General features: G+C 41.3%; 4 protein-coding genes across 7 annotated transcripts in view; 1 reads left to right on the plus strand and 3 right to left on the minus strand.

Moving 5' to 3' along the window:
- The window catches only part of sox5 (SRY-box transcription factor 5), a 262222-nt gene extending 219224 nt beyond the window's left edge, over positions 1-42998 (minus strand). For 2 of the 3 annotated variants that reach the window (XM_072672872.1, XM_072672870.1), the window contains exons 1-2: positions 42911-42998; positions 2063-2130 (exon numbers count right to left, since the gene is read on the minus strand). The gene's annotated coding sequence lies outside the window, so the exon portion shown is untranslated. Of the gene's footprint in view, positions 1-2062; positions 2131-20435; positions 20480-42910 lie in introns of those variants that run through there. The other variant, XM_072672871.1, reaches the window with a different exon arrangement.
- A 16078-nt stretch (positions 42999-59076) lies between these two features.
- bcat1 (branched chain amino-acid transaminase 1, cytosolic) lies at positions 59077-76108 on the minus strand. Of its 2 annotated transcripts, none has more exons than XM_072672875.1 (11): positions 75765-76108; positions 74873-74929; positions 71729-71929; positions 71190-71300; positions 70042-70161; positions 68850-69010; positions 66858-67000; positions 65975-66060; positions 64874-65014; positions 64032-64106; positions 59077-60590 (listed from the first exon to the last, which is right to left on the minus strand). In XM_072672875.1, exons 1-11 carry the CDS (start codon positions 75822-75824, stop codon positions 60552-60554), a joined length of 1194 nt encoding a protein of 397 aa, XP_072528976.1. In that variant the 5' UTR covers positions 75825-76108; the 3' UTR covers positions 59077-60551. The 2 variants fall into 2 exon arrangements, with proteins under 2 accessions (XP_072528976.1, XP_072528977.1); XM_072672876.1 differs by lacking the exon at positions 75765-76108 and adding an exon at positions 75366-75732.
- Positions 76109-81504: 5396 nt separating this feature from the next.
- On the plus strand, positions 81505-109313 carry lrmp (lymphoid-restricted membrane protein). Its single transcript, XM_072672877.1, has 37 exons — positions 81505-82129; positions 82602-82712; positions 83351-83531; positions 84300-84358; positions 84462-84537; positions 84666-84824; positions 85038-85155; positions 86489-86539; positions 87133-87210; positions 87309-87365; positions 88097-88156; positions 88243-88307; positions 88424-88520; positions 89781-89918; positions 90348-90449; positions 92590-92741; positions 93455-93566; positions 94611-94935; positions 95869-95921; positions 96435-96546; positions 97577-97754; positions 98217-98295; positions 100162-100208; positions 100443-100528; positions 100666-100868; positions 101059-101140; positions 101300-101354; positions 101462-101489; positions 101609-101749; positions 102944-103078; positions 103465-103612; positions 103823-103866; positions 104899-104961; positions 105054-105106; positions 105766-105861; positions 106933-107058; positions 108241-109313. The coding sequence occupies exons 1-37, from the start codon at positions 81505-81507 to the stop codon at positions 108494-108496; spliced, it is 4551 nt and encodes a 1516-aa protein (XP_072528978.1). The 3' UTR covers positions 108497-109313.
- An 827-nt stretch (positions 109314-110140) lies between these two features.
- dnai7 (dynein axonemal intermediate chain 7) lies at positions 110141-120779 on the minus strand. Its single transcript, XM_072672878.1, has 15 exons — positions 120745-120779; positions 119741-119828; positions 119484-119575; positions 119254-119358; positions 118403-118540; positions 116905-117039; positions 116659-116762; positions 115709-116009; positions 113650-113773; positions 113182-113345; positions 112926-113106; positions 111908-112122; positions 111441-111599; positions 110879-110992; positions 110141-110659 (listed from the first exon to the last, which is right to left on the minus strand). The coding sequence occupies exons 1-15, from the start codon at positions 120745-120747 to the stop codon at positions 110384-110386; spliced, it is 2199 nt and encodes a 732-aa protein (XP_072528979.1). The 5' UTR covers positions 120748-120779; the 3' UTR covers positions 110141-110383.
- Positions 120780-126243: the final 5464 nt, after the last annotated feature.

Raw genomic sequence — 126243 nt, forward strand, 5'->3', positions numbered from 1 at the left:
CAACTTCCCGTTAAATGGAATACTTCCTGCCAAAGCGGGTCGCCGTAGGTGCACTTTCTTTTAAGCACATGGAGGAAGGCAGGTCGGAGGTCGCACAAGTGTGTTTACACCAGAAGCCTACACTGTTATGCTATCCTGTTCTTCGAGCGCTCCTCCAACGCTTTTATGAGACGCAATCTTTCAATGTTTATAGTCCCACGGAGAAGAAACCTCCGGGGAATTTTTTTCGGTCATTTCCATGAGGAGATAGTTGTACTTGTCCACAGCTCCTGAGCAGTAAGGAGCTGATAAACATGGAAGAAGTGCGACCTATTGACCGAAACGTTCTGTCAAGACACAGCAGCCGATCATTTGCGTACTGGACAGAGAACATATAGCTACAGAAGGTTCAAAACAGTAGCTGAAATTTTATAATGCGATTTAATGTAGAAATATGCACATTTATTCTACGAACACTTTTTTGTACGTATCCCTCTAAAACACCTGCAAGCAGACACAGACGCGCACACACCACAAGCGTTTTCAGAGCTTCATGCTTGGCTATCTTTCCTGGACAGTGTCAGGAGCAAACCCATATGTCATACAATATGATGCCCTGTCAAGCGTGCACTTGAGTGTATTTGACAGAAAAACAATTTGATTTTCGGAGTGGGGCACTTTCCAGCTGACTGCATCGGCAGCTGAGTAGCTCGGCAGTGACCCGTGCGCTTGTGTGTGTATGGGTATATAGACGCGCGTGTGTGTGTGTGGTCAGGGTACAGGCTGGTCGCAGAGGGATGGTCAGGGGCGACTCTCTCAGCTGCTGTGCATTGTTGCTGTAGACACACAATGCACCCAACACAGCCCTCCAGCTGACCCACTGGCCTTTCTCCCCCCCCCCACACACATATATATATATATATATATATATATATATATATATATATATATATATATAGTACAATGTTTTTTTCAAAAGTCTTGATAACAGCTAGGAGAAGGGTCTCTCAAAACAGCTTCATGGCATGGACTCCACAAGATGTTGGAACCATTCGTTTGTGATTGCCAGTTTTTTAGAAGCAATTGATAATTTGAATGTTTTATTTTTAGATCTGGATACTGGGAAGATGTCTGAAGAACACCAGGCCCATTGTCATGTTAATAAAACATGTTTGAGATGACATGCTGTGACATTGCCCATTATCATGCTGGAAGTAGACATTAGAAGATGGATAAATTGTGGCACATAAAGGGATGCACATGGTCGGCAATACTCAAGTAGTCTGTGGCACTGTGGCAAGCAATGATCAACTAGTATTACCCAAAGTTTGTCCACACCACTGTTGACACAAATAAGGTTAGATGGATTTGTGTTGCTGGTGCCAAATTTAGATCCCACTGTCTTTGTCCCTCAGCAGAAACAGATTTATCAGACAAGGCTACCCTTTCCAGTCTCCAGCTGTCCAGTAAGGCTGTGCCCACTGCAGCCTCAGCTTTCTGTTCTAGGCTGATAGAAGTCGACCCTGATGTGATCTTCTGTAGTCGACCCTGACATGCAGCCCAGTCACCTCAAGGTTGGATGTGGTGTGCAGTGTGAGATGCTTTCCTGCTCATCACAGTTGTACAGAGTGGTTATCTGAGTTACTGTAGCTTTTGTGCATTTCTACATTATTCTATACTATACTGCACTGCTGCCACACGACTGGCTAATCCGATAACTGCATAAATGAGATGGTGGATGTTTTTCTAATAAAGTGTTCAATAAGTGTATACATACATAGGTGAGGGTCATGACTGGGAACTCAGCCCTTGCTATTTGACTGAAAAGCCATTGCTGGACCACAACTGTGCATTTCATTGGCTGACATTCATGTGTATCCATGGAAACTGCTTGCCCATGATGACCGCTATTAAAGGAGTCACGATGACAAAATGAACCTCAGTCATAATGCTGATTGGTTGAGGACTTTTTAAGGCATTGTATACAGCCACATAATAGATTTGTTTACCCACGATGTTCTGGCCCAGCAGGGTGGGGCTTCCTAGCAGAAAGTGATAAATAGGCAAAAAAATAGGCTCTGACCTACTAACAGGCCGACAGAGACGAGCACTTGTCTTCGGACGACAGACCCATTGGTGAACAGCTGAATCCTGAGAGCGGTTGGATGGAGAGAGAGAGGCAAAGAGGGATGGGTAGAGTGAGGAAGAGAGGAAGACAGGTTTCAGTGTCCTGAAATAAAAACAATGGCACAGTTGGCCAAAAGCAACACCCTTGTGTTTTTTAAAAGAGTGAGGATTCTACAGAAGAAGAGGGTATTGTCTGTGTGTGTTCACCTGCATGTAAAGAGCTTTGCTCTAATCTTTATGGTAATAGAGTCTGGCGGCCACTTGGCTGCAGGCAGAGCAGATCAGGCATTAATAGAAAGTAAATGTGTTTGTGGAGAAAAGGAAAGAGTCACTTGAAACGGGACTAATTTATTCCTTATTGAGTTGAGTGTGTGTGTGTGTGTGTGTGTGTGCATGTGTACAATAACAGTAGAGCTGGCAACCACTCACCAAATGCCACACACAAACATCAACATCTACTCTTCACCTCCATACAGGTACCTTCACCTGTCAATCTTGCTTTATATGCAGCGAACCCGCCAGACGTCAAACCTCAGCACGGCGCTCTGCTCTTCTCGCTTTCACACCCCTCTGTCTTATGTTCATATTCATAAAACGACACAAGCGTGCACACACTTGCGCGAACGCAGAGCTCCATATATTACTGTTTAAAAAGGTCAGTGTTTTCTCTGGCTAAGCGCCCCGTGCCTATTGATAATTTTATGCATAAACAAATGGCAAATTTGTGCCACATAAATATGTATTAGCAATTAATAATGTCCCTCGTCAACGGCAATGCCAGGTGCATGCAAAATTCGCCACGGCTGCGGCGCCGGGGCTGGTGCCTTTGTTTCCCCCGCTGGTCTCTCTCAGGTCCTCCACAATGGGCAAACAATGGGCACCAGTAGCTGGAGAAAGCCCCTGGCAGTGCGAGGACACCACCATCGCCCGAGCTGTGCCAACCTAATGCGGGCAGCGTCAGATGGGCGAGAGGGCAGCCGCACAAAGCGAGGTTTAAAGGGACATTTACGGGCTTTTAAAGAGTCTTATTTGAGGGTTGGCATGAGGAAAGCAGAAGCGGGGGACTGAGGAAAGGGAATAATTTGCCCGTGTGTGTGTGTTTATGTGTGTATGCGTGTGTGCGTTTGCAGGCATACGTTTACACAAACGCACACATACACCTGTTTAGTCATCGCAACACCTGGGAGCTGTGGATGCTGCTTTCACCTGAGGTCTCTACAATGGCACACACATGTACAGGGACAGAACTGTAGGGAGAAAATCCTCTATAATCATACTCCCATTATTACACACACACACACACACACACACACACACACACACACAGTCCCACATACACACATAGAGAGGGAAAGGGAGAACAAAAGAGACAGTCGCCCCATTGTCTCTATGATGTTTAACAGGAGCAGATAAACACAGTCAAAATGATAAAGTATCTAACATCATAACACACAGAGACTGTGAGTGTGTGTGTGTCTGTGTGTGTGTGTGTGTGTGTGGGAACGAGACAGAGGAGGAAAGGGGGCTTGTGTAAGCATTTGTATCAGAGGAGCTTATTTAGGGAGAGAAAAAAAGATATAGAGATAAAGAGAGCAAAAGAGAGCGAGAGAGAGAGAGCGAAAGAGAGAGAGAGAGAGAGAGAGAGAGATTAACAATGACCAGCCAGGAGCTGTGGTCCACACACACTCATCTCTCTAATCACCACACAGATAATACCAACAGAATGCGGCTCCGGTAATCATAATGCCACCGTACACATCTGCCTATTCATTTCAGCTCTAATACAATAATAGCATTGAAACATCTGTTAATGAGGCTCAGTGCAATCAAGAATGGGGGATTTGATACGGCATCTGTTCCCCAGAACCTGAATAAGCCGGTGTCTTCCCACAGAGCGCTAACCAGTGTTTGCTGACCCTGAAATCCATCCCATGCCCCCTCCCACCCCCCACACGCACACACATTCATATTACCATGTCAGGATGCAGTGATCAGATTCCCATCTTTTTTTTATTTTAGCTTGGTTTCGAAAGTAAGGCTAAGTTCACACTACAGGTGAAGTGACCAAACTAGTTTTGTTAGACAGTTTTCCATATTTCTTTTTCTTTTAGCCTTTTTTTTTCACCAAATTCAATGTTCACACTTCACACACATCTTTTTAATGTGACCTATATCTGACATTAGTCTTAACAGTGTTCATGCCCCTAAACTGATGCGCATGCGCAAAAGAGCAATGTTTCAATGCTTCATCTTTGCCAGCATCACAGGAGTTATCAACGAGTTCCAGTGGCTCAAAGCTAGGTGCTAGAACTCATTTGATTTACAGCAAAGCTTGTCTTTGGTTTGCATTCTTGGTTTACTCAGATTTCACTTTTAAGCTTTTTATTAACTTTTAATGTGGCATTCTGAAGAGCACCCTCAATGCTGTCATCTATTACTTCTTCTTCTTAGCACATTTATGAAGAGTGTTGCATGTCATTTGATTCGCATGAATTACAATCTGGCTATTCAGACAGAGTCCCATTCCGCGTATCGGATATGTATTGGATTTCAACACCAAATTGGATTTGAAAATGTCAGATTCAGTGTGTTTATTGCCGTTCACACTGCCACACAGGTAACACATCTGTGTTAGATATGACAAAAAAGATTGGATTTGGCCCACTTTTACCTAAATGGAAGTGGTATACTGAGGTAACAAAGTCAACAAAACACACATTTATTATTATTAATATTAGTACAGTTGTGGCTGAAAGTTTACAAGGGCATTAATGTCATGCCAATGTTGACCTTTTAATGACTTTCCTTATCAGAATTGTGTACAACATACATCCTCAAAAACAACACGGTCTGAAAGAATACACAAACTGTCACCCTCAGCTGAGAGTAAACTGGTTTGGATGGTCAAGAATAAGACCCAGCCATGAACTAGAACCTGCACGAACACCAGTGTGTGACTAAGTGATTTTTTACCATGAACTGTGAGGCTCCAATAAAGAGGCCCCTGCTCAAAGAGAGACACCTTTGAGGTCGACTAAAGTTTTAAAGAAAGCAAAGGCCTTCAGGAGAAACGTTTTATGGTCGATTTATGGATGAGATAAAGATGTTTGGAATGGGTACATTATACAAAGTGGATGGAATAATAAAGACTATCTTAGAATTGTTCAGCATAAATCATAAGCTATATATGGTTTATGCTGAATTTTAATTCTTTTATATGGTAGATATAAAATCACTTTATATAAAAAAATATTTTTTATATAAATCTTTACTGTGCATGTTTAAGGTGGGAGATACTTCAGGTTTCTGCAGATGAGGTTACACAAGGATGATAGATAAAGGGCTATAAATACCTGCAGGGTGGCATAGTCCAGTGAACGCCTCGCTCAATGTGTAGAAAATGTGTCACAAGGCAGATGCTAATGACTCGCAAAAAGGAGTAATTGCATTTGGATGTGTCAAAGGCCATAGTGTCAAAAACGTAGTTGAATTTGCAGATGTATCAAAGCATACATTCATAAGGGTCTACCAGCAGTGGCAAAATCACAGGCTACTGGATATTCTCGTCAGGATTGCGGCTGAAAGATGTAACTGACAGACAGGAGCAACTCTGGTAAATAGCAATTAACACGCCACTGTCCATGTCACAATGTGTCGCTAGTGTCATCCATGGTTATTACCACTATTAGGTAAGGTAGGTAGCTGGTAGCTGTGTAGTTGCTACTGCCTGTTATTTCTTTACTTCTATATTCTACAGAAGTTTTGACGACTCTTTCGAGCTCCAGTACCTTGTGTTTCATTTTTATGCTGAAAATGGACACACACACACACACACACATTTAACTGGCACTCGTCTTAGACAACCAAAGGCTAGACAGGTTGAAAAACTGTCCAGGCCCACAGGGTTCAATTACCTGGGTACCCCCTCCCACTTACCCCCACTTCTTTTTTCTGACTGGCTCCCATCCCCCCAGCCTCCTACATACTCACTGGTACACACTCGCTGAGGTGCTGCTTCCTGTCCCCAAGACTGGAGGTCTAGGAGGCTGGTAAAGTGGAGCTGGTGGGGGGGGTAGGGCGGTCAATGGTACAGCAACACAACTCTCATGAAAGGGCCATTGTTCACAGAGGTGGTCCCAAAGAGAGACCGGGGTGGGGTTGGGGGGGTTAGCGGGGGTGGCTAATCACAAGGCGGGCCGCAGCACGCAGTGGTAAATATTTATCTGGAGGGATGTAAACGGCCAGCCGGTGTAATTTAGCGACAGGCTGTTCCTTCCTGCGTGGTGATGATGTTTAGTCTCGAGGTGGGGAGAGGGGACTGAAGAGGGGGGTTAGAGAGAGACAGGGTCCTCTCCTCCAGATCAGAACCTGTCCACACCTCCACTCCGGACATAGATGCGACTGACCAGCCTGCTTAAAGAGTTGAAGAGTGCTTAAAACTACCAGTACAGGACAGCGAACAACTTGCAGCTGAATTTCTCTTAATAAATTCTCAATGTTGGTTTTGGAAACGTCCTGGTGTTCCTCAATAAAACGTCTCTAAGGCTACAGAGGATGGCCTGTGGGCTCTTTAACATTTACTCTGTTTTTTTTATGGTACTTTGTACTAATACACAGTTGAGGACAGCTTTTAAGCACTGGACAACAAGACATCTACAACATCAACGTATGTGAATACAGTACAATTTAAGCCCCTTGTACACTTCAGGCCAAACATTTAGAAGCTATTATAATTCTGAAAGATAGCAAACAATTCTAAGTTAATTAACATCAAATGAAAGATTTTGGCTAAATGGTGGAAGGTTGATGCCTCTAAAGTCTTCGTTACCTTAAGAGTGATTAACTCAGACGTGTCAAATTAGGAAGTTGACAATACTTAAAACTTGGACAATGCGATGCTTTAAGGGTCAACAAAGGTCAACATTAATCCTATGTCAGCTTATTTCTAGCTGCTGATAAATCACTTGAACTCTAACAAATAACTAGATAGTTCGATTCCATGCTTTTGGCCTGAAGGTGAGGGTGTTTCCTCCTCCACCTGTCGAGCAGCAGCTAGTCTGATCTTCTCCAAGTGGGCGTTGACCTCTAGGACAGAGGTAAAACACTTCAACATGACTGTGGCATGACAGGCTTGACTAAAACCTGCTGTTTGTTCTGTCATTCAGCCGTTTCCCGCACATGTTTCACTTCCTCTCTCTGCCTACTAAATTACAGGCTCCATCCACACCTCCCCATTCAGCAATACCCCCTCTTTACACCCCTGTCTTCCTTACTTTCCCTTCCTTTTCCCCTTTTTTCCACCTTTGTGCTCCTTCCATGCTGTACACCCCCCGTTGCTTGCTAGAAGATTTAACAGTTTAAAGGTATTTAGACATGCCTTCTAATTAATTAGCACATCACTGTGGACATAGAGGTCAATCGTCCACAGAGGTTCTGTATAGAGTCACTGCTTGGAGACTAGGATACTCTGGAGCCGTCACAGATGAGCCTAAGAGCCTAAGGATCTGTGAAGCAGTGGAAGTGTTGTCTGCAAAGAGGAAGCTCCAGCCAATAAATCCTTTAAGAAGAAGTTTCTCAAGGGTTCTTTAGTAAAGCCAATGCTCAATAGATTCATGCCCTCGTACATAACCTTATGAAAGCATGAAAGGTTCTTTGCAGGGTTCTTCATATGCAAGGACAACCTCTTGTACATGGTTCTATATATAGCACCAAAATGGGTAATACTATTTAGAAGCCTTGAAGCACAGGTGTACATTCAGAGTGGCAATTGAGGCATTTGTGATCCAGGACAAATCATCCAACATCAGTAACTAACCTCACTAATACTCTTTTGGCAATCAAATCCTCAAAGTATTTTTTCAACATCTAGTGTAAAGCCTTTCGAGAACGATAGAGGCTGTTACCGCAGCAAAGTAGGGGGCAAGCTCTCTATTAATCCTCTTGATTTTAAAAGAATGAGCAGGTGTCTACAAACTTTTGGACATTTCTTTCCTTTTGGCAAACTGCTAATCTGATTCGGCCGATGCTGATTGGTCATCAGTTTTCTATGTGATGTGACAAATCAATGTCGATCCACAGGGTTAATATATAAAAATATTGGGCTTGGATGGCAAAACGTCAACAAGCCGTCACGTAAATCATGCAGATTTCAGGTGGGAAATTAGTTGGTAATTAGATGCAAAGACAGGTTTTTGCAACAGTTTTAGTAAAATCTGGTGTAATTATTCATGTATTTTCAATGTCATTTGTCATTCTCTACACTTGATCTCCCCCACCCCCCCTTTATTGTTCCTGCTAGATCAGCTTTACGTGAGGAATTCACGTACACATGCACTTGCAAACATAGGGAGGCACACGCATGCACACATAAACAGTCATGTACACACACACACACACACACACACATATATGCACACACACACACAAACAAAGGTCTGGCGGGGGCAATGAGAACATCAGAAACTCGTGAAAACAACAAGGCCAAACACAAACACAAACACGGTTGGTATGCACTTCTCCTCGGAACACTGTACAATGCTGCTGTTTGGGCCAGAGCTGGGCAGCAGATGTTGCTGCTAATGTCTTAATAAGATAAAAGCTTCCAAATGACTCACTTTGGGGGGGAAAGAGGGAGAAAAATCATTCAAATTGACATGAAAAATAAAGACCAAGCCTGACCTCCATTCGACTCAATTTAAAAAATATATTTCTCTATTTCTCTTTTCCTCTCTTTCTATCACACACACCCCAACTGCTCCAGCTTAAACAATGCTAACTCTTGGCCAGAAGTCTCATCCTCTGAGCTCTCTCTCTCACTATGTCTTTCTCTACATTTCATTTCAAACCAGTAAGCTCAAAGCTGTGGGCTACACAGTCTGACCTTTACCTGTGAACCCGGGTTGAGCGATTCTAAATTAAATCTTTTAAATAACCTAACAAGTGGAAAACAGCACATTCTGTGGTCTCGTTCAAAGAATCCAAACATTTTTGTAGCAGTGTTTCTGAATATCTCTCCATCCACACAAGACAAGAAAAGCAGCCCTCGCATGAGCATGCCGGCACAGCAGATGGCGCCGACACCTCTCAAAATTTGATCAATTTAATTCAAGCAAGTAAGCCTAACAGCCAAAATAGACCTAAATGCAACACAAAGCTTAAGCACATTTACCAACAACAAAGATTTTCTCAGTGTGTTTTGTCCAAAGAGCTGGCCTCCAATGAGCTGGCCTCTATAGCCACAATATATCAACAATTCTGGCATAATAACAATATATATATATATATATATATATATATACACCACCATTTGCCCAGTACCCATACCCATATCAGGCCCTTATGAAGATCAGTCAAATTACAACCTTTGCTCAAACAAATGCTTATACATTTCCTAATATTCTTTATTTATTCTTTATTTGGGCCGGCCCGTCAGTATCTGTATAACCAAGTGAGTATCTGTATAACCAGTTGAAAACACTGTCAGCACTACATGCTTCCATTAACACCCTAAAAAGCCTGAAAGTGTTATTGCAAACTTCTTTTACCAAACAAATAGCCACACTAGTTTCTACAGAAGTCCCTGTAGTAACTGAATAATGCACCTTAGTGTGTATTAAGCCTTGCTGTGTTAAGGTGTTAATAAGCTGTAAGGCACAATCATGATGGCCTCATGCTGAGAGCAGCAGATCAAAATGAATAGATTTAGATACATGAAGAGGTTACGTGAACATTGTAAACATTACAGAATCAGAGCTGCTATGCGGCTAGCCATTATTAGTTATCATAGTTATCTTTCATAATCACTGTCCAAAACACAAAAGCAGGAGTCTGCATTGCTAGGAGGGGGTTATATCGCAGGTTCACAAGCGTGTCGTTGAACATCACAATCAGCGAATAGAAGAAAACTCGTATGTTCTTGGTGGAATAATAACATGCCTTAAACTCTCTGTAAAAGACACCCTCAAGCCATTAGGCTTTAAAGATAAATAAATCGTGCAAACCTATGATGGTGACGCATTGATGAGCAGCCATATCAGCTGGGCTCAGGCGCTGGTGAAGGAGTTTTATCCAAATGCACAATTTGTACACTGTTATGTGCACCAGCTAACCCTCACTCTGCAGCAGTTGTGTTCAGCAAAATGCTCCGCTTTAACTCCTTTCTCCACTCTTTTCTACAGCTGCCTCCAACCGGCCTCCAGCCACTCAATGGAATTTCAAAAGCAGAACAGGGAATGGTGTTTGGCAGAACCATGTGGACTGTCCAGATAAGATATGAACAGAACAGAAGGATGGGACAGTGTTACCATACCTGAAGTCTGAGGAATTCCTGAGCATGAGGAATTTCTACAGTTTTAGCAGTTTTTCAATGAGCTGATGCCAGAAGTCAAAATTCTGTATAAGATACAGATGCAGCCCCGATTACCAGTGCAATGAAGAGCTTAAAAAAACAAAGCATTAGTCGACTGTGGGAGACAGCGGCTAAATGAGTTCAGGAGACAGAAAACACAGGTACTACTCAGAGATAAATGAATACTGCTGCTGTAATGAAAGAGGCTTGTGACACAGTGGTAGCACAAGTAGAAGAGAGAGGAGAGATTCTGTAAAGCCATTACCTTATTGAAGCACAACTTGGTGACAGTCCTCTCTTCAGCAAGTTTACCAAACCATTTCCTACTGGTGAACATGGCTGTGCCGTCAAAAAAATCGGCCAACCAAATAAAGTTAGGCTCAGAACAGGCATTAAGTTTCAGCACAATCACTCCGACCGAGTTGCACACGATAAAAACACTCCCTCAGCTTAAACATACTTGCTATGCTATCAACTGAAAATGACTTCATTCGTGGATTGCCGGACTTTGACTGAAAAGTCACTGACAATTTTGCCTTCTGCATCTTTTCTTTGCAAGCACTGAAAGCAGCATCATTGTTGAGCCTATTTAACATTATATATATATATATCAAATTTGGCTCTCCTTGGACTAAGCATTATGGTACAACATTACACATGCCACTAAGGCTAACTTGTTTGGAGTTTGAAGAGCTTTAATCAGCCAGTTAAGAAAAATAGAAATGACACTCATATGGTTTAACTTATGGTTTGTGTTGAGCACAGAAACTGTTATCTGTTATATCTGATATCTTGGCTTTTTCTTATACAATTTGTCTGTCTTGCTGTCACTGTTGACGGTGGCTGGAACTTTTCTGTTGTTTATTTGTTTACTTCGACTTCTTTCACTAGAATCTGTGGCTATGACTGACACCCTAAGATGCACTGAGCACTGGTCATGGATATGCATTAACTTATTAGCCTGTCACATTTTGCCTGTCATAACGTCAAGTTGCAATATGATGTGTCTTCGTAATACAATGCAATGAGCTTTCTAATGCATAACTATATAAAAAAGTCTAAAACTAAGCTTAATCCATATCCAGGAAACCAGCACCAGGAGTCCACTGATAGTTGTATAACATACCTCAACAGCAGCATGTAGCAAAACAGTACCTGCAATATGACATTTTCTCCATATTGTGCAGCCCTACTGTGTGTATGTGTGTCTGTGTGTGCACTTTTGAGCTTGTTCGGTTGATGCAGTGTCTAGGCAGAGAGAGGCCACACAATAGGCTTTCAGAAAGAGCCAGCTGAGCTGCAGCCCATGGCCATGACCTTCCGGCAGCTTCCTTTACCTGACGAGGCCTCCTCCCACCACTTGCCTTTCTCTTCCCTCCGCTCCCCAGCTACTCGGCTCCCATTAGAGTAACGAAGAAGCACAGTCGCTAATCAATACCAGTGTCTCTTCCTCCACTCTTCTTTGTGCCTAAAATCAAGACCTTTCCAAGCGAATATTCCTCTGCCTGCAAGGAAGCGTGACGCTAATGGCGCTGGGTCGCTGATTGTCAGGTGGGAAGAAAACACTCTCTGACCTCAAAACAGGAGAGGGCTTGGGGCAGTATGTGGGACTGCTTTTGTGGACATACTTTCTTGGTCTTGGTGATTTTGACCCTGTAATAGAGCACAATTTAGACACTGTACTATATGTCCACACTCTGCTGACCTCTCCTGAATAGCTACCAAAAGTCTACTCATCCACGCTGTCCTGCATCTCTTCTCTTCTATTTTTTTTTTTATTTTTACATTTTCCTCGCTCTGAACTAGAACTGTCACAATTAATCTATTATTCAATTTAAATGGTACCTTCTTGATGAATCTGCAATGATTAGCTGTCAATTTGCATAATAATGATGCATATTATGCTCTTTTACAGTAAAATAAAAAAAGCATAGAGCCTGGTAGACGCAATGTGCATTGTACACTGAATAGACAATAGGAATTAATAATGATATCCAATGTCACTGACTTTTTTGAACATTAAACAAGCAGCAGCATCAACAACTCACTCCAGCTTGCTCATGCACTTTGCCCTGCAGGCCGCAAGTTCGAATCCTGAGCCATGCCGCTTTGCCATCAGGAGCCAGGGTCTGAGAAAGCACAGTTGGCCAGTACATGGTGGCCTGTCCCTTCATTACTCATAAAGTGATGTTGGCCGACACAGGCATCTGTTAGTTGGTGTGGCGGAGCTGACGACCTGGTGCTTTCCCTTTAGTGTGTTGGCACCTAATAAACAAGTAAGTTTTTTTTATTTCTCCAATATTACGTATTTGGACGTTGTTCATAGTTAGTTAGTGTTGAATTATATTTTATATTTTATATTTTATATAGTATTTTATTTTTCGCAAGTTTTTAAAATCTCTGAATCCTTGGTTATTCTTCAAACAACTGGTAGATTATTTGGTTGCTATTATACTCAGTAGCAGTGACAGCCCTAGTTTGAACAAACCTCTATAAGTAACCAAGCTCCACCTTTTTTCCTAAATCCCCTTGCGTTGTGTATGTATCCATTTATCGCTCCTAATGGAAATCGAGCATAGGGTACAACAAGGCTTCAGTGCTGTGGGTGAGAGCCTACCACCAGCAACAACTCCCCCTTCTCTTCTCCGGGCCATTTTAATTCCAGCCCAGCACAGTGACAAACACTCGTTAAAGCAGATTAATTCCACAAGAGGATTACACTCCATATTAGATAATGAAAGGAGTGAGAGAGTGTGTGTTTGTGTGTGTGTGTGTGTGTGTGTGTGTGTATGTGTGTGAATGAGAGAGAGAGAGAGTGAGAGAGAGAAAGAGAGAGAAAGTGAGAGAATAGCAATCAAATAAAGGGGCTGATAGTGGGTATTTGATCCAGGGGAACAAAGAGCTAATCCAGGTGAAGCACAGCTAGAGGAGGCATAAGGACTGTGCATGTAAGTCTGTGTGTGTGTCAGTCTGTGTGCTGCAAAGAAGCGACATCTGGATACGCCTGAGCCTTTTTAGTCTCCGCTGACATTGGCCGAGTAATGACACTGACCTACAAATGGGAAGTTGCAGCAAAATACCATCCACACCATTGCTTTTAGCGTAAAAATAAACATGGTGCTTATATACGGCAGTGTGTAAAGTGTCAAGCTGTGGCTGGCAGTTAACGTGCGGGATGTTCTGCGCGCCGCCTGTGCAGTGTTCTCAGCAAACCGAAGCCCTTCTCCATGCTTACAACTGGAGATGATGTGAAAATAAGCAGTTATGAGAGAAATGAATGGTGGCGGTGTTTTCACGATCGGCCTTATAAAGACAAATCCTTCTGTTAAAGAGCTAGAGTGTGTGATGTCTGTTTGAAGACTCGTCGGTGGACAATATGACAATGATATCATGATAGCTGAAAATGATAATGTTTACCAATATGTTGTTTTTCAGACATTTAATAATAATGCTACAACTAATAATAAGTAGCAACATAAGGCAGTGTCAAAAAATGTTGATTTTTTTTAATAATATCAAAAATGTAGAGTAGCTGTGCATCACTACATACTATAGATGCCCCAATCCAGTTATAGTGACCCCTGATTGAATGTGAGTCTCCCAATGCTGAGTATCAGTCAATACATATCTGATCTGATCTTTGAGTTTGTAAAAATAATATACAAACACACACATAAGATGTGTTGCTAATAAATACTGCAGTAAAATCACTTTATTTTTAGTAACAGTTTCTATAATGAGACATTCTGGACTGATTGATTTAGTTTAGTACAGACTTTTCTTAAAATGACTGTTTTATAGTGTATTTAACTCCTTAAAGGTCCCTGTAGTTACTGAATAATTGGTCTTAGTGTGTAATAAGCCTTGGAGTGTTGGAGGGGTCTTATAATTCATTCTAACTCTTCTTATTGACCATTCAGCTACTAGTTCCTTTAAAACACTGTTCAGTGTTTAACAGTCACAGTGTATGTCATGTGTGTAGTGAGACACACTCTGGACTGATATCTGTTGTTTGTCTTGCAGGTTCTCCCTCTGTGTCTTTCCCAAGTTCCTTAGTACACTTACGTCACAGTTACATGACATCACGCCAGCTCTGAGGGAGTTTTTTCTTGTCACTGTCGCCTTTAGCTTGCTTACCAAGTGTTTTAGGTTTTTATGTTTTGTTGACCTCTTACTGATTCCTGTAACGCTGCTTTGTGACATTGGCAGTTGTAAAAAGCACTATACAAATTTATCTGTTAAATTTGATTTGATTAAAGCTGATGGTCATTTTACATGTTCAATTATTAACCTGTCTGTTTGTAAGATTCCTTGTAAAGTATTGCCAACCTACTGCTGCATACCAAGCGTTATCTACAGTTACATGTATGTTACATAAAGCAGACACTTTTATCCAGAGCGACTTACAAAAATGTTTAGATTCTGAATATCCAAAGCTAGTGACGATAAACTCAGAATTCAAGGTACTTATCTCTGTGTTGACCTTGATTTGCCCGTCATTTTCTCTTTTGGATTTCCCTCTTGCTTTGGTTACCTTTTTGATTGTCTCTTGCCCATGGCTTTGACACTACTCTTGTGATCTTGCTCTTTACTAATAAACAACTCCACGTTTTACGTCCGCATGCATCTGGTTAGCTTGACTAATGTTACAGTAATTTCGTTTCTGATGATACTGTCATATTGCCCACTCCTTCAGCAAAGCTAATTTCCTTCTACTTTTATGGTCCAAATCTATGTTTATCATATTGGTGGCACACTGTCATTTGTCTGAGGTTTGAGTAATTTCCCCTCTATGGGGCAACCTGGCAAGCCAGGATCAACAACGTTCCCACATACTGAGACTTTCCAAATCCAGCCATCACTCACAGGTCACTGGGTCCATTCTCACAAAGACAGGCCTTTTGCATGGCTTAATTGTGGAACCTTTTCTAACAAATACTAACGCTTGCCCGTGCTCATGGGTTAATTTGGGCAAAATGAGCAGAGGCTCCGACAATTTTGGTTTAGCACAACGACAAGTGGAGCTGAGGTTTGGTGTTATGGATGAGCAAATGTTATGGTGCTAAAATATTCATTTAGTTATTTAATGTTGTAGGTTATATTAACATACGACTTCCAATCAGCACAAGTATTCTGTGTATTCGATTATTTAATGTGCTTGGTATTTGCCTCCAAAAGGCATTCTTGCTTGCCCATATTTAGCTAATTATTACTTTAGATTAATCGTTGAATTAAAAATGGCAAACATGAAGTCAAACATAAATAAATTCAATTCAATTTAATTCAATTTTATTTATATAGCGCTAGCACTTTTAACAACAAATGCTGTCACAAAGCAGCTTTACAGAGATCTGGGTCCGAGCCTCTTATGAGCAAGCTAGTGGCAACAGTGGCAAGGAAAAACTCCCATCCTCCTCAGGTCAACACTGGATCATAAGCAAAATCAGAATAAAAACAACAATAAAACAAAACTGAATTAAAACAAAAAGGTAAATATGGCATCAGGCCAAATAAATAAATAAATAAATGAGACCCTGTTTACCCCTGGTTGTTCCATGTGACTATTGTAGACTGTGTTAGTCCTCATTGTTTTCTGTTCTACTCATAAGACAGTTGCTGCTTTCAATATCACTGTTGTTAATTTCTCTACCCCAGCAGAAGATGGCTGTTTAGAATGATTGATTATGGCCCATGTGCATAAAAACACAATGTATTGTTAGGAGATGATAAACGACTAAGTGACAGTTAACCAAACTGCTGCTTTATTTAAGCTAACTAGCTCAACGTGAACATAACAATATAGGCTAAATGTAAAGAGAACCCGGGAGCAGTAAAGTGGCAGCAGTCCATGGGTGGTCTCTTCCCCATGAGCAGAACAGCAGAGGAGGGTGCCGTCATGCTATTGGGAAAGGTTCCAGCTGTCGAATGTAGCTTTTGTATTATAGTCTATATAATATTTGGATCCTCCTGTAATGGTTTGTGATCCCACCTGAACCAGTTTTATAGACAAGACAACCATATTCACTATTAGTGTTGGACAGAGATGAAATTTGGCCTCAGCCTTTAACCCATCCATGCAATCAACACACACATACACACTAGTAATTATACTCACACAGTGACAGAGTAAGCACACATGGCCGGAGCAGGGAGGGTAAACGGCCTTGCTCAAGGGCCAAACAGTGGCAGCTTGCAGAGCCTGGGTATCGAACCCACAACCCTGTCAACAGTCCGGTGCTCTATCCACTGAACATGTGAACCAGACAAAGAACCATTTAAGAACTGAAACAGTTCTTTGAGTTGTCATGCAGTTTCATGCAGAGGCATTGCCTTTACTAATGAAGCCCTGAAGAACACATTTTTGTCTTTGTTTTTGTCACATGTCTTTACAGAGCTTCTGTCAGAAAAGGGAGACCTGAAACACAAGCTACCTATATTAAGCCAATAAAACACTCATAATATCAAAAGTGAGCGCTATTATAACACAGATACTAAAATAAATTAATTAAATAAGGATCTCCCCAAGCTTCTGCATCTGAATTTAACTCTCATCTGTGTTGCATAACACACATGTAAGTTTGTATTTAACACCACCAACCCCTCTTTTACCATCCACGCATACCAGTTTAGGCATAGCTAATCAAATCAGGAGCACCTTGCCTCACATGCCCCTGTCATTGGGCTGGAGGAGTGAATGCACAACCCAGGCAGAAATAATCAAATAAGCGACTGGGCCTCTCTGGCCCAAATGAAAAGCTTCCTGTCACACAAGGTTAGGCCTGTGCACTGTGCCTTGCACAGAGTGCATACCCAAGGCCATGGACACACTTTCCAGGTATTCTTTCTGTGGTGAAACTCAAATTGCCACACATGTACTTTTACACAGGAATTCAGCTGTTATTCATAGGAAAGCAGTCAAGTGTAAATGTAAACTAGAGTCACTGTCACAGGAATGCAGCAATCGACCTGCATAAGACCAAGTACCGTTCCCGGGGGTGTTATTGTGAGGGAACAATTCAATAGGAGCCAATACATTACTGGCATAGAGAATATCTTGATTACTTAATTATTTAATCATGACTTTTCAGGCGGGCAACTGTAGCATAAAACATTAGTAGAGTGAAGCAACAACAGAAGGAAAGCCTAAAATCAAAGCAGAACCAGAGAAATGTCCCAATCCATTTTTTTCTGATCTGATTTGACTACCTTAGTGTTGAGTATCAGTTAATACTGATTTGACAAAGTCTTCGTGTCTCTATGGGTAAACCATCCATACAATTTATGTACAGTGCTGCTAATGAATACTGTAGTAAAATCACTTTGTTCTAGTAAGCAATTTATATCATTTGGAATTCTGGACTGCTTTACTCTGTTTGGTAGCTGACTATCGCCCAATTATTTGGTAACTACAAGAACTTCTGTACAAACTGGTGGGGCTGTTCTTTGGTAATAGAAGCCAGTGGTCCATAAGCTGTTTAAGAGGTTAAAATGGTGCAGTGAAATCACTTCATGTGTGATATGTGTATAGTGGAAATTTACACCCTCTGAACTTATTTAGTATTTTTCTTGTTGAGCACTGACGAACACGCCCAATAATTTCTACAAAATGCTTGCATTAGCCTGCCCCTCTCGGATACGATAGTTTATTTTTTTACCAGCCACAATTCAAGAGTAAAGACATGGTGGGAGGGTATGGGATGTCCCACTGTAAAACAGTTCCACACTGCAGATTATAAACTGTTCCGTTACCTTCAGAGAACATTCCTCATTGCTGCAAGCTGTGAATGATGTGGTTTAATACCGCTTAGAGGACACCAGAGTGCGCTCTGGTGGAACAGTAAAGGCAAATGATCCGAACTGGTTCAGGCTTAAAAGAGTCGATTCCATTTAAATATGCCTGGATCGCAAGCCAATGCCACTTTGCCATCAGCAGCCGGAGTCCTAAAGAGCACAGTTGGCCAAGCTCTCTCAGTGTAGGGAGATGACACTCTCTCTCTTCATCACTCTCAAAGCAATGTTAATGACATCTATTAGCTGGTGTGGTGGGGCTGAGGACCCGATGCTTTCCTCTGAGCGTGTCGGCTGTGATGTCATGGTGAACAATGAGGGACCCTTTGTTTTTGAATATGGTTTGTTGCCATGGGTTAGAAACAGCTTTGCCTCCCCTCCTCTTAATTCCGGATATAAATAGGGTAATTGCAATTATTTTTGGGATGGTCTTGCTTCACTTGTGCTCTTTAAATGGTGTCTGGGAATCCCCTGTGGGTGTTGTAAGGCCACATGGACAAAGGATTGTAAAAATTGATACTGAAACAGAGAGGACTGATTAAGAAAACACTATCAGAAGCAAGTACAGTCGGTGTCCCCCTACAATGCCAGACTCAGGGGAGTCTTCCCCCGAAAGCCGTGTTTTACATCCAAACTTACACGCCACGAGAGCAGACATGTTAGCGCAAAAGGCGGCGGGGTATACCAAGAGGCATAAACACCGCGCATTCTCTCTCCCCAGAACAGACTGGAATAAGGCAAACATATGTGGCACGACTAGACAAATGTTCACTCCGCAGCATTCAAACTTTGGATGAAGGATGCACTGTCAAGAAGAAAGAGAGAGAGCGTGCGCGAGAGAGAGATAGAGAGAGAGGGAGGGAGAAAGCAGTGGAGAAATTGTAGCAGTAACTAATTGTTATCATTACGCATGTTTGAAAAGTGTTTTCAAACAAGCAATCAAAGTCTGCCTCTGTAATTAGCAGAAACAGCGGTGTCTGTGTTTTCCTGCGCCGTTCGGCTTCAATCTGAGAGGCATTAGATAAATCAGATCCTTTTCCCTCGCCGAACAAAAACCTGTGTGCCGGCCGCATTGTGCAGGAGAGACAGCTTGACTGAAAACAAACTGACATAAACCATTTGAAGCAGAAAAAAAACACACACAACAACCTGTCAAGAGCGAAATGCCTCTAATTTTTCTGTCATCTGCCAGCAGTTTAACAAGAGAGGAGCGTTCTGCCCCCTCAATTTTCCTCCCAGCCATCCGCACGCGCGCTCTGAGACAAACAGCAGCCACAGAGGGGAAGAAATCTGCTCCTTCTCTCTCTCTCCTTCACTCTCTCTTTGTCCTCTACCCTATATTTTTGCTCTCCTTCTATTCATACCATCCCCTTCACTCATAAGCGCCCTCTGAGACGCTCTCAGCCTGGACAGCGTGTGTCTGTGAATGCGTTTGAGTGTGTGTGTGTGTGTACTGTACGGGGCTGTAGCAGACAGGCCGCACTGTGTTTACGTTCCAGAAGGCATGGTAACACTAATGTGGCAGTGCACTGGCTGCTGCAGCGATAGTGTTTATGTAAAAGGCTTCTGCTTGCCGCATTACGCTGATGCTGCTGTCGGCTTGCGTTACCTCGCCTGCTTAGCGGCCCGGCCGATGGGCCCCGACAGCCCAACAGGGCGGATGAAGCGCTTAACTCTGCACAGTTAAAGGCACAACGGCACCTTTGTTCCACTAACTAGAAGCCTGACGAGCAGATGAGGGCGGTCGTTTGGTGGAGAATGGGGGTTGAAAGGTGCGTGCAAGTCTGTGTGTTTGTTTCTCTTACATTTGCAGGACAAAAAGGTCCCAATGGGATAAAGTGGTGTTTACAATAGTTTATGTTGTGGGTTTTTTTTTTTGGTTACTAAAAAAAAAAGGTGTAGGGTAAGGTGTAGGGCTTCTTTTACATATATACATAGTGCACATGCATATTGTCACTGTCATACCAAAACCTGGTATCTCCAAAATGAAAACTTTTGAGAAAAACAAATCTTACTAATCTAACTTTCAATGGGGATCAATGCAAAAAAACATTTTTTTTTTCAAAATTCCAAGTCAGTTCAAGCATTTCCATTGGTCCATTCATCACACGGTTTTGATAAACATGATTAAGGTGCAAGGTTCATGTATGACCTTGATGATCTATGTATCATTGACATAGTATAAAAACCAAACCTGTATTTGTGAGAATGTCACCAAGTCAGCATTCATATGTCCTATCTGTCGGGCTGACCCACTCAGATTCGCAGCTCAGCATCCGGTCTTTCTTTTCTGAAATCACACAGCAAAGGTTCTGAAGTCTGTTTCATCAATAATAAAGACGAATACAAGTCTACAAAGCACAACCTCCCTGAAGACCCTGTAGCAGCAGTTTGAGACCATGTTCTGAATGCATCACTAACTAGTAAGAGCCTTTCAAACATACTGGGCCAAATTCATAGAACACACCATCAGATTTACTGTAATATTAAGAGGAAATGGAAATACCATCACAGCACAGCATTTAGCCATTCCTATATGTGGATTAAAGCCCTGTTTAACTGCTTTCCTGAGATCGGACATAGCCTCATTTGACTGTGTTGTTAGTGATAACACCACACTGTCATGCAAAAAAAAGTCTATGATAGTGCTGTCAATAAAATGGCCTTAGAATAAAATTCTAAATACATTCATTCACACTTGGTTATATAGACAAGTCTTGATGCACATGCACTCACTCAGCTGATTGAGCATCATAGCACAAACTGCAACTGCATCTTTCCACTTCTTTTGACAGTGGATTAGCTGCGTTCCAAAACCTTGGCTGCAGCTGAGGTAGGGCAGATCCTCGATAGGACTGTCCTATGAAGACTCCTTTTTATTAGTCTTTTGGTCACACAAATGGAACAGTCTGACATGGCTGTGTGGTGACGTCACCAGAATGGAGGTCCCACCTCTTGTAATTGTGGCACAAAACTTGTGAGAGTACATGTGGGAGAAAATGGGGACAGTTGAGTTGTACCGCTTGCTTTTTCATCTGTCACAAAAATTATAATTAAACTTATAATTAAACATTTTAAATTCAACTTTGTTCCCGAGGGTTCATTTTCCGACACTTTCATGGTACTGTTTTTTGAGGGTTTTTTGCATTTACGTTGTAAATGGGTGGAGAACTGTGGGTAACCGCCTCAAGCCTCAAGCATTATCTGCATTTCTGGGCTGTATATGAAGGGTCCTTCACTTTGGAACAGGCTTCTATGACGTAGCAGCCAAGAAATGCAGCCTAGGCTGTGGAACGCAGCTATTGTGTTTAATGTTGCTGTTCTTTACCAAACAATATGCATGCTTTGGCTCTGATTTACACATTTGATTACACATTTTCAGTCCACCCTAACAGGCACTGAGGCCTTTTTTTCATTCATTTTGATTAGCTGTTACTGTAGTTACTGTACATAAAGTTACTGTAGTGGTAAAAAAAAGAATGTCATGTAACTTCATGATTAGGATGTCCTTATCGTCCTGCGCATATCGCAAGCCGTGGCGCTGTTACTGCTGGATTTTATAAATCTGCCAATCATTCTTATGCAACACGTACCATCATCTATGGTAAAAAAAAAAAAAACACACACACACATACACAAAAAAATGCATCCACTGGTCTAGCATAACTAGGGTTGGGTGATATGGTAAAAATAGTGTATCACAGAAACATGGATTTTTAAAAACTACCATCCAAACACTCTCCCATATTTAGTACAGTGATTTGGACTGAAATGTGCTGCACTTAATCCATACTAATTACACTGTTTGTAATGAGTGTTATTTAAGCACTGATCACATCCTCAATATGCTTAAAAAGCATAATGTGTATCACGATAAAAAAAAGGTATCACAATTTGATAACATATTGTCATATTGTCCATCTCTAAGCACAATGCAACACATTAAAGAAAGCTGGAGCCTGAGTGCTGGAGTTGAGCTTCTAGAGTGTGTGCTGTGCATGTGCGCACACTCATGTAGGTTAGGAGGTCGTCCGAAACTCTGTTTCGACTCATCATTCCTTGGCGCGCGAACACACTCTCAACACCTTATATAGGGCAGATTTTCCTGCTGCTCGTATTGCAGGCGAGTCCAACGGGTTACAATGCATCATAAATTAGAGGAGAAATCAGTGCAGTGATCCTGTAAAAACACAAGCTTAAGTCAGCCTGCTCCTATTCTGTCACAGCACGACACAGGTTACCGGGTAGAGTCATAATCACAAGCAGAGCACGAGCCTGCTTCAGCGCTGCATTACTCTGTGGTTGGTAACCTCTGTTACACGCCTCGTCCTAACTGGCCTAGAAGTGGCAAACTTTTGCAGGCCGATGCAAAAGCTGTACAATTGCTCAAACGGCGGGTGTGTTCCCAAAGTGAGGATTTAGTTTTTATAAAATATACTTGAAACACCCAATAAATAGTGTAGAATACACTGTTAAAAATAAAAATGCTTCAAATGGTTCTTTGAGCAATTAGGGTTGTGTATTGGCAAAAACCTGGCAATACAATACGTGATCATCATACAATCATGAAGAAACTATGAAAATACTGCAATATTTTTACCATTTATTTGTAGTTTTACTCTTGTCTGCCCAAATTGGAAGGCCAATTAACCAATCCCTGTTACCAGCAATGGCCGCAAGACAAGGAGGGTGAAAGCCAGCTACCGCCTTTTTTGAACTGCCGCTGATGCAGCAATTGATAGGTAGCTAGAGCGCTTGGAGCTGAGCAACTTCACACTAGGTAAGTGCCATTAACCTTCCCCTAAGAGAGCAAGGCCAGTTGTGCTCTCTTAGACTTTAGCTGCTGATGGCAAGTATGACACAGGATTCGAACCAGCAATGATCGGATCATAGTGGCAGCACCTTCACAGGACCACTGTTTATTATTGTGATGTTTTTAAGTCAACATCGAGGAAAACTGTCATAATATAAAAAGCACAACCACATGCATAAAATCTGAGAAGTTTACTTTGCATGCAGTCAGAATATTGGGATGTGAAGATACTGATGGTTTCATAAAGAACCATGTTGATAATAGAAATGTGTGAGTGTGAAGAATCTTTAGATGTAAATGGTACCATATTTGTAACATATAGAGTCTTAGACTGTGTATGTGTGTGTATTGGTAGTCCAGGAGTGCGCCACTGACAGCCTTCATCCTGTCCCTTTAACCTTCGCTGGCCTGCTCAGTGGCAGCTCTGAGGCTTAATCAATGCAGTGGAAGTGACATGTGGGGCCAAATCAAATTACATGGAAATGAAGGCCAACTGCTGTGCTGCTTTAAGTGCTGTCCATATTAACACACGGGTCAGAGAGAAGGCAGTCAGGGGTCCATCCAGAAACACACACTGTCCGTTTATCAGATCTCACTCCACTACCATGCCTGCATTACTGACACACAGACATTTACTTGTATACATGACAGCCAGGGAATCTTCGCTACTTCACTGGGCAGATTTTCTCATATGCGCACACACACACACACACATAGGTCCCTTAAACGTTCACTGGTCCCTCGTGTCGCTTTACTTGTCCCATTTATCAACTCTAGAACACAGCGCCATTTATGTGAATGAACATCTTGTTAAAGAACTGCAAGAGCGAGAGGGTTCCTCTAAACAAATAGACTACAACACACAGCATACACACAGCTCTCTGTCCTACAAGTGCACACATACATACTGTCGCTCTTATGCTCTCGCTCTCTCTCTAGTCTCACAAAAAATAAGTGTTTAAAGGTGCACTTTCTACAATGTACCTCATAGTGCTAGCTGAATATAAGCCCAGAACCTGTCTCAGTTTGCCTTTCTGTTACTCCAAACACCAGTGGCTCGACTCCGCTCTCTCAGACACAAGCTTTTATTCTCAACACTTGTGTTGGTAGCTTAGTAGTTAGTCAGTCTGTCTGATACTTGGTGGAGCTGTAGCTGAGCTAACTCAGCAAAGGCTAACTCAGTGAGTGGGAATCCAAAACCATGGATTCAGCTTTCTGTCTTTTTAACAGCAGTTGTTCGATCAGAAGCCTCATAAATGTAGAAACATTCATTACTATAAGTGGGTAATAAGATAGTTATCATCCTCTAATACTTTATCAGTGGTCACAGGGAGCTGTTGGCTGGATATTAATGATCATTTTTAGAGGTGACGGCCGTGCATAAATCCATTAGCTACTCCAATCTCAGTCATTTATGCTGGGATTTATTATCCTTAGTAAATCGGTCAAATATTTTACAGATGTCCTGTAGTAAAATTGCATTATCCCACCTCCGTATGTAAAACTAATCTCGCCCGAATAAACTTAGGTGTACTATACAGGTATTTCATTTCATTTGCACAATATGGACAATGTGTACCTGGCCTGATAGAAAAAAAAATGTATATTTTAATTTAAACAAATGAATAATAAAAATATGTTTCAATTAAGCTGATGTTTACATTTTAGATACAGGTATTTTATTTTATTTGCACAATATGAACAATATGTACCTGGTCTAGTAAAAAATGATTATTTTTTACATTTAATTAATTAAATATATAATTTAAAATACTTATAAATAAATTAAATTATTTTATTTTATTTGCAGCATATGGACAATGTGTAACCAAAAAGTAAATAAAATGATAAAAATATTATTTATTTTTAATATTAATTAAAATGTATTTATTTTTTATTTTAATTTTTTAGATGATGGGTAGACAGTTCCAGACTGATCATTTTGAATGACAATTAGCCGATGCTTCTTTTTTTTATGTTGGGCTCACTTTAGGTAAAGTAATTTAATTTCAAGCTAAATATAAAGTCTATGGTTTCCACCGCTGTTACACATAGCCGAGGTCATTTATGACCCTTTAGACAACACAAGGGTTCAGCAGAAAAAACACCAAACTATGTGGAAATCCAGCGCTACAGGACTCCAGTTCCCTATCACTGTTAGATGAAATCATGTTATTTTGCTGATGGTAAAACAAAAATAAAAAAAAACATATAACTGAATCAAGTTTACTTTCTGTTTGGCCACTTGGGTGAAAATATTACATTCCTTACATTCAAGGTAGACCTACATTTGTGAAGAAATGAATTCACAGTCTTTACAGTACTTCTAATTGAATGTTTTCACACATTCTGTTGTTGCTAACTGCACCCCCACAGCCAGGCAAGGCTTTACTTTAAATCACTGCAAAAAGTGACAAAGAGCACCCAGTGAACATCACGTACTATGCAGATAGGTGCCAAACTATGGAAATACGCTGCGATTCTGCTGGTGGTTAGAGTACATTTCCAACCTGTAAATTAACAGTGTTCACACAAAGCTTTCACAATTAACCTGCAATTGAGCAAAAATGAGCAACTTAGTTACCTTTGATTTGTGCCTTAAAATATATACAAATTATGACAGGAATGAAATGAAATAAAATTAAATGCACAAGGTAGTTTAGTTGTTCAGCACATAAACTTAGTTAAGAGTTTAAGAGAAGAAATACATAAAGTAGATGCTGCAGGATAAGTGCTAATTGCTTTAGAAAAGTAATTAATTAAGGGTCTAACATCATATTTAACTAATAAAAAAATGCATCTCTAATATCCTACAAGCTTCCTGCAAGCATTTTAGAACCCATGTAAGGGTGTCATGCATTTACTGAGCATTTTAAATTGCTCTTAGGTGTAGTTGTAGAGTAGTTGTGTAGGTGTAGTTAGGTTTGTTAGGGGGCAAATATGCAATATACAACCCTGTTATTTGACCTCAGAATGAAACACCCTGTTACTCCTTTTATGGGGGGCTGGTGAACAATTTGCACTGCTCTGATTGGCCGGCTCATGGCAGAATAGCATATTATAGCATAACACAACATAGTATAGCTTTGTTTTTAGCACTCTGACAAGAACACTACAATTAGAGATGGAAAAAATCGATCGGCTATCAGTCGATTTTTAGCCCAAATCTGAGCCGTGATCAGAAATTGGACGATCTTTCTGTAATTTAGCCAATCCTGAAAGCAGATCAGATCATATTCACGAGTTAAGGATTACAGCAGCTTTGCGTGAGTACTCCAGCTGCTTGATGTTGGACAGAGGTTTAAATGTGGTTGATTCCAAAAAGTAAATACATGCCATCTTGAGAGACAATGTAGGAACATTACAAAAGCCCTGCACGATGATGCATTACTAAGAAATGCCTAAAAAGGTTAATGTGGCATCCAGTCTCATTGTCTATCAGTATCTGCGATTGGCGATTAGCAAATTAAGCTAAAAGCTGGATTTTATTTTCAATATATCATAATATAACTAATGCTTTGGCCACATTTACAACTTCTTTGACCGCACAGGACAAATGAGTCGGAGTGACTATAAAGGCTTCCCTTGCATGACATTTATCATGACATTTTTTAAGCTAAACAACAATGCTTTTAGGGGTAAAAACACCACTGCTTGTTCAGACACAAAAGCTTCACTTAAGTGCATTTTATATACATACATACACATATTGTGTGTGCGTGTGTGTTTTATGCATAGGTATAAACTGATTCTAATAAATATCATACCTAAAATCATACCTCAAATAAATCATACCTAATATGTCGACAAATATAAGTGCTGTGAACATGTAAACTAACTCTAAACATTTTAATAATGTGTACTAATGGTTTACTATATTTACAGCAAATATATATCAAATTCTTATTTGCTTTTTGCATTTAATACACATGATATTGTATGAGATGAGAGAATGTGGCATTTATTTGATTAGCCTTCTGTTTTATCATCCATCTAGCCTTGCAGAGCATTGTCCTACGTGTCTTCTGCAAATCCAGTTCAGCTACTTTGCCTCCATAAATGATTAGCAAATTTTAATATCCAGTTATATAAAACCATCATTGCTATGGATGAAGCTGCTTTGGTGTCTTTATCAGGTGGCATGGAAACAGATTAATATATATCTACCAATAACTCTTCGCTTTACAAAGCTCTTTGCAATGAATCTCGACCAGACGCGGTAGCTCCTGCCCACACACGAGGGAACATATGGACTGCACAGTACCTTTTGACCCCACGGTGTTCAATAAGAAACTGAAACCATTTACATAAACTATATTATTTCTGCTTAGCTTTGTGGAGCCATGTGATCTTACTCACAGTTCAACTGCTCTGAAGAAAGAAAATCTTTCACACAAACCTGAATAAGGTTGAGGTGGTATGAGTTTCACTTCCCAAGCACTTCTGCCCCTTAAGGTTACACCGCCTGAATGCGGCCATGACTATTTCAGAGATATAATTCCTGAACTGCCCGCCTGCACAGGACTGGGTCGGTCATTTAGGGAATGCAAAACATCTCTTACTGCTTTCAAACACATTTCCGCCACTAAATCTTGTGTCATCTCTCACTACAGTCTGAGATATCACTTTACTGCCTGAACATCAATGTCAAAATATATATTCAATGAAAGGGACTGAAACACTAGTTAATGGGCTGGATTGTGTGAAGCTTTAAGGCTTTAGGGCACAGCTCCACCATATTAGGCACCAGCACATCATATGATATATCACTGAAAAGCTTATAGAATGGATCTGAATACAGTTTTCGGTTTACATTGTCATAATGCCAAAATGCCTAAACTTGTGCATGTCTCACTAGGTAAGGGATTTGAATATTTTATTTATTTATTTATTTATTTGGTGCAAAGCATCTCATGGACCTCACTCGCAACTCAACTCACTAGCTCAAATATTCACTTAAAAACCAATTCACTTATGTTTGGAATGTTTAGCAGACTGAAGATCCTCCACAAAGGTGCGCTGTTAGTACTCAAATAGCTTTTGGTGCTTTACATCAATAAAGTATATTATTGATATTTTCTTTTTATTAAACAAGAAAACAATAAGATTCCAGCAATATGGACCTAGTTTCCCAAAAGCATCCTAGTGTTATAATCATGTTAACTGGCAGAGAGATCATTCAGGTTGATCAAAATGCCTCTAAGAGTCTCTTAATGCTGAGTATTAGCCAATTCCAATCCGATCTTTCTATAATTAGACATTCCGGGCTGGTTCATTTAGTTTTAGTAGAGACTTTTCTTGAAATGATAATATCTTATAATCCAGTCTGACTAACCTCCCTGGCCAATCAGCTCTCAGCTCCTTTAAAACCCTGCAGTCAATTCACTTTGTGTGTGTGTGTGTGTGTGTGTGTGTGTAGTTGAACACATATATTTTTTGATTTATATATTTTGTGGTTTGTGGACTGCTTATGTAACATAACTGTTTTAAAGTGAGGTGAATATGCTATGGTTGAGTTTTTATAGCTTGCATGTGTTAGCTTTAGCCTCCTCCCGGTTCTGAGCACGCTCTGTAGTGCTGGTTTAAACACAAAGAAATGCATGAGGTTCTCCCGCTGGTAAAACAGAGCTTTACATTTTTATATAGTTTCAGATATTATGTTATGTTTTCATGTTCTACTGTAAAAGCGTTCCACACTGCAGGGGTTGGGATTAAAATAGCCGATACCTGATCCATTATAATATGTCTGGATCGGCCTTGATCCACTGAACCGCATTTAATAAGATGCTAAGGTGTTTTCTTACATAATACCTTTTGACCTCAGAGTACACTTCTAGGTGTTTAAAGGTGCCCTGAATTAACATTTTGAGAGATTGATACATGTGAGCGACATATTGTGAACCTCAAACACTGCTGTATCTTCCTTCAAAAGCAAAGCACACATGGGTAAAACATAGCTGTAAAATGGGCCAAATTCCAAAACACCAAAACTGTAATGTAACAGTTATCTTGACTCATTATATTAATGCCCCCACAATGTACATACACCCAGCCCACTAACTTGACTAACTCTAATTCATTTTAGATTAAACGAAACTGCTACTCCAGAAAGGGCTAAAAGCTAAACCTAGCCAGTCAGGTTAAGCACTCATCAGAGAACCCAGCAAAGCAAGCATGAATTGCCAGGCAAGGTAACCCTACCTACTACAATCTCTTCTGCCAGCTAAACACACAATGTGCCAAGAGGACACAGACAGGACCAAGAGAGGACAACACCACTATCCGGTAAGACCCAAATAATGACTACAAACAGGTCTAGTTACAGTGTGAAAAGCAATGCTAGGCTAGGCCATGCTATGCAGCCGTCGGCCATCACAGTGTTTTTAATTAAGCAATTGTTAATAACTCACTTTGCCTAAAGCAACTGAGCACACAGAATGCTTAGGGTTGAGCCAACATCACACTTTCACCTTTACTCATTGGTAGGAGTGGGTAATATGACAATATCGCAAATCGTGATCATTTGTTTTTATCGCAATGCAAGAAAGCGTATAGTGGATGATTGACCAACGGCACAATTCATTACAGAGAGTGCAATTAGCTCTGTTTAATTAGATGAAGTGCAGCAGATTTTGAATTTGAATCCCTGTACTTGGCATGGGAGAGTCGAATAGCAGTTTTGTCCACTATTGATGCATTTTGTCTGCTTGTCAAGTGAAAATGTCTTTAAATATTGTGATATAATAGCTTTACCATATCGCCTACCCCTACTTGTTGGTAAGAAAAAGCAACACAATTATAGGCCTCACTCAGTAAGAATGCAGTGAGACTGCACTGTAATATGAGTTCAGCTAAAATGCAATATTGGGATTGTAATATACTATATAGGTTTTCAATCTGGTGTTCATTTAGTAATGGATGAACAACACCTTACATGTGATGATGAGGAATTGTGAAATTGATAATAAATGATATTTTCCCCTGGTAACCCAAGCCAGGAACAGTGGGAGAAGTGGGGAAAGAGAAAGAGAGAGAGAGAGAGAGAGAGAGAGAGAGATAACAATATGACAGAAGATCTCAAACAGAGGAAGACTTGTGTGCCAAAGCTCATCCTGACAGCTGTCACTGTAACCTATTTCTCTCTCTCTCTCATACAAACACACACACACACACTTGTATACACACACAGTATGTCAATTAGTGGCCAGGTTTGAGCTGAGAGGAGCTGATTAGACCAACTCATGGTTGTACCCTAAAGCCAGTGTCAGTACAATCTAAACTTGAACAAAACCTAAACAGAACCAGAGCACCTGCGTTACACACATACACACACACACACACACACACACACACACACACATATAGAGACATACATGATCATATGAACCAGAATTAGGGCAACAATACTGGATCACTTGGCATTACATCAACAAATACAAACCAAATCAGTAAGCAATGCACATGATGTATACACATACACATACTACACAGATAGTCCAGTTACTACATCATCAGATCACATCCAGGCGACCTGAAGAAAAAAAAAAACACGGAGAAATCAGTGAGACTTCCATAAACCGCAACTCCAGAAAATCAATTCGCCTGCTCTCGCAAAGAGATCTTTTGTTTCACTGCAAATGCACTAAGGGCAACTGAGAAAATAAAGATGAAGACCCTTACTGCAGATAAGGCCCCTTTGATTAAAGCATTTGAAGAAGCAGATTTGCCCTTGGCCAAATTGGTCCTTTTAATAAAAGGCTGCATTATGCCTGCGTGGGGTTTCTTAAGGAAAGAAGGAGGGCGATACAGGAAGCCCAGTGCCCCTGTAGGCCTGAGCATGAGCTATAGCCCTGAGCATGAGCTCACATATTTAGGTGGCCACAAGTGGCCAGCCCTGGAACACTGGACAGCGAGGCAAAGAGCACAGGCCTGGCTGGAAGTGAGAGGATGTGAGGATGAAGAGGAGGAGGAGGAGAAGGAGGAGGTGGAGGAGTAGGAGGAGGAGGGAGAGCAGGAACAATACAACAAAAGAGTCAGAGAGAGGGAGAGAGAGAGAGAGAGAGAGGCAGACAAAGTAAGTGCATTCATTAAAACCCATCAGATTGTCTTCCTGTCCTATCAGCCAGCATCAAAACCATCTGCAATCTAGAGGGGAAGTACAAAGTGGATCCCGGGGCCTACAGAAGTGAGGTTTTGATCAGACTAATTAAAAGCCATTTTGTTTTAAACAAACAGACACAACTCTAATTGGCTCTTTTCCATAAGAAAGGGAAGATGTTGAAAGTGAAAGAACGTACAGGGAAGATCAGAGGGACGCTCTCAGGCAGAGGGGCTTACACACACACATACACACACACACACACACACACACACATACACACTCACACACTCACTTGATTAGACCTCATTGCCATATAGAGAAAGAAATAGAGAAAGTGTGCGTGTGTGTACGCAAGCGTTCCCAGTTGTTCCTCTACATGAAGAACAATAGCAAGAACGCAAGAACACACAGCGTGACCAGACAGAGCACATCAGAAACGGAGAGTGATTCAGAACACACTCCGCACATCCATCCGCCTTCCAGATCGAACAAGCAGACACATTGAGAAGACGAGTATCAAGGGGTTTCCCCCTCTTTCCACAAAAAGCAAAAAGCAGTGAACAAAGCTTTGTGTCTATAAAGAAGGAAAGTAGCTGCAGCGGCGCTTGAACAGGATTACAGTAACTTAGGGAACATAGACCGTGTGTGAGTGCTTTAGCAGGGGGCCGAGGGAGCCGCTCTTGCCTGTAATAGCAACTCTGGGAAGAAGCTGACTTCAGTAGGCCGAGAAACCGCTGACTTTGATAGGCGGAGGACATCTGACTGACATGCAGATTGAGCAATCACAGAGCAAGGCAGAGAACTGTCAAAACAGTGTCCTTAACACCAGAAGGGGCTAATGAGTCACAAGCTTGATCTTCAGCGATGCCGCAGCCATCCGTAGCTGGGAGACAGAGACAGCAGAGTTGGCCTCTCTTTCTCACTGGGTGGGTAAGATGGCTCTCCCTCACCTTCTGTCACTGAGCACATCTTCAGCCAACGTTAGTGTCTGTTAGCTCACATAAGAGAATTTGCAGTTAGTGTTTTCCTACAAGCGGGTTCAACTGTCCAGTGATTTTGCATTAGTGGCAGTTCAAAACGATGCAGCAGATTGGCCTCTCGTGAGTAACCCTCCCACCTGAACCAAAGGCAGAGCGGGCAGCAGTGTGTGATGGCAGGGGGAGTCTTCACTAATGGGTGAGCACTGGCAAAGATGAAACTGGGTAGAAAACTGAGGTCGAAAATAAAATTAAAAAAAAAGTCAAAATAGACCATTTTTGTTGTGGCTTCAGATGTTGAGGATGGCTGTCCCTCTCCCTCCCATCACTCAGTGTGATGTAAACAGATTTGGCAGGAACAGATGTAACAGAATTAGCAGTTCAAAAAGATGAACTGGAGCTTCACATGTCTGGGAAGAAGCATGTGCTTGCTTCTCTGCTTTGTAGTGCTTGTGTGATAGAGGGAGACCTAGCTAGTGGTTGCAACTGGACACGACTAAACCGACTGGAAAATAGGGCAGAAATTCACATCATGCCATGAATGTGTTGGTTCATACCTGCGCTCTCCGCAGAGGGATTAGCTTAGGTAAATAGACCCAAGATGAATTTAAAACTGATTTAAATATAATCACTCAAACCACTTCATACGGTGATCTGAGAGTCAATCTGGCTAAAACATACGCATGTATAAATATAACCATTTCTTCAAGCCACACTTGAGAACGAAACCCTCTGCATCGAATTACATCATAAACCACTGAAGGTCATTGAAAGGTGACTAATACAGGAAGCTTAGCATGGAAAACACGTGTGTCTGGTAAGTGAAAAGAAAAAACACAGGTTGACATGATGAACTGAATCGGATTTTAATTGGACGAACCAGAGACACATTGAAGAAGTTGTTGAAGTTGACCAACTTGAAGTTGAGGTTGACATAGCTATGATATTTAACTTAATAATATTTCCCCCATTAAGCTGATAAAAAAACACATGGAACTGTTAACCTGCCGACTGCCAGGAATTTAGCATATTCCTTTGAACCGGTCGCCATCTTGAAAATCGTAAGTGAGGCAGGGAAGAGAAAATCTCTCATATAATTATATATATCCAGCCATAATAATTTTTAACCAATTCTGAACCCTTGTTTCTTTTTTGTGCTATACCACTGCTGTAAATGTGCCCTAACTGGACATGATCCACGACTTGCGGCAAAGAGGTGCTTTTTTTAGAGGTCAAAACTCTTAGTTTCTCAAAAGTTTAAAAACTCTCAAAAGTTTAGATGTATGAAAAGGAAAACTGTCTGTAACCGTGAATGTAACCCTACACCTAACCTCAATCTTACTCTTGAATCAACTCTAAGTTTTAACCCTAACCTTAACCTAAACCTTAAGTCTACCCCTAAACCTAATCCTAAAGGGGTAAGGCTGGGGTTGGAGTTAGATGTGGGTTACAATCAACACACAATTATTTACATTCAACTTAGAGTTGAGTTGCATTTAATAGATGTTCAGTTGAGTATTAGTTGAGTGTTAAGTGAGCTTATACAAAGCATTAATGATGGGCCAGTATCAGATCAGGTATTGGATCGTTATCAACCAATATTATCAATCAACATTAAATTACTGAGATCAAATCTGTGGACAAAATAGACTTGATCATGCCGTTTCTTTTTTTATTTGACCCCTATAACATACATTCCACATACTACTCAGACCCTGACCTTGTGTAGTGACAGGTCAGACAGGTCTCAGATTAACATGAACTTACTGGATGAAGCCACTAAGAGGTCTGAGTGTAGCAGTACAATGATAGAAAGGTATGAGCATGCTCACACAGATACTGACTGCCGTCACAGTAAATGTGTCAGTGCGTCAGAAGGAGCCCTACATCCAGTTACATCAGGAAGAGCACAATAGTAAAAAAAACAACAACAAAAAAAAAAACAAAGACAAAAACACACACACGCACAAGCATCAAAGACAAACAGCATCCCCCCAGGACGTCCGAAACTAAGCAGAGCTTTGCGAAATACCAAACGGGCATCATTGATTTATCGGAAGCCATAATCCATAGTGTTTTTCTTCTCTCAGTCTCAAGTAGGGAGACTGAATTATAAAGACAGCAAGCAGCACTTTAGAAAGTCGCAGGCTCGCACACACGCTCACGCACGCAACAAAACACGCATAGGCGCAGAGATTACATTACATTAGCCACAGCTAGTCATCTTCGAGTATGAACGCTCAGTTATCTATATGATAATAGGAGATGTCAGAATTGAACAAAATGCCGCAGCCAGACAATGATGCAAGACGCAAAAAAAGGGAGCCTAAAGCCTGGGGACTCAATGATGTGCAGTGCAATCTGCTCAATAGATGGTTCATGTCTTTGTTTGTTCAGGTTGCAAGACAATGAAGGTTTCATAACAAAGCGAGTCGCCCTCCTTCGTCGTCTGGCTGAGACGTTGGTTTACGCATTGTTGTGTGTTTTAGCCGTATTGATATGCACACAGCGGTACGTGGGAGACAATGCATTGCTGAAGAAGGTAAACATTGTCTGCTCTTGACTGCAGATCTAAATCTATGTTTACCTGCCACATGTGGATTGTCGTCACATCGCTGCCACATGTGGATTGCCGTGCAAAATCAACTTGGCGTGCCTTTCTGTGTTTCTCGGGAATTTGGAATTAACAATGCTATCGCGGTCTATAGGTTTCCGTAAGGGAGAACAAAATCCCATTTTCATGCCATAAACACCTAATTGGAGAGGATTATTGGTGCCCTATTTGGCAGCGAGACAATAAAAAAAATAAGGTTTCTTTGCTTTATCTTTAAGTGCCTTGTCATAAGGCTCTACAGCAACTCAATGACTGTCTTAAGCTGGCAAATTCTGAGACGGAGAAAGTGTAGGAGGCAAAAGTAAGTCTTACGCTTACCTTAAAGCTACTGCAGCTTTTTGGGCGTGTGGTTTATGGATTTAACATCCAGAGAAATAATGCATCACATGTCCACTGCAGGGATCCTACATCACAGGACCACATTAAACAATAATGCACTGTGATTAAATGATTAAATGATTTAATAAGTGTGCATGAGTGTGTGTGTGTGTGTGTGTGTGTGCGTGTGTGACGAGCCCTCTTTAAAGGCACGTCCATGTGCTCTGTGCCCTGTATCCATCCATCTCCAACGAGCCTTTCCCTTCAGCCCAGATTCAGGTCAACAACCGCAACAATAACACATATCGACAGATCGTCCTTTCATCAGGCATTGTTTGGCCTGCATCTTTCACACAGGGGAAACACAATCAGCGCGCCAGAAGAAAGCCAGGGGAGACAGGGAGGCACACCACAAAGGGATTTCATTTTCTCTTGGCTCATAAGATGTATTATTAATCCAATTTTTTACATGGACCCTGAAATTTGGCGGAATAGGAAAGAGAGGGAGCAAGAGAGAGAGAGAGAAAGAGAGAAAAAGAGAGAGTGGGGGGAAAAAAGGCATCGAGCAAATTAATGAGGTAAACGTAATGATCTGAGATGATCAAAGGCAATCGGTGTTGAGCAAGTGTAGGCCACCAATTAGTAAAATAAGCCCAGGAACGGGCTAAAATATGCGCCACGGCAACAGATGAAAAGACAGGGTCAGTGAGAATGCGCTAATTTCTCTAAATGATACAGCCCGGGTTTATTGCGGTAAGGTGAGGTGGCTCCACATGGGTGAAATGGGGGGGCTTTGAGACACAAAAATCAGGGATCAAAATGCACCCCTAAAGACTATCAAAAGTGAGATGGGTGAAGGCACTTTCAACATTCTCTATGCACGTAAGAAAAAAAGGCACAGAGCAAATCCCCCCCCCCCCCCCCCATCTTTGATTCAAGTACCTAAATGTTGACTATCAGCAGCAAAATGTCTACATGGACAAAAAAGCCTTCTAGAGGAATGTTTTATACTCAGATGACATAAAGGCTCTGTTCACACCTGATATAAATATGCCTCTCGGGTGACCCCAGGGCTGAACTTTTGTTTAGACCAGCCCACCACAGTCACAGGCTGCGTCAAGACACTGTCGCTACTATTCCTGTTGTCCGGCTTTTTTTTTAATTTCCCTAAGACTGTCTGAAAATCTTTAAGTATATTAACCTATATGCCACCAGACTGAGGGCTTGCACACAAGTGAGAGAGTGGCAGGGAGGGAGAAAGAGCGAGAGAGATTGGGTAGGGAAGAGGGTGCAAGAGAAAGAGATCATGGTGTAGAAAATGAACCCATGCCCAACTGTCAGTAAACTAGTCGTTCTCTTCTTCTTGCTTACCCAGTGGCCGACACCCATAGTAGCCCACTGGGAATTGTCCCAGTCTTCCAAATGGCCAGTCCATCCCTGTGTGACCCGATCAAAAATGATCATAATTAGTTTTGACACCTAAATGGCTAGCGATTTTTGGTTTGTTAGTTAGTAAGTTAGTGTATCAATGTAGCATGTTCAGCTAACTCTGTGGACAGTGTGGTTTTGTGGACATTACCTATTTACCAGCTGGGGAAGTGATAGCTTTGCTGTCTGGAATGCATCCAGACGCTTTGGAGTTCACACTACAAAAAAGTGTGGTCATATATGCCTCTCTGACCACCTCTGAATGTGGGTTGAGTGAACAGATTACGAGGTGCCCTCGAGACGGATTGTATCCCGTTCACACCTATACTTTGTGCTGGCCTTTTATGACCAGATCATCCAGAGCACACGTTAATGCCAGGTGTTGTTTAGGCTCAATGACCAGATGTGTGTTTGTAAGAATAAAGGTGAGGCATTCAAGCTGAAGATTACTACCAGCTGTTAAGTATGGTGATGGAAGCATCATGCTCTGGGTGCCAGAGGAACTGACACGTTACTACACACAAACTGGAATGAAAGTCCTGTTCTCAATCCTATTGAACAAATATGTGGACTGTGCTTAAATGCTGTGTCCAGGCCAGAAAACCAACAAGTTTATTTGAACTTAATTCAATTCTGCCATTTCTACTGAGAAGATTGCTTGATGATGGCTACCAACAGCATCTGGTCAGGGGACATTTAACCCAATATTTGATGTGCTGTGTGTTCATTTCGGACCCTGTGTGTATAATTGTGGCCCTGTGTTAAAAGCTGCCGGTGATGTGGCAGGAGTGTAATTCTCAAATGGTTTTAGAGGCACGGCCGAAACACCAGAAAACAACCGCATGACAGTTACGTGGCCACATTTTACACACCTGCTGCTACCTTGAATGCAGTCAGGACACTACAACTGCAGAAGTTTTCATATTTCATGTTTCATATTTCTATCAGCAATGAAAAATGCCCATTTAAGCCCCCCCCCCCCCCAGCACCGTGGCACAGGGGTTAAAAAACAACAATAACAACAACAAAAGACAGAGAGCTTAAAATAGCCAATGCCAGATCTCTGGCTCAGCCCCATCAGATCAAGACGTCCCTAGACCTCTCTCAAATCACCTAACCATTAGAAACCAGCAAAAGACCAAAAAATAGATCAATTAGAGAGAAAACAGACTTCTCACTGTTTTACATTGTCTTGTTTGATGTGAAGATTATAGAAAAAAGAACAAACACCAGAGGGCCCCATTCACGCGAATGCACTCATCCCTGTATCTCGCATGACAAATGCTAAGCTACAATGTCCTGAGCGATAAAAAGCGCCTCTGTCTTATTCATCTTCAATTGATCAAAGTGTCAAGCACACGCACACGCACGCGCGGTTTCTCATTCAGGCCTGGACGTTTCAAGTGCTCCTGTGAGGGTGAGAGGCATTGTTGCGCAGGCCACCACACACCTTCAAAGCTCCGCCAGCTTTCATCCTCCAACGGACATGTTTGTCCACACCGTACTCTTCGTGGGACGTTCTTAATGGCCAAAGCAGATGTACAGTGTGACGGCGTGATTTGGGCCAGCGTGAAAATCACCAAGCTGAAGAATGAGCAATGTTTCTCTTTCCTTTTGAGTTATGTGAGGGAGTTAGTGGACTTCACAAAGTCACTTCCCCACAAATACACTGTAAACACAGCTGTCCTCCTCCACAGCTGCACGGTCAGTAACCCAGGAAGTTGGGATGCTGACCTGGGTGGGGGAGCGTAGGGTATTGTAATGGCCCACGGCAGCCGGACAGCAATGTGGGGACCGCCAGGAACGCCACCCAAAGCCCTCGTTGCGCTGGACAGCGATGCTCAGTTGGGCTCCAACAAAACTCCAGCCATCCAATCGAGCAGCAGCACAGATAGGACAGTCCAATCGGAGAGCAGCATGAGCTAAATTAGGGCAGCAAAAGACAGAAAGGCACAGTTCAGTCACAGCTGTCCTGACACCCAGACCAAAGTCGCTGGAGCTGTGTGGCCTGGCCTCTGCACATGGCCACTCAGCCTCTGCCGGGTACGTGGTTTAAGCTGAGCCCAAAAAAAAAGAAAAAAAAAAAAGAAAAGAAAAGAAAGGGGGGAAAAACTCGCTCACTTTGTTCTCATTCTCTGCTTTTTTCATAATAATGACGTCCTGCCCCAGTTTTGTGGTTATGTGGAGAAACATATCGCTTGAATGTCAAAACGCAATCACAATACACTTGGCAAGCTGTTAGCCAGAGCCGAGTGAGGGAGAGAAAAAAAAAAAAAAAGAATCTCTCAATTTGCCAACAATTGAATATTTTATGGTTCCGTAAAGAAAGTTAGAGTGTCTTTCATCCATTCTAATCCTGACCTCAAAATGGGGGTATTTTGGTTTCCAATCTATTTTTGCCATTCTCTAAGCCAGCTTCTGCATGGTTAAGAAGAGACAATGTTAGGACAAGCCTCTTAAGCCCATTAGCCTTATAATTCATATGTCTTGGCAAATGCTATTCATTGCAGTCCAAAATCTGCTAGTGCTGTGTTCTTGCTGGCTTGCTGGGGAGAGAGAGGTGGGAGTAGCGGTAAGCTTCTGTCTTCCCAGCTTGCAGCGAATGGAGAGAGAGACAGAGAGAGAGGGAGAGAGAAAGAGAGAGAGAGAGAGAGAGAGAGAGAGAGAGAAAGGGAGAGGAAGATAGCGATGGAAAAGGAAAAGTATGCCCAGCAAGCTGCCACATGTTGAGGAATTTGTTTACCGCTTCCTGTCCTGTGATCAAGGCCCAGTCAGAACGGATGGCATGGACGAAGCAGGAGAACGGCCCACCCCACTCTTTCTCTCCTTCTCTCTCGCGCTCTCTCCCTCTCCCTCTTCCACACATACACACAATTGCGGACCAGCCATTACCCCAGCCGTTAATAACGTTAGCCAAGGGAGCCGAGTGTCCATTCCAAATGGACAAATACAAAAAACTGTGACAACAAAAAGGCGGTGTGCTGATGTTTTAACCAACACTGTAAATATAATGTGACTGTGAGCTGAGGTGAGGTCAGATTTGTTTAAGTTAATGTCACAGCTAAACAGAAATGAAACTATGTCAATGGTCAAACGGAACTTAGTGCCTGGTGCTCAAAACTAAAAAACTATTTTTTGAGACTTAAGCCATCATTCTAAAAGATGCAATGGCTCAATTAACTGCTTAAATAGCAATAACTGCTTTAAAAAAAATGAAAAAAACATTCTGATGAAGCTTATTTTGTCATCTCATCCTCATATAAAATTGCAGCTTGCCGTCAACAGCACAACAGAGTTCGAGACAGCACAATTGACCCTGCTCTCTCAGGGGTGAGTTGATGGCACTTTCTCCTCCTAGTGTGATGTTGGTCAGCAGAGGCATCTGTTAGCTGTTGTATTGGAGATGGGAAGCCACGCTCACATCCGAGTTCTCCGGCTAGCCACTGCCGGCTGGCAGTTCGGAAAGATGTGATGGCTGGAGGAGACATGTTGCTAGTCTTTACCCTCCTAGTCTTGGGGGCATTGCTGGTGATAGGGGGAGTTTACATGAACAGGGTTTGGGTCATTTGCCTTCCAAATTGGGTAGAAAATGGTGTAAAATTATGGTAAAGATGTTTAAATTATGCACACAAAATAGTGTGATCCCTACATCAATATACAGTAATGTTTAAGAAGAAATAGCTGTAAAACAGGGCATTTTACAGTATGCACAGGCCTGAACATACCGTAAAACACTGTAAATCTAAAGGTGTCGAAACAACAGGTTTTGTGAACGAGGGATCTGAACTTTCTCTCTGTGTCATTCAACATGGAGATGGAACTGGGTGCATTTCTCTGAATGAAAGGGGAGAGAGGTAAATACTAAGCAAGAGCACAAGTGGAAACCGAGAAAAAAGAGAGAGAGAGAGACTGTGTACAAGTATGTCTCATTCCCTTCTTTGCTGCTTGCCATCGGAAACCAATCCCTGATTCTATGCGGAGATAAACACCGTACCACCAACACTGCCTAAAATAACTGCTACTGTGAGATATCCACAACCAAAGCATTTCTCAGGGGGAGCTTAAAAGCTCCAAAAGACCGACCCAGAGGCAAAAATATGCCATCTAAATGTGGTCACACAAAGTACATTTGCTATGGCCCAGAGTCAGTAGTCACTGAACGAGCAAATAGAGAGTTCATCTTCAGTCTTGTGAAATACTGAGAAAGATGGAAATGTGAAAACGGTCATTATGCAAATGGACACTGAAGAAGGCAGTTTTAAGCTTCAGACACAGACGTACACTTATATACACATGCATGCACACAAGTGTAAGACAGACTTTTGGACAGCAAAGAGTTCATTCACAAGAAAAATAAACAATCAAGTTCTGCGTTTATTCACAAGGTACCTGAAAATTGCGACAGCTGCTATATCTTCATATATAGCTGCTATAGCTGCTATATTTTAATTCAAGCATAAATAAACAATGTGTTCAATGATAATTTGAAGAAAATGCCATACGAGAATTTATAAGATGATACATTAGCCGTAGTTTAGACGAATGCAACCCCTGTTACTACAAAAACATTTGAGAGGGTTGGCCATGTGGGAAATCATATCTTAACAGAATAAAAAATGTTAAAATGACACAAATAAAGTTTGGGTTTTAGATTTAGGATAATTAACATTGTGACTAGTTCTGCAATCAGTTATAAAGCTGCCTACAGTCTATTAATAAAAACAGAACACTCTTTTCAAACAAAGTATTCTTTATGTTGGTAACAGACAGGTAGTAGTAGTAGTACTATGTGCCCCTGTATGAATGAAAGGGGTTAGTTAGAAGAGTCAGGGTCAGAGTCATAGCTGTAAGTGTTAATAAATGGCATTCACACTCTACAGCTCCAGACTACATGATGTTAGTCTATCATAAAGCTGTTAATATGTTGTAAATGTTGTATGTTGTGAAGTCATTCACATTCTAAAGGTTGCTGGTCTGTTGTGAATGGTTCTCACTTTTTAATAAGGACTGTTTGTCTGTTGTGAAGGCCGCACGTTTGTTGTGGGATTAAGTCTGTTGGGAAGTCCATGAATTTGTTGTGAATATTGCCTATATAAGCCTACTGTAAAGCAGAATATAAGCCTACTGTAAAGCAGTTAGTCTGTTGGGAAGACGGTAGATAAGTTGTAAAGTCTGTTAAGTCTGCTGTGAGGCCTGTATGTGTTTTATAAAAGCTGTTGTGAAGGCCTTAGGTTGACTGTAATGTCTGTGAGTCTCTTGTAAAAGCTGTATGTTTCTTGTAAAGGTCTTAGTCTGTGTGTAAAGGCTGTACATTTGTTGGCCTGACTGTAATTTTGCTGTCTGTAACTTTCATGATATTCTGTATTCATATACATCTTTTTAGGCTATTGTAAAGATGTGATGCAAGCTGTCATGGTGTTGAAAAGACTGTTAGTCTGCTGTTTAGCTCATTTCTTACCAGGCCTGTAATTTATTGTAAAGGTTATGAAGTTCCATAAAGTAAAGTTGTAAAGTGTCATTTGTTGTAAAAACCAGTTAGCTTGGTGGAAATGGTGTTTATTTCAGGATGTCAATCTTTGGTAAAGCTGTTAAGACTACTGTAAAGGACGGTGGATCCGATGGGTGACAAAAAAAAAAGCTCACAAGCGGTTGTAAAGGCTATTAATCTGTTGAAAAACTGTTCGTTTCTTACTGAGCTGTTAGTCCACTGTAAAGGTTATGTGTTTTCAAGCTGTTAAACAGTTGTAAAGTTGTTCATGTAGTGTAAAGCTACATAGCTGTGTGACTGTTGGAATGTTGTAAAGCTGTTGGTCTGTTGTAAACAATGTTTGTCTGTTGTAAAGGATGTTGGTCTGCTGTAAAGCTGTTAGTATGCTGTAATTTGGTCAGGCTGTTTAAAAGATTGTTGGTCTGCTGTAAAAGTTGTTTGACTGTAGTAAAGGCTGACAATCTGTAGTCAAACTGTTAAGACTATTGTGAAGGATGTGAGTCTGTGGTAAAGGCTGTCAAACTGTTGTAAATGCTATTATCCTGCTGTAAAGGACGTTAGTCTGTTGTAAACTGTTAGTCAGTTTTATGGCAGTTCGACTCTATAAGGCTGTTGATTAGCTGTATGTAAGCCAGTAGGTATTTGGCAAAAGCCATGCTGTACTTCAGGGCATGAATGGTAGCAGTTGCACTTGATTGGAGGGTAACGCGCTCTAATCCCAGCTGGGTTATTATACAGAGAGGGAGAGAGAGAGAAGGAGCGAGAGCCCCGTCCGCTCTGTCCTCGCGCCGCAGCTCTTGCTGCTGTACCGCTCACAACAGGCGGTCGTTGCTTGGTCCCTCAACTGCGCGCGAACATGCACACATGAACACACACACACACACACACACGCGTGCGCGCTCTGAGCAAGACTCGGTGTGAGTGACTTACCGATCGCCGCTCAGGGCTTCATCCGCGCGGGCTCGCGCACGCTGGAAGGGCGGAACGGCGCTCTCGAGGACAAGGTGCGATCCGCGGGTCGGTCAGCGAGCAACAGCGGCGCGAGAGCAAATTACAAACGGCGAGGGACATGAAGGGGGGGGGGTGGAGGGAACGGAGGGGGGCGGAGGAGAAGTCTGTGTGAGTGTGTGTGTGTGTGTGTGTGTGTGTGTGTGTGTGTGTGTCTCGTGTTCTCACAACAGGCTGTGAGCCAAGCGCGTTTACCGGAGCAGTACCGCGTCAGAGCCGCGCTGTTCTCGTACACGCGCTCACCCGCGCTCGTCCGTGCGCGCTGACATGAGCTCGCGCCGCCGCCGCCCGTGCACAGCGGAGATCGTCTGAACGCGCACCTGGCACAGTCTTTTTTTATTGTTTTATATGGAGGTGTGTTTCAGTTGGCGCGCGCAGTAACGGGGAGTCGGTCTGGGGCAAAACTCTGAAGTCGAGTTACCAAACTTAGCCCACGTGGCGAGCGCTTCTTGTCCGCGCACGCGGAACTGGAGGAGAGGGGTAGAGAGGGAGGAGGGAGGGGGTGTGGATATGTCACATAACGGGCAGCGTAACGTTTCCTGCTTCCCGCGCGCCACGACTTAAGCGTCTCAGGCACCGCCGATAAACAAACAAATAAACAAACAAACAAACAAACAAACAAACGAATGAAGCAGAGGTAAATGAGCTGCACAGGTGCTGAGTGTGAACTGCAGTGCCCTACTGTACGCAATTAGCTCGAGCTCCGTGCTTTTTATTTTTGTTTCATTCACCTGTGCATCTATTTGCATCCACGAGCTCCTCTCCATATAAAACTTTTTTTTTCTAATTGATGTACTTACATATTATTATTATTATTATTATTATTATATTTGTTTGAGACCTAAATTCCTAACGCTTAAAATAAAACTCAAAATAGTTTAATTGTCCCTATTATTATTATTATTATTATTATTGTTATTATTATTATTTTACAATTAGAATATTTATTGAGATATGTATCACTGATATTTTAGATATTCACAATTCCTATCAGTGTTGTATCTTTCCATTCGTGAATCAGGCTCGGGTTATTTATGCACTGAATAATGTTCAGTATGAAATCGCAGACGTTACAGACGTCGGTTTCCTTAAACTGCCTTTGCTCGGTTCTCCGCTCTCCACAGCCAACAGCTGTGCATTATTCAATAAGGCCCGCGTTTGGTGTAATTCTTATAGAACTGAGAAATGATATTTCATGGACCGTTTAGTCAGATTTATTCAACGATTAGAAAACGTAGTTCCACAGCGCCATGTTAATGTGTTTAAATTAAAGGGCTCTTTAGACCCATGCTGCAGCCTGAGCAGAGCAGAGCAGAGAGAGAGGGGGGGTCTAAAAAGTGAAGGGCATCCTTCAGCACGGTGGGACGGGGGGTGAACTCGACCACAGTTTTACCAGGCCGGCTTGTTTTAAGCTCCTGGGTCTGATCAGGAGAGCACAGAGTGGCCGTGAAATCGATACGTGATTTACACACACACACACACACACACACACACACACTTCTGATCTAGGGAGGAACCAGTAATTCTTTCCCAGTCGTTTCCCACTAAACAGTCAGTTCATTTAATATGAGCCTGCTGACGATCTTTTCTTAAGCTCATTTAGTAAGCACACACACCTGACAGTCTCTTACAGTGATTACCTCAGAATAACTCAATATATGAAATAAAAGTTAAGAATAGTTCAAATAAAGGCATATTAGCAGAATAAAATCTGTAAAAAATAATAATTTGGTTGAACAGAAAAGATCAGTCCCCTCTCCACTAACACACCTTAAACGTGCAATAAAATGCAATTAAACAGGAACAAATAAAACACAAAATTCATTAAGTTTTCATATGTTGCTTCACTCAGCTGCACATCTCTCGTGTTTTTGAGGTCGTTTAAAACATACAATAGCTTCTGTGCTATACAGCCTACCCTGCAAATCGAGCTAGCTAGTATTTATTGCAGTTTAGCCTGGTTATCTTTTAGCCCTGGTCCAGCTGGCAGGGTCACCAGTACAACGTACTAACCAGACGATACCGTTCAGCTGGATAAGTTTAAAATGACTGATGGCATGTCTATAAAAATGAGAGAAAGGCATAAGGCTGGCTGTTCAAGAGAATGAGAGTCAAGTGATTCTGACACATGCTCCTCATCTGCTCCCACAACTCAACGGTAGCCCCGGCATTCAGACCCGGGACGTCTAAAATAAATGCAATTAATTATCAAAAAATCTTAATAATAATGTCACACACAGCATGCAGGGCGTATAAGATCAATGAGTGTGTATTTTAATGTTTTTGTTTTTTTAAGCAGCACACGCTTGACGGTCTTAAGCCGAACCTGTACGAGGAGCTGAATGGACATTACTGACCTCTAGTGGCGGAGTCGTGCCATCGCAGCCAGGCAGTGGATTCCAGTACTCTCGGTGCAGTGCTCAGACCTCAGACACTGCACACACTCTTTCTCTCCTTTTTGTGCAGTTTTGTGGTCTCCCAGCCTCGGAAAACGACGGATCTAGTCCAAGCTAAAGAGTGAAGGAAGTAGCTGGGGGGAAAAAAGTGCATATGAGGGAAGTAGGAGGCACTGTGTGACGCTGAACCCAAATTATTATTTTTTTTTTTTACAAAAACTTACAATTCATATGTGTACTATATAAAAATACACCGTGTGGGCTGTCATGAGTTTAACTCTGATTAACAGTTGTCTAACATGATGATAAATATGTACATATCCTAACTGTAAAAGCTAATTTAGCTCCACCAGCAATTACTACATCACAGATTCCTTAATGCACTCCAAAACTGTCCAAACTGTCACTGGGGTGATACCTTCAAGTGACCTTCAAGGGAACGTAAGTTCTGTTCCTTTACTCCAGGCTGATTTCTTTTTTCTATTTGAAAACTGTTATGTTGTGAAAAGTACAAATGTGCTCCTTTCTCCTGGGAGAGTGAATGTAGGGTACCATGTTGCGCCTCATTTACAGTGATCAGCCTTAACTTTAAAACAACTGACAGGTGAAGTGAATAACACTGATTATCCCGTACCAATGGCACCTGTCAAGGGTTGGGATACACATATTAGGCAGCAAGGTAACAGTCAGTTCTTGAGCTTGCTGTGTTGGAAGCAGAAAAAAGGGACATGCATAAGGACCTGAGCCACTTTGACACAGGAACAAACTGCAATGGCTAGACAACTGGGTCAGAGCATCTCCAAAACATAAGCCAGGTCTTGTGGGATGTTCCCACTATGTAGGGGTCAGTACCTACCAAAAGTGCTGCAAGGAAGGGCAACCAATGAACCTGCGACAGGTTCATGGGTGCCTAAGGCTCACTGAGACAATCCGTGGAGGCTCCACCTCACTTCAACTCACAAGACTTCTTAGTGCTAGATACCACAGGACACCTTCAGAAGCCTGTGGAGTCCATGTCTCGACGGGTCAGAGTTTTTCTAGCGCCATTAGAGGGACCTATACAATATAAGACAGGTGTTTTTAATGTTATGGCTGATCAGTCGAAGTTGCTTTTACCCTGGATGGTAAAAATGTACCTTTTTTTCTCTTTGAGTGTTTTAACTGTAAAATTTGACACATGACTTTGTAACTGGATCAGCATTTTCTTGCAGTTGTTTATGAAGTACGTTAACTTTGCTAGGTCCTGCATGTTCCTGCTCACAGAAGAGAAGCATTTTTGTAATGTCCATGTGCAGACAGAGGCTTTCTTCTCTATCTGCACTGGAGAACGTGTGATTAACGCTGGTGCGGATTTGGTAAAGAGGATGCAAAGCAGTCAGTCCCTCATCAGCCCATATCAAACAGCCTGTGAGATGTTTAATATATGTGAGTATTTGGTCCCCAGCTTACATCTGTCTGCTTAAAGGTTTATTACTTAAGAATCATTTGGAGGGAGGGGGCAAAAAAAAATTGCATCTCTCGATAGAGTGAGTGACTAATAACTAAAGCCGACAGCAAACCCAAACATGCTCTTGCATGAGCTCGTATTCATCACACACACATTTAACAGAGCGCAAAGACAGTTCCATGCTCAACAACAGAGGAGTCAAAATGTGACACTTTCTTGCTGGCGGTGGGATAAAACTCAATCTCGCTAAACCATCCTGCCTCCCCCCTCCTCTGAGGAAAAAAAAAGCAGAGATGCACAAAAGCACACACACACACACACACACACACACACACACATGTTCAATTTAAAATGGACCAATAAAAAAATTACACATTTCTTGTACTGCTAGGATAATGCATCTCAGGGATGGGCACAGTTTGCAGGGCAGCAGCTCAAAGAGAAAAGGCGGCATCCTTGCAGTGTTGAAGTGAACAAGCAGGCTGCACAGTTTACCAGCCCAAGCGTGTAAGACTGACTGGTGAACGCTGTAATGCGCTTTAAATAAAGTAAATGTGAATGATTAGATTTTGCATGACGACGCTTATCCAACAGCAACTATTAAAGTGGGACACAAACATAGCACTGTGGAAGCAGAACTGGCACACTGCAGAATGTTTGTAATTTCTATAATACTGTATTGTGTTCAAGTCAACATGATAAAAGTGTTTTAGGCTGTATCGAAGACCTTACTGTATGTCGACTGTAACTTCAGTATAATTATAAAGTGACAAACATTACAATTTACCAGCAGTTTTCCCATTATGTAAAGTTTAAACACATAAATAAGGGAGCTGCATCTGTGAACCAGGATAAAGGCAATAAGTTTAAATGTAAGCCATGAAGCTTACCTATTACAACCCGGTCGATATAAAACAAGTATGTGAACGATATGAAGTTTTGATTATTATTATGTTTTTGCAAATAGTTTATATTATATAAATGTAAAATGTAAAAAAAAAATGCATGTGTATGTGTAGCTTGGACTTCTTATATATATATATATATATATATATATATATAGCCTATTACACACTATATGACTCAGTAACTCTTAATCTTTGGTAATATAAGTTAAATATAAATAATACTTTTGGCTTTTTAAGGGGTTAAAAATAATTAGTACAAGAAAATTTATAGAAATGCAATGCAATGGAAAAAACGTAGACATCACCACCCCCTCCCGACATGTATGACGACTTAAAATGGTTTGCTCTTGATTGTTGAAGTGAGTGGTAGCACCATGGCGAGAACCTAAGAAGGTTATACATGCATATGAGTCTGGGAAGGGAGTTAAAGCACAGAACAAGCTCAGAACAATTAGAAATCAGCCATTTATCTGTCCACAAAATAATTTACAAGTAAAACAACTTGCCAACATGTCCATGTGATTTTCATGGGGGTTGTGCAAAGAGAAAAATATTTTTCCTTGCTGTCAAAAATATTTTTTGATATGGTGAAAAAGACAACAGTTTTCATGGGGTGTTCAGATGGGAAGTTCACCTGCAGAAGTTTTAGCTGAGCACTGCTAGCTCGATGGCTTTCGTTTCCTCTAAACCTTTTTCTCCTTCCGTTGACGGGCGTTCGTGGTTGGTTTCTGCACTGATGAAAATAAGGCTGCTGTGGTCAGTTCTCATATGCTCTCCAATGGAAAATAGATGAATTAATTGAACTGTTTTGTATAGTCTGCACATATGAACCAGATAGCTTGTAGTTCTTATTAAACGTGTTCTTCCAAAGGCAGCGATTGGAGCAGGTTGGTGCACAACTCATGAGACATGCCCACTGTAGGTCACTTGAAATGTCCTTTGTGCTGCTGCTGTACTGAGCAGAGCATCTGTAATGCCCTGAGAGGTGCAAACGAGATACATGACTCTAAGTGCAGGGTATAATCCCCATAAAGCATCCTGTTTGCTGGGTACAGAGAGACATACTTTGCGGCCGTTAAAATCCACAAGCATTAACAGCCTACGAGTAGTCCTTCAATCAAAACTGTAATATGTTTTACTGACATAATGTGGCTAATGGTTTAGCAGTTATCATCACAGGCCTTATGGGGACACTGGGATTTGCAGCACTTTGCAACCCAGGTTCTAAAAGATATAAAAGTCTAGCAGATAAAAATCTGTCTGTGGCATTACTATGAAATGAATGTGCTTAGTTATACCATGGGCAAAAAACTGCAGCATACAAGACATGAACTAATAAAAATATCAACAGTTTTCCCCAAAATGAACCTAGCTGTGTCATTTAACTTGTTAAATCTTCCCCCAGCACGACTGCTCAACTGTTCAAATGTGCTGTGGTGGTGCAACTGTGGGGGACTGGAAACGGTAGATAATTTCAATCTGATTTCACAAAGTCAAATGAAGGAACCACAACAAAATGCCATGTTTATGACCTGGCCTCTCCCTGGCCCCACCGGCTTTTTTTGTGTGTGTTTTTTGTTTTTGCTCAGAGGCGCCACAGCCTCGTCAATCTTTCATCATTCAAGCTGGTTAAAGGTGGACGATTTATGGGCACTGCGGCTCAACGGCCGGAGCTGAGGTCACCCCGTATCAGCCGACGACAATGGCCATTGTTCCTGAGCCCAACAGGAAGTGGCTGCGTGGGACTTCCTGCAGCTGATACGTAGGCCAGAAGGGGGGCTGGATAGGGCAGAAGGACATTGTTCCAGGTAGGAGCGCAGCACTGGGTCTGTCTCTTGGGATCTCATGTTTTCCAGAAAAGGCCTCCAGTCCCATAGCCTTAATATAGAGCTGAATACGGCTCCATCGGAACTAACCTAGTCAAACAGTCTGTGTGCATGACTTTAAATAGCGTGTAAACACTGTGCCCAGGAGGAGAAACATGCACACACATCCACACACGTTCATTCACAGGGGCATAAACCCCACATGATAAATTCCTATACTTCATAACCTCCGTTTACAAATAGACCATCCATACATTGTTGTTTTCCATGTTCCCAATTCGCATACTGGTAGGCTGTTTTTTCTTCTTTTTTCTTTGCACAGTAAGTATCCATGCAATCATTTTCTTAGTACAGAAGGAGACATCCGGCTGAATGGGAAAATAACAACTTTGATCATTCTTTTCAAAGGAATTCCTCTATTCACCAGATTTCTACCTGTAATGAAGGAAAATGTGAAGCTTCCCTTGGCGGCGGGGGCCTTTTGACCGCAAAAGCGTCGGCCGGTATAATGCTGAGAGGCTTTTTTGACCCGCAAAAACTGGGTTTTTGTTGGCAGATTGCGGCTTTCACACCGGCATTAGCTGCAACATGCGGCTCTTTGGCGGAGCCACTCAAGAACAAATGCCCAGGAATTTTCCCAAATAACCCCTCAGTCTGTAGCCATCCCGGAGGGGATATAATAGGGCCTCTAAGACATATTTACTGCCATCTCCACTGTGGGGCTTGTGGGAGGCATCATCGCTTTGAAACAGTGCCTTTTGTGGCTGGTGGATTTCTATTAACCTCTTCCCGTCGGTAGGGAATGGAGAGAATGGGGCAAACGGGCTTCACTGCCGGCCAGGATTGGTGTTAACGGCATGCGACAGATGTGCAGATGGAGCGTTATACAGTTGGAGATCAAGAGGAGACACACACAGAGAGAGAGGAAGAGGGAGACAGAGGGAGATGCTCAAACATCTCCTGCCTTTTCTAACTTGTCCAATCCGGAATCAGTATGTCCAAAGGCTGACTGATACTCATGCAGGAGTTGCATCTGATGTTTGAGTACAGCCAGATTTCCATCTTCTTATCTTCAGCAAAAACACAGGCTTAATGAGCAGAGTCTGGCGTACGAGTGTGAGGAAAATAAAATGCACACAGAGACCTCACATGCAAACAATTCTGCCACATTCAGAAAGCGATTGTGCACGAAAGCATCACGGTGGCAACTGCGCTGGCCCTTTTACCCACACAAGCGCTCATAAAGCATCTCGAAATAGCCCCTCAGCTGATTCATTTGACACAAAGATTGGGGTAATTAATGGCGTAACAGTCCACATCTGTCGATTAGACACAAGTGAGTCAGCTTTGACTATATATAGTATTGCATCGGACTTGTCCAAGGGTAAACATTCACCGGGTGTGTTTGTCATACCTCAGTCTAAATGGGGGAGAGCACTTCTGTAGTAGACCATCCTCGCTTCGTCTGCGGGACCCCTGCCAAATGCAGGGAACTAAATATGGCTGGCTGTTGTCGCAGTAATTCAGTTATGGCTGCATTAACATACAATCAGCGTGATTCACTTAAGGGCATTTTGACTGGGAGCATAAAGCATGATTCACTCAGAGGATGTTTCTACTTGTGAATGCTGTGATCCTTGAGCTTTTCTGAAGGTGCTGTCCATCCACACACATCAGCATTGGTTCAAGATGGGCATGTTCTGCTGGAGCCAAAGCAGTTGGGTTCAGTGAACTTGGGGTCAAAGCATCCGCAGCTGGCCACGTTTGTGCTTCTCGGGTGGCGTTACCTAATCCGCTCCCATCAAGCGAATAAACTGTGTACTTTGCGCTGCCTTTCAGGCGAGCTAGTCCAGAGGATGGGTAGGCGTACGGATGTATGTGTTTGTATTTAATTAAACAACATTTAATGATGTTTAGCCCAGCTGCAGGTGCAGCCTGGACGTTCTACCTGATGGTGCTGGTCTCGTAGCTTTGCTTTGCAAGGACAGAGAATAGCCAAACTTCTGTGTGTAAAAAACAGTAAGGGAAGAAAAAGAGGCCAAGACCAGTAGAGTAATGTTGTGTTTCTGGGCAAAGGCCTACCGTCTCAGTCTGGATGGGTCTCTCTGAGTCAGTTGGGCTGGTGTGTAAGGGGCTGGGAGGAGCCCATGGTGAGCCGCCCCAAGGCCTGAAAGAGCCCTTTGTGTCCCGCTCTGTTTTCACAGGAAATGACTGGCCCTTTCTCCTCCGGTGGGGAATATGAAGCTGTGATCACCTAATCAAACTTAACAGAGAGACCAGAGAGTGGGGTGAGATCGAAAGCAAATGAGAGAGAGACAGACAGAGGGAGAGGGAGAGAGGGAAAAGGGGCAGTTAACCCAGAACCCATGGTTCAGTCAAACACAGGCACACAATGGCTCATTTATATCCATCTCCTTCTCTCCATTTTTCCCCCCGCCGTCTCTTTTTCACTCTGTGCCCCACATTCATAAATATAGCCACGGCGACAGCCTGTTGTTTTAGTGACAAGGTAGATAGGTATGCAGCCTTAATTTAAACATCAGGAAACACTGGGGAGGCTTTTTTAAAACCCTAACACACACGTCGGCAGGTTTAAACACACACATGCACGCCCCCCCCCCCCCCCCCCCCCCCCCCTTCTTTTATTGAAAGCGGACTGAAAGCGAGACACCTTCTGATCCCACAGCAGGGATTAGAGCAGCAGATTCAGACCTTGGGATTAACAGCCTGCCAATCCAGACACAGCCAGAAAACCGAACAGGGAGGAACAGGGAGATGGAAAAAGAGAAGGTGGGGGTTGTGTAGTAGAAAAGTGAGACTGGTTGTTAACTGAGCTGGGCTGGGCTGGAGAAAAGGCACGTTGTGATGACCATCAAAAAAACAGCAAGCCACAAAAAAAAAAAAAAAAAAAACCTGGCAGAAAACGCCGTCGCAATTCAGTGTTTGACCCCTGCAGGCTCTGCACAGCCCAGACCGGACTGCGAAGTGAAAGACAAAAGCAACAAGGCCATGCAGAAAGTGACCCTTCGACTCTATCATTCATGCAGCCAGAGTCTATAGTGAATAAAAAGCATCACTCTCCCCCTCCTGTCCTCATGCCAGCTTTGACCTCCCATCCATTCGCCGCTTTGTTGTGCGACAGGCCCCGAGCGGCCCGATCTCCCCCCCTGATGAAAGAAACCGAGGGACTTTTCCTCCAGCGGACGCTGACTGCTGTGGGAGTGCAGGTTGTATGAAAGGAGGTCACACAGGTTGTTCATTTGATAATCAAAGCATCAGCTAAGGTGTTATATTTCTGTCTTTGGTCATACTTTATAGCTGGCAGAGGTTAGAAGTTCTCTTTCCACGTGCATGTGACGGAATTCTGTCTTCTGACCTTTTAATTGGAAGTCCGCAAGCATTGTCTGCTGCTGACATCATTGCATTGCTGTGCACTGTGTAAATGGGCAATTATTGCAGAAGAAGCGAAGTGAAGGTACAAAAGAAAGGCCAGAAGAATGAGCGGTGCAGGCAAAGATCTGGAAAGAAAAAGAAAAGAGATGCATGAGGAGTAAAAAAATAGTGGGAGACAAGAGGCCAGAGCAGAAGTTATGTGCTGATGATAAGAATGAAGAGGAGAGTGATGGAGAGAGAGAGTGAGAGATATCTAGAGAGCTAGAAAGAGAGCAAGAAAGAGAGGTAACCCAGAGTCCCTCGGCTGCCCCAGGGCATGGTGCAATATTGATGGGACGGATGAGAGACCTCACAGACACCCACTCAGCACCTGGGGCTGGGACTCCAATCTCAGACCACTCTTTTTTTAACACACACACATACACACACATATATAAGTGCACACATAGTGCTGTTGCTTCTCTGAACTATGCAGAAAAGCAATTATACAAAAAAGCTGTTTCAATTCACGTTGCTTTAAGTTTCGCACGCACCAGGTACAACATGGAGCTTTGCCAACTTGAGCAGCCTTTTAGAGTCTCTTCTGTCTGCCTCATACATACTTAACAAATAGTTCTACACGCATTAAACCCACATATGCCATCCCCCAGAAAATGTGCGGCACGTGGCACATTCGCACCTGTGGAGGCATCTCACTATTTTACCTCTTGAGCTGCGCCGAGACGAGCTGCTGGCATCTTTCCACGCAGAGCCTCCTTTTTATAGTACCTGGATTTAAATCAGGTTGGCCCTGATTCAGTAAGACTTTCCCTCACTTTCTATATCCCTTCATCTCTCTGCATGACCTCACAGTCTCCTGCAGCAGGCCACCACCAGTGTATGTTTGTGTGTGTGTGGACTTGTACAATCATTTCCCATGTAAAGATCAAAGCCTTGTCTCTACAGGGAGAAAGCTAGAGAAGTGTGCCGTTCTCTGTTGCTGCTCTGAGAGTAAAACAGTACAGGACACATCAAGACCCTGCTTATCTTTGGCTGCAGAGGTTAAGCTAAAAGCTTGTGGCTTAACTTGGCGAGCACAGTGGGTGCCATGGTCTCACTGTCCTGATTCCACTCTTCATCATTATATGAACCTGTGTATTATTCGTAGTGCTGCCCTGTTATTAGGTTCTTCTGCCTTTGGTTTTGTTTCCTGTTGCAAGGAGATGCATCTCTTGTTCCTGGTTCTGGCTTTTCACTCAGAGCTGCATGCTCTCACGGTTTGTTGATGATGGCGCAAAAATAAATATCCCTCATACTCACCCCTGCTTGGCTCTCGCACCCATTTGTTACCGTGGGTTTCAACTAGCGCCAACGTATGAGAGGACTGAGTTCGATGACCAACCTTTCAGACCTCTCCACGTGGCGCTAAGTGGGGTAAATTGTCACGATGTGATATCCGGGCTCTTACTTTTCAAATTAATGCTGTAAAACAAGTGCTTCGGCCTGACCTTCCCCGCCCTGCTTGGCCACTGCCTTTTAAAGACAATAAGCGATGCTGTGGCCTGCACACTAATAGTCCAATCAAAAGCACTTAGTGCACACTCACGCCAAGGGAGCAACCGCTAGTGGTTAGCGTTAGCTAGCTGCGGAGCAATTAGCTCTTCAGCTCAAAGAGAAAGCGGGGCCGCGCTCCTGTGCTGGCACTCACCAGAACGCCGCGATGCCCGTTGCTCCGAGTGCCCGCTGGCTGACTGACTGGCACAGTGAATGCTCGCTGGGTGGCTGAGCTGGCACTGCGATGGGCTCTGAGTCACACGTTTGTGCGCACACACACATATACACCTGCAGCGAGAAGGTCTATGCCAACACCCTGGAGAGGCTTAGTCACCAGTGAGACCGGTCACTCATTCTTTTTTCCTCTATCTCTCTTTATGTGCTCACATGCACATTCATCTATGTAGGTCTGGTGCAGCATCTTCCCAGTGGTTTTCTCTTTTCCTCCTGGGTAGCGCCAAACTTGCTGCCACAAAGCTCTCCTGACGGTGGCCACTGGAGAGATAGCATCTAGAAAAGACTTTAGGCTGGGAATCAAGATCAAGCTGGAGAAAAATGTTGCTATTCCAACCTTTTACAAGTATACAGTGGCACAAAGTAAACAGTGAAACATTTGCAATGCAATAAGTACATAACAGTACCAATCCAGACCCCAACATTAAATGCAATGCAATAAACAAGACAAATAATAATAATAATAATAATAATAATAATAATAATGAGAAATATTTTTTTTTTCTCATTATATTTTTCATTATATATATATATATATATATATATATGTGTATATGTATATATGTATATATATATATACATATATATATCTCAAAGTACCTATGGCAACTTTAAATATGCTGGAATGTGAGTAGTGGATGCCTATTTTCATATTTTTGTTTACACTATTTAACTGTAATGGCATAAATGCATATTTAATCACACAAGAATTAAATAATGAATTGCATTTAATGCGCATTTTGTTTAGTTGCAGGATTGACAGGTATGTGTCTACATGCTTGATTTACTTTTGGAAATAATAAAAAAATATTACATGTTTTTTTTCTGCAAACAAGACTGTATGCTTGTTTTTATTTAAAGTATAACAAAATACAGTATCCTGCACATACAATGCATATGTGGAACAAAACGAATGTTCGTAATACACACTTCTTTAAATTTTAATGAGCTATTATATGGAAGTTTTTGTTTTCAAAATAACTGAGATTTCTAAGACTTGAAGTCTGTGCAAGTTGAGTGGAGATATGAGGCTCTGCAGAGTCATCTGCAATCCATCTACCACAAGGTCCTAAATCAGGGTCATTGAGAAAGGTCTCTATGTTGGTTAAGAGAACGTCAGTCAAGGGAACTACTTAGGTCTACTATAGATCATTTACCAGATCATTTACTATATGACAAATCAAAACAGGGCTTCATGATGCACAATATAGAACGGAAACCTTAGAAACATTAACATTAGAACTTTCAAACTAGGATGAGTGACGTGTGGTCTTCAACATAAGTTCAAGTTTTAGTTACAGTATTATAGCTGCACACTGTAGATGAAAACAGCAATAAACCCCTTTTCTCTGCTATTTTCACATTGGAAATGAAGGCCTCTTACAGCGTATCTATATTTTTCTTTCTGCGTGGTTTGACACAAATGACAAAAAAAAAGAAAAATATTCAAATGTGACAGACAAAGGATTGCGGTTCTGTTCTCTGATGGAATTTTGCAGAAATGAGTGAAGTGTGATTTCCATCCCTCCATTACAGACAGGCCCTTAAGCCTTTAAGCATGGCTGTGTTTAAAAGAAAAAGACAGGGCTAAAACTCGGCAGAGGCAGATAACACGAGCGAGGCGAGGATAAACGAACATCTAATGTCACTGCGCCGCAACTGACACCCAGCGTCCGCCAGGCCGGGCGAACAAAACCACATCCAGGGCCCTGTCTGTCACGGCTTGCGCAAAGCTGCTCTTAATCACACCCTGTTATTTAAACATTTAATGCAACAGTGGAGGGAGGAGGCAGGAGAAAATGATGATGATGATGATGATGTTGATGATTTGCGATTAAATGATTTCATCACTGTATTAGGGGATTAAGACGTCCATGGAAATAGATTAGTTCTACATCCATTTTCACTCTGACTGGCAGGAATCCAAAATGCTCAGAGATGAAGAAATGAAGAAAGAGACAAAGAGAGAGGGAGCGAGGGGGCCGTGTTGTGACAGATGGAACGAAGGGACTTATTGGGCAGCATTAAGGATGCTACTGCCACCTGGTGGTGGACGAGTGAATGGTATTCTCGGGTAAGGAACGCAATACCTTTGTCAAACCATTTCTGCAACCCCTCTTTCTAAACTCCTTCCATAATTATGTACTGCAAATAGCAACTATTACCTTTTTACTAGAACATTATGGGAATGTGCATAGAAGTGAAAGTGATGTACTAAAGCATTCTAAAATTTTAAGAGTCTGAAACCCAACAATGTGCTGAAGAAGACTGAGGACTGCCATTAAATGATCATATCTTTAGCCTCATCCTTTCAAAGCCATCAACAATTACAATCTCAGGTCATTATGCCACGGCATGCTTTTAGAGAAAGGCCTAATTACAAGAGCATGGCCCATCATCAACTTCGAGCGATACAATCTGCTCCCTCATGCGCAGGCCAGCATTCAAAGAAGTGGAGACTCTGAAGTCAAATATTCAAGATAACTAAGAAGACATGAAATGTTGAAGAAAAGACGAATAGAAGACAAACCCTGCGATGGAAACAAACAACAACTCGGGAGAATGAAGAGCGAGCGAGAAAAAAACAACACAAAGTGACTGCAAGTTCATTAATTAGAATTTCAAATCGGACAAACTCAAGATGACAGCGGCACACTTGTCAAGTCAGATCATGGCTTGGTGGAGCGGTGAAGAACACACTGCCCAGAGCACAAAACGCGGGAGTCGTTCAGCACAAACAACGAACAAATCCTTATGTGTGCGTGTGTATGTGTATATGTGTGTGTGTTAGATGACTGCAGTGTGCAAGCTCTTCATCTTCTCTGAATACCATGGACCGCCTCTCTCTCCTTGCCCAGCGATGTCATTTTCCTTCCGAATGAAAAGTGACAAAATGTTCTCTTGAGGCAAAGGCGCGATGCCAGGGCTGCCAGGGAAAGGGGGGGGGGGCATTAGAGGGCCAAGGCAAGTGATGGGAGGTGGAGGGCACATACACACTGCTTGAGGTTCTGTGGGCAGGGCACCAGAGGTTAAGGTGCTAAGATGGCCCTCTGCAGGCACTGCACTCATGGGTAAGGCAGGAGAAGATGCAGTCTTCCTACCAGACTAGAGGGTAAGGAAGTCAGGGAGAAGATAATGACAGGGGGCGCCTTTGAGGGAGTGCAGAGAGGTTTTGGCTGCCTGGGCTTATACCACAGAGAGAGAGACAGAGACAGAGAGAGCGAGCGAGCGAGAGGCTGTCTGGGCAATAGACCAGGTCAGTCAGTGTAGTGGAGTGTAGTTGAAGCCAGACTGCTCTGGCTTCAGACAGAAAAGAGCTAGCCAGCCAGTGCCCTGCCCTAAAGAGTCTCTCATTTAGGAGCAGAGCCAATCGGAGCAGGAAAGGGTAAAACTATCTCAGGTAAGTCCTTAAAACTTGAACAGAGGTCATTTCTGAGATAGGTCACACAAAAGAACAAGGAAAATGGCCAAAATGAGTCAGTGGAAAGGTCTTTAAGCATCGAAATTACCTCCGGTGTGAAGCTGGGAATGAATAAAGACATTGGGCTAGCCAACAATAGAAATCACTCAACCAGTGATGGATGTCTGGTTGATCCTCAGCTAAGCGACATACATGGGGTCCGTTCCTTGTTGTCGAAAGAGAGATATGCAGGAGTGTGCAGACCGTGACGGCCCATGGGCACGAAGCTGCCAAGCGTTCGCAGCTTTAATCTGATCCATTATGCTGACGGGGTTTGACTCTGTTCCAGGGCCGCTGGTGCCTTCACACTCAGAGAGAAATAGAGAGAGAGAGCGTCCTGGCAGCCACCGCCGTCACCTGCGCCGAGCACAGCGACACTTTGTCAGTCAGTCACACCTGATCTGAATTCCAACGCGGTTGCGTTCACACCCACCCAATCCTTGTTTTAATTCCCATTTACTCCTCAATTGCTTCATTCATTTTGGGTCGATGTACACATGTAAAAGTGTGTATTATTACAATCGTGAATGAATTAATGATGTTTAGTGCAAGTAGGGCACGATGACATGATGAATAAGTTTGGGACAGAGGAAGAGTTGGGGAAAGCCTTCAGCCCTGAGGGCTGCAACCGTGCACCCCCCCTTTCCCCATACCCCCACCCCAGCAACTCTTTCTAACAAACCTACTCATACATCATTACAATACCCAGTCCCAGTTCTCTCTCTCCAATGTACACACATATTCACACACACACACACACACACACACACACACACACACACAGACACAAGCCCTGGCAATACATTTTGCATGTTGTAGCAAGGCTGTCTAGGTCCTCATGAACCCAATAAGATCTTGCATGCATTGTTGTCATTACGAAGATGGACAAACTGTTGCTTAGCACGTTTATTTAAGGATAACATGACATTTAGTATTACTGTAGTGTACTTGACAACAAATATATATGCATCTACAGTAGAAAACATAGAACTACAGTTACAAATTGTGTTTTGTCTTGTAATCTCTAAAATGTTATTCAAGGCAACACGGGTCTAAAGTGATTTAAGGACAAGACATTTAGCTAACATTGGTTTTACTGTGATCACATGAATATCGTGGACAGCTATGTTCCCTTTTAGTGCTTGACTTTGAACTGAGCAGAGCGATCATGAAAAAACGGTGTGACGCTTTTAATGCAGTGTTTTCATCAATTACCAGTAACAGGTACTTAAGCATAGTCATTATCTAGCACTTGCGCCCTCCGTAATGCACACATACAGCCTCAACATCTGCTCCATGCACCCTCCAGAGTGTACATTTGTACCTGCTCCTTGCAGCCTCCGTAGTGCACACTATACCCTCCAGAGGACACTGAACTCACCAAGTACTTACAGTACCAGTATAACTAACCATCAGATCCAAATGCTATGTTGACCATAGTCTTCGGTTTTAAAAAAGATGACACTGGGGGCACACGAGTGTCCACCGTAGTTAGGATGTCAAGGCCAAACTGAAGGGAGATGGTTTGGTCAAATAGACAATTAAGGCTATTTATTGGCCATGCCAAATTAGTGGATGTTTATTCAATTGTATTAATGTATATTACAATACTGTATATTACAATACCCTCACACATACACACTGCCACGGTCCTACAACTTAGGCCTATTTGAACCCCCCCCCCAGCCATGCAATTCTAATTACGGTGGACACCATGTGTCCCAAGTGTCCCCTCCTTTTAAAAACTTTGGTCACCCTAGCATTTCGATTAAATGCTTTTAAGATGATGATCAGCACACATTCAACCAGGTGTTTCCAAACCTTTTACTGGTACTGTCAGTCTTAGACATGTTAGTGTTACATCTAAAGTACCATGTAACCACATCACCTAACAAAATTTACTGTACATCCTCAAATACTTGAGAATAAAGGAGAATTTGTCCTTTGTAAAAGCCTATTCAATTCTGAATTCTTGCTCAATATATTGTGCTGTCTTGTGCTCCCCTCCTAATTGTATTTTGGTACAGTAACATCAAAAAACTGGTCATAATCAATGTGCATGTATTACAGAGTATTAAAACAGATCACATGTTATGTTACGCACATACGCATCTAATTATGAATAAGACATCATTGCAAGTACAAGGAAAGGAAATATTGCAATGTAGGTACAAATATTGCACACTACTAAAAATGCACTTAGTTCATATTTATGTTTTAATTGTCAAGTTTCTGTGCATCAGCACTTTTTGATTTGTACCCTGTGTGTGTACGTGTGGTGTGTCTGTGCGTGTGCGTGTGTGTACATGTACGTGTGCGTTAGCATTTATGTTGTTTTGCCCAGTCCCTACAACATCAAGGCCCGTCTACACGAGGATAGCCCAGTCGCTTGATGTCCGCCCATACTGCAAAAAAAAGGAAAAGCACATTTAGGAGGTCAAGGTTTAGAGTTCCACACTCACAGCAGCCACAACACAATCAGAAAGGAGCCGTAACAACCTAGTATCCATAAGCAGATCTGTGAACTCGACTGCAAGACAATTCAAAACAAAATGTTCCCCTGTCCATGACAGCCGTGGAGACAAATCCAATTATTTGCGTCTCATGTTGCAAATTTGTTCTAATGGACGGAATGGGAGAATAAATAAGCGCCCGGGTAAGGAAACAAAAGGACGCGATTTCTAATTAACATGAAAGAGAAATGGAGGAACGTGTTAGTAAACCCATCTTTCATCCCTCCGTTGCAGTCTTGCAACCAACGCATTTGTTTGTGCGCAATGTTGTGTTCCAGTGGGACACATGCTTCCATTGCACCAACAAATTAAATGTCAACAGATTTAACATCGCCTCGCACTTTTTCCCCCCCTTTCCTTATGCATTTTGTCGATTTTATTGTTCATTAAGCTTTTTTCCGCGTCGTGCAACTCTCAAGCGGCTTTATTTGTCACGTCTTGGCTTTGAAGATCACAAAAGGCTGGGACAATAATTAGGTTTAGTGTAATTACGGGGAGAGCGTAATGAGCGCTTTCAGGAGAGATGTCTGGCCCTATCTGCTCGCTGCCTCTCTATGGGTAACCATTAATCCCACATTAGCCCCGCGCTGTCAGCCTCATGACCAGAGACAGAGAGAAAGGAGGAGAATCAGAGATTAAGACGTAGAGTGGGAGTAACAGGGAAATAAGAGAGATAGATAAAGATATCATAGTCATAAGCGGCTCTGCACTGCTCTAAACTGGCCCAAATGTTCACAAAAAATATGCCTTGTTCTTGTTCACCCCTGGCATGTAATTACAATAACAATTACCTATTTGATAGCAACTTGTCTCACCAAAGTGCTCTGTGTGTACAAAATCTATTAAATTAGGTTTTAGGCTTAGATTGCATATTTGAAAGGAGATACAGAAAACAATAAATAGAAATGACTTGGCTATGCACTCAATGAAGGCACCTGACTTGAAGTTCTTCCATTCCAGTAAGAACACATGCTCAGCTGGGATTCCCAATATGAATCTCAGCTGTAGGGCACTGTCAGGATGAAAATTACTGGCAAAGTGTATTTGGTGGGAAAGGCACCAATTATTACAGAGTTTTGTCAAATTAATGAAACAGAGCTGGTAACATGGCTTCAGAATTAAAACCCTCCACCTGTTCAATGAATCAAATTCCAACAGCTTTTTTCAAATATACTTCTGATATATACTGTTGCTGTAAAACATGCATTAGCTGACTGAAACATGTTCGGTTATGGATACTGGTCTCTCTTTTGCTCCCTAACATGCTGTAATAGATGTGTGTGCCATTGTGTGTGTGTGAGCGGTATTACATGCGATGATCAACTACAGCTGGCAGTATTACAGAGTGTGTTCCCTTGCAGCTGAAATAGGCTTTCATATTTTCTAAAAGAGCTGATGTAGGAATGTGTGAATCCACCTATTGCTCTCCACTGTTCCTTAAAATTGCTCACAACTCCCAGAACCGTACCACCTTGATGAAAAATTGCTAAGAAGGAAGTTATGCAAGTGTTGAAAATGTTTTTAATGTGAGAAGTAAAGTCGGATCTCATCTGGTCACACTGGGGAGTCCTTTTAGTAAATCTGGCCAAAGCCTATCCAGACACTTTACGGATATGAAACGTATGTTAAAGCCATCAGTCTAAACTTGCCGCTCATGGGCAATGCGCATGAAAACGTTTCTCTCCCTTATGCAAACTGTTTGTGGGGGAGGATTAGAGAGAAAACAGGTATGTATACTAGAATTGTGGCCTATTGCATGTTCTAGATCACATCAAGCAGACATGAAAATTCATGAGCTGTGAAAAAGGTGACAGGTTCAGAAACCAAATCCCTCTAGTAAGGTCCAGCTATGTTGTTCCTAAAAGGAAACTTAACATAAAAAATTCTGGTGAATTCTGGTGTATTCTGGTGCAAAACACTGGGCTAATTGCTGTTGAGTTAAACAACTATGCAAACTGGGTTATGTCCAAAAAACACCTTTAACCAGCAATTCTGCTTTACTGACTCCATTATGATACAAAGTGCTTGGACCTTGACAGTTGCCACTTGCAATGTAATTTGAAGATGGATGCTCAGATCTCACAGACCGCTATGAGTCAGTCATATAGTCATCAACAGAAATCTAGAAAACTAAATATTAGCTGAACGTTTTGCGTTGCTATCAATAATTAATAACACTTTTGAAGCTACTGAATACATTAATCTGAATATGGGGAAAAGCCACTCACTTTCACACTACTTGGCTTTCTTTTCTATTGTTATAGTATCTATTGTTTGATGCAATCATAAGAGTAGTTGCTGGGCTGTGTTTGTGAGAAAGGAGGGTTTCTCCTACAAAATTTCTTAAAATCTCTCCCTTTCAAAAATGTAAATGTATCAAAGACCCATGATTCTAATGAATGGCATGTTCATTATTCAAAATCATAAAATCCTAAAAGTTGACAGGCTGGCATGTGTGATCAAAGTACCGTATGTTTAGATGTACAGGCTATTTCTATTTTCTGCTGGGATAATTATGGATTTTATTGATAGCTGTGAAATATAAGAAAATACATAGGAAACTGTTTATCAGACACTGTAATTTGGACAAATAATAGTTTAGTCTGAATATCTTCTCCACCTTCCGGAATGCAAAGAAAAGGAGTATTGAAGTGACATTTTATAACCTTTGTAAACAGGCATACTTTGGCAACTTCAGTTAAAACACTGTTACAATAGGTATCATAGATTCCTTAAGCTGATAAAAAATTACTCATATGAGAAAAACAACCAGCAAGGTAAACTAGCAAGCATCTGGAAAAAAACCTTAAGATTTATTTTCTTTTGTGTAAGTAAATGGGCAAAAAATTGTATTTGGCCTTTTTCTTTGTGTTGACGAAATTACAATTTTCTTTACAATCTGCTTTGGTAGGATATGCCACTGAATGAACTTTCAAACCCATCTTCACAAACCAGGTTTTAAGTGTTAGCTGTAGAAATGAACAGCTTTTCCAATAGATGCTTTTTGACTTTCTGTTTTGGTCAAATAGTGAAAAACAACCTTGCTCAAGATCTAGTCTTTACATAATTTGGGTAAAAAAAAAACATTATTTTGACCAACTGAGGTAAGCACCATAAATACTAGTTAGCACCATAAATATATTTGCTGATGATTCTGGGTGATACAGTGCTGGGAGTTACACGATAACATATGATAAATAACATAGTTAATGCTAGTATTGTGCTGGAATATCTCTTTGGCCTTTAAATTTACTTCTAAAGAAGATGTGTCAAAAGGACAATACAGGCTTAACGCACCAAGTCACCAAGTATGAGTGAATGTGTCTGGCTCACCTGGATGTCTGTGAGCTCTTGTAGCAGTCTAGAGACAAGTGGGGGGCAGTTACTCTCACAGGGAATCTGAAGATTCTAAACAGAGATAAAAAAATAGTAATTGACATCTGCTACAAAACAGTTTTTTCACATTTACATGAACCAAGCAAACATGAAGCGAGACAGATGTACTAAAATGCACCAAGGAACAATATGTTTTTTTCATATTAAATCGAGCACTGAAAATTGAAGAAAGAAATCTTCTTGGTCACACAAACTACAAACAAATTAAATATGAATATCAAGTTCAGACTCAGATTTAAGTATGCATTGAAATTACAAACAACTGTTATTTTTGTTTTTTGTGTCAAATTCATGAACAAAGACTGAAATAAACTGTTTTCACGACTTTGGATTCTCAACTGAGAATGACAAGAACAAACAGTACACAAATTTACTGTTTTGTTTCTAGTTTCAGTTGCAAATAGAACTGCATTCATTCATTACCCTCATTTACACACTACAGTCGCAATCAAAATTACTTAACCCCTATCACAATATAGGTTTATTAGTGTTTGTTTTTATTAAGGGGTGTTGTTTTAATGGGTGTTTCTTATTTTGTTTCATATTAAATTACCGGTATTGTGACAACCCTACTTGGTGTCAGTATTAAAATGAAACATTCTGGTTGTATGACAATTTTAGAATGTATTTCACAATATGTGCTCACAGTGTGTATTATTTTCTTAAATTTCAATATCTATCTTTCTGTAACTGAACTTTTGCATTTTTTATTTATCTCAATGGGTCAGTTTAAGTATACCTTTTACAGTATATACATTTGAACAGCTCACTAGGCTTACCTCTCCCTGGTACAGCACCCTGCCAACTGGGCTGACCACACATGCTGTTCCTGAGCCAAACATCTCCTTCACACGGTTCTCATTCAGAGCCAGACGAAGATCAGACATGGTCAAGTACCGCTCGGACACTTTAAATTCCCCCTGTAGACAGGAATATTACATTACAAAAAATATATATATTTATATGTGAGGACACATGCAGCATAAGGAACATTTTAGTGTGCAATGCTTCTGTAAATAGTTCAGTGTATTCTGCATTGTGAAATGTTCTCTGTAAATGATGAAGATGAACACTTAGATCAAGTCCACATTACACAATTTTATTCCACAGTTTTCTAGCGCTTAGAAAATGTATGAGATTAGAGATAAATATTTCTAGCTTGGTTTATGATAACTATTCAGCGACACAATTTTTCTAAGCTGACTCTCAGGGAGTGAGGTGAAGGTAACCAAAGCATAGTGAAAGGAATACAGGAATTTGGAGAAAACTCCCTCAAGACTACTGCAAATGATTAGGTTTGGTGCTTCAGAGAGAAAATTCATGAGAACTTAGTCTTTTGTGCTGGTCACTTGCAATGTATGGGCCCAGAAAAGAAAGAAGGGTATATATAATTTTCATTTTTTTTTCTATATACATAAATTAGTGTGGAAACAACAACTACAGCAATTCCCTGTTATCCACTTTATCACGTGATGGACACTATGTTTATTTGTGATAATAATGACAGTAGTCATATAATTAGGCATGCTTTGTCCCAGATGTCTCGGTGTTATGTGTGAGCCACAAACTAAAGGTCACCAGCGATAAATGTTGTGTAGTGTGAGAAAACGATTTTAAACATCATGTAGTGTCCACTTCGTATTACACAGACAAATTCCAGGGTACTAGAGAATGAGGAACCTTATGGGTCAATAACGTGATTGCCCTTCAATAACCTTCTTAGAAAAGAATTAATTTTTAATGACTGAGAAGTGTAAGGAGCATCAGAACAGAATTATGAAAAAAACAATATATACTCACACAGTTTTGGGATATGCAATATTGGGCTTAATAAGGGTTACAGGAGAGTAGTTTGCCAAGAAAGTAAGCCCAGTCCTTACCCATTTGCGTGCAAGTTCCAAGACGCTCTGCCGTGTAATGCCTGGCAGGATGATCCCATCTAGAGGAGGTGTTGCAAGTTCTTCCTCTAAAAGACATCATTATTTTTATGTCAAAGTGAAAGAACAAAATGTTCTGCTCAATTTAATTCCAGTAACCCCACACACTTCAGGTATCACATCTGTTAAACTTGCCAAAGTGCCTAGGTTCCATCTTCATCCTCAGTTGGCTAAGCTGTATCAGTGTCAATGTGTCTAACACATTTGTCAGTCTTGCCCCAACTTTTATAAATGTTTAGTCATTTAAGAAATATCTCCCGCCTGGTGTTTAATCATGAGAGCAGGTTTTCTGCATATTACTACAGTTATAACATGATATATGTAAATAATGAAGTTACTCAAGTTTAACAAGCAGGCTTCTTAAATGTGTTTATTACCACCAACTGTAAACACAGACAGGGAATTTCTTTAACATTAAGGCTACATTTTGACCACTTGAATGTAAACTTCAGAATATATATCAAAGAATGTACAATGAGCAGACATGACAGACATTTCAGTGGATGGAGATGGGGCAGAGAGTCACTGGATGTTTTTGCTTTCCAGATTGTTCTTAGATTGGTTAACCACTAGAGGTCACCAACACACAGTGAAATGAAAGTAGCCTTATCCACAAACACACTGCACAAAAAAGAGCCTTATGTGTTAAACAGAGCGGGTTTTAACATTATGTGTCCATCCCTGAAAAGTAGCAGAACATATTTCATGGCATTCTCAGAAAGATACTGACACACTGTCCAGGAGTGCTTTTCCTGGACTGCTATTACAGACAACCAGTAAAAGAAAGTCTCCCATCACACATTACAAATAATGTAATAAACATTACCTCCTTTCTCATTGACCCAGTAAAGGAACAGGTTCATGGTGCCGACCTCCGTGATCTGATGGTCATCCCCGTACAGCCACAGTACTTGCTGGCAGCCATAATCCACTGCCTCATACTGAGCACAGATAGAAGCACCATAGTTTCTGCAAATAAAGAGGCTTTGTAAGTACTGCTATTGCATCCCCTATGCCCTATAAGTGCCTTAGTTCCATCATCACCCTTAGTGACTCAGCTGTCCCATTACTTTGTAAATCGTTAAGAGTTTGTAACACAATTGCTAGTCTTGCCTGAATGAAAGTTGCCTTTTAACACAAGTTAAACCTTTCACAAATGTTAGGTCACTTGAAGAATATCTCCTCCCTGGAGAGAATAAAAAAGAAAGTGTGTGTCCTGATTTACAAAAATAGGAGCAGCCACTATGCTTCTAAAATAGGGACACACATGGTTATGTGCAAATGGCATAGAGCAAAGTTTTGAAACAAGTGGCTTCACCTTTACCCCAAACAACCCTTAGGAAACATTGATCATTGATTTTTCTGTTGGATTTTTTCCCTCTCGTTTGTTAACTGCTACAAATATGTGGTCAAAAAGATCAAACTAGTTAGCAAAACTGCAGGTTTTAAAATTATATTAAAATGATATTACAAAGCTGTGAACACTGATCTACCAACAACATTTGAGAGTAAATGAGGGAATACTGTAGCAATCCAATAGAAAGTGTCTTTTTCACAAGACCGCAGAAGTAGTGCAAAGTCAACATGAGCCGTGTTGAGCCTGTTAGCTACCCAGCTTAAGCAATAATGTGTCCACAGACAAGTGGCAGATAGGCTTTACTGCAAAGGTGCAGCTGCTGCCTTAGTGTTACTGTTAGCAAACTACTGATTGTAGTGACCTGTTTGAAAGAGCAACCAGAAACAATTGATTAGATTTCCAACATCAGATGGTCAATGTAAAAAAATACATTTGAACATAAGGAAATGTGTTGATCTTCATTTTAACTATATTGAGAGTTTAAGGTAGCAAAACTAACTAAATAAAAGTAATCTCTACTTTTATTTTTACTTAAAATGACCATATTGGCAGTTGTTTTAATTATTCTCCATTCGATAATTATTATCTGGACAATGAAATGGCTGATCTAATTGTTTTTAAAACTCAGATTCATATGCCTCTATGAACTTCTTTCTGAAAACCTTAGCAAATTCTTAGAATCTCGCCATGATCACTTTAACAATCAAGAGCATAGGTTTAAATAAGACAGGTTCTTCCAAAATCCTCTCTTACCCTTTAGGCTTAAATGTGGAAGTTGTCTAAACATTTTACCCACAAAAAAAAAACTGCATTTCTATACATTTTTCATTTCTTCAGACTTGTTTGTTTAATTATATCTCTCAATATTGTCAAAAAGAAGATTGAATGTTCATATGTTTAAATATGTTTTTATGGGGTGTCCAATTTTTCAATTGTTATATTTCACAAAATCAACAAAAACTATTTGCCATTTAAATCAGAGCAAAATAAAATATCAATGCATAAACAGGACAAGGCAAACAAAAGACGTCAAAAATAAGTCACGTCAAGAGTGTGCAAGTAGACAAAGTGTCCTAATACCTTTAAAGGACAGTGCATTTGTTTGATAACTTGCTGGCCAGCAGGTCTACAATACATTAATGATGCCAGTATCTGAAACACCAGACGTCAAACTCATAGACCACAGCTTAGAATAAAACACTTAACCATTGGCAAAGTATTCAGAAAACACTATTTACATTAGTTACACTTTAATGCTTGAGATTTTCTTTCCTTGGCCAGAATAGAGATTATAGATTAAGCTGGGTTCATACACACAAATTCACTGGTTTAATCTCTAGCAGAGCAAGCGAGAGTTGAATCACAATTTGGCCCTCAGTTGGGACCAACAGCATTATCTTTACGGAAAATGACAGGTGTTATCTTACTAAAGATTTTTAAAAATCTTTCTTTATTTCTTACCCTCCCATTTTACAGTCTCCTGTTCCTCCTCTCCAGGCCCTGATGTATTTACAATCTGCCCACAGAGACACAGGTTTGGTCCCTGTGCTGAAGTATGAGCCAACAGGACTGAGGATCACAAACAGCAACGCACGTGAGGGCTTCTTTACACCTAAAGAAGGCTACAGACACACAAACAAACTGTAAATTTGTATGCAACAGTATATATACATATACATGTTTGGACACTGCTGTTTTAATTACATGTTGATTTTTATAAGTAAATATATATTTTCCTCTTAAGGAAACATTAATTATAACATCTTTCTGTAAATTGCTAACACAATTCCAATTTATTGTCTTAATTTACTTGTATGTCCCTTCTTTTTTTATTATACATTAAAAAACTACACTTGTATGCCTGATACAAATGGAGGACAATGTGAGTAAGGTTTACGATATTATGAGGGATTATAATTAAAACTTAGTGATACGTTATTGCAATGCAATAATTACACAGCCTCTTCTCCTTGTAATGTTTTTCTCGCAGTCCAAGGAGAGGCGGGGTCACAGAACTGGGTGACATCGTAAGTCTCAGAGATGCTCACACAGACGACAATGTGAAGCCACATATGTGTTCTTTATTAACACAAACACCCAAAACATTAAAGCACTAGCCCTCAGTCTTAAAGAGTCAACAGTAGTGCTCTCTGAAAGCCCCTGAGCTTCGTGCTACTCTTTCATTTGCTCTCTGCTTGCTCTCTTCTCCACCATGAGGGTTGAGCAGAGAGCAAGCAGAGCTAGGAGCTCCTCCCTAAGTAGTTACAGCTGTACATAATCAAGGGGAGTGCTCCCAGGCCGAACTGGCACGAGACATAAGCTGTGTTTCAAAGTCTAGGCTGCAGCCACAGTAGGGTGGGTACTCGGTAGGACTGTCCTATAAAGGCTTCTTCGTAGCCTATTGGTCACACAAAGCTTAGCGGCTGCGAAATGCATCCTATCTCTGCTGCAGCCTGACTCTGCCTCTTGTTTTTACCACAGTTTTTATTGTGTACCAGTTGACACACAGACACAGATCATAGGGACAGAATGAGGAGTCAGAGTAAAAACACAGTGAGTCAGACTCATTTTGGTCTCCAGCATTTTAAAGTCAAAAGAACACTGTGAGAAAAGACTTGCTTCATTCAGACTGTGGTGGAGAAACTATACTCACCTCAGTCCCGATAAAAGTGGGGCGAATATAGAGACTAGCTGAATCAGACTGAGGAACCCATTCCTGATCCACTTCCACCAGTTTCCTAATGCACTCCAGTAACTCAGCACGATCAAAACTCTGCAACACAGATGGGCAAAGTTAAAAAGGTAATACATGCAACACATGGTCAAATTTTCTGTAACTGTGTATAGCTTAGTAGGAAAAAGATGACCTGACCTGATTTCCAACAGTTCTAGTTCTGTGATATTTTATAGCCTGAAAACCACGTGTGCATTAATTATTTTTATTTTTAGACTGCTAGGCAGCTGCTTAGTGGAGCCCATGGCTGTTGAGTCCATGGTAGCCCGCGGCTGCTTGGAACAAGATATGAGGAGTCAGAGTATAGAGGTTTTAAATGTATCACCTGGCCTTTCGTAACAATGACAGTGAACAAGCCATGAAAATTAATTAACTGACATTTATCTGAGAAATCTTGGGGTGCCCCAATAATTGTGCTTTTTACACACACACACAAAAAAAATCTAATCTTATTAATCTTGTTTAACCCCTTAACACTCCGAGGCTTATTACACACTAAGGCATATTACTCAGTACTCAGGGACTACAAATAGGCGGGGCTATTCTTTGGTAATAAAAGATTGTAAAAACACTTTCGGCCCGTCAGCGGTAGGCTTTTTTAGAGAATGTGTAATTCTTAACATTATGCCTTTTGGTAATCAATCAATCTTCTACTTAGTATACTTCTGCCAAGTATTTGCAGCAAAAAACATTTTGACCAAAAGTGGCCAAACCTTTGCATGCCACTTTATATTTATTAAACAGGGTGTATAACCTTTACCTATACCTTTAGCCTCAAAACACATCAACGTAGCAAAATACAAACATTCTACCAGCTGCTGTTGACTTTTAGATTCTCTGAAAAAATAATTAACACACCTAATAGCCCAATAAGAGAACATTCTCAATACTTCACAGCAATCACACACATTTAGCGCTCCAATGTTAAAGGCTGATGGTATTTGTCAATAAATTTTAGGTTTGTGTGTCATTGGCTTTACATTTGTCTTCATTACAAACCAATTTCTGCAATGTGCTAAGTGTCTAGATGCTGTGGAGGAGAAAGTAGCCAGTCAGGCATAACTTACAGGCAGACAGGCCCTGTGGGCAGACTTTAGCATGCGTGTCATATTCAGCATGGGCCTGAAGAGTCGCACTCTGCCATCTTGTCCTCGATATGCCTTCATGCCCTCAAACAGCTGTCAGAAAGATCATTTGGTCAAACATGAGCAATACAGAGGTATTTTATGTACATTTGGCATTAATGTTAAAACATAAAACAAATCTGATATTTTGGCTAATACAGAGATCCCACAGATTTATCAGAGCAAAAATCCCATTAATAAAGTACCAATATCGACTAGCTTGTTTAACATTGTAACAAACATCTGAGATGAGAACAAGTGTTTACTGGGATCTCCGATATTTATATTTAAAACTTATTTATTAACTTATCTCTTAACCAAAAGAAAGACTATGTTAAATCGTGTCAATCAATTCTGATCATCATAATCAGTATATGTGACATTTTTTATTTCAGTCCAATCTAATATAAGTACAGTGTTTAAATACTATTAATGATAAAGTATAACTGTAATGTGTAACTCAGTGTTGTTGAACCACACACCTGCACTGCATAGTGCAAAGCCGAGCAAGCGGGGTGGACACTCAGGTTTCCAAATGGCTGAATGCGAGGTCTTTCCCATCCTCCTTCATTGCTCCATTCAATGGCCAACATGTGGTCAGTGAACACAGTGCCAAACTGCAGCCCCTTCATCTCAGGTTTGGGCTTGTGAGTCTCAGAAAGCTGGACCACTGTATCTGCAGCCTAAGGAGAAGAAAGGGAAAGCACTTTCACCATCACCATCACCAGTGTAAACATACTCCAACCAAAAAACCCATATGAGTTAAAGCAAAAGGTTACTACTATTTCATAACAGTCCAATATACAAAATTCCTTGAAAAAGTCAATGATGTACAGCAACTAAAGTACATGTAATCAGTTGATTTCCACCACTAGGTAATAAAGGGTGCTGTGATAACCAGAGTTAACGACCATGCACATAGTTGTACCAGGCCTTTAAACTTGGACTCTCCAGCAGCCATTGCCTGAGATTAACAGCACACAGATTACAGCCTTCCACAGTCCTGCGTAATCCCAGATTACTGAGAAGGTGAGGCAATGTCATTTTATAGCATTATAATTCTATGATAAAAATAAATTTACATAGTTTCATATATAATAATATTATATACGTCATATAAATGTGGAAATAACTATTCAAATCCCATCATACTCAGATGATGTATAATATGTCTAACAAAAAGTCATCTGAGATTCAACCAACAGTGCCTAATTCTCTGCTGGAACAAGAGGGTCACATTTAAGCCTCATTTATTGTTGTCTTTCCAGCAAGGCAGAGCTTATTTCATGTTTTAGACCAGAAAGGGTAACTGCTTCGGTTCCCTACAGTTCCATGGTGCTCGTTTGAGCCCGGTTTGCCTTTGCAAGAAGCTCCGTCCCACGCACGAGAAGTGCAGTAAGTAACGCCAATAACCTCCTTTTTCTGCAGTGACTATTTCCCAGTAACACACAAATGTAAGCAAATTAGAGGTGAGTATAGGGCAGTTGACTGACCCCAGGTCAGCTTCTCAACAGCACTGTAGTATTAAGATCATTTTAGGGAGTAGAGAAAGTGTTTCATGTGACACTCATTTTATGTTTAACTGCTTCAGAGAGTCCTACTCTATTGGCAACACTTCTCTACAGGGGCTAGACAAGCTGTGTGTGAATTAGCACATCTGTGTCAGCAATAGGTGCAACCTAAACTAGCTGAATGCATTCATTAGAAGAGGTGTCCACAAACATTTGAACATTTAGTTTATTATTGAAATGTATTAATGTGTTCATAGTGAATATTAGTGCTGGTAATGGATCTAAATATAGAACGAATACATCATTATTTAATAATAAATGCCTTATATATATAATAGTGCTGGGTTTAATACCACAACAGGCAGATCTAACCAAAAACAGACAATCAAAGCTAGTAAGTGATATAACACAGTTATAGTATCATCAACATCTTGTTTACCACTGTATACACATTCCTACAGTCAAAGTCCGACAACACAATATTGATTCCCAATGTGTCACCTCCAGCTCAGCAACCTCTATTAATACATCAATAAACACACGGCACCCTTCTGTTTTTTCACACTGGAACAGACTCGACTTCAACACGGCACTCATGTTCTTTAACTGAAAAGGTCTCAAGACATCCCTTAGGATTTAATGCAGTCAACTGTCAATGTATTTAGAGTTACTGTACATTCAATGTCTTTTGGGGAAATGTATATATATTAAACTCCAAGGTTTGCAGTTTTAAACTTTTAGATAATGTTCCTTACAACACTCATGCCAATAAGCCTCTAATCTGTTATGTGGTATTTTGCCTCACAGGCTCTAGCATGTCAATAGTCTTTAACTAGCTTACTATAAATACACTGATCTAATCGTGTGACAGGCCAGAATGAAGCAGAGTAAGCATACAGGTAGAGCTGTACAGGGATATGACAACATATCATGCTCCTCTGTCAGTTGGTTCATCCTGCCTGATTTTGTTGTTCCTGCTAATGTTCACTAAACTTAGCTATCATCAAGGTTCAGTATGAAGAGACAGCAGGCAAATCTCTATCCTGACTGTGCCCTGGGTTTGCCCTGGATGACCATTAACCCTGCCGTCAGTCCATCCTCAGCCTCAGCCTTAACCCCATCTGCGTGTTAGCTGAATCCATTTAACATCATTCAGTGAGGCAACTGTTGTGCCTACAATGTAGACACATACTTGGCATTTATTGAAAGCGTCAACTGACAAACTGCATAAGATCCTCAAGGCGGTAATCATCTAGAAAAGTAAAGAGCAGATATAATGCTGCTACATTACTGTACTGTACTTTACCAATATTTATATCTAGCGGTAAATTCATATTGTTTATCCATCTCTAATTAGAGCTCCCACTGACTCACTTACAAGAACAGGACGTGGGGCATGACTTTTGACTTCTGTGCATGCCCACTCAGAGTACCCAGGTAGCGTGAAAAAGGTGAACACTTTCACTTCTTGTCCCCTAATCACTTACCTGAGTCAGAGAGACAGAGAGAGAGAGAGCGTGTGTATACAGAGAGGAAGCTTGATTGACAGGGCTTATAGAGATCTGGGAAAGTGGATTCTCTTTCAGCTCAACCTAAGACTTTTAGTCAGAGACCAGGTTCCTTCCATGCGGAAAAGGGGGAAAGGGGGGCTTCCCAGGTGTACATTTTGGTTATGGAGGCCAAAATCCGAACCCTTCAGATGAACTTATTAGGTCTGTCTTAACAAGATGGCTTCTTAAAGATCTTCTTGAAGAATCCTGGCTTAAAGCTGTTAGTGTTTCAGCCCTGTAAGAGGATGTACGTGTTTGGATGCAGTGAGGAATACACACAGGGACCCTAACAGGGGAGCCACTGTTTTTTCTGTTTGTTTTTTCACCGAAGAAGAGTGTTTCCTTCATTTCGGTCAAAATGTTGCTGTTGGATTTCTCGTTGCAGGCAAGTGCTCTATCAATCTGCTCGTTTTTTTAAATATCATTCATTTATGGAGTTCGATTACAATGAAGGCAACCCTAAAAGGTGCTGTTGTGTTTGAAAACCATGTAGGCAGAGCTGGCCCTCAGTGTTCAGAGTGGACAGAGTGCAGGCGGATACAAAACCAGTGTTTCAGAAGGTTACCTTGAAACTAGGCACGTTGTTGCCCACATCGTTAAAAGCAGGATCTTCACCTCGGTCCTGAAAAACAGACAAACAACTCAATTGTAACACTTTCTTTCACACTGAGAGGAGCAGACTCCTTTTTTCTCGACATCCAATATGATCATTTGGTACACTGACAAACACAGCTGTTGCTCAGACTTCAAATAAAGACGACATGTTAAACGTACGTGGCACGAGGGCTTCATTTAAAGACTGCACTGCTAACGTATCGTTTTCCAGCATCCTGAAGCATACTGAACTAAAGATAGTCTGTCCTGCTGGCACAACGTTCAAATAAACGACGACGTCGTCGTCGGAACAGCCTGTGCCACGGAATCTCCTCACAAGCCAAGCAGTACCATCACGCGGTGTCGAATAACACCATCTACTAACGCTAAAGGACTAAAATAACGTAAAGGACTGCAAAACCTAGCTACTACAACGTGCCCCGTATAACGGTTATTCTGCTTACACAGTGTCTGCTGGCGACTTTAGGATGAACAGTGCCGCTACACGGGTCCATCTCCTCGCAAGCCGGGTTTACCAGTGTCGACTAATGAGTAAAAAAAATCGTAGTGTCACATACAAACACGGCGCGGGCGACACTGGCGCTAGCTCTCTCAGCCTCTTTCACACACCACGCATTTTTCCACACAGCAAGGTCAGAAAAGGAGAATGCATGGCCTCGTTGAGATTGTGTTAACACACAAACGCGGCAGGAAAGCCTTCGCTAATCCCCCATACACACTCTGTCTAACCGTAGCTCGTGTGTCTGAGGTAAATAAACACCGAGCGGTTCCTGGAGACGGTCGCCGTTATTGTCTCCTAGGAGCGTTGCGAAGACAGCGGCGCGAGCGGCGCGGTTCCTTACCTCGAGACGTGGCGCACGCGCGGCGGCGGCTGCTGCTGCTGCTGCTGCTTCACTCGCCATTGCTGCTGAGAAACACACAGATGCAGCGCGCGCAGGGCGAGCAGCGAGCTAAAGCGCCTTTTTACAGATTAAACATTATCAACAGCAGCGCCGCATTCTTCAGAGTTTTAAGCCAAAGAAAACAAACGGATTGCAAAGGGATAACAGCACTGAGGACAGTAACCCGTGTTTAATGACGAATAAAAAATCAAAAAAAATCAAAATCAATGCTCATTGATGGGCCACGCATGTGGATATAATTATATGCGTAACGTTGGGCTGTAGTCACGTGTTACTATGCAAGCCGCCATTCTTCGTTCCTACGCATACCTCCACAAGGCTGGAGAGCAGCACACTAACCTCCACATTCGCGGCCATCTATACATGTGCTTAGAGAGCCTTTGGAGGCCTGGATGTGTATTATAAATTATGCTCACAGCCTTTACTTTGAATACCGAGGAACAGTTTAAGGGCCTATATGCGGAAATTTCCATGTAGGTCAACTTTGTGACACACGTGTGTCCACTTGTGACAATGGTAGTTTTTTGTACCAAAAATAGTCATAGTTCTATTTTATACATTTCCGTTTTCCAGTCAGCCTTTATACTTTTGAACAGTGGCTGCCTCCCTTTTGGAGTTTGCAGCCTCAACAGCCAACCACAAAAGCTTCCGTGGCCCACAGGATTTAACCAACCTGAGCCCAGTTTCCCAAGAGTATCTTAATGTTAAGATTAGCTTAACTGGTATAAGAAGAGTGTTCAGTGTAATTCTCACTTGATCATTTAAGAATCATCTTTGTTCTAAGAAGCTTTTGGGAAACGCAGCCCATTGTATAAAATGCAAAAAATGTGACAGTAATCAACATATCCTATTATATTTCACTAGCAAAATGACACAACATAATAAACACCCATAATATCTTTAATGTTTCTGTCTGCCAAGATGATATCCATATAATCAAAAATGTATATATGTATAGATGTACAGTGCCCTCCATAATTATTGGCACCCCTGGTTAAGATGTGTTCTTTAGCTTCTAATAAATTGAGTTTTTTTCTAAATAATGTAGGACCACGATGGAAAAAAGAGTAAAATCCAACCTTTAACTGAAGTGAATTTTAAGGGAAAAAAGAAATCTCTGACTAAGAAATAATTATTCTTCATAAAATCACCTGTTCCACAATTATTGGCACCCCTAACATTTCTTGGGAAATAAATGTAATTAAAGTATTTCTGTCAATTCTACAGTCGTTTACGAAGTTGATCAGAGTATGTAGGAACATTTAATTAGTAATTCACAACTTCCTGTTTCCCTGGGGTATAAATATGACGTGACACAGAGGCCATTTCTCTTCAACATGGGAAAGACAATGGAACATACCATTCAAGTAAGGCAGATGTGTGTTGACCTCCACAAGTCAGGCAATGGCTACAAGAAAATAGCCACTCACCTCCACCTGTCCATATCTACTGTCAGAGGAATTATTAAGAAGTTTAAAACAACTGGAACAGTGGTAAACAAGCCTGGACGAGGACGCAAGTTTATTTTGCCACCCCGCACAGTGAGGAGGATGATAGGAGAAATAAAAAGGTCTCCAAAGCTCACTGTTACAGAATTGCAACAAATGGTATCAGGTGCTATCTGCATGCCAACAAGCTGTTTGGGAGGCATGCACAGAAAAAAACTTTTCTCACTCACAATCATAAACGCAAACGTTTGCAGTTTGCTAAGCAGTACTGGAACTTCAACTGGGACCGTGTGCTTTGGTCAGATGAAACTAAGATAGAGCTTTTTGGCAACAAATGCTCTAAGTGGGTCTGGCGTAACACAAGACCTGAGTATGCAGAAAGGCACCTAATGCCCACTGTGAAATATGGGGGAGGATCAGTGATGCTGTGGCCCTGTTTCTCTTCCAAAGGCCCTGGGAACCTTGTTAGGGTGCATGGCATCATGAATGCTTTGAAATACCAGGACATTTTAAAACAAAATCTGGTGGCTTCTGCCCAAAAGCTGAAGATGGGTCGTCACTGGGTCTTTCAGCAAGATAATGGCCCAAAACATATGGCCAAATCTACACAGAAATGGTTCACCACACACAGAATCAAGCTCCTCCCATGGCCATCTCAGTCTCCAGACCTCAACCCCATTGAAAACCTGTGGAAGCTGAAGAGGAGAGTGCAGAGGAGAGGACCCAGGTCGCTGGATGATTTAGAGAGATTGTGCAAAGAGGAATGGTCAAAGATCCCTCTATGTATTCTCCCATCTTGTGAAACATTAGGAGGAGATTAGGTGCTGTTTTGTTGGCAAAAGGGGGTTGTACAAAGTATTAACATCAGGGGTGCCAATAATTGTGGCACACATGATTTGATGTTAAATAATTATTTCTTAATGTTTCTTAATCTTTTTTCCTACTGAATAAATTCACTTGAGTTAAAGGTTGGATTTTACTCTTTTTTCCATCGTGGTCCTATATTATGTAGAAAAAAATCAATTTATTAGAAGCTAAAGAACACATCTTAACCAGGGGTGCCAATAATTATGGAGGGCACTGTATATAACAGAGGTGCTGAGCAACAGATTCAAGATTTAAGAGTTTATTGTCATGTGCACAGCAAAAACAAGCAGTTACACTGTACAATACAATTCTTACTTTGCAGTTTCTCCATTTACTGACATATATAATATATGTATATATATATATATATATATATATATATATATATATATATATATATATCACTATAAACACTATAACACTAAGTAAAGAAAGTAAAGGAAAGAAGAAGAGTACAGTAGAGTATGCAAGTGCATTGTGCAAGTGCAAAAGTAAACAGTATTTGTACAACAGTGTGGTTCTTTTACTCTTTAGCCCTGGCAAGACCCTTTTGATGTTGTCTCTGGTTCAGGAGTGGCTTGAAATTAGGAATGTGGCAGTTGTCGCCCCTTTCCTGGAGACGCCAATGCAAGGTGGCTCTTGATGCACTGACACCAGCCTCAGTCCAAGTACCTGAATCAACTTTTCTTGACCGTCCCCTCAAGGCTGTGGTCAGCACTGTTTCTTGTGCACATTTTCTTCCTCCAGTCAGCTCTCCATTACTATGCTTTGATACAGCACACTGCGAACAGCCAGCTTTTTCAGCACTGACCTTCTGTGGAGGGTGTCGATGATTGTCTTCTGGACAGCTGTCAACTTAGCAGTCTTCCTAATGATTGTGGTTGTGTGAACTACACCAGAGACTATATAAATGAGAAGGTCGGTCACTAGTTGAGTAATAAATGGGAATTCCTGTAACTCTGAACACTGTTTACGGAGAAAGTCTCGTCTTTTAACAAAAAGAGCCGGTTACGCCCATGGGCGAGGAAGGGCCACCAATGTGATGATCTACACAAACGCAGTAGCATGGACAAGCCAGAAAATCTGTTTTTTTGTGCATTATTGAGCTGAACACTACAAACGAACACTATTCATGAGTTTGAATCATAATCATCGATATGTGTTTTAATTTGACCTTCAGTCTTGAATAGTTTGGTCTATCCCCATTCATAAAAATAGGAGCATGGTCTGGTGTGACTGGAAATAGCTGCCCGACAGCTTTGCAAAGATGGCCGCCGAGTGGACAGACTTGCCTATATGTGCTTTCACCAAACTGAGAGATTCACAGTATATATACTTTTTGTTATCCACTCACATTCTAAATGCAATATTAGAATAATTTAAGATGCTGGATTTGAGCTAAAAGCCATACAAAAAGAGGCTTGAAATATGTAATAAATATAAAATATACTACAGATAACCTTTTAAATTGTTGCCACCTCACGCATTTCCCTTTTCATGCTTGTGAATAAATAGTGGAAGAAGTCGTTTATGATTATGAACCAGAGCAGCAAAACTACTTTAATGCTTAAAAACCATAACATACACTTTGCCATAAATGACTGTATTAGAGGAGTAAGTTGAGGAAATGTTAAAAGCAGTATTAAATGAATGTACTGGAGATGAATTGTGTATTGTGAAACGTTAACAGTGTTTACACGTATTTCATAGCAGTTTTGAAATCTAAGTTTTCCAAGATATGAGGCCTGTAAAAAGGACGCGGTGTATAATGAAGTAATGTTACACAGTAATGGCGAGAACAAGTGGAGTCACACATCTGACCTTAAATCTCTGTTAACCTCCACCACATATATTTGGAATAGATCACATGATGTGCTCTAATGATCACATGTTATGATGTAAGAAAATGACATATTGCACATATAAATATGCATTGAAGGTGAAAAGACCAGATGTGCAAATAGATGTGTAAAATATCACAAAATAGCATGAATTTAATAAATTAATAATACAGCAAAAATGGCAAAAATGGCGTCAAACGTCGTTCACGTCGTTCAACCACATCACCACCCCAGATGTTTATATATATATATATATATATATATATATATATATATATATATATATATATAGAGAGAGAGAGAGAGAGAGAGAGAGACTAGATAAATCAATAGAGGAAAACAAACTAAAAAAAAAGAAAACAATAAGCGCAAACAATACAGAGAAACAAAACGATAAGAGAACAGTATTAAATAACAGAGAATTTACAAAAATGTCTAAACTCAAACTGAAACTTAAACTAAACTGTAGAACTACGTGAGTCACGAGCTTTAAATGAAGCTGCAGGGACAGAACTTACCACGCGGGGGCAGTGTGCGCGAGGTTATAATGGCACAGGCCAGGCGCGCTGGTCTTTTTAAACCGAGCCAGGCGTGTTTCAAGCATTAACATCTCCACGTTTCAGCGTTTGTCACGGCCATCTTGCACTTTACAAAGGTTACCAAGTGTTCAGAAGAGCATTATGAAAGTTAAAGTTAAAGAAAATTAAGAAAATATCAGAAAAGTTGGTGAAAACGTGGTGCTTTGGTGTTTGTTTGATGAAGTTTGGTTCAGCTTCACATTGCTGTTTAATGTCTGGTTTAACCTCTGCTATCAAATACATTTAAAAGATTAAGGCCGGTGTGACTTTTCGCTGTGGTCATCGAGAGCATTGCATAAAGGTAAGTGGGGCCGAGTCGTTTAAAAGGCCGTGTGAAAAAATAATCAATCAATGAATCAGTCTGCGGGCCTTCTGTGGTGTTAAAGGGGAATTCCAAGGTTGTCTGTATCATTAAACTGTTTTTGGTGTAAAGTAGAGAAACCGAGGGACCAGGGGTGATCTCTAGAACATTTATATCCTTATATTAAAATTGCATTTACAGAAAGCACCAACAGTCTTGCATGTTTCTTTTGGCACCTTAAAGTAGTTGAATGCATTAATTACAATGGATGTCCACAAACATTTGGACACCTTGTGTGTATTTAGCTCTGGGCATTAAACTCTGGTTCCCACCACCCTGAAAGTTTCTGTGGAACAAACCAGTTAAAGGATTTATGCAGAAAATTATCAATTTTGTGAAGTTTTGTGAAATTCCTCAATAAATCAGCTAGAATGGGTAGAGTGAGGTTGTAGGTCCTGTCTGATAAGTCTCTAATTTTGTTTCAGTTTAATTGTATTTTTGAACATTTATAAAGTATGCTGTAATAAGCTTTAGCTAAAATGGACAGATTTTTAATGGTCTTTATTAAAAACATTCCATGCTAGTATTTTAGTATTTTCTTTTTTATCCGTTCCCAGAACTGCACTTCTCCCAACCCTCTGCACCATGGACATTGGTGTGACCCCAAGGCGGCACAACCCAGTGGACAGCATCTGCCGCAAGTTGCAGACCATCCAGCGGCGCGACCAAGAGGTTAACTCCCCTTTCCAGATCCCAAAGCTCCAGTCCAGCAGCTACGACAGCCCTCACACGGGCCTGCGGCGCAACCTGGAGGCCATCCTGAAGAAGCGTGGTGTTCGGCCCGATGGTGACTCTGATCACGAGACATCTTCAGTCATGCTGACCCCAACTGGCACCCCCACAACCCGGCTTGCTTCTCGTCCCACCCCCACACCAAGCGTGCCGATCACACCTATGAACGCCACGTATTCCATTACCAGCACTCTGGGGACGCTGGGGGAGAGGGGCAGTATGGCACCTGGTTACAGTCGTCCCTGGCAACGAAGCTGCTCCACACCTGCTGTACAGAAGAGCGGGGATGGGTACTTAAACTTCACGCCACGCTGCCCCCTGCCCATGCATCCACAGGGCGAGAGGGAGAAGGGCAATGCCCCACTACATGGACTGCTTACCTACAACCTGAATTTTTGTTCCTCAGACACCTCCAACATTGCAGACAGCGAGCTGGCCTATCCAGCCCTGGTGGTCAAGAGACTCTCGTTGGGGGACGGTAAATGCCAGTGCATGCAGAAACCGTATGTTTTAGCAGTGCTGAGATGTTTTTGGAGTACATACATGCAGGTCAGAGTAATTTTGAGAGATGGGCGAGTTCATGAGGTCAGGTTTGGATGTAGTTCAGTATTATGAAAGCCACTCAAACTCACTTTGGAGGTATTGAATGGCGCTCCATCACTCAAGAGAATGCAGTTCCGCTGCTCCATACCCTATTGCTGAGTATGTCTAGTCATATATTAGGCATGGTGGTATTGGGCTCATGTGCTACTGCTCCAGAGCATCTCATTCTGTAGACAATGCTTTTCAGAAAACATTGTCTTGAGAACATGGTATTTACAAAGTGAGCATGAATATCACCAGTATATTTAGTAGTGGATTTTTCGGTGACCCCTGACTTTCTGAGTAGGGGGCATATCAAAGCCTGACTGATTAACTTAGTAAACTGATTGTGCTTTGGTCTGTTTTAGGTGCTTTATTCACATCAGAATCCAAGAAAGAGAGTATGGCTGAGGTTAGCCTGATCTGTGAAGAGGACCTCCTGGACACAATTTTCCAGGCTTGTGACACCCAGTGCAGAGGTACACACTCCATACATTTTATGGGCCGTACAAAAGCATTGCAGCCAATCACACATCTGTGACTCATTAATGGCAAGAAGCTCTCAATATGGAAGCACAAGTCTTTTGTCCTTTTTGAAGCCATCCTTCATAACCGGCTCCATTCAGAGCTCTCGTCTGATTCTCTGTCATGATGACTGTGTTTCTGAATGTAGTCTCAAGCCTCCAACCCATAGATGACTGAAAACAAAGATCTTACTTGGCATCAGGATTGAAATGTTACAACTTGTGATCTATATTTGGCTATGAAGACAGTAAGGTGAACTTGAACCACCACATGATGGGCACAGCATTGCCTACAGGGGAATTTTCTTAAAGAAATGCATTATTTTCAGATTGAACACTATTGAATAGAAGCTAGTGATGGTCTATTTTTATCATCAGCCACTTGTACTGGTTTATAGCCATGTGGGCATGAATAAAATCAAACATTCCTCTAATACTGTGGGGACATGCTGTATGCAGCAGAGAGGGAGCCATTTGTGGAAATCAGAAATAGGATGATGCTCTTTGTGGAGTTTGTTGCTTTGACCTTTGAGGCCACCGGGTGGTGTTCTGTGATGGCAGTAACCATAGTAACCTGGACTTGTTTTCTGCAGGTAAAGTCTATGTATCGCACATCGTGGACTACCTAAGGCACACAACCAGCCGCAGCTCAGAGGACAGCGGCCTGGAGGAGCTCTGCAACATGCTGGATCCTGAACACAAGGACATTTCCATTGATCTCGACACTTATCATGCCATTATGAAGGAGTGGATTGAAGACTGTCGCAATCAGGGGTATCCAGTCTCAAAGAAGCTTATGCCAGTGCATTGCTCTGTAGTTTCACCAGGGTGATGGAGATCAGAATAGCTTTTCTTTGTGTAACTAGTGTAACTTATTTTCCTGCTGTTGGCAAATGGTCTGCTGATTTGAGAATGGGGTCCTATGGCCTACTGTTTGTATTCTGGGGTGATCAACAGAATGTCTGGGAGGGGGAAAAAAGCTGGTTTCATGCCAGTTAAGCCAATTTCTTTATTCAAAGAATTTTTGAAACAGCTTTAACTGGATTTAGCTGGATTTCCTGCCTGAGGCTCATATGGGTTTGAGAATGGATGGATATATTGCGCTAGCATTCCATCTACTGTGATTGTTGCATGTTGCCAGTTAGGAACACACTGATATGGGAATCTGGTCCATGCAGATAGGCGATGCCATGTATTTTTCTGCTGATGCTAATATGTAAACATTTAAAAGAAAGAGAAATTGTAGATGCATCTATATGAATGAGCATTCTCATTAGCATAATCTATTTCTGAAGCTTTACGTAATGCAGTAAAAGGCAGTTATGTATAGCTGCTGGTATTACTATTTCATTGTGCATCCTTATTACCAGTGAAATGTTGGCCCATAAAAGGTGAAGATATTGTACAATTGTATGTATCTAAAATTTCTGGCAACCAGTCAAGCTAAATTATAGATTTTTAGCATTCTACCACCAGAGAAATCTGTGTATAGTCATGTCTTTATGCCAGAGCCCTCTAGACATTTGCATTTGTTTGTCTCAGGAAGGACAGTAAAGAGGACTTGACTCAGGAATCTGTCAAACTACTGGATAATCTATCAGGTGACCCTCCTCAATACATGTTTTAAATTAAACTTTTGAACCAGATTTTTCTTCATGTCCTGTCTTTGGTGTGACTTGACTCTTTTTCCTTTTCTCTCTGTAGCAAAGAGATCAATTCTGTTAAACATGACCTCAGGCAGCCTGGAGGCATTTGGAGGGGAGGCATCCAGAGCTGACTTGTAAGTATGACTGTGTTTGTGTGCTTACTCTTGTCAGCAGGCATGCAAGTGAATGTATTTCTCCTTCATGTGTTATGTATATACATGCAGTTTCTGACACAAGGATGTTTGTGTACCTTGCCATGCAGAGAGACGTCCGATCTGGTATTCTGTGTGGCTGACTTGCAGTTTAATAACCAGAAACTGCAGGAAGAGGTTCGGAAGCTGAAGCAGACTGTGGAGGCAATGGAGGACACTAATCAAAAGCTTATTGAGGAAAACGAGGAGCTTAAGACTCAGGCCAAAGTGTACTCAATCTTTTCTTGCTATGTTAACTTTATTTATTTATTTATTTATTTATTTATTTAATTATTTTTGTTGTGTCTCTAATTCAATACTTTTGGTTTTTCTTCCCCAATTTCTTTCCAAGCCTGATGTGGTTATCATCCCTTTTTGCCTACTTGCCGAAGTTTCTACACTCCTTTTTATCTCACTGGTTCTTTTCCCTTGCTCTCCTGCAGGGGCCAGCAGCTGCTACAAAAGGAGCGAATGCTGAAAGAGGAAGTGGAGGAGATGAAGTTATCTTTAAGCTCTTCGGAGGAGAACCGAGCCAGGGCTTCAGCTCAGAGCAAACAGATGGTGAGCCACCAAGCACTCAAATACAGGTGCTGGTCATATTTAGAATATCATGAAAGTTGATTTATTTCAGTAATTCCATTAAAAAAGTGCAAAATTGCTGCAGTAATCCAGTCTAAAGGAGCCCCAACTAAGTATTGAGTGCTGTACATGCTCATACTTTTCATGTTCATACTTTTCATTTGGCCAACATTTCTAAAAATCCTTTTTGTATTGGTCTTAAGTAATATTCTAATTTTCTTAGATACTGAATTTGGAGTTTCGTTAGTTGTCAGTTATAACCGTCAAAATTAAAAGAAATAAACACTTGATATATATCAGTCTGTGTGTAATGAATGAATATAAGATGCACGTTTCACTTTTTGAATGGAATTACTGAAATAAATCAACTTTTTCATGGTATTCTAATTTTATGACCAGCACCTATACAATCAGTCTGACCAGTGGTCATTAGCATCATTAGTGATCATAGCTACATACATTGGACACACCTGCAATATAGGTGCACTTTGTGGGTTTACAGTTATTGGCTGTAGCCCATTTGTTGCTGCTGAATATATCAGCCACCTCTAATCCTATGAAGTGAAAGAAAGGGACCACCCTGTGACTTTGGGTAATTGACTGTTCTCAGCACAGCCATGAAATTGTAGTGTGTGTGTGGGGGGTGCCTAGGTAATTAGGCTTGTCCCTTTATTTGAAGCATCCACCATGTAGATGAGGGGCCTTCAGTTCTGGCTCTGGATGTTCACTTGGTGTGCAGGATTTGTTGAAACACACCTAATTAACCTGGCAATAAACTGATGAGTTAAATCAAGTGTGTTTGAGTAGGGAAATCGCCAGACTGTGTTCTAGAACTGTCTTGAATGGACTTGAACTAGTGATGGAGTTGAACTAGTCATCCTCGTTAATCAATAGTGAGTTTCTGACCACCAAGTCCACTGTTAAGAGAAAAACTTCCAGCTATTACTATTTGACTGTTCTCAACCCTGCAGTGACCATAATATAAAAGCTGCTGTGCTGTGTTTGGACCATCACTAAAATATTAAAAGCAGAGGACCTTCTTATGGGAGAACCTTTTCATTGATGGATGGATTAATGGGCTACAGTCAGTATCTGCAAAGTGTATGTGGTGTGCATGTCAGGTATTCAGCCTGTGTGGTTGCTATAATTGCTAAGCTTAGCCAGCAAATGTGTAGTTGCAAGGTAGGAGGGCCTAATAAGACTTAAGTCTCTAAATGTCCTGATAAATTACTTAATATATTGACCTTTTGTTTAATAAAAGTGAATGTACTTGGTTTGGAAAGTAGGAACATTTTCTTCTCTATTTTACCCACAGGAACGAGAGAACCAAAATCTCATTACAAAGATTGCATCTCTGCAGGAAGAGGTACAGCCTCTATTATTCTATCCATATAATCACTCACAGAAGATTAATTTAACAATTAACCGTTCTGTGGTGCTTCTGCAGTAGCCCAAATTGCCTGTCTTAAACTGTCTCCAAGTATTATATTGTGGGGTTGAGCATGTCTTTTACACTAATAGTTTAAAGTAAAACTATATAATAGGAGTGGGCAATGTTGCTAAAATATTATATTGTGATTTGTCTTTGAGGCTGCACAATATTATCACTATTTTGACATGCAGACATGCAATGAATCAGTAACTGCCGGTTCTTCAAAACTGCTGTTTAAATACTGTATCATACTTGGTACAGCTATTTATATTAAAAAATCTTCTGCACCTTCTCCACTTTAACACTAATTACACTATTTGTAATGAAACGTGCCGTTAGTCAGTAGTGTTTCATCCCTTGGAGTAGAAAATGTATTACGAATCAATAAAATGTCATTGCCCACCCCTATGTAGTGGTCCATCAATGTTATTTGTAGATAGCTCTTGCTTCTGTCATTAATTTTTTCCTCATCTTTATTTTCATGACTCCTCTACCTCTATCTATATTATTAACTGTGCACTGTCAAGAACACAAAAGTTTCTCTGGAGGCTGATGAACTTCAGAAGAAGATGAAGAAACTATATGATCTCAACACTGACCTCCAGGTTGGGCCTTGTTCAGGTTTTAATTTGTTTTATGTGAAAAGCCGATTAGAAGAAGCTTGAAATCTACTGCTTGCTCTCATGCGTGTGTTTACCACCAGGTTCAGATCCATTCATTTGATGCGGTCATGGGTGAGAAGGACACTGTAATACAGGAGGTCAGTCTACCATGCTTCAGCACAAGTCCTGTTGAAGAAAAGCCTTTACTGGTGGATTGGGGGAGTAAATATACCCAACCCAGACTGCATTTTCTCATAACTCAGATGAGCTGCAAAAACTGACTGCTCTTTGTGTGAAATTTTGTCACTCTTTCGAGCTGCTTACCAAGGAGGGGAGGGGTGAAACCTCATGCTGTGAAGTGTTCACACCTCCTAATTAAGATGGCGGTACAAAAATAAATGGATAGCACAACTGTTATACATATATGCATGCCACAATAGTAAATAGTACTTGCACACGAGTAAAAGGGTTTAATCTTGTAATCTTGTCTTTCTTACTCCATTTATTTTCAATATGTATTGTATTCAATAAAAATTGTGTAACTTCATAGTCCAAGAGGCCGAGAGGCCTTCAAAATCGGCCAAGAAAATTGTTTGCTGGCTACTGTGAAAAGGTTAATGTAGTGGCTCACTTCTTAAACACAGTTTCATGGACTGTGTGCAATGCACATCATTTTCTATGGTCTAATTTGCTTAATTTAGTTGAGCTCATTAGCAAGACCTTAAGCTTAATATGAAAACACAAAGAGCAGTGCTTGGGGGACCCATCAGTGGGTTTGTAAATTACTGGTTTGCAGAAGAAATACTGAAGTGTTCTAGATCAGTTGCACATCAGTGCTTGAGTTTTGGACATTGTTTTTGATGTCTTGCCTTTTCTTTAACACTTACAGAAAACCAGACAGACAGAGGAACTGAAGGCTGCTGTACTGGAGTACTCCTCAGTGATCGAAGTAAAACCCCTTGCTATTAATTCCTCCTCTATTTCTTCATTGCTTATTCTCATGTGAGGATCTAACTTTTTGGTTGATTTAAACAGTTGATGAGGGCTGAAAAAAGCAAGTTGGAGAGCCAAATGCAACTGATACAGCCTGACATGAGCATGTAAGTGTTACATTTTGTTTTTCACTTCATGAGTTACTTTTAATGTCTCACTTTCTGTTGTACGGGAGTCAACAGTCCCTTTGCATGTCTGTGTTTGTATGTGTGCTGGCCTGCAGTCCTGGTCTCTCCCTCTCTGTGGCATACAGACTGAATCAGACAAGTTCAGGTTCTCTGGAGACCGAGTTGGCCCTGGCGCAGCACAATCCCCTTGAGGTTTGTAGTATGTATGTATGCATGCATATATGCATGGATGTGTATATGGGCTATGACATGGGTTAAATATTTGGTACAAAATTGGTGTGCATTAGTTCAAGTTCAGCTTAGGCAAATTACTTTTGCAAATAAATAAATAAATACATTGACCAGAGTCTTTCTAAAGCCCTGGGACTCACTGGCAATCCACAGTGATAGAATGTTTGTTATAAAAGAACCCAGACTGAATGAGCTATTGGCCTTTGCTTACCTTTGAGATTAGATTCCACCATTAGAAAGATTCTGGGCAACAATTCATAGAGTTGCAAGGCAAAAACGACTGCTGACCAATAGGGTCCTAAAGGAAACTCAACTTTGACAAAATGCACCAGAATGACTCCTGAGCCATTTCTGGAATAATGTTCTGTACACTGAGTTGAATGTGGAACTTTCTGGAAGACATGGGGCCTGTTGCATCTGCCATAACGATAACACCGTATTCAGCAGTTAAACATGGTGATGAGAGTATAATGGTGTGAGAAAGCTTGGCTGCTTCAGGACCTGGGAAAATGACAGAACCATGACTTCTGCTTTCTACCAGAAAATGTCTGGTCATCAGTCTGAAGCTGAAGCGCCATTGGTTTGGTACCAATACAATGATTCAAAGCACAAGAGCAAGTCCACATATGAATGGTTCAAAACATGCAAAATTAAGGTTTTTGAGAGGCCTAGTCTTAAACTCGAGCTTTCTAAATGCCAGAATGGGTCAAAACTCCGCCAGAGCAATGTGCAAAAGACTAATCTCTAGTGTTGGAAAGCATTTGGTTGCAATTGTTGCTAAAGGTGGCATGCTCGGTTAATTTTAGGGAAGCAGTTAAGTTTTTACATGGGCGATTTTCTCTTTTCCTTTTTTTTTTCTGAATAAATGAAGTGATCATTTAAAAAAAAAATGCTTCCTTATTCTTGTAGCTTTATTACTTTTGTATGAGGATCTGAAACCATTTGGTGCAAAATATGCAAACTTTAATGGCACCTTTTTTTTGTGTGGTGGATTATTTATTTATTTATTTGTGTGGTGTTTTTTGGGGTTGTTTAAATGGATTGTTACCTGCCTATAATTATAAGTGGATTACGCACTCAACTCTCACAAGCACTTGACCACTGTTCACTTTCACTTTCATCCCACCATACTTTATCGTGTGTGTGTACATATATATAAAAATAAAATTAGGAAAAAGTAAGGAAGTACTTGCTGACGTTAAGGTGTATTTGTATGTGTAGGGTGCAGATCACTTTTCTTCTTCCATCTGTTTGGCCTCACCGTTGGATGAGACTCTGGATCGCGAGGTCCTTCTCCTCCTACAAGGACCAACACCTGAACAGATGTCTCTGGAGTTCAAAACTTTGATTAATAGACTGGTAACCACAGTGAATCAGCTTTTGCACATCATTCCTGCTTGAAACTAAACTTAACTAAACCAGTGGTCTCAACCCTCCTCCTGGAGAACTACCTTTTGTTCAAATCTAAAATCTTTTACTTTATACCTGGTCCAACCAGTTTCTCTAGAAGACCTACGTTTTCTGAATGGGTGGTATGAGCTCAGTGTTTGTGCAGAGTTCTAAAGAAAAGCTTGGTTCCAGAGGGTTTGTCGGCCTCTATATTCGGAACTTATTTTACACATTTTATTTGCTAGTATCACACCTTTTACAATCAAATACATCAAGTAACCTGTTCAGAATTATTGTTGGTGATTATTGTTGTCGTGAGTTGATCTTAATCTTCTTGCCTGAAGATGTGGGTATGTGTAATGCATTCACATTGTCTGTGCTCTTTGTCATGCGCTTCAGAGACGGGAGTTTGAAGAGGACACTCTTTCAGTTGTCGCATCACTTCGAGGCCTTATAAAATGCCAGGAAACTCAGGACAACAGCAGTGATCTCAAGGTCCAGGTAAAAAGACACCCAAGATAACGGCACTAAGTGAAACTTTAGTTGGCTTGGAACATTTTGTTAAGTGGTTCTTAAATACAATGTTTTCTGTAATGGAGAAGGACCATTTAAATAAAATTTGTGTGAGTGATTTTAATGTTTGGTGGACATGTATGACCTGAATAGTGAATAATACCATACATTACACTGCCGGATGTAGAAAAGAGGGATGGAGGGTTCTGTAGACATGCTGTGTTTGGATTACATAAGAAGACCATTGTCCATTTTTGTCTCTGAGGAGCACTACAGACTGCGTTATATAACTTTGCCTGACCACATAGTGTCTGTGTGTACTTATTTGTGGTGGAAAACCGCATACACATTCTCGTTTTCCCTACTAGTTAACTGAAAAGGCTGAGCCCTCCAGCTCAACTCATACACACCAGTTAGACTCCCACAACACAGAGGCAGCTTGCCAGGTCATGTACAGTTTAGGCTATGTGAGTTTATCTTCATTACTTCTGGATTGGAATAGGTGCTGGCATTACACCATTTCTCTATTTTCAAATGGTCAGTGTGCTTTGTGCAGTTAATATACTGGAGTGGTGGAGATTTTAGAAGCAGAAGCATCTTGGCATTAGGTGATATTTTTTGCATAGTATGGACAAAATACTTTATTACATAAGTAAATTGCAGAATACCTTGCATACTGTTTGAAACACATTGGTGAAACATTGGTTTTCTATAATTAAACAGTAGTTGCAGTGGTGGCTCTGTGGTTAGAGCACAATGTATTGATGACTGAGTGGCATGTAAAGGTAAAGGGGCACGTATTTGTCACTGTACAGTGCACAGCAAAATGTGTCCTCTGCATTTAACCCATCTGTGGTAGTGAACACACACACACACACACACACACACACACACACACACACACCCTAGTGAACTAGGGGCAGTGAGTACACACACCCGGAGCGGTGGGCAGCCAACTCCAGCACCCGGGGAGCAGAGAGGGTAAAGGGCCTTGCTCAAGGGCCCAACAGTGGCAGCTTGCCAAGCCCGGGTATCGAACCCACAACCCTGTTATCGATAGCCCGGCGCTCTAACCGCTGAGCCACCACTGCCCCACTAATGTGTGTTTGTCACAATGTGTGTTCGCTCACCAGTGTTTGTGTTCACTGCACGGCTGGATTAAAGGCGAAGACCAAATTCCACCTGTCTCCCACACAAAGGGTGAATGTGTCCTTGTCCTAAAGACAGGCCTGCATTATTTTGATCAAAACCTTCATTCTGGGTCCTCTTGATTCATCAAAAACATCTTTGAATCATGATTCATTATGATCAAATCTTGTTTAGAGTGCTCCCTGCACAAAATGTATGTATGGAAAGAGACTTTTTAGAGTGTTAGATTTACAGGGTTGAGTTAGCATTTTGGCCGCCTACTATCGTATTACTATTGGCAAAGACCGGTACTGTGCTGATAATTAGGTAAGGTTGTGCAATCTTAGGATTCCAGAAAAGAAACATGAGACTATGCGTTCTATAAGATTATTAAAAAAAATTGGAATCACTTGCCACATTACCATTTTTTTAAAAATATTTTTTGACACTTTTCTCTTTTATAGTATGAAGCACTTTATACTAAGGTCTTCTGGGTATAATTGTATGATCTGTACATCCAAATACTATATGTATTTGGATATGTATATGTATTTGGATAACCCTTGCTTCCCAGGTGTGTTTATCAATATAGGTATGTTTATTAATATAGATCCTGTAAAGTTACCAGGACCAACATGTTATCAATGTATAAACGTTTCTCCAACCAAGTATGTGTATATATATATATATTATTTTTATTTATTTATTTTTTTATTTATTTTTTTTTGGTAAACATGATCCGCAAGGTTTGCAATTCCAAACCTATTAAACAGTACAGCTGCTCACCATGTATAACACTGCATATACAGGGATACTTTTGGTTGAACATGTACTTTCTTGCTGTATGACCCTATGACCTTGACATAATGATAACTACCAGCACGGAGTGGTTTGGGTTCAGGCTTCAAGTCAAGGCCAGCCGACGCTGCTAAACTCGTCTTGAATACCCAGTTAAATATTGCACGCTTTTGCTTTGCTTCACGTTGGGCTTGCTCCACAGGGCCTGCAGGTGCAACTGGAACAGCAGCGGGGCGAGTGGGCTCACAGCCTAGAGCAACTAAAGCAATACACAGACTCTCTGGAGAAGGAGCTGCTGAAGATGGCTAGCAACATGCGCCGTTCCCGCACTGAGATACTGCACTTGTCTGTTCGGTGAGTGTGCACAACCTAGAAGCAGATACAAGTAATGCATGCTACACTTAGACACAAACCAAAAAAGCTAGCCTTGCATATTATGAAAGTCTGGGGAACAAAATAGGAATGTAACGATGCTAAGTGGCTGCTTTTGCGCTTCAGTAGTATAGATGTATACATTGAAAAGTGACCAGTGGGGCTAGTACAGATTTAATTTAGCTAAATGCACAAGCAAAGGAATGCTGCAATGTTAACCATTCTTTTTGCTTGCTTGAGCAACATCTACACCAGCTCAGTTCAGAGAAAGGGGGGTGTTCTGGGAGACATTCTTCCAGCCATTTTTGGTGTAGCTTTAGAGAGCCATCTCTAATCTGACACATGGCAGGTTTCCACGGTTACAGTTGAAAGGGGGGGGGGTGTAAGATAAAAGGCAGTGGGATACTGTTATCGGGCTGGGTGTGAGGACTTTGAGTGTGTGGTTTCGGGGACAGCAGCAGCTGTTTAGGGCCCAAGCACTGCAACTGGACTTAGGAAGAATGGGACATTGTATGGGCCTACGGATTGGGTACAGTATGTCCTGCCCTTCTTGCTAACAGTAATGGACAAGGAATCATGAAGCTGATGACCTGTACAGCAACAATGGTTTATCAAGCATCCTAGATGGTGATTGGAGTAAAAATTCAGTACTGGAGGTAGTTTTAGTCCACAACTATGTATGTTTGTGTGTTTAGGGTGCAGGAGCAGGAAAATCAGAAACAGCAGTTGCGTGAGGAGCTGGATCAACTGAAGACTCCGCAGGACAGCAGAGAGGCCAGCAGTCAGACACCAGACAATGTGCAACAGGTACCCGACTCAGGACTGTCCCCTCATGCTGTGGACACTCAGGCTATCTGTCACCTTTTGGTCTTAAAACTACACCAATGGTGTTAAAAATGACAGTTCTGTAGTTTGAAAGCTTCTGCTCACAGATCTAGAGTTACAGAATCAAGCTCAGAAATCTTTGAAGTGCAGCATGTACAGGCAAGTCAGCAGAGACTATTGGGAGCAATATGTGTGGGTGCATGAGTGGGTACTGCAAATTCAATGCAGCATAGAGTACTCTCCTACTCGAGAGATTCTGAGTGATACTGTGATACTGAATATTAGCCCAGCGTGGAAAGAGGCTCTTGTGCTTAATATCTGTTCTTTTTTTTGGTACCCCAGTGAGATTCACCTTTGTTTGCTTGTATCCGTCTGTTAAGTTTTGTGACTTCAGTGCATCGAGGAGACCTATGATTCAAGTGGCTTGAGTACATTATTTAACCAAATAAATTGGGCACCTTGTACATCTGTACAATATGTATAATCCAACAGTTTTTTCAAGAAATCTGTGTTGGGCAGTTTTAGATTTGACCAATACCTCAAACTGATCCTAGAGACATTTATTGTAGAATGTTTAGGGGACACTAGACTACTGCACTGAAATGTCTGCATCATATATCTTTTTTTTAACCAGTAAAAATAATGATTTAATCTTTCGGTATGTCAATCTAGGTGGATGGAGTCACAATTTTTGCATTTTAAATGATAAATGAAACACATTTGTAAAAATCTGTCTTTAGCATTGGTAAGACACACACTGCAGTTCCTTTTAGTGCATATAGGCTCATTTAAAAGCAAGAAGTACCTAAATTGCAAAAACATTTTGTAACTATGGGCACAGTTCCTTTTAAACGTTTTCCCCTACCCATTGTTTTTCTGTATTGTGTTTAACTAAAGAGTGTGACAAGCATTGCAAGAGTCCATTTCTAACATAACTGGCATTAGACAAATCATTGTAAATTGTTTGTACTTGCGTACTTGCTCCTAGTAAATAAACCTTTTCTAAATACAATAATCTATGCGCAGGTTGTGGGGGACCTAGATGGCTCGTCGCTGGAGTGGGTAGAGGACCGTGCGCTGCCCCCATCTCTGGTTGGAGAAGAGCCAGACATGCTTGGGTCAAAAGAAGAGCAAAAGGGTCCGGGAGCGCATGACCCTGAGAAAGAGCAGTTACAAGGCTTTAGTGAGACAGAAAAGATAGAAGAAGGATTTTGCGGGGAAGTTGAGAAACCGGGATCGAACAGGGAGAGAGAGGCGACACACGATTCTGGAGTTGAGACTGATGAGTTTGGGGGCTCCACGCAGTTGCAGAAAGATCAAATGGACTCAATCGCAAACGGGGAATCATGTGGTAAGAATGACATTACAGGCCTATTGACGGGTAGTAGCTAAAGTTGTAACTTAATGTGAAAAATGAGAATGAGCAGTTCTTTGTACAGATATTAATACAGATTAAAACATGGCACACTATTGGAGACACTCTGAGAAGTTCTTGATCTGTAGTCAACTTGCATTGTACTGCGTTTCGTAATCACAACAGACACCATGTGATTGCTTGCATGCTCTGCTTGTGTGCATTTGTTACTTGTCGGCCCTTTCCTCTTTCAGGTGTGTATAGCATGTATGTTTCTCAGTGAATAAACATGACTTTTTAGACTGCATGCACAAACGTTGGCCAAATTGCTAGCTGGATCCTGTTGATCGTCTCAAGCTGCTGTTATTTACAAGTTTACTAACTTATAAAGGATGAAGATCAAACTGTTCAACCATAAGACCATTGGCATTGAAGCTATCTGACTTCATAAGGGTGCCAAATTCTCATCTCATCCTAACTCCAATGATGTTGATGTTGACATTGGTCTTGATCCGCTAATGCTGACGCTCTAGAGGACACTTGTTCGGCGTCAGTATCCAAACCTCTTAGAGAATATAATCCTTTTAATCCCCAGAGCCACAGGGCAGGCAGCCATCCCTAAAGCTTAACCCTAAGGCCTTGATGCTCTGGGACCCCTGGCTCCAGACCCCATCCTTCTATGGTTGTTCTGCTTCAGACACCCTGCCTTCTTTGGCTACACTCAAAGAGACTTGGGCTCTAAGAGAAGGGCTCAAGCACTAATCCACTGGTCTTCTCACTGCATGACTGCAGCGCAGCCCTCAGAGGCTCTGCACATGATTAGTGGGATTCTGCGGTCATAATAGGAGTTATAAGGTCACTGTGAGGGTATGTGCAAAGGTTATATTTTCTTCATCTTATTCTTTCATTTATTTATTTTTAATTATTCAGAAACTCTGCTCAGTGGTCACTCGGAACTCCAGAAAGATGGTGAACCTCGACAAGTATGTATCTTCTCTACCGTGTTCATAATAAATCACACCCCTTTCCAGCTCTAACAATGTGTAATGCTGTCTTAATAGGGAAAATGTCATTGTGGGACAAATTCTTGGACTATTTTCCAGTTGTCCCTCTTGGAATTTTGTATCTGTTCCTACCTAATTCCGGCCATGTTCTGTGTGCGCCTGTTGTAATTGCTTATTCAGTCCATGTGACTGCCAACTGCTACAGTGGTGACAGGTTTAAGAGAGGATGTTCCTTCCTGAACAGTGGCAGGCAGGATATAGAACTCTTCTAAGAACCACTAGTGCAAACATCCCAGAAACCACACACACAGAGCCATGTAGTCACATGCATGTCATTTAACAGTGATTTGCCTGGCAAATTCTTTATGTGCATATTCAGTCTGTCAATATTCAAAACTAGTAAAAGCAGAATGGGTCATCTGTGGTGCGAAGCGTGGCCCAGCTCATCAACATGAAAGTTCATTCTGTTGATTCTTTCTCTGGCCCCTTCAGGAAGAAGCCAGACTCCCAGAATGCACCAGGCCTGAGGACACCCACGGGCAGGCTGTCTGTTGCGATGCGAGCGAGTCCGCTTCTCTTTCTCACTCCCACACTCAATGTGCTGGTAAGATCTCTCTCTCTGATGCATTCATTTATTTTAGTTACCCATTGCTTTGCCATGTAGAAGAAGCAGCACACACGCACCCTTTTTGCAAAGTGATTTGAAAAGAAATGAACTGCTTGCATGATCATGTATATTGTATTTGCCAGTTCTTATCATTTTAGATATCTGGATGTATTTCCATCATGCATGACCTGTTAATAACCTGCATTTCGAAATTCTATCTAAATAGAAACCCAGGTGATCCATGCATCATTGCCTAGGCGACCGCTGATTTTCATATTTCATGTCTGGCACTCATTGAAAGGCTATCTGCATCAAGTCCGAGGACACAGCTAGTATTTGTTTGAGGCTTCAGATGAATGTTTTAAGTCCACCCTACCATGCATTTAGGCACATACATACTTTTTGTTAATTTATTATTTATTTTTTTTATGTATACTTAATAAATACGCAACCCTTGTCCTAATACCATCATTGACCTTGTCCGGTAAAGATCACACCAGTCTTTTGATTGTATTCCTGCCCATTCTTTAATGAACTGCCCACACATTTTACTAGACTTCCACCCGCTGTTGTAATTGAGAACAGAGTTGGAGGTTTGGTTCTTTTGCTGGTGAAAGTTGCCCCACTGTTCTCTTGTCTGTCGAACCTATTAAACACAAAGTTGGACCTATGCATCCTACAGTGTTCCAGGAATGTTGGGATGCAAATGTTGCAGTCTGCTTGGACATGAAGCACACATTTTGTGGAAGTTGGGACTAAAATGTACAGGTTTTAAGAAGTTAAACCCACTTCATCTTAGTTGACCACTGTAATACTTACATGACCAGACTGACGCTCACATTTGGGCAATGAGGTGCATAATTATTATAATATATATAAAAATAATTACAATAACATGTGCCTAATCATAAGTAAACATTTTGTCATAAGTAAACATTTTATCTTTTGGAGCTGCTGAATTTGCAGCTACTCCATGTTAAAAACCATGCCAGTTTTGCTGTCTTTACATTAAATGCTCACCCTGCAGATAAGCCAAACCTGGACCCTGTGGAAGCTGTTCCCGATCCTGTACCCCATGACCAGGAACCCTCGGCCCAAGACCCGACCTGCCTACCTGCTGATCTCACTTCCTCGAAGGCCTCTGAGATGGGACCTCCACCAACTGACCAGCCTGGACCAGATAAACTCCTTTCTCTTCTTGAGAGGTCAGCACTGCACCGTTTTTTGTTCTGTATTTTGACAGTGCATGATGTTTTGTTTTCTTTTTAGCCAACAGTTTATGACCTGATGCCTTAGAGCAATAAAATGCTGGATAATGCCTGTATCAGTGTTTGGTCTAGTTGAATTTGAAGTGTCTGTCACACTCTGAGCCTCTCATTTGCTAGTCAAAGTAGTATTTTTTTTTTCACCCCTTCCTGCCTGTGTTTGCTGTCCTTGCTAGGGCTTATTAAGTGGGTTATCGCTAGTGGCTGAAACCTCGTTTTGCATGGCCGCCATGCACCTGTGTGCCGAGGCTGCTGAGGCGGTTGGAGCGCACTGCCTTACTGACTCGCCACAGTGTGTGTGAGCCCAGCTGCATCCTGGCTGGTAGAGGGAGTGTGAAAAGTGGCCTTCTCCTCCTCCTCCTTTTATTGTTGTGTAGACTTATTTATCTTGTCCTCTGTTAGGTCCCCCCAGCAAACTGCTGTTGCAGAGAGCAGACCAGAGGGAGAACAGGACGCCACGGCCAGCATGAGCAACTTGCAGGTCAGTTGGTGGTATTGGTGTGAAGTGAAGAGGAAGCTTTTTGTTTTCATTGACACTTGCTTCTCTTTCTCGCTCTTTGAATCGCTTGCTTTACTTCCCCATATCTTATTCTTCCCTCTTTTCATTTTCTCGCTCTCTCTGCTTCTAAATCTGCCTAAAACTTCCTGCTACCAAGCTGTACGTCAATTCTTAGAGTAAGGCAATGTCTAATAACTAGTGGTAGCGGGCGTCCACAGCTTTCAACCCCAGAAGGCTTTTGTTTATAGGTAAGCGTCCTTTAATGGCTTTGTATACAGTGTGGCTGGAACTACTGTTTTAGACAATCAAACTGAGGGCATGCACTGTTGGATGTCACTGACCATGTTTTTCTGCTTAAGTTTTAAGTTAAGTTTAAGTTTGACCATTTAAGTTTCGCTTTTTGAATGTATTTGCATTAGTCCCCCCTCCACCCACTTGGCTAATGGTCAGCCCATGCCTGTTGACTGCTTAGATTAGGTTTGGACTGTGATGTTGGGGAGGAGACAACAGCCGATGTTATTGGGACACTATAGATATCTTGACAGGTGTTCTTTTTTACATGCTTGTAGAAAGGCAAGTTTGTAAATGTGTGTGTGTGTGTGTGTGTGTGTGTGTGTGTGTGTGTATGTATGTATGTATGTATGTAAAAATATAAAAAATTATATTAAAGAATTGAGGGGCATTAAGCTTATTTTATGCTTTGTTTCCATGGGATGCTCTTTCGCTGAAAAGAATGAACTTGTCTGTCAACACCCACACGCTTCTTTATTTATTTTTTTATTTATTTTAAACCATGCATCAGTACAGACATACAGCCTGAAGCAGAGAGTGTTTAAGGAATTGGCCGTTTGAGTTGAGAATTAAGCAGGTTTTACAGCCTCCTTTTTCCATTCTGCGTAGCTATGTTTGTAACCACTCCATATTCAACTAATAAATACACTAGTCTTATGAAGAAAAACTGCTGAGTCATTCTGGGTTGCTTGAGTGGTTTAGCTCCAGCATGCTGGTTTTATTAAAAACAAACAATCAAAACAAAAAATCTAAGCCAAATACGTTCGGGTCATTTCCCTGACCCAGCATTTGCTTACTATATATCTGAGATTATATTATCCAGAGCAGCTTACAAAAGTGGCATCTCTACTTCAGTCCTGTTGGCTTCCCTTCTCTCAATTGCACAATATCCTTTTTCTTGTCTAACCTGAAATGACCTCCATTAAAAGCAGAATGTACAGTGCATATTGGTATTACACCACCAAAACAACTGCAGAGTTTGATCCTGATTTATCTTGGTTGGGGCTTCAAAGTGTGTGTGTGTGTGTGTGTGTGTGTGTGTGTGTGTGTGTGTGTGTGTGTGTGTGTGTGTTTATCAAAATCCTTGGAAGAGCACACATCCACCAGTGTGTTTGTAGCTGTAGTTTGTGTAGTGTATTCCACCCCCGCAAATGAACCATCCAGTGCAAGCTCCACTCTCCCCATTTACATCTATCTGTTCGCTCCTCTGTACACCCATCACTCTATCTGTTGTGCTATTTATCTCTATCTATCAGTCTGTCTATCTCTAGCTTTCATTCTCACTCACCCACTCAGCTTGCCTCCTTCCTTCCTCTTCTCCTACTTTCTTTTGCTCGTTCTCTCTCTCTCTCACTCTTAACCAGCTGCAGGGCTCTCATACACATTATGTAAGAAATGAGCGCTTGGAGCCTTCTCACTCTGTGTGCAGCAGAGCATAGCTATCGCATTTCAGCTCTCATGCCATGGGACAGGTATGAAGAGGTGTGTGTGTGTGTGTGTGTGGCGGCACTAACCATGTCACCAGGTCACTTATGCTGCTTTACTTCCTTCTTGTAGAAACTGACACACGAGCAGCTTTCTGATGTGCCGACTGTATTGGACAGGTAAGACGCTCTTCTCCTGTTACTCCAATTTGAATATTATGTACCTGGACAGTGGGCATAATCTCTACTTCTCCAAAAGCGGAAAACCATGCTGGATTTATGGTCTGTGACGTTCAACGTGTAGTGACTGGAAGTTTGCATTCCAGGCAATTTTATGTATGATTCCCTGATCCGATAATGTGTGCCTCATGCTCTCGCTTTTTTCTTCCTCTGTGTGTTCATATGCACACTCAGGAGCTGTCTGTTGCCCGTAGCAGAGGAAGAGGAAGCAATGCCAGAGGCAGGTCAGCCGGTGGCCTCGGCAGAGGAGGACACAGCAAGTGAGAGGATATGATGCACACCTAGCACTGTGCCAGCTCTGTGGCATAGGAACCAACCTCTGACCTTTTCTTCTTGCGCTGTCTTTATTTTGGTTCTCTTGTCTCCCTACTCTGTTCTCCACCCCCTCCACCATTAGGTATGACCAAGACGAGCAGTGAAGAGGCAGTTACTGCGCCAAGCTCAGACTCCACGGCTACAGCAGCTGAACCCAGCGAAGCCCACAGTGAGCCCAGCCAAGCGAAGGACCACCCACCTCCGGATTCCTCAAGGGGAAGTCCACCTACATTAGGCTCCAAAAAGGAGACTCTGGCTCTCCGAAGCAGGTTCAAGAGAGACTTGGTGAGTACATAGCATTTCGCAGCCATGATCATTTGGAATTGCAGCAAAAATCTGGTCTATCCTGTCCACCTGCTTGGATTACTTCTGTTTAGTTTCGCTCATAATGTTTATTAAAGCATGCTTAACTCCCATGAGGTTGAATGATTTGGCACCAGTGCAACAACACATGGTATCCCGTGTTTTCTCTTAGGAAATGTCCCGCAGCATGGAGGCCATAGAAGAGCAGAAAACCCAAGAAGACAGTGAAGCTTCAGTGATCACCGAAAAGGAAGGTAAATGGAACCTTAACTAGACTTCACTGGTTGCTGATTTTAAAGTAAATCTACTATGGGATCTCAATGTTTTGCCAATAAGATCAGGCTAATGTGGTGTTCCCCTTGTTGGTGTTCCTGGTCATAATCTTTTTCTGGTCTACTTTTACCTTTTTATAGGTGATGTGTCTGTTTCTGAAGATGCCAGCGATTCAACCAAGGATGACCGCAACAGGTGTTGTTTATTCAAATATTGATCATGTTAGAGTTTTATCTGTTTAACCGCACTGTCTGTAATGTTCTCATGTGTCTGTATAATTATCTTCTATCTTCTATATGCAGCTTATCTCCAACTGACAAAGAGATCGAGGTATGTGTGTGTTTATTGAGACCGCAATTCTTAATTCACAAACATACATATGGTATGGGTGTGTAAGTCAATTGGCCTATTCAGTGGTATTAAACTTCTTGTCTGGGCTGTTGTACCAGGCGGAGTTCCACCGCCTCTCATTGGGCTACAAGTGTGACATGTTCACGCTGGAGAAGAGGCTTCGCCTGGAGGAGCGCTCACGAGACTTGGCTGAGGAGAATGTCCGCAGGGAGGTGTCTAGCTGCCAGGGCCTGCTTCAGGTGGGTGCTTCAGGTTCCGTAGTGTTCAGACTTTAAATAACCTAATGCAGATTAGGGTAATGTTAAAGCCAGATTTTGTTTACCTTGTGTATCACAATGCTCAATACTAAAGAACACAATTAGGAATTTGTATTGAATAAAATGCAGAATTATTTGCTGATTGCTGATGTATTCTTTCCGTTTATGTATATATTTGAAGTAAAAAATGGCTATATATAACTAGAAATTATCTAATTAAATTACTTTAACATTTATGGCTATTAGCTGACACTCTTATCCAGAGCGACTTAAGGTTACTCGTATTACAGAGGTGGGCCAACATAACGTTAGGAGTCTTGCCCAAGGACTCTTATTGATGTAGCGCAGCATAGTTACCTACACATTGTGTGGTAGCTCACTGGCCAGTAGTAGTGTTACGCCACACCAACCATAAATTTGTGTGTATTTATTAATATGAAGGAATTCTAGAAGTTTGAATTGAATGGTTACTGTAGAGAGAAGCTGATGGTACTTCTAAATGTCTTCCTCTCAATTCTGTAAAACAAGTCAGCAAATGAGTCATTGCCCAGTTCTTGACCACATACTGCTGTTGATGACTATCCAAATGTGGGTGCTAGAACACAGCTCTAATTGGCCCAGGATACAATTGTCATAACTGGCTTGAGTGTGGTGTAAATGAATTGTTTTTGCCTGGAATCTGTTCTATGATCAAAACTTGATTACCTGAGCTTTTATTGTGTTCCTAAGTTTTGGAAAATACAATAAAATGCGTGAAATCTAATCACTTTTATGCATCTTTTTAATTAACAATCGCAATGTATTGACTAGCTTAATATAAAATATGCCATACACTTCATTGCAACTATATCTACAGATTGTGATCTACCTTGTGGTTACACAAGTAGGCTTTCATCATGTTAGGAGCAACTTGGTCATTTATTAGCTTTATATATGCAAACACTCTTGGTTTCCCCACTACACTTGCACATCAGTGTTTTCTTCATCACCTGATCTCATGATGAAAAATCCCTTCAAGCTTTTGTGAGACTACTTCCTCAAATGTTCTACAGCAGTTAATGGGTAACTTATTTTAGGCACCTACTCCAGTGCTGGATTTAAAAAGCTGTAGTTGTGGGTGCTGAACACATGCCACAGCCATTAAAATACAGAATAGTTTTGTTTTTGTGCACTCAGGCCCTGATCCCCCTGTGTGAGGACGATAACCAGTCTATGGAGATTATCCAACGTCTGCAGAAGAACCTGGACATCCTCATCCAGTCTATGACCAGAGTGTCCAGCCGCTCTGAGATGCTGGGAGCCATTCACCAGGTCTGTATGTCTTGCTGGTCTTGCATTTGATAATTACAAATGAAAAATGGCTGAAATGCCCAGTATTTTCCTACAATGTAAATAGGAGTCCATTTTGGAGTTTACTATTTCTAAATACAAAAAATAAAACCCCAACAAACCAAAACAAGTCTTGTGTGTGGTGTGAAAATGTCAAAACTGATTATTGCTGTTATCATAGCATATTTGTGCATCTATAGCTATTTAAAATACAGAAAAACATTTGTATTGTTCCACAGAAGCCTGCAAGTCCTGATTATTATTCTCTGCTAATGTCAGAACTGCGCTATTTGTATGGAACAGTTCAGCAGTGTTCCACATTACTCATGATTCGTGCATGTGATTTACTCATGCTGGGCACTGTGTAGGAGAGTCGCATGGGGAAAGCGGTGGAGGTGATGATTCAGCATGTGGAGAACTTGAGGAGGACGTACACTAAAGAGCACGCCGAACTGATGGAGCTCCGAGAGACCCTCATGCAGAATGAGAGGTCCTTTGGCTCCCACACAGACAGGGGTAAAACACATTCCTGCGATTACAGAAGAGCTCAGCTTTTCATAAACCCCTCCATTCTCACAGCATTTTATGTATGTATGTGTGTGTGTGTGTGTGTGTGTGTGTGTGTGTGTATATATATATATATATATATATATATATATATATATATATATATGTATATGTATGCTTCCTTTTGAGTAAATTCGTCTTGATTTGCTTTGTCTGCAGATGATTTCAGGAACAAAAAGCAGCCAATCTCTCAGTACTACAAGGTGAGTGGAACTTAACCCGTCTCTCTTTCTGTGTGGATTCCTTTCCCCAATTACTTAACGAATGTTAGCCCATGCAACCAAATTGTTTGAATTGTTTGCTAGCCTTCTCCCTTATTGTGCTGGTGGTGTCATGTTATGGAGGGAATCCTTTGCAGGGGACTTTCAGATCAAATAAGTAACATTCTGATGGTTGAGCGATGTGTTGAATGATATGGCAAACACAAGATAAGTTATAGAGATGATGAACAGTGCATGAAAATGACCCAAATATCAAATGTCAAACATGGTGAATGGCACTTGTGAAAGTTCAGAGCAAAAGGGTACAGAAACGTCCTATTTTCATACCCAAAAAGTTAAACACATGTTCCAATTTATTTCAGAGGGCAAGAAATTAACCATGTGGTGTGTAAAGGCCTGCAGTAATATTCAGAAACTGAACAAGCAGGTCAACAAGGATCATAAAAGAAAAGCTATGACAAAATAAATAACATTGAACTCCTAGTATGCTTGTTTATTTAGTACCCATGGTGTATTTAGAAAATTTAATTCATTAATTTATATTGACTGATTAGCCATAACATTTAAAACCATCTGGCTAATGTTGTGTGGTCAAGGACTCCAAGACCTCTGAAGGCGTCTTGTGGTATCTAGTACCCAGATGTTGGAAATGGATCCTTGAAGTCATGCAAGTTGTGAGATGCGCACATTTGGTAGGCATTAACCACTCCATAACTGGAACGTGGTCGTCTAGCCATCACAATTTGGCTTTTGTCAAAGTGGCTCAGATCCTTATGTCTTATTTTTCCTTTAACATGTATAGCCTAATATATCCACCCCTAGACATATGAGAGAATCAGTGTTATTTGTGTTACTGGTTTGTAATTGGTTTTAATTTTCTGGCTGATCAGTGTATTCTCACTAGAACAAGTCACCACCACTAATGATTGCAAATTAGATGCCCAAGCGCTCTCAGCAACGACCATCAGAGCCTTTAATGTCATGAGCTCTATTCCTTGTCTTTGTTTTCTGTAGCCGGCTCCTCGCCGGGTCAGCATAGCTGCCATCCCACGTGGAGGACCAATGCACTTTGACATGGTAAGCAAAGCTAGTTGGCTACCCTAAAGCAGTTCCAGACTAGATGTGCACTGGAGAGCAAGCAAGTGACTTTGTCCATTTTGAATCCGCAGACTAAAGATTGCACGGAGACTGAGGCAGAGAGGCTGTCCCGTAGATCACCTTGGTGAGTGTGTGTATATAATAAAAAAAGGCCTTCTACCATATCAGTATGCAGTCAGCATTGCCCTGCAACTTTTCTTGAGTCCACAGAGGTCCTGTTCAAGACATGAGTCTCAAACAAACTCTGGAATAACTTTGCTCCCCGAGATTGTAGTTTTTTTTTTTTTTAGGGAAAAACTGAACAGTTTGACCCTTTTCACTGATCATTGAACTCATGAATCACTTGATGGGACTTTGGTAAAATCTTTGGAATGAGGATTGGGATTTTGAGAATAACAGTGGCCTAGTGATAATGGTGGGATATTTGTGTGTGTGTGTGTGTGTGTGTGTGTGTGTGTGTGTGTGTGTGTGTGTGTGTGTGTGTGTGTGTGTGTGTGTGTGTGTGTGGTTTTTTAGACTGATCATTGGCACACAATCTCAAACACTTTACCACTCTGGAGGACACTTGAACATCTGGCAACACAGGACTGGGGACCAATGTCCCCAATGAAAATTGTGTGATTTTCACACAAATGCCTTTTAAGTCTAGTATTCTGGAAATGAGGGAACGCTGATTCCAGACCTGACCCTAAGAGTGTTTTGAGGCATGTCGGCCGTGCTCTCGCACCATGTACCTCATATCTCAGCACTTTGAGACAAGGGTGTGTGTGTGACGCTTCACAGGAACGTGGTGGGGAAGAATTCTCATCGGCCACCACTAAAACGTTTCATTAGCACTGGAGGTTTGGCTGAGACAGATGGGCCTGCTCTTATTAATAGGTAAGAACCTCCGCTCTGACCGTGACCGCCGCCGCCTGCTACTCATGTTTTGCTATGGCATCTGCCAAAAGTCATTACAGGAATACTTCATCCAAAATGCTAATGTAGCTGACAAGAAACTAAGCTAGCGTTAAATTTCATCTTATTTGCATCATGATATCAAGTGGACTTTGACACAACTGACATTGGTAAGCTAATGAGGTCCTATGACTAGAGGTCTGTGCAAGGAGGAGAAAGGTCAGTGTTGAGGACTGTTGAGCTGAACTGCTAAATTATGGTCCATATACTAAAACAGCTATGACTTATTTTAAAGAGCCTCTCTTTGTCCCTACAAGTGGGTTTTGTCCCTGTGCCTTTAAGCCTGATAGCCTGTATGTTAATGAAATTTGTTCCAATTGGCTGCCCTGTTTTCTTTGTCTTTTCAAAAAGCGATCCGGACTTAAAATTCCTTAGAAATCCCGGGTCATGCTGCTAGTCATCGGCAGCCGGAACCTGAGAGCACAATTGACCATTCTCTCTCTGGGCGGGAAGGTGGCTCTTACTCCCATATGTATCGGCGGCAGTTTGAAAACACATGCTCATGTATTGAGGGAAGCACCCTTTGGTGAGCATTGCAAGTGTCTAAATTGGGCAGGAAAAGTTGGATAAATTTATAAAAAAAAAAAGAAAAGGACTAAACTGCTGTAAACTGGATATATGTAAATGCTGGTTTCTGTGACCTTTCATCTAAGCTTTTGTAAATGGACTGCTTGGACAGAGGGGTGAATTGTACATTCAGAAACCCTAAGTGTTTACATAAATCAGCAACGGTCACTTTAAGACTTTGAAATGTATAGAATATATAATTCAACAATGAACCAATGTGATTTAGGGCTTTATTAAGGCAAATAATTTTTTTAAGTTTTAACCATGTAAAATTGTATCAACTGGTTTTATCTGGGCTACCATCAACAGTGTTGGCATTTTCAAATGAAGTATTCCTTAGTGTGTGCCACAAGTTCTTTCGTCAGAACCTCAACAGAGTCTCACCAGGTCAGCACCGGGCGATTCAGCTTTGTGAACTGTATGCAGGTACGGCTATGACACAGATTCACACTCTGAAGAGGAGCAAAAGGAGGAGGAAGTCCAGCTTAAGAGGAAGTCCAGCCTAACTGAGCTGGGCATCAAAATCACCTCCCTGATAATGCCATCCAAGACGTTAGTGTGTTTTTCCGAGTCGCACGCTTTGCTGTTTCCACTGAAGCTTTGAGCACGGATTTTCGCCAAGTAACACTCTTGCTTTTGGCTCAAGGAGCTGCTCACTGAGGAGAAAACTAACCTTTTTTTTTTTTTTTTTTTTAAATTCTGATTGGGGGGGGGGTAAGACAAATTGTCCTCAAAAGTGAATCACCTAAAGATTTGCATGGTCTGTCTGTAGAGCTTAATAATGGGGGTAAATTGTGGGAATACTGCACCACTGTGGTCTTCAAGTGTAGAGGACATTAGAAGTAGTCATTTGGCCCTTTGTTGTGATACTAATACATTTAGCAGTCCCTGCAGGACTTCACATGTAAATGCACTTGAGTTCCACAGTAGTACAATGCACTGCTGTTGGGTATTTCTTTGGCATGATGTATATGCTACATGTTGATGCATTTTGAGTAGTATTGTTAAGGCTTGTTTTGCAATTCAGTCAGTAATTTAAGAAATACCCACAGTGCTTTAAGTATTCGCTTGTGTACTTGATTTAAATCTTGCTTTACATTTACAGCTTTCACATAATCTTCAAATTTGAATGTTGGCCTTTTTTTCCTCTTAATTTCTCAGGAATATGACACTTTCTATTTTCTACTTTCAGGTCTTTCTCCATGCTGAATTTGTTGAGCATTGCCTGCATTAATACATTCTCTTTGCTGAGTGTGCCACAGCAGCTGGTAGAGATGCTCCCAACCTATATAATCACCCTAGCTTAGCAAAAACCCTATCTCCGTTTTATTTATTGCTATTTTTAAGCTGACAAAATAGTTGTGACTTGAATAGTAATTTTAAAAGATTTTATTCCAAGTCATTTTGAAGCATTTCTATTGGTCTGTTCCTCATACTGTATACTCATACCCTACTGAAGTTTCTCAAAGAAAATCAGAAATATTCATGGGAATTGCCGATCAGTGTAAGTTGGAATTCTGCCCACAGTGCTGCTGGAGAGCGGAGGACATGCCTTGCTTTCTGTTGCAGACAAAACTGCTGTGTCCTGCTCTCAGCCTAACCGCATAGCCACTAAAACCTACTGCCTCTTCTTTTCTCCTCCTCAAAGGGCTGTGTTAAGTGTCTCATGGTCCTGCTGCTGCTGTTCATTTTTCACAGCACTCACTATTTATCTTTTCCTCTTTCACCCCTCAGTTCAAACAGTCCGAGTCCAACAGAACAGACAGCACCCTGCCTGGTTGAGACGCGGCCTGCCATGGCGACCAGAAGCCCCTGGGTGTGGGTGGCCATGTTGGTGGTTCTGGCTGCTCTCCTGGCCCTGTTGGCTAGCCTGGTGATACAGCCAGCTGTGGACGCAGCCCCTGTGGGCACCGGGGACTCCTGGATGACCATCCAGCAGCTTCTGTGGCCCTATACAGGGCTCCGGCACAACGGGCAGCCCCCTGTGTGAAAGCTGGATCAGCCAGTGGCTCTGAACCATCAGCTCCCTCTACCAAACCGAAGGCTGAGAGACCTGTATCGGTATGCTGTGGATTTGCGTGCATTAGGATCGAACACTTTGAAATGGAATCGACTACATGGACGTCTGTGGTGGATGTGGCCGAAGTACTCTACAGAACTATTAAACTCTGCGTGAGCTCTTGCTTAATGGGGGGAGGGTATGGCCGATGGGTTTGTAAAGAAGCTGCTGACGGCCTGCTTGTCAATTGTCATTGTCACATGCAACTGCAAATATTTATTAGACATTTTGCACATGCTTTCCAGTCATGTCACTGACTTCACTGTTGTATCAGCCAGTCATGTTTTGGGGCGGGGCATTTTTCTAATCAATCAGGAAAAGGAGATTTGCATTTGGCTCTCTGCACTTGAACCCTTGCCCTTTGAAGGTTTATGGACACAGAATGGCATTTGAGATTTGCCAGGAGAGGCTGCCTTTTTACTTTGTTTTTTTTTTTTTTACATTCAGGAGGGCACAACAATGCTTTTACTGACAGTTGAAGGAGTCCTGAACTGCCGTTTTAAAACGTTCTGTTTGGAAGTAGACCATAACTTATTATTTTACAGTTTTATTGCTTTAGCCTGTGAATATCTACTAGCGGTTTTTGCTTTTATTAATCTTTTGGTTTTGCACTTTTTTCTTTTTTTCTTCTTTCCAGAATGTTCTCGCTTTGATGTGCACTGTTATGAAATCAAACACTTTTGTATGTTCCAAAGATGGGAGGAAAAAAAATGGCACAATAAAGTAACTGATGCAGTTGCAATCACAACTTGCTGCAGAAAGCTAAATCTGATTGATGCAGCTTGTGCTGGGCTTTGAGTAGTCGTCTTCGTAGGATGTCCAAAGTGACAATTAGTGCCTTACACCTTCCTCCTGACTACTTTGTGTCCAATATGTTGTACTGTTTGTTTGCTGCTATTTTTGCAGCTCTTCTGAAGGTGGTGCAATCAAGACAATCTTTGATTGTTAAATATGTGAATAATGTTTTTAGATGAATTATTAATTGCAGTAGTAGACAACAGCACACGTTATAAAGCTGCAGATTTGGTACATGCTGTGACTAACGCTCGCCAATAAATCAGTGTTCCGTCAGTGGGTAAAGCTACTGACATGCAGGTGGAAGAAAGAGGACACTTGTCAGTTCATTCTTCTGTTTACTCCATTGTTCTTGGCAAAATCGAGCATACTGCTTGAACTTAATGCATCATCCTTTCAGCCAGCCAGCCCATACAGCAATTGTTGGTTCCGTTTCTTAGACAAATTGCGCCTCATGGACCTGGCTTGTAATTCGCCCCCACACTCATGTTTTGCCAGCTAAAGATTCATTTTCAGTTATATTTTTACCATTTCTGTAGTCTTGGTTTCAAGCCATGCTGGCTTATTGTTTCACATACTTCATGCCTTATGCACAAGATAAGCTGTACTTTAATTGATATGGTTAAAGTACAGCTTATGTGGTTTGGGGTGGAAACCTTTTTGGAGAAACTAGTAAGAATTGTTCAGCAATGGGAAGCAGGTGTTTAATGTTTTATGCCTCTAAAATCCTCTAAAATGATTACATGAAATAGGTTAAAATATCCTATGTATTCTATAATGCATATATTTGCATTATAGACATTACCCTTAGTTCACATCACCACTATAAAGAAATTGGTGCGTTTCTCTACCGTAAATCATTTTACATCAAAACACTGAATAAAGTTGCAGTTTTTAATTTCAGTAAACATTGTTGCCAACTGCTAATAATGCCCAACAAGCCCTGCTGTTGGATGGGAATTTGATATGACTTTAACAGAATTGGGAGTAAAGCATCAGCACTATGTTTGTTTAAACAGCTCGTCATGTGAAAGTGAGCACACGGGTGGCACGCAGCAGTCTCTGCACTGTGTCTATGTAGAGGTGGTGGGAGTGGTCAGTTCTGGCCCGGCCCTCGGGGCTCATGCTGTCTCTGAGCATGTGGAGGAAAGTGGAGTGGAACTCCGTTCCCTCGGCCAGCTCCAGTGAGAAAGCTTCACTCCTTTCCGCCATTCTTAAACGCTGACTCCTCTGAGCGCCCAGTAGGTACAAAGACCAAGCCTTCTCTGGCACAGGCCCCACCTCCAGCTGCTCACAAACCTGAGGTGAGGTAGCAGGGTCATTAGTAAAAGTAAGATACAGCTCACATTACTATATCTACTTACTGTTTATCGCAACTGACCCAGTTCTGAGACTGAAGCTCCATACGTGCTAATGAGGATAATACTTCTACTTTTACTCCTACTGTCTGCATGATCAGCAAAATGATTTTAGATAAAATGGTGGATAAAACTTGTCTGTGTGTGAGCAGAAGTGCACCTGAAGGACAAGATGTTCCTGACCACACTGTGCGTTCCACTGGCTCCAGCAAAAGGCAAAGGATGAGGACACCAAAGCCATTTGCTCATACACTCCATGCTCTATCAATGGATCCTAAAGAGAAGACACATGTAGACATTGTGGGTGGCACAGCATTATCCCCTGCATGTTTTACAAGTATCTGACTACAGTTTGTTTTTGTTTTTTTAAACCCCAACCTCCAGTAAAACTACGATGTCTGATCCAGTTGTACCATTGCAACACACACTAAAAACACCACCATCACTATGTCAGGATCACTGCAGTGCTGAGAGTGACCCACCACCCAAATAATACCTGCTCTGTGGTGGTGCTGTGGGGTCCTGAGCATTGAAGAACAGGGTGAAAGGAGTCAGTGTATATTGCATGTTATAAAGGATTCATATGAAAACGATTACCATGAATGTATTAAATAATAATATGAATAAGGTACTGTGAGTCGTTTAGCGGTCCCAGACACTTGGTGGCCACCCTGCGATTACCCCCCACCCCCCCAAGCAGTTATGCCACCAAATATAATTACCTTTCTGTTGACAACGACATACTTGTCAGAGTACTCATTAACGAATATGTTGACTCCAGCACGCCTCATGGCTGTTTGTAGAGCAGACGCGCTCATCCACTTGCCCAGTATATGAGCCAGTTCATGAGCCTGGTCCATCTGCAGCATACACTGGTTCCCCTGGAACAGAAACACAGCTTTTTCTCAAATCGAATAACCATTTCCGTATAGTTTCAAGCTAAATGCTTGTAGGTGCATGTATCAACTTTGCATATTTCTATTAGAGCAGGATAATCAAACATGTCAGACTTATATCCAGTAAATCACTCGCAAAAGCTGACAGAGGGTTGTTATTATCTTGTTTAGGTCATAACTCTTATGCCTAGCTCCATAATAACTCATTAAAATGTAATAATTAGCAAGGTTAGTGTTTTTGCTCAAGCATACCATTTGTTTGCCACTTGAAATGGATGCTGTTATTAACTTGCCTTGACAGTGATGCAAACTTCAGTGAGAGCTGTGGTGATGGTAAACAGGGCTGAATCCTGGCCCAGCGGTCTCAACTCCCAGGACTGGAAGGGCATGTTCGCATACGTCTCCTGAAGTAGAGTGAAGGCAAAGAAGGATTCCATCTTAAAGGAGACACTGCGGGTCTCTGCATTGTAGGATGTGTCCATAATGCAGTCTGTTCGCCAGTGGTGCCCTACAACCGACCCACAACACGCAGTAGTCAAGTAAGAATTCAAGTATTCATGCAATACCAACATCTAAGTACTATGTACTGTACATCATATTTCAATATCAGTGGATCCTAATGAGAAGGACACATGCAGACACTGTAAACCAGCTAATTGTTATATTACTGCATGGCATTATTACCTGCATATGACCTGAACAAGGGTAATGTTATGTCTACAATGCAAATATCTGCATTTGAATGTAGTTATTTATTTTAATACCAAAGGTGGTCAGTAGTGTAACCAGGATCGTATGGGCCCCAATATGAAACCTACTTTAAATTAATACAAAAGGTAATTTGCTAGTTTCCTGGTTCTTGGCATGTCTTAAACCAGTTAATGCTTCCAATGCATGTCACTCCACCTGTTACCTGTTAATACTGGCCAAATAAGAAGGTTAAAAAATGAAAATGAGTACTAATTAATAAATATACACCTACCAGCCACTTCATTAGAACCACCTTCTTGTTTCATGCAATACCAACATCTGAGTTTTACATACTATATACTATAACTGGTTGGAGTGGTTGCATTTCTTTTCCCAGTATTAAGCATTTCTTACCATGGTATACCTTATGACGGTATACCACGACAACCATACTTGTAGGTACCAGTTACTTATTGTTTTCAGATCTCAAGGTTTGAGACCTGGAAAAAATATATGCCTTTACAACGCTTATGGTGGCAAAGGTTTGGTGGCAAATGTGTTATTTGGCCAACTTTTGCATAAGACTGTACATAGCCCATAAGTATAGTATCATTCAGTTACCAGTAGGGTCCCAGCGGGCCACTTGTGGTTCCTCCAGGAAGACCACCGAATCAGGCAGGACTACAGTGACCCCTACAGCTCCAGGCTGTGCACTGCTTTCATCTGGCTTCTCTGAGACAGAGCTGGGGACCTGAGAATGCTCTGATGTGTACGGGAATACCTGGAGACCTGTATCTAGTAACTGAAAACACACAAACATATTTAGCATCTAGTTCTCCAATACTGAGCTGACTTTCTGATTGCGTATGATTTTTACCTGTCTTATCTCCCAGCCTTTGACTGTATAAGACTGCGGTGGTAAGCTGAACACGTCAAAGTAGAAGACTCCTCCTAGGGGCATGTACTGTTGCAGATCCACTACGTGGACCTCGTTGCTGTCAATCGCTGGCTCCACTTCAGTGGGGGTGGAGTCAGCCTCATCTGGTGAGTATTAAGGGTTCCAAGTTGGATCCAAAAGCCACACTCCAACATACCCAAGAATGATAATTTCCATCAAAAACATATCACTCATCACCGAAAGCCTGAAACTCTGTAACCTCACAAGGGTGACATTCTCTTGAAGGCAAAGCCCATGTATTCTTAAGCGTATTAAATGAAGTCCTAGACATCTAATAAAAGGAAATTCTCATTCTTTGCCAGATAAGGCAAACCAATGTCAATGTTTTCCTGATCGAGCTAATGCATTCGGAGTTAGTTAAGTGTGTGTGAGAAAAGGGACTCCAACCTGTTTCTTCTCCAGAGGATAGGACACCTTCCATTATGGTCTCTATCTGGCCTTCTGCCTCCTCTTCGTGCTTCAGTGAAGAATTTTTCCTCTCCTCTTTAGCAGAATGTACACTGACAGCACTCTGAGATAAACATACACAAACACCAATAACATCAATACCAGCACAGTTCAGTTCCTTTTGGAAAAATTGTAGAGTAAGTAATGGGTGAAGAGGGCCCCCCTACTCCTCCTTTTCTGGGGCCAACAACACATCTGCTGAATGGCTATAGTCTAATTCATTCAGAAATGTCATCATAATAAAAAAGAATGTCTTACTATAATTACTATAATTACTAATATTAGTAGTACTTGTTGTAGTAGTGTTTTATTACACAAATCAACATAATATCATTACAATCAAAACAGTTTAATAACATAAGTTAATAACATTATAATCTAATAACAGCATAATAAAATAAAGTGCCACTATTACCTAATAAATCAACAGAGGTCTTGATTTCATTTAAAATTTTAAAATTCAGTATTCTTAATACTGCACTTGGATTAATAATAAGGCAAAGTAGATTTTGTTTCAGTTTATTATCCTATAGTTATGTAAGAAAGTTAAGACACTGTTGTCTTTTTTCATATATTTTAACATCTGGATCTTCTGGATCTAACATCTGTGATCTTCATCTTCACAACCAATACTAAAAGATGGGGGTGATATAACTAAACACATAAAACTGAAGAGATGTCTTTGAAAATACCATGTCTTTGTACAATACCATTAATAGAAATGCAAGGAAAAGGTTATGACACCCTATGCCCTAAGATCTGTGTCTGACATCAACTGGTCTCAGATGGTCTCACATTTTCCTCCACTGTTCTCTGAGACAATAAAGAATGATTTAGTGGATTCTAAGTCGGAGAGCTCCTCTGGCCCAACTGCAGAAAAGCTGCCCTGAACCATGACATCTCCACCTCCATGTTTCACAGTTCATATGGGTTCTTGTGCTCAAATGCTGTGCCTGGTTTACACCAAACATGTCCTCTGTTACTGTGTCCAAATCATTCAACTGTGGATACATTAGTCCAAAGCGCATTATCCCAGATGTCCTGGTCTTGGTCTAGATGTTCTCTGGTGCTCTGATGTTGTTGTTTTTTTAACAGCAAGTGCTCACCTCCTTGCACACCTCCCATTATAAAGTACCTGTAGATCCTGTGATGATATTTTGGTGACTTCTTTATATATTTTGTGGTCTGCTGTTAGACTGACTAGACTTAGACTTGCTAGGATGGCCTGACCTGACACTTGCTAGGTTGGCGGTTGCTGGCACTTCCAAATGAATTTGTGGGCAATGGGACGACTGATTTCGGTGATCATTTTTTAAATCCCCTCCCAGACTATACAAGTTTCTTTCTGGAGGTATCAGAAAGCACCTTGGGTCACGCCATGGTAATAACAAACCAAACTAAATGTCTGAGGTTTAAAAAAAGAATATAATTCACCTGCAGCTAATGTGCTGCACCAGATTGTAATTTCAGGCATTTGAAGTAGTAATAAATGTGGGGGTCCTAACTTTTTCCTCACAGGAAAATATGTATAAAAAGTATTTTTAGCAATTAAATTTTACAAATGATTTTAAAGACATTTCTTCAGTTTTATCTGTTTAGTGTTATCACCTCCCTTTCCCAATATTCAAGTGAGGATTGAATGTCATATGTTATATAGTACTATATAGTAGTCAAAGTAACCCAGAGGATCGTTCTCAGCGATGTTCTTATAATCACTGATCTCATTGTTCTGTGCATATTGAACAAATCTCAAATAAAAAAATGTTTGTAAATCTTGTGGTTTGGGTTTTAAGAAGAAATGTAATCTTAAGAAAGGTTAATGAATAAGGCCCCCTGTTCTCAAAGCCTTTTCTAAACGTGGCCCTACTGTTTTGCTGGTGCTGAATTTGGTGCTAACATTTATAACATTTTCTATTACATGTTCTAAACATTGTAATATTGCATATTGTGGATCATAAAAAGGTCTCCAAGTATAATGTTGTCAGATCACAGACCCTACCTTCTTGCGTTCAGATTTAAGTGACTGGACCTCATCGTCTGCTAGCTGCACACTCAACCTCCCCTCTTCCTCGCCCATCATCTCTCCATCCTCAACCACTATGGGGGTCTCAGTCAGGGAGGTCTCAGCATTCCCCTCCTCCCCTTTAGCAGGTTTCCTCTTCTGGTCTTGTGCCCGGCGGCTCAGGTGAGACAGATGATCATAGCGTGTGTGCAGGATCCGCACAGCAATATCACTCGTGGCCAGCTGCATGGGTAGCTCAAAACCCAGCCCCACCTCACTGAACTGGTATCCTTTAAACCTGCATTGGAGAAGCGCACAAGGTACAGTGGTACTCTAGTCATTCCAACACTAGGAATGTATGCTTATTTTGTAGTAATACAGGTACAGCTGTTTTGTGGTTAAAATTAAACAGCTTTAGCGGTGGACATATTGGGAATACTCCAACAATACCAGATTACTAGATATAAAAAATTACCAAGTTTTCAGCCTGTAGTATGATTGGGCATATACTATACTATGCCTTTTTACATTTCATTTTAATATTATAATACCAATAAATAAATCAACAGACTACTACATAAAATTAAAGTACACTTACAAAATACATGACACTCAAAATTAAAATTTTCACCTCGACCAATCAGAATTTATCCAGTAACCACACTAAATTTTTGCTTAGTAGGCCTATTGCGTCCTCCGTAGCAACAAACACACTCTTAAACCCCCAGCTACAGTTTTTACCACTTCTCATCAGCCATGTTAGTATGTGTTAATGGAGTATTAAGTCCATCCAAAACGCTACTGTCCCAATTGTTTACCGCTTGTAATTGAATCTGGCAGATACAGATTAATTAGAAACCCCTGGAGTAATCCTTTAAATCTTTGCATGAAAAGCAGGTGAGAAAGGAGACAAAATCTTGTCTGGTAAAAAGTGAAGATACACCAACCTGGGTTTTTTGTTGAGGTTAGCCCACAAGCAGAGAGTGGTTTTGTCATCTTGCACTACTCTCTGCATGTTACCAGTCTCAATGTCTAAACATGCCTTAGCCCCCTAAAAAACAAAATACCAACCACAACTCCTACGCATCACTTCATAGGTCAGACTCTTACACTTTCTGAAAGATTTACAATCTGCTATTTTTGTTTATGCTAATCATGATTCCAAAGAAAATGTGAGCCATCTGCATTTTTACATTCAGTATCTCCTCAGTGGCCAGCAGGTGTTTGGTATGGATGAGACTCTGAAGAGAGACAAGTGTGTTGTGATACACCTGAGCAACAGAGGGCTCAGGCTCCTCACTCAGTAGAAGGTCCAGTTCATCTGTCAACTAAACAGGGAGAACCGACAGCAGTGTCACTCAAGAGAATACAAGATGTCTTTCCTGCAGAAAAAGCTTTGTTTCATAACTGGGCTATTTAGGCTTCCCCCACTTCCATTTACAGAAAATCCCATTAAACACAATGGTGTTTTAATTGCAGCACACATGAACTCAGTTTTTGTTTAAATATCTTTAAACAGGCTGCCTTGTACTTTACCTCATTGAAAAAACAGTCTGGACTGAAATGGGCTTATAACTTCAGCACGAATCACAGAATTAAACTACTATTGGTGGTATATGTACATATATTTACATGCTGTTTTAGGAGATTAAAAATGTAATTAATATCGGCCTCTTAACCTTACAAAGACTCTTTTACAATGAATAATGCACTCTAAATGTAGGCATTTCAACAGAAGACTTATGCGCACAATTTCTTGTTTAAAGGGATCTTTGCTAGAATTCTGTAAAGCTTCTCTGACCTAGCAACAGTTATGAAAAAACACATTTGTGGGCAGGACATAGAATAAGTCATCTGCATCTCATATGACTCAGGCTGCCTCACCAAAAAACCTAATGTTGCTTACTAACATAATACAATAACTAGTAAAAGCCAAGAAGCATCATGCAGATACAAGTATGCTAGCTGACCTCTGCTAGCTTTCATTGAAGATGGCCTGTATCAGAATTTTGTGGTTCGACTATTTACATTTATGGCATCTGGCAGATTATCTCAACCAGAGTGCCTTATAATATACTAATGTTACAGCTAAACAAATACTATGCCACAATGCAATATAATAATATAACCCCAGTCTGCCTTAAAGAGGGTGACGGTGTTATCCACTATGCTATTCGATTTATTTACTTAAATTAATTTGATGTGGGGGGATAAAACCATCCATGACATGCTTCAAGTATACATCATACATATTTGCATAAGAATTTATGATATGATGTGTTTCTGGTCATAACCTTCGACCAGTTTTGTTGTGATCAGTGATCACTGTGTGATCACTTCGACCAGTTTGATCTTTACCTCAGATAGCCGCCCAAAAAACGCCATATAACAGAAAAGCTATTTAGCAAGCTAAATATAATAGGATACATGTATGTCATATAGTATAATAATAACAGTATTGACAAAATCTGTACAGAAATATTTTGACAATTGATGGTGGGAATATGTGAGACCAAGCTTTTTGTGCATTCCGGAACATGAGTTATTAACATCTCTTAATTTTGTAATGCTCTGTGCCGTTTAAGCCTACTAACTGCTATCCACCTAGAAGTGTATCGAAGCCCTTTGTTAATGAAGGTATGAATTCTGTCTGTACCAACTGCTAAATAGGTAAAGCATGTGGGAACTCACCTGCAAAGCCAACGCACACTGTTGCAGGATTGGCTGGATTTGCACCTCTGGGTCCTCTTTCCACAGACTGATAAAGGTATTGATCTCTGGTTGCACAGCAGGGTTTGGACTGCCATCACAAAGCATGTACCGATCCCACTAAGAGATGGTATTTATCAAGATTTAAAATACTGGTCGGTTATTTTCGGCTTTTTTTTTGCATATCCTAATTAACATGTGCTTGGTCAATATGGTCCTTTTAGAAAGAGTGACCATGAACAGATTCCTCTAGAGCCTATGGAAATAAGGTCACACTCTTGACACCCCCAACATGTTATAATGTGCTGTTTCACCCAGTTTTGTGTTCATTGGTAGACTGGCAGTCGCAAAAAATTGCTCACATATACATATGTATATACTGTATGTTCATAGGTTATATTCTCTGGGGGTCATAGCCACAGGGATCTGTTTCTTCTGTTTTGGTGAAAAATCACAAAAAAATGACTTGATCTGCCAACAAAACAATGCACAATGCTACAACACCCATCAAGTGATGGAGTGAGGTAAGGAATGTCAAAGTGCAGGGGATATAATGGTCAACAAAATCTTCAGATTAGCAGCACTGAGAATTTGGGGGATTATGTTGGTATATGGGTGGAGATATACCAACCACTATATATTCTGTGGACAGCAGTGAAATTCCCTAGATACATATGCTCACACAAAATGTGCATTTTTTTATTTTTGATCATTACAACAAAATCTTACAAAAGGTGTGTATCAACATTTGAGCCATTCTTTTTGACTGGCAGAGTAGTTTTCATTGAAAACATGATGCTGTGCACTGTAAGTCAGTTGCATGAAGCCTCTACCTCGGCTTGCTCCCTGGTTGCAGCCTCCCATGTGTTAACTGCTGACTGGTTCTCCTCCAGCTTGAAACGCAATTCGTTAAGCTCATCCTCCCTGCGTTCTCTGTCCTGTGGCAGAGGCATGGGAGCTGTCAGTTATTCAGACAACCCATTCAGTCCTTCTACATGTTCAAAGCTGTGTACAGGTTTGGAGTGTTACTCTGTTGCAATCATACCTTAGACATGGATCTTACCTTTAACTCAAGCCTTTGTCGTTCCTCTTCTTCTTTTTGCTCCCTCTCAAGCCTCTCCTGCTCTTCTCGCTCGGCGGTGAGACGAGCCTCTTCTGCCACAGGGATAAAGAAATGGCTGATCTTACATATCAAAGGTAAGCTAGAAGCTTGGTACTGTGGCCCACTTGAGTAGCTGCATATCTAAACTTAGAAGAATTGTGCCTGGTTGAGAATTGAGAGTGATTCTACAAGTAGCAAAAAAAAAAGTATGTCAGTACCTTCCTCCTTAAGTCTCCGCTCCTCATCCTCTTTCTGCAGCCTGTCTTTCTCAGCCTTGCTGATCCTGCCTTCTTTCTTCTTGGCAGACTTGATTCAAATGAACATGTATAATTAGGTGAGATGTCTACAGTGACTGTTCAGTAGCTCACTGACAAATGTCTAACTCCCTTTCAAGTATCCCTCGTACCGAGCTAACCACGCTTTGTCTTAAGAACAGAGGGGAAAGAAGAAAATGCTGTGCATTCATCAGAAAGAATGTAGCAAAAAAAATGTAGTGGTAAGGGAATCGATAAATGCAGAGCTGGTCACGTTAACTAATCACAACTGGGTTTTCCAAGAGCATCTTAGAAAACATCTTAGCTCAAAGATGATTCTTCAAGTGCAGAGTGAGCATCAGCATTACACTGAACACTCTCTCTACCAGATAATCAGGTCTTAACACTAAGATCCTTTTGGGAAGAAGGGCTTAGATCTATATGAACTTAGGGCATGGTATTCTGACTACTGATGGCTTTTACGTTCAAAATATTCAGGTAGTGAGAGGCTGAACAATTAGAGCAATTAAGTTGGCTACATTTTAGAGTTATGTCCAGCAAAAGCTTTTGGGTGACACAGACCAGTGGTCTCCAACCCTGATCCTGGAGGCCCACTGCCATGCACATTTTTGTGTTTCTCCTGCTTTGACACACCCATTTCAGTTAACCATTCCTTCAATACTCGTGTTAAAGTACTATTACTGTTACTGAGTTACAACCTAACCCTAAGTACTGCCCAGGAAAGTTAGCTAGCTAGCATAGCTAGCACTAACTAACAATTAGCTACCTACAGATATCTGCAAATGTGCTGCCACAACTCTAACGAACAATTTCTTGAGGCTACTTTTGGAAAGGTACCTTTTATTTTACTCTGCAGACTTCATGAACAAGCTTCTAGCTGCCTTTTTAGAGTAGCCTTAGCATTTTTCTTAAAACGACATAGCGCTAACTACAGCAACCTCACTCACCATTCTCACGACCTCAGGCGCGCTGCTGTTTAGCGTCTAGTTGCCAGGGGAACGCTAAACGTCGGCGAGCGCCCTCTCTTGGTCACTATTGAAAGTTCATCCAAACCCTGCTGGGAATATTATACACCATGAAGACACGATTTTGATGTATTTCCTTACAAATAGCAATTAATTATGCTTTTAATTACGGTTATTAGAGATCACGAGATGCTTTTAAATTCCATTAGAAAATCATTCCAACAAATCGTCTAGAATCAAGAGTCACTTATTAACCCATTTAGATTATATTGCTATATTAGTCCATCAGGAAAACACGAAATGCAATTACTGACCATTAGACATTTTTTCAAAACCACCAGAAACCATCAGACACCTTAGTGGGTTCTGATCTTAGCGCCCGTCTTGCAGTACCACTAGTACACACAAGATGGGGCTGCATGACAGGTAGAAGTCAACGTGGCTGTGAGTAGCAGGTGAGTGTCATTTTTGGAGTGCAGGCCTTATTTATTGGGATGGACACCACCGGTTTCATAGCAGTAATTATTCATGCCATACTATACATTAACACATGTAAAAACGTGAGTGTTTTTAAAAAGCATGTTTAAGATTAATCAGAAATCTGAGAGTCACCTAAGCCCTGGACTCTGAAGTAAGTGTTTGTTAGCGAAGTACTGCTCTGACCCCAGGTCTCCAATATGCCATATTCTCCTACAAAATCCAGAAAAATGGCTCCATTCTTATGAATCACGCTTGTGTCCTATATTGTTTTAATGCAAATAACACTGAATTTGTTTTCCGCTGCAACACAGTCCAACCCCCGGTTGGCTACAGTCAATTCTCATTCAAAGAAACAGGGTGTTATTTGGACAGGGATAGAGCCTAGTTGTGATCTCTACACCGATCAGCCATATCATTAGCACCATTGACAAGTGAAGTAAATAATAATAAATAATCAAACATTGATTATCTTTATCTACAGTGGCATCTGTCAAGGGGTGGGATATATTTATTAAGCAGTACTTCAACAATCAGTTCTTGAAGGTTATGTGTTAAAAGCAGGAACAATGGGCAAGCATATGGATCTGAGCCACTTTGAGAAGGGTTAAATTGTGATGGCTAGATGACTGGGTCGAAGCATCTCCATCATAGGCACATTATTGGCACCTCAGGCTCATTGATGCAATCCATGGAGGCCCCATCTATTAAATTACAGGTCTTAAAGGATCTGCAGCTAACGTCTTGGTGCCAGATACCACAGGATGGAGCCCATGCCTTCAAAGGTTAGACTAGATCTGTTGTGGCGGCACAAGGGGGTCCAGCTCAATATTAGGCAGGTGGTTTAATGTTAAGGCTGATTGGTGTATGCTACTTTCATACATGTAAAATCTAGGACTAGCCATGAAACCCAAAGACACCTTAATAATTCTTTCATGACAGCAAACATAAACCTATACACACACAAACACTGACACAACTCTGCTGAAAAATCCAGCTCAAGACCAGAACATTTCAGATGTTCTAAGCTGGCCCTTGATGGTTGAGATGGTTGAAAAGCTGATCATCCATACTCTCTGCTGGTAAGCCAGCTGGTTAAGATGGTTGGTCAGCTTAGCTATTGACCAGCACATTGTTTTCATTTCAGTTTGATAAGTTAGTTGCTCAATCAGCGTGACCTACTTGCTGGTCAACCAGCTTGGTCATGCTATTTGACCACCTTGGTCCTCTTGGTCCTTCTGCTTGGTCATGGTAGTTATGCTGATCAACCAGCTTGGACTAGCTGGTTGGATAGCCTGGTCAGGTTGTTCACACTGGCAGACCAGCTGGTCCATCAAACTCAAACAAAAACTATGCTGGTCAAGAGGCAGCTTAATCAGCACAACCAGCTTTTAAGAGGAAAGATAATGGCTTTATGTTTGCAAGCGCTTTAAAATAAAAGATTATAAATGAACCTTTATTCTAAACCTTTCTAAATGTTTATGTATGTTGATGTCAGTTGTCATGAAGGGCTTGTTTAGTTGCCATGAAGCCTTCAGAACACTGAGCTTCAGTATAATGTTGCTGATGTTTGGGGTGTAAGTAATTATTGTATGTTATCTCTTTTTGTCATTAGTGTGTATGCTCATATCACTACAACCTTCCCAAGTAACACCCTTGCCTTGAGAAAAGGGAGGAGAGAAATCACAGCTAGATCTGAAAGAGACTGGACCGAGTGCAAACTGGGATCAGATCACGTTTTTAAAGCAGCAGCAGTTTATTGATTTATATGGGGCTGTAATTGCTTCAGCGTGTTCTGGATGACTCCCCCATAATTGAGGGCTGGCAGAGCGGGGCTGCTTGGACACAGCTGGTGCCAGGCAGCGGGTAGAGAAAGGCACCCCACCCACTCACCTCGTGCCAGGCAGCCAGGAGAGGAACCCCAATTACATCCCCAACTTCAGCATTCAAGCTTCACTCCCAGGGCTTCTTAATGGCTAAGCTTAACGGAAAACTTCACCTAAAAACACTAACGTGGCTAACGATGAATGAAAAACCAGCAGAGAACAGTTAGCATGACGTTATTTGGAAAATGCCAGCAGGTCCTTGCTTGCAGGCCTTCGCATGGTTGGATTAGGCAGTATTCTTTTTGATGGTCTGCAATTTGGCACAGAGGCTTAAATATGGAGGCTCTATGTTTGGTCAACATAAGATTCTGGCAAAAGGTAGACAAAGAATTTCTTTTTTCCTTACTCTGTGCTGGTGCACTTAATGTAAGCTGTTGGCAGCACTCTCTGATGTAGTCCTAACACCTGATTCAACCCACCAGCTATGGGCTAAGCCATTGGGTCTAAGCTCAAAGATGAAAAGGCTGTTCTAAAGACTAAAGATCGACATGACTTAGTATTGAGATGACAGTCACATGACAAAATATTTGTAAAGGGTTCTGAGAGAGTCATGAGGTAATCTGCCAATGGAATAAACCACATTTTAGTTTTTAAACATTTTTCAACATGTAAAAATGTGGTAACAAATAATTTAAATAGCCTTTTAAAAATGTTACAGCTATTTTAAAAATAGGAAACACCAGCTATTTAAGAATGAAATGTGTTTTTTTAAATTGTTAAGTTGTGACAGCATGTGACTTGGTCACAAATACCCAAATGCAGTTTTAAACACCCATTAAAAATCCTATTTAACCTGAATAATCTGCTAAGCTCTGCTCTGATTGGCTGGTTTATGGCCCCGCAATGGCTCATACAGAAACCATATAGCATAGTAATGCAAATTATTGCACAGTTTTTAGCACTGAAACAAGACCATTGTCATGGATAGTGCCTGTATCTTGCATTTTATCATGTCACAGCTTTAGTTGTGGAAAGGCTTTCTCTAGTAGGTTGGATGTATGCAAATTTTGAGGGCATAAATAGAATCAATGAAGTTGTCTTCAACCCTGTTCCTGGAGATCTACCTTTCTGCAGACTCTGGGTACCACCCCTTTTCCACTCTACCTCATGTGGAGTGTCATTTTGTAGTGGGGTCATTTTGCAGTGCCAATATTTTTTAGTAACCTGTAACAATACCACAATGCACCGTAATCTGTAGTGTACAAGCAATGTCCACTAAACTGACATGGAATACCCATATTCCATTGCATTGTTTGGTTTAAAGGCTGACGTTCAGATTGTTAAGCTCATTTACTACCTTGTGGAATTCTGTTCCCTAAAATAGTGCTCTATGTAATGATCTGGATTTTCGCATGTAGGGGGTTGTGAATAGGGGACAGTTTCGGACACAGCTCATGTTTGGGTTAATTAGGTGTAAGATTGGGGGTTGGAGTTGAAACCTGCAGGAAGGTGGCTCTCCAGAAGGAAGGTTGGAGACAACTGGTCAAGAGTATTCCGTAACAGTTTTAGGGTTTTAGAATCGGCCTACTTTACATCCATGTTTTAGTCTTGTTGGATTTTCTTATTTAATAAAGGGACAAAACAGTCAAGGGCACATTCAAGATCATTTCACCCAGCATTTTAGCAGTGTAGCATTAATCTCACACTCTCTTTTATGAGTTCTGTTGTAGAAACTGAATTTAAGTGATGCGTCTAAGTGAGATTATAGTTTAGTGAGATTACAGATTATAGTTATATACTTTGGAGTAGGTTGTTTTTGGATGTCGTCTATGTGTCGTCCACTTATTTGTGACCTTATTTGTCATTCATTTGTGTCACTTTTGCTGCAAATCAGATTTCCCTTGATTGCACAAATGCACAAAGCACTGGCGGCAACAACGCAGTGTTTGATGAATACAGTTCAGATTAAAAATGGTCATTATTTAGGTAGGATTGATGGGCATGTGTCCCTGTTTTTGTTTTGTTTTTTAGTTTTTTAACCTGTTTTATTGATATCTTGAAATTGCGTAGGTAAATTCTACCAATTAATCTGCAGTTTGGCCTAAGGGATTCTGCATCTTTAAACAGTTAGCATTATGATTCACCACAATGGGACCCTACAATCGCTCTTTGTGTTTTCTATGTAACTCTTTTAGCACGGATGATGAGTTTCCAGTAAAGCTTCATTAGAATGAATCAGAACTGAGTTCATTTGGCCAGTTTTCTAATGCGGAAAGCTAGCATGATCATCAATCAGGAGCAGACGGGTGAGAGTCAGAATGGCTTTTGGCTGCGTTGAAGTGTGTGCCCTCCGCACTGAACTCGGGGGTCCCCATGTTGCTCAGAAAAAAGTGCACATCAGCAACACACGCCTTCTCACACCGATCTTTGTGATGCACCTTTATTGCTGCCATATGAACACACCTAGTGCCCACAGTGCTTCGATAGCATACCAATTGTCCAGTCATAAGCAAGAGAACAGACAAAAGCACACACACACACACACACACACACACAGGCTTACAGTGTCCAATCCATCAGATTCCAGCAGGAAATGGTGTATCCTCCAGTTATTAATGGGAGGTGATGCAATGGAGTACGCCCAGCATGGTCATAAATGTTACATTAGAGAGTGCGTTTTTATAGAGGACAAATGTCTATGTAAGATTTATGAAACGTCAGATTATAGATCATAAGTGAAGTTATACTATATGCCCAAAAGTATCCAGGCATGCTTTCTAATTAGTGCAGTCAATTAATTTTAAAATAGGCAATCAGTTTTATACAGCTTGTTTAATCTCCATAGACAAACTCCTGTGGAGCACATTAGGTCAATATGCCCAATGTTGGTTAGAGGACTATAAAGCCATCCAGCAATGGTACTGAGAGCACCATCAGAAGGAGCAAGGTCAAATCAAACCCAGACACCTGATAGTCCGGCTTCCTCCAGGTTGGTCCATTTTTAATCTGAACTGTAATAATCAAAGCCTGCGTTGTTGCCACCAGAGCTCTGTCTGTGATATTAGATTCTTTGCATTATCACAGTTCCATATAGGCTCATTGCTTTTGCTAAAGAGCCAAAGAACCTTTTGTTTATGAGTTCTGTTTATGAGAAACTGAACGAGAGTGCTCTGCCTTA

This window comes from Salminus brasiliensis, chromosome 2 (genome assembly GCF_030463535.1).
Source record: "Salminus brasiliensis chromosome 2, fSalBra1.hap2, whole genome shotgun sequence".
Lineage (NCBI taxonomy): Eukaryota > Metazoa > Chordata > Actinopteri > Characiformes > Bryconidae > Salminus > Salminus brasiliensis.

Excerpts from the sequence above, each read along its gene's own strand:
- bcat1 (XM_072672875.1), bottom strand. The coding sequence starts at position 75,824 with ATGGCGAGTGAAGCAGCAGCAGCAGCAGCAGCCGCCGCCGCGCGTGCG. Across the intron at positions 71,301-71,728 it reads CTTTGCACTATGCAGTGCAG|CTGTTTGAGGGCATGAAGGC; the intron begins GTGTGTGGTTCA and ends TCTTTCTGACAG. Across the intron at positions 65,015-65,974 it reads TGGAACTTGCACGCAAATGG|GGGGAATTTAAAGTGTCCGA; the intron begins GTAAGGACTGGG and ends TCCTGTCTACAG.
- lrmp (XM_072672877.1), top strand. The coding sequence starts at position 81,505 with ATGGACATTGGTGTGACCCCAAGGCGGCACAACCCAGTGGACAGCATC. Across the intron at positions 97,755-98,216 it reads CTCCTTTCTCTTCTTGAGAG|GTCCCCCCAGCAAACTGCTG; the intron begins GTCAGCACTGCA and ends GTCCTCTGTTAG. Across the intron at positions 103,613-103,822 it reads TGGCTCCCACACAGACAGGG|ATGATTTCAGGAACAAAAAG; the intron begins GTAAAACACATT and ends CTTTGTCTGCAG.
- dnai7 (XM_072672878.1), bottom strand. Across the intron at positions 113,346-113,649 it reads ATCCTCTGGAGAAGAAACAG|ATGAGGCTGACTCCACCCCC; the intron begins GTTGGAGTCCCT and ends AATACTCACCAG. Across the intron at positions 110,660-110,878 it reads AGGAACATCTTGTCCTTCAG|GTTTGTGAGCAGCTGGAGGT; the intron begins GTGCACTTCTGC and ends ACCTCACCTCAG.